This window comes from Rhea pennata, chromosome 1, assembly GCF_028389875.1.
Source record: "Rhea pennata isolate bPtePen1 chromosome 1, bPtePen1.pri, whole genome shotgun sequence".
NCBI classification, from domain to species: Eukaryota; Metazoa; Chordata; class Aves; order Rheiformes; family Rheidae; genus Rhea; species Rhea pennata.
Window position 1 is genome coordinate 4842538 of NC_084663.1, and position 121896 is coordinate 4964433.

The following is a 121896-nucleotide window of genomic DNA, read 5'->3' on the forward strand; positions in this document are numbered from 1 at the left end:
ATGCATTAAAGAATCATCCTTACTGCCCAGCCAAACATAAAAGACTACCCTGGAGAGAGACTTGGTTTATTATTACTTTATTAACAATGTGGCTTACAATTGCTTCAAGTAAAAAGGGGTTTTATTTCATTTTGAATAAAAATTAAAATATAACTCTGAATATAGATTTTCACTTATTTACATGAAAACATATATACAGAATAGAATCTTACAGCAAACTAACAACATGCCCTTTGCCCTGTGGACTTCAAAAAGTAAAAACACCAGCACTGATTTATTTATATGCATATATATATATACACACACACATATATATATATATATATACACACACATATATATTTGTAACACGCCAAAGGGATTACGTACACAAAGTTTGAATCAAATCCTCAGTACAAACTGGAATGCAAAACAATTCAAAGGTTTCCAATGTACATCACCATGAATGGTCTGTAACTGCTGGCTGTAGAGCGAATTTGTACTGTTCTGTAAGAGAAAGGAAGGTTTGAGAACTCACCTTGTTCAACCCTGGCTTGTGAAAAGACTCAGTTCCCTTCAAAGCCTCTACTTGAGATCTTTCACCCTTATCGAACCACGCTGCAATGAATACCTGGTTATACGTGACATCCCTGCCTGTATACATGGAAGGGTCACGTCATCATTCCCCAGGCAAACATTTTCTAGCAAGTAGGTCCCTCAAGGTGAAAGCTGCTGGAATAACTGCATGTGCTGGCATATCCTGAGCAGGTTCTGTCGAACAGGCAGTGAGAAATACACTATGTGCAGTTATGAACAGATCTAAGGTCTGAAAGGTGCAAAAGGAGGTTCCTTAATGCCTAAACCCATCAGATGGATACCAGGAAGAATGATCTTCCCCTACTACTCCCTACTGAGCCAAAGAGCTAGAGCTGTCTGGGCCAAATCTCCGCATCTCCACAATGGAAAGAAAATACAAACCTGCCAGCACTCACATGCAAGAGTTGAAGCTCTGAATGTATTGCCAGCGTCTTTCCTTCCTCCTACCAGGCCTCTGCTGGGGCTTAAAGCATCTTTATTAAGAAAAAGACTCAGAGAAGCCTTCAGGAATGATGCGGATGGACTACAGCTGCACTTCCCTCCCACAGGAGGTCCTTCTCCACAAAGGCATCTCCCACCCAGAATGCCAAATCCTCTTCTTCCCTGAACCTGTCCCTTCCATGCGCCACATCCTTGGCAGGCATCAAGGTTGGGAATATCTGTGGCTAGGTAGCCACACGACAACCATCCTGTTGCATTAGGCTATTAAGGCTACATGACCCATCTGCCCTCCAGACTGTAGAGGACTCCTTCAACAAGCAATTTTGCAGAGGGATCCTCATCTCAGCTGCCCTGTCAGTCAACACATGCTCCCATGCTCATACATAGTACAATTCTGGATCTAAATGCTAGAAAACTGTGCCATGGGCTATCACAGAGGCTGGAGTTTTAAATCAAGAACTTGAGATTTTCTTTGATGTAAGGATTCACATCAAAGACTAAAACAGGAGAAAGGACATAAGAATTTAAATCTACAGCCCATGTTGTTTCTAGGCAGTTCATATTCATTTTCTCAAGCAAGAGAATTCCAGTATGTGACATCAAATCACTACAAAACCACTCTTCCCCTGTGGGACAGTTGACATTTAAAAAGACTACTGGGCTGTAAAACTCTGATCTTTGATGTCTGGCTCAATTTCTAAATGTGGCCATTAAGATCATTTGCACTTGTTGCTAGAGTATCATACCAAAGAATAAATGAGAATATTAAATGTTTCTGCTCCTTTCTTTGGAGTTCATGAGCACCTAAGGACATGAACCCTTTCTCATTAAGTCTGGCAGATTTCAGTTGGATTTCTGCCTGCTGGGAGAAGCAGGTTTTTAAACTTCGTGTTAATTAACTGCACACTTTGGACTTCTAAGTGAAAGAATTCAGTGAAGACCTGGTCCCAAAGCCCACACACGTCTATGAGGGCCCTTCCACTGACTTCAGTCACTTCTGGATCAAGTCCTGAGTAATAGGAATTCCATAAATAGTAGGTCAGCTGATTTGATGAAGAGTATCAGCCAAGGAAAAAATATACATGCACTCATATTTTGAAAGGCTTTTTACATACATATATTGTATAAAACTTTTTCAAAACTCATAGGATTTAGAGGGGGGCTACTTGTTGAGTGTATCTGAATTAAAAAATCTGTATCTGCAAGAAAAAAAGAATGATAAATAAAATCCTAATGATTAGGACATGTTGTTGAAAACAGAAAATATTCTTGAGGGGGGAATCAGCTTTGTAATTCCAAGCAATGAAAAATACAGTGACACACCTTAGCACCAAAATGGAGCCCTTGAGATTATATTTATACACATGTAATAAAGCTGGTTTAAATGGTACTCTGTTACAGTATGTTCTTTTTTTCTTTTCTTTTTTTTTTTTTTTTTTTTTTGGCACTTGAATGTTTAACTAGGAGAAAGTCTGATCTGCATCATTCTCCAGACTTGCTGCACCATAAAAGCAAAAAAACATTTGAAATAGCCTGATCGTCCTCAACTTCCAAGACATTATGATTGCACTACAGCTCCACTAAACTCAGTCTGGTGCCCTGAAAAGACCAGGGCAGGATTTTCGAATGACTAGATACTGATTATGGTTGCTTGACAGTCTGGTTGAGCTTCAGAGAGCTGAGATGACTTTTGCTCCAGACTATGTGACTTCTGACTATAAAGGGTTGCAGGCTGAAGTCAAGGAATGGTGACTTTCCAGTTTAAGACAAATAAGCTGTTTACCTACACTGAAGTTTTTACAGGTTTTAAGTGTCTAACTTACTGGAAGTTTTGTAAATCCCAGCTAACATCCAAACACCTCTGGCAACGTGGGTCAGGCCATCTCAGCTACAACATGCATTTGAAGGTAAACGCTTATTAAGGACAGGCTGTGTAACCATTTGCCCTGATTTCAATGGGTGCCAAGGGTACACAGCATTTCTAAGCAGTTCTCTGCACCTAAAGGATCAGACTTTCAAGGGCTATTGCATACGGTTAACAAGGCAGAGCTGGAGAACCTGGAATCCTTCTCAGAGCTGGGAGGCCATCATTGCTCTGAGAAGTAGAAACAGTCAGGAGTTTGGTCATCTTGCAGTTGATAAAAAACAAGGAGTGTGGATGGGAGCTATGTGTTTTTGAGCTGGAAAGAACAGCTTTGAACCCCAAAAGAGCATTTCTCTTCCAGATAGGAGAGAAGCATTGATGACAACAGGATGAAGGCAGGAGAACTAGCAGGAAAGCACGGACATTTGCCATAAGTTAATGTGTTACTCTGATTTCAGAGACTGGTGCTTTGGGCTCGAAGTCTGGCAGATGGCTGGATTCTGTACACGGTAAGGGTTGAGGGGGTCTGGGAAGGCTGCAGTGACCTGCCCATGACCTCTTCAACTTGGTTGAGCACGGGCTCAAAAGAAGCCAGTGCAGATAGAGATTGGCAAGTATTAATGCATGCTGTGTTCAACCCTTTCCTTGTGCATCAGAGCACAGAGAAGCCCATCCTTGCTTCTATGCCTAAAGAGAGGCCAACAGCAGATGGCTGCACAACTTTTTTGTGGGAGCAAAGTGGTGTGTGTGAGTGTGCTGAAGCTCAACATCCAACACCCTGAATGCAACTGCAGGACTACTCCTCAGCCTTGGTAATGGTCTCAGATAATCATGTGTTAAGCACTTCAGAATAGTGGCTTTTTGCAGCTGGTAATACAATAAACTTCAGTCCTGGGTGCAAAATTCAGAACAGGTGGAAGAAGATGTAATTTCACAAGCATCATTGGCGTATCTGTGCAATTGCACCAGCTCTGAATTTAACCCAGAACCTATGCTAGACCAGAAAAACTTGCAGTGTGTTATACTTTGACTTAGCAAAGTGGTATTTCACCCTAATAAAATCTGGTTTCAAATGTCACTTTTGAGGTACATTACTCTAATGCCTTGCTAATTTTCCAGAACTGAAATGAAGTGCGGGCAAAAGTAAGCAGTTCTCTCTGATCTCTGTTCAAGTGACACTCTGAGCACACTATCCAACTAAAGTATGGGCAATCCGTTCTCCATTTGCTTAAGAAACTGTTGAAGATCTTCAGCTCCAGCTTCTCTTGAAGGCAATCAGCTTCAAGACAACAAGCCCAATCCCCCTTTTCTCCCAATCCTAAAGACTGAAGAAAATAACAAAGCAGTTATTATCCAGCTGATACAAGGTAATTTTACAATAAAGACTTCAGGTTATCATCTTCTCCAAAAGGAACAGAGAGATAAATGACAGGACACTGAAGAACAGCAAGTTGAAAGATGAATGATGAGGAGAGAGAAACCTGAGGAAATAAAACAGCCGGTGCGACCTAATTTTTTTGTTGTTGTTGTTTGTTTGTTTAATACAGAGGTTTTTAATATGATTTAACTTCCCTGAACAATCAGCAGAGACTCTCATGTGCTGGGCTCCACATTCCACCCATCCCCTGCTTAGCCAATGTTAGGGATGGTCATTCTCAGAGTTTGCAGCTGTCTGCTCTCCAGTTATGCTTCCATGAGTAGTTAGCTGCCATAGGAATATCTACAGTTACAAGGTTAACAGAGAAAATGCTGAAGTTCTTACAACACGTCCCAGGAAGCATTAAATGTTTCTGACAGATTTGAGCAGCCATAAACTCCAGGGAACATCAGAGCAGCAGAAGGATGCTCAGAAGATAGTGGATTTAGTAAGTAAAGCATCAGTGCTGATATGCTCAAAAAGGCAGATTCCCTTCCTTGAAAGGTCCTCATATTCTAGTTTTCCTGATAGCAGTCTTGTGGGAGCTCTCTCCTTGGAACAGCCTGGGCTGAAGCTCGGAGGTGCTGGGAGAAGCATCCTCATTTTTCTCAGCTGTACCTTTTTTTGCCAGGCAGAATTCTTTTGTCTTCAGAGACTAAACAAGGAGCAACTTTTTAGGAATCTTACAGGGAAACCAAGAAGTTACCAAACCAAGTGTGTGGATGTAGTCCACTGCTACTGTTCAGTAGATAATCCAGTCTAAAATCCATTTTTTTAACATCTGCACCACTACAGACTTCTTTATTCCTGAATTTTGAAGAAATGAAGAAATCTCTTTAGCACGGAATTGACTACATCTTTTCCTTTACTTTGATTTAAACTTCAGCATCAGGATCTTCCATACAAGCAAACAGCTGAGCCCAGACCCAGTCCTGCTGATCTCCCACTTAAGAAAATTTCCAGTAAAGTCTGCAGAACCTGGCAGGAGCTGGCCGAGTCTGCAGCAGTGGTATCCGTCAAATTCCTCACTGGCAAATCAGGAAACTTGCTGAAAGACAGATCATAAAGTCTCCAGTGATGCATGGCAGATGGAGTCAATACTTCTTGCCTAACATATGCTCTAAGGCAGATTCAGATGTAGTCCACGATTTTGTTTATTTCTGAGGCTTTCCACCTTTAATCTAAAGAATTTAAGGAGGAAACTGATAAAAAGAGAAAGCATCAGCTCTAGCCTAGTGTCGGTCAGTACTGAGCACACTGAGTCAGCAGGATTGTGTGATCCAAGTTTGCAGTCACCAGATGCCAACTATTCAAGGTGTGGTTATCTTGCCTTAATCGCAGCCATTAAGATTTAGGGCTAGAAGAGACATTTCTTTTGGAGGAGGTCTTCCCTGGGTGGGCTTTGGCATCACAGCATTGTAACAGAGCTGTGTAAAAATTTCCAGGACAAATATAAAACCCAAGCTGAGTTCCTCAAAGTGAAGAAAAAAAGGAGCCTGTCTATAGCTTCAAAAGAGAAAAAAAAAGTCCACTGAAGCCAGTGGTTTCCTTGAAATCAGCCTAAACTTCAGCATGAGCCATCCAGTTTGCTTTTTGTGGGAGAGATTCACTTATACCTTAAAGTCAAGTAAAATTCATGCTTGGTCCCAGGTTAGTTGCTGCTCTAGGGAACTCCACATCAATGTGTTGCCACCAACCTTTGCTGAGTTGCTGCAAATTGAGGCTTGATGTGTGTTTGGAGGAAGAGGAAGAGGGGTCATAATGCCCTATAAGGTAGATGGAAACATTGAGCCTGTTTAAAACAATCCCCAGTTTAACTGGCCAGGGTGGCACAAAGCACTGGGACAATCTAGGAGCTTTATATGCACCAGAGCCAGCAGGTGCATTGAGCTGGATCCTCAGTTGCCGTAAAATCTCGTGGGGTAGAAAGGTGGAAAACGTCGAGCTTTTTACGGCCGCTTAACACCAAATTCATGAAGGTGGAAGTGAAATCAGCATCCGCTCCACAGTCTCATCATTAAATCTGAGCAGCCTGGCTTTTGTTCCCCCCGTGGTGCTCAAAGTCAGACTTGAATTTAACTGGATGGGCTTGAGGATAAAAGATTTCATGCATGTTTCTTTACAAGAATGGAGCACTGTACGGATCCGACCGCCGGGACAATCGGCGCATTGTGTGCAGCTACGCGGGCTCGGGAAGCGTTACTGCGCGTTAGGTCTTTTTCCGCCCTTGTCAGCTCGCTGTAGCTTTGTCTGACACTGTACAGAGAGCCTGGGTTGGGTCCTCCTTTCTAAATCACTCAGGAATAACAAATAGCATATGACTGGTATAGCACTTTTTCCTTCTGGTCTCTCAGAAGAGGGGAGAAAAGAAAAAAAAAAAGGGGGGGAAAAGCCCATTGATCACTAAGATCAAATTTGCAGTAAACCCCGGGTAACGTTAAAAGTGGTCACTTACATTTCAATATGAAAGAAGTGCGTCACAGTTTGCTGAAAGGATATTTCGCGTCCAGAAATGGACCTAGACAAACCATCATCAGCCGGAAATGTCTGACCGTTCTCCTTAGGCATGCGTCTGCCACCGGTGGCAGAAGTTGCTTGGCTTTGTTTAAGCCATCTGATCCACACTGGCCTTAACACCACAGCGTAACGGGTTAGCGAGGTTCGCGAAGGAGAGATGCCAGCGTCTTTCAGTGTGCTTTACAAGTACAGAAAAATTAATTCAATTTCTTGATTTTTTTTTCACAAGTTACTTCCCAGTGCTTCCAATTCCATGTGTTTTTGGAAAAGAAAGGAGAAAAAGAAAAGAACCTCGAACAAGTTGCAGTGTTAAAAAAGAGAGAATGAAAAAGGGAACAGACAGAAACGGTGAAGTGCAGTCAGTTGGCATATTGTGCATAGAAAGCAACTTTTACTCGCTCGATCTGGTGACACAGCTTGATGGCCGGCCCAAGCTTCAGCTCCATGCATTCCTGCACCGTGGGGAGTGTCAGCAGCAGAAGAGCTTGGCCATCGATGTCCTGGGGAAGAAAGAAACTGTGATATAGACTTTGCTCATGGACTCTGGAAGAGAACAAGCAGAACCAAGGCTGGAGAGGCGAGGAGGGAAGCCTGCCCCCAAAATTAGATGCTTTGCCTACGAGATTTTGTCTTTTGCCCTTTTCTCAATGAGCTATCCCACTTTGATGTTGCCCAACTCTATTCTCTGGGATGCCTGATGCCTTTTCAGAAGTTGTTTAGCATGTCTCCTCTTTCCCAATTTGGGAAAAGCCTCCCAGAATCTGAAATGTTGGATCATCCTCTAAACAAACTCCATAGGCACTACAGAGATCTAATTAATTCCATCTTATGGCTGAGGAACTGAGGCAAGGAAAGGCTGTAGAGATCATGTCCAGACCCTCAGACCTATTTATTTCCCAAACGGCCTGAACCAGCACCTCACAAAAAAGCCATTTTATGACAGATTTCTGCTGGCTTCCTGATCCTCCTCTTAATTAAGAGCTCAAGTCCTTTTTATTCTTTAATGGACTGAAGAGCAGACAAATTGCTTAGGGAGGATCGCCTTAAGGAGGATTGAAGTCTAAGTACAGAAAAAACAATTTAATTCACAGGCAACACAAAAACTTGCCAGGATAGCCCTGATTAGGTAGCCTTGGACACATGGAAACCTCGGACACCTTAGGTACTGCTCTGATCAGGACTGTCCACCACTTGGGTTCTTTCTGTATTGCAGCTTGATGGCCCATTACACCAGGAGTTTCCATGAAAATAGCAAGGAAAAGCTCCAGTCACCTGCGTTCACTCAAAGTTCCCATAAAACTCTCTGGCAAAGCAAAGACGGGTTTGGCTTTCAAGCCCTGGCAGTACTCCAGGATGATTAACAAACGGCGGGAGCACGCTGCAGCATGGCGATTACAGCATCTCGCTACAAGAGTGTTTCAGCCTTGCTCTAGATTTCTTCTTCAGTTTTCCCAAAGGAAACCAGCTGTGCCTAAGAATGGGCTTCTTCACAAAGAAGAATCAGAAATACTTCAATAGGCAACTTGCTACATTGCTCCACTGAGTGCTGTTGGCTGCTCCCTAACTGACCGCTTTTGCTCCAAGAGATAGATCTTTCTAACCATGGCTTTCCTGGATCTGCCCCTTTGCTTTCAAATTAATCAGCAGTGATCGTTACTCATTAGCCAAGGAATGGCTGCTTCTATATAAACCTTACACATTCATGCTAACCTGTACCAAACAACCACTATCTGTTGGCAAGCCAAGACGCCTACTTGACACCAGGATGGTTTTGTGGGGCCTTGGAATGGATAAGAAGGGTCCAAACTTCCTCCTTTTCACAAGGACTCAGAGAGATTTCCACTCTCTCCAAGGATGTGTCAAAGTTCTGATGCTAATTTCCAAGGGTTTCCATGGTTTCTCAAAATTTCACAAAATATATTGTGCTGTACATTGGCCCAAGTGTATCTGAAATCATAGAATCATAGAATCAGCAAGGTTGGAAGGGACCTCAGGAGATCATCTAGTCCAACCTTCCTGCTCAGGCAGGGTCATCTAGAGCATGTTAGATAGGGTTGCATCCAGGCGGGCCTTGAAGATCTCCAGAGAAGGACACTCCACAACCTCTCCGGGCAGCCTGGGCCAGTGCTCCATCACTCTCACAGGGAAGAAATTCCTCCTCATGTTCAGGCGGACCTTCCTGTGCTTCAGTTTCTGCCCATTCCCTCTTGTCCTGTCACATGGGACAACTGAAAAGAGTTTGTCCCCGTCCCATTGACACCCTCCCTTCAGGTACTTACACACATTGATAAGATCCCCCCTCAGGCTTCTCTTCCCCAGCCTCAAGAGGCCCAGCTCTCACAGCCGTTCCTCATAGGGCAGGTGCTGCAGCCCTCTCATCATCTTCGTAGCCCTACGCTGGACTCTTCCCAGTAGCTCCATGTCTCTCTCGTCCTGGGGAGCCCAGAACTGGATGCAGTGCTCGAGATGAGGCCTCCCAGGGCTGAGCAGAGGGGCAGGATCACTTCCCTCCACCTGCTGGCAACACTCTTCCTAATGCACCCCAGGAGACCACTGGCCTTCCTGGTCACAAGGGCACACTACTGCCTCATGGTCAACCTGTCATCCACCAGCACTCCCAGGTCCTTCTCTGCAGAGCTGCTCTCCACAAAGTCAGACCCCACCTTGTGCCTAGGGTTATTTCTGCCTAGGTGCAGGTCTCTGCACTTGCCCTTGTTGAACCTCAGGAGGTTCCTCTCTGCCCAACTCTCCAGCCTGGCCAGGTCTCTCTGAAGTGCAGCACAGCCCTCTGGTGTGTCAGCCACTCCTCCCAGCTTGGTAGCATCAGCAAACTGGCTGAGGAGGCACTCTGTCCCCTCATCCAGGTCCTTGATGAAGAAGTTGAACAGGATAGGCCCCAGTACTGAACCCTGGGGTCCACCACTAGCCACAGGCTTCCAACTGGACTCCATGCCACTGATGACGACCCTCCGAGCTCTGCCTTTTAGCCAGTTCTTAATCCACCTCACTGTCCACTCGTCTAACCCACACTTCCTGAGCTTATCTGGGAGGATGTTATGGGACACAGTGTCAAAAGCCTTGCTGTCAAGGTGCACAACGTCCACCGCTCTGCCCTCATCTACCCAGCCAGTCACGCCATTCTAGAAGGCTATCAGATAGGTTAAGCAGGATTTCCCCTTGGTGAATCCATGCCGACTACTCCTGATCACCTTCTTTTCCTCCATGTGTTTGGAGATGACATCCAGAAGGAGCTGTTCCATCACCTTTCCAGGGATGGAGGTGAGGCTGACCGACCTAGAGTTGCCTGGGTCCTCCTTCTTGCCCTTGTTGAAGACTGGAGTGACTCTGGCTTTCTTCCAGTCCGCAGGCACCTCTCCAGTTCTCCAGGACCTTTCAAAGATGATGGAGAGCGGCCTGGCAACAACATCCACCAGCTCCCTCGGTACCCTTGGGTGCATCCCATCTGGGCCCATGGATTTGTGGATGTCTAGCCTGCCCAGAAGGTCTCTAATCCCATCCTCCTCAACCAAAGGAGTCTGCCCTTCTCCAGACTTTCTCCCTCACGTCCAGGCTCCAGGATTCCTGAGGGCTGCCCTTAGCAGTGGTGACTGAAGCACAGAAGGCATTCAGTAATTCTGCCTTCTCTGTATCCCTTGTCACCAGGTCCCTGCCCCATTCAGTAGCGGGCCCTTATTTTCCTCTTTCTGCTGATGTATTTGAAGAACCTGGCCATAGTCTCTTTATCAAAGCCCTGGACCTAGGTAGCAAGGTAGTATGTCCTGTCTTTTTTTTTTTTTTTTTTTGACATGTGAATAAGCACTACAAATATGAAGAGAAGTGTTACATGAAGACATCTACCTGCTCCTGAAATATCTTGGCAAGGGGTGCGCAGTCAGTCAGTTTAATAAACCTCACAACATCGGTCACAGTCCACTCCAACGGATTACTGTCCAGGATGAGCTTTTCTTCCTCTTCTTGCTTCATTTCCTACAAAGCCAAAGGTCTCGTAAACAAAACTACATGGTGCTGAGGGCTACTCAGCTGCAGAGCAGGGATGCCCTCCTCAGATAAGAAACACTTGACCTCAGAGGTTGGTTTAGAGAAAATACTGCTATTAATTAGGAGTGAAAGAGTCTGCTGTCACACTCACTTCCTTGACTTGAGGACACTTCTCTCCTTCGTTGTATGAGAGAGGCTGGGATTTCCGGGTCCTCCGAGCCCTCTCCGGGGGAGCAGGTCGGTCCGATTCGGTGCTGCTCCGTAACGCGACGGCACGCCGCGGCCGGGTGGAGGGGACCTCGGCAGAGGAGGTGTCTGTCTGGTCATCACGGAGCTCGGAGCTGGTTTCCTCGCTCCCTGTCTCATCCTCCATTGCGTCTGGCTCGTCGTCTTCACTTTCCTACACAAAGATCATCAGAGAAATGGTATCTGGATTTGGAGACTAATATAACGTCAAATCGAAAGGTATGAGGTCAAATTGTACATCCATGCCCACGTCAGTCCACGGTAACATTTATTTTAACTGAATTATCTCATTTTTACTATAGCGCTAAGCAGATTACCCTCGATTTAGATTTGTTACCAAAATGTAAAAGTAAAAATACACAGTTAATAAATCCTTTTTTTTTTTTTTGTTTCTAAACAAAAGGTCAATGGCAATAACTTGTCCGGCACGAAATGTTCCTCTGTTGGGCATGCATCTCAAACCTCGTGGCACTGCTGATGTGCATGAAAATGGGAAATGGGAACCACTGAAAGGAGAAAACAAAACTCTGGTTGTTCAAGGTGAAATAAAGCAGAAATATGCTTGATTTTAAACTTTCCCTTTGCTTCAAATGATCATGGGTGTCGCTGGTATTGAAAGAAAGGAAATTTTGGTGTCTTTTAAAAATATCGAGATGTACTAGTGTATAGAAGGGATTGCTTAGCTGGTGTTTCTGTACATTCCAGGACATAAGATTTCACCAAATTCCCTGCTTTCAGATCAAAATAGCCTTCAGCTTGAAGGCACAGCACAAATTTCCAGTTCAAAAAGAGAGTATAATCAGCTTCTTGTGATTTTCGTCACACAGAGCTTACAAACATACATTGGCCCATGGAAATCGTGTATGCTGAACTTTATAAATGTAAATTGCCCCAACAGCTTCAATAGATGAGCTCTGATGAAAGCACGAACATGTATCTAAGCCACATGCAGCAGCCTTAAGTGAAAGAACAATTTTAATCCAAGTTAGTTAAATCAGTTAAAAATGCTGATGGTCAAGTCTGTTTTAAAATGGCTTTATTTCAGTTTAAAATCCTTTGAAAAAGGTTTAACCTAAAGAAATGAAGTTGAACTACACCTAAATGAAGTCTGATTTGTGCCAATGTAAGCAGCCAAGTGAGAGTGGCTTAAAAAGTCACTCCTCCTCCAGCTGAAGTAGAGGGAATTTAGGCAAACCTACTCTATTCCACATTGCATGGAGCAGCAATCACTGGCACTCAGCTAAGCAAAGGAAATCACAGGTGAACTTGGTCATTATAATCATATTAAAACCACCTGGGAAGGATCCACAAAGTTAAGTGATTTAACTAAGTCTGCTCCAGTTTGCACCTGGACACGAATCATTGCTGAAGCTGGGATCCTATCATCTCACACAAAATCTTGGCGAGATTGAAACCTCAAATTTGGGACACAAACCCTTCACTGGCTTCTAAAGCTTCTAGCACTTCTGTTGTTTGGTGTTATAAACCAAAAATTTTATAAATAGTTAATGAAAAATGAAGAGCCTTGGAAACCCTGTTGACTCAAGGGTAATTATTTGTAGTACTGTAATACTTGGAGATCTTAGACATGGATCTCAGACCTCCTCCACGGGGTTAGGTGCTGCTCAAACACTGAGAACAGGCTCATCTGTCTGGCTACAGACATTTGAGGAAGAAAACGAAGACATAATATCAGACAGCACATAGCTGATTAGTACAACAAATGCTTAACTACTATCAAGTGATTGGCAGGCTCTAAATCCAGGGTGTAACGCATGTGGAGCTCACAAGCATGAACTGTACTTGCTAATTCAGGAACGAGCGTGGCCTAAGTCCCCAAAGTGTCCCCCCCCACACAAAAAATATGATTTTAGAAAAAGAGGGTGCTGATGGATTCAAAATGGGAGAGTAAAGCATTGGAGTTTGCTGAGAACTGCCTCAAAAGCGAGACGTAGATGGCAAAAAAAAAAAAAAAAAAAAAAAAAAAAGCCCAAAGGGGCTTTTGCTGATTTATCAGCATGTACCTCTGCTGAGCCTGCCGTATTCAAATCAACTGCTGATGTTCTCCTTTTCTTCTGCACAAAGATGGATTTCCGCCTTTTCCTGCGTCTGGCTGGCTTGACATGCCCACTCTTCATGTTGTTATTTTCCCCAATTGGTGGCTTAATGATTTTTTTCCTCTTCCCATAATAATAAGCTGGAGAAATGAAAGCCAAACACCCATTAAAAGCTCTAACCATCAAGAGAAGGGAACTTCGGCTTGCTTTTTGCTACCGATTAAACGCTGCACTCTAGTTGCACTTTTACAAGGAACCTGAAAATACCTTAATTCAGAAAAAATGTCTAGTGTAGATACAGGACATCATCTTGGACTAGTGTGAAGTGTTAGAGCTCTTACTTATTTACATTTGGTGATGAGTGAGTTCTGAATTTAACCCTACAGTGTGTACTTAGGCAAAGCTTCCACTAAGCCAAGTAGCAACTTGGAGCAAGAAAGGTCTACATGTTTCAGATCTGATCTGCTGCACTTCAGCATGAGTTAAGTCTTAGGTATATTTTCAGTTGCTGATGGTTGCACTACAAGGTGGAGAGGGCAAGCTATTCTGAATTATGTATTGTTCAGCATATGAAGGGCTGAGTTTTTATTACTTTCAAGTATTTCTTGGCCCAAGCTGAAATAACATTCAGTGCACAAGAGATGAGAGTCCTCTGGCCTTATGTTAGGGGCTCGGTTCAGCTGCCACTTTACATGTTCTACAGCATCCTCTGGGGCTGACAGACCCTGCAGGAGGTTTAGGACACACCAGGTGTGGGCAGGCCAGGATGTCTAGAACAGCCCTTGATATCCATGTGTAGGCAACCGAACCAAGCCTTTCATCAATACAATCAATGGAGTTTCGTACATGATTCATTTGACCAAATACAGGTATTTGGGATGAGACACCTACAGCCTAAGCTCTCCCAGCCATCCTCCTCTAGCTCTCCATTCAACACAGATGGAATCTAGGAGACTAACTTGGGTGTGGACTCCTACAGAAACCCACGTTCGGTGATCTGAATCTGTTCCTGGGTCCATTGGTCCTTTTGCCCTCGTACCAAACAGGAACAACTTCTCTTAAATCAATCAGTATGGTTTCTTGCAAGCTGTGTGAGAGATAAACAGCACCCACTTCCACTTTTGTGACCTGTTCAAGAGCTAATTTATTTGACATTGACAACAAAGTGTTGAACACAAGCTCAACTTCAGCTATTCTCAATAGCTAAGGATATGATTAAACATTAAACTCCCTGGATGCGTACAGGTCAATGCTATCAAACTCCTTCCAGCCTTATCACTGTGACACTGGCATGTGCCGCTGCATACGATCCAAACTCTTCACTAAGGAGGAAGAGAGGATTCACCTCACTTAATGAAGATGTTTGAGATGTAGTGGTTTAAATCTCACTGGCTGCTGCAGATTCCTTTTATATATCCTGTATTTTACCTTTATATGCAAGCAGAAGTCAACACCTCTGAAGAGGAATAACCTTCACACACATTTATTAGGAGGGAGTGAGATGGGCTATTTTCTGAAGATGCAATGACTCCTAATGGAGCCAATGGTGACTCAGTCAGGATTAAATATCTGTCTTTTGGACTGCTCTAATTAGGTGAGGTCAATCACACCCAGTATTAATGTATTACACAATTCATATGCTTCATATCCAGTTCATGTGCAGTCTCCCACTGCTCTGATTCCTGACTAGCAACCAGAAATATTACAGCCCATACTCACTGTACTTGGTTTTAGTATGAATGGAACAGTTCTCCGGGCAGACTTCAGCCACCAAGACAGGACTAAACAGGTTGGGGCAGCACTCCAACTTTGCACAGACTCTTCTGCAGAAATCTGCTACCTGGTCTGACGTTCGCACAATCTTAACCGTTGCCCTGTACGTCTTCCCTCTGTACCTAGAAAAGAGTATAGCAAGATCTCATGTCACCACTCAAGTAATGTCCTTCAATACTACAGCCCAGACTCTGGCCTCTGTTAGGTAAGCCCCTTCCCCAGCGACTTCTGGAAAAACGTCTTTCTTGAGAAAGGAAGAAGAATATACCTACTCGTTTTAGTAACTTCATTTCAGACAGACTTGAACAAGGAATGAAAGGATGACATGATGCTGGAAGCTCAGGTGTGGATGTTGTCTGGGGAGTAATGCACATGCACACTGGGTATAATTGGAGAGATGGCAAGAGGTGGACTAAATTCAGAGTACAGTTGGTGGGGACACTGCACAGGATACCACAGACTGATGGATCTTCTGGATAGTCTGATAGTGTTTGGGAGAGGGATGCAGCCTCTCCTCATAAGTTGGCCTACTGTGAAGTATATCCTCCTTGTGGTCACCTCACGCTTTAGTTGTACTGGAGACTGGTTCTGTATGCCTCCACTTACACTTTTGATCTCCTCTACTGTTATTTTTCTTGAGGCAGCTCTTATCATGTCCTACATGTAGAACGAACTGAGCACAAACTGACTTCAGTAATTTAGGTACTTTTTCATAGGGGGGAAGAAATAAAGGGAAATTCAGCTCTCAGTTTTACCTAGCGAGCTGCCTCCAGACCTGTCCACAGTAGCTATAAGGATCTTGGCCTTCTGTCCTCTGCCAGTGATGGATTCACAGTGTACCATCCCGATACGTGAAATGCTTTACCCCAACTGTGGCCCTTGGGCTACACGCACCGTATATTAGAAGTGTCTGGGTGAAACTGGACTGTATGCGATATGGGGATCAGGTGACTTTACCACTACGAGATCTGTGCAGTACAAAGCCCCAGAAATTAATCCGGAGTCTCGAGTGGTTTAACCGGGCTGCAGGAACAGGCCCTAAAAAATGGTGACTCCTAAAGGGAATACTTAGAGCAAAAAGCTGCAGTGCAAGGTTTGTCTTGAATTTGTTATCAATGTGCTGCTAAAACATTTATTTCAGTGTTTTATATGAAGTGTTTCTGAGCGATAAATGGCTAAGAAAGATACAGTTACATCCCTGCTGTAATACATTGGAGATGTGAACTCTGAAAAACCAATTATCCCCATAATTTATTAAACAGCAGCACCACGCTATTGTAAACAGCGAGATAAGGTTTTTAAAACATCTCTTATGCATCCCAAGGAATGCAACACAAGAGACAATCACGTAAGAGCCTGGTGTTAAGGCATTATAAATGTGCTTAGAGGACAGAAAAGTAACACACAAAAGAAAATGGGGGGTAGGAGGGGAGAGAGTGAAAAAGAGAGATTACTGTCTTGGAAGCCTTTAAAGACAAGTTGCAGTCATCAGGAAAAATGGGAGGAAGTATTTGTGAGTGCAATAAAATCCACTGCTCGCTACTAGGGGAGCAGCTGCTGACAGTCCAATATGGAAGAAGAAGAGGAGAAGAAGCTAAAACAAAAGAGCCATGGCCAAGGAGTTAACACACACAGCATCCTTCCTGGACTCCCCTCCCTCTCTCTGAAGGTTTCTCTGAGCAAGGCAACTGAGATACCCCTTCTAATTTCCTAAAATTAATTCTGGAAACCCTAGGGAACCAGAAGAGTGGTTTCCCCCTGTGGTGCATGGTTTTATAGGGCAATTCTCAGATGGATCCCGGGTCTGGGAACAGCCCAGTCTGACCGTCCTCACACTGCAAAAGGCTTGATCCGAACTACGGCCTCAACATGAAAGTCTTCCAGAACCTAAATGAATATCTCTACATGGCACCAGGCTCTGACACCCCATCTGATGCCCAAACAAGATCCCAGGTCATGGAGTCAATCCTGGATTCATTAATTAATGAACTGACGAGCCAACTCTGCATGCACCCCATCAGACCTGGACAGATGATGCGTAATGGAAAGAGTGCTACTTCCAAGATAGAAGAGAGTACCATTATCCCAGCTTTCCAATGAAGGTTGGCTAAAGGGACTTTGGCAAAACCTAATATGAAAAGAATGATTTCCACAAGCATTTAAATATGTATACTTATAAAGGCCTTATACTTCTTTTCAACTTGTTTGAAAAGACTCCTGTCCTTATTACTTCTCCAGGAGCAGTTAAGTTTAACAACCACCTAGCTCATTAGGTCATCAAGTCAGACTCCTGCAACAGGCTGTAGAACTTCATTCTGGTAACTTCACCTGAACCCCAGCAACTTTAGTTGGATAAAAGTTTTCTTTACTTTACTTCCAGAAAACACCAGCTTCCCTCTAAAGCTCTCCACACTGGAAGAATTCATTACTTTACCAGGCAGCAGAGTCACCTGTACCTATAAGCCTATGCTTCACTTTAAATCTGGATGTATCTCGATTTAACTTTTTGTCTTTGTTCTGACTTTCATCACTAGGATGAAAAGGTGGCATCTGGTTTTGCTTCCCTGCAAAAGCAATGCAATCAAATTGCCTCTTGATCTTCTTTCTTACAAGCTAAGCTACATGATAATACCCGGGTGCTATTCAAGAATTGCTCACTTTTTCTAACTTCCTACTTCCTTTTGTGTTTGGCTATCCAAAAAGGTCTCACTGTACTAAAGTGCCTGGCAAAAGAAAAACAATGAAGTTGATAAAATGAAAACCTGATTTCACACCCTGCTTTGAAAGCAATACACATATTGCACATAATAACTAATAGAAAGGATGGCAAAATGGAGATCAGCATGACTGCAGGAATCACTCTCAATAACCCAAGATGTTAGTACTGGCCACAAGCAAAATTTTACATGATTTTAGTCTTGGCAGCACCTCTTGCAATGATAAGCCAGGATCTACTAATATTTTCCATATTTCTTGCATTCTAAAGCCTTCTAACACAAAAACCACCAAATGTAATCCGAGCTTGTCTAGGATTAGCCCTGTGGATTGTCTAGCCCTGTGGAAAGAGCTCCTCAGGATATAACCAGAAAACTCTTTTCCATTAGCATCATTCAAAAAACTACGTGCTACTGATCGTTATTTTCATACATCTGCCCAACCACTTTTAAGCACCAAGTAACTTGTATGCGTAGTGTGACAGTGCTAAAGACCTCAAAAATAGTTGTGTCAAGCATGCCATTTTAAGCTTTTTTGGAAATCATTGTTCCTTTAAAGGACTTTACACCTAAATACAAAGAATATTCCTCTTCTGTCCCTGTTCTCTCTACACCAAGACACCAAAAGGTGGATAAACCCTCATGGCTGAAAATATTCCCAGGAAAAATACACTCAGGATCTTTGCTGATCCATGAGCAACAATATTCAGATAATTGCACTTTGTTGGAAATATTATACTTCCTTTGGCCATAAAATAGGTTAGAAGTTCAGGAGAACAAAAAAAAGCCTGGTGCAGAAGACACTTCAAACAGCAAGAGCATTGCAAATAGCTACATTATCAAAAGTCTCATCATAGAGATACAGCCCACAATTCTGACAACCTTTCAGCACACAAGCAAATTCTCCCTGCATTACATCTACCAAAAGTATCTTACAAGTGCAGTAGCAGAGGTTATTTAACATCTGCTTCTTTTAGAACCTGCCTGTGTGGGCCACTGGGACGCCAATGATAGTAACCTCTAGAGTTTTCATCAAAACACACGTATCTTTGGAGCAACTCAATGTATCCAGAATGCCAAAGATTTTACAAATATGCATATTCTAGGTAAAATCATCAAAAATGTGGCGGTGACCTTCCTCCAAACCTATTTAATCATCCAGTGATACTTTGAACTCTTGAAAATAGAATTCAGTGAGGGCCCTGACATTGTTCTAGTTGTAAGAATGTGTCTGGCTAAGTCTCCTTGTGATTATGGAAAAAAAAATGTCATTCCCTTGTACCTGACAACTTCTATCTCCACCACTTGGTGCAAAAGGCCAAGCTGACACTGAAGGCGAACTAAATGATACGACCTGTATCTCTGTATTGACTTTGAGGAGTGCTGCTAATAACTAGCTGCCACTTGGATTTCATATCACTGATTACAATCCTTTGAGCACAGCTGTCCAGACACTTTTCCACTCAATTTATCAGGCATCCATTCAATCCATATTGCCACAGTTTGGCTATAAAGATAGTATGTATGGGAAACTGTGTTGAAAGCCTTCCTAAAAACACAAACAACTTCCAGTGCTTTTCCCTCATCTACCAAATCAGTCATCTCATCACAACAGGCACATCCTGCCCTTGGTAAATCTATGCTGGCTCTTCCCAGTCACCTTCTGGTCCTGCATGTACTTGGAAACGGCTTCTAGGAGGATTCACCTTGCAGCCTCCCCAGGGACTGAGTTTAGGCTGACCAGCCTGTAAGTACCTGGATCTTTCTTCTTGCCCTTCTTGAAGATGAGTGTGATGTTTGCCTTCTTTCAGACTTCAAGGAACCTCCTTGATCATCATGACCTTTCAAAGATGACAGACTGTGGCCCTGCAATGACACTGGCCAGTTCCCCCAGGCAGCCATGGGTGCATTTCATCTGGTCGCACAGACTTGTGTATGCCCAGCTTGCTTACGTAGTCTCCAAATCCCTTCTCATCTACTGTGAGTAATGCTTTACTCCCTCAGTGACAGGGACTTGGGAGGCCCGAGAGCAAACCTTGCCAGCAAAGACTGAGGCAAAGAAGGCATAAAGTACCTCAGCATCATTCATCTCAGATGAAAGGAAATCTTGTAAAGCATCCACAGTAAAAAGACTCTCTTTGAAATATAGCCTCATAAATAAGCAATGGTTTCTGTGATTACGGGCTAATATTCCTGGAATTCAGCTACTAGATTTGGGCAGGTCTCAGAATTTCAGATAATGAGAAGTCCAGAAATATCCTTTTTAAAAAAAATGTTGATTAACTGGATTTCACACAAGACATGCATTCTGCACACACTGATCCTATCTATGTACTAAGTCCTGCAGAAATGAGTGAGCCCCCAACAGCCTGGCGTGCAGTTGTAGCAATAAAAGCCCTTGGAAAGAGTAAAGGTCCTCGAGCCTTTGTGTACAAGATCAGGACAGCAAATCTAGACTTAGACACCGAAATTAAAGCACCAAAACTATAAAGGCTGAATACCCACAGCTCTTGGGAATTCAGGGGATCAGGCCTGACATTTATAGCTCATCATCACCAACAAATCAAGTTCGACTGTTTTCACGGAGAGTCAGCAGTGCTGATGGGAAGCGACTGCCGTCACACAGCGCAAACACATCTGTTCGGATAATCTAAACTGCTTATCTTCGTTGCAAGGCTACTGTAATTGATCCTGCACTGGTCATTCGTGACAGCAGAGTAAACTAAACGCAGGTCGCCCTAGGACTACGATAACGCATTCCTGGCAGGGAACAACCTGGCGTTTGGGTAGGTCTGAAACAGCAGCCTTGTCTTCACCTTTCTCCTCACACCCCTTTGCTCTATCCTACTGCAACCATCGCTGCAAACAAACAACAACATTGTCAAGATCCAAAGAGGTGTCAGTTTACATCAGAAGGAAGGAGGTGACACAACATGTCACACTACAGCACAAACGCTCCAGTGGCTGTAGAGCTGTCATCATTAGCAGCAAGATATCACTGGGAGCCGGCGTGGTTGGAAGTCGGTGTAGACAGACATTTGCTCGTTACAGGCCTCTGTCTAAGATTCTGGAGCACACCCGACTGTCACACCTGATGTAACATGCCATGTGTCACTTCACGCATCCCGGGGTATCTGATTTCACGAGCTTGTTTTCTTCGCTGTTCCTGCACCAGATGCAATTAAAACCCCAGAAGATTTCTCAATGAAACAGCCCCAGTGAACCCAGAGAAAGAGAAAAAAAAGTCCCAGACACATCAGGTAGTCTTAGGGCAGGTCTACCCTCCGTAATCCTCTCCTAGAAGCACTCAAAAGAACCTGCAGGTGAGCTGCTAAGACAACTCAGGACAGCTCTGTGCACAGAGGACCATGGCCTCAGCCCCCAGAAGCCAGATAGCTACGGTAACATGCTAATTAGCTCTCTCTTCACTAGCCAGAGTAAAATGCTGCACTGAGATGAGAATACATTTCTACGCTTGGAAGTCACTGTAAAACTTGCTGTTGTAGCTTTGAGCCTGCAATGATCCCTGGGGAAAGTTCTTCATCTTGACGGAGTCAAAAGATGTTGTCTGACTCGCAGACTCCTGGTAGGATAGCGGATGTTCAGGAACACGTGCACTACCTGTTCCCAACATGAAATGCAAACTTCTTTGTTGGAAAGTACTTATACATTTTTATCTGGAGGGCTACATAGATTTAAGATACATTCCAGCAGGCTAGCCCCCGTGCTAAATAGATGGGAGGAGAAAAAAGACATGGGAATGAATGGATAGAAGTGCCACAGGGGAAAGTAGAGGAAATGAAGGACAGGACACTAAGATGACGCAATATAGCTCAATTTCACAACTGCTAGGTACCAAGAGCACAGCTATATCTGACATTTGCCAGAATAAGGTGCAGGAGCCTAGAATCAATGAAAAAAACAGCCTAGGAATGAGGACTTATTTTTAATGCACATGCAAAAAATGATCTTTGGATTCTGCATCCACAAAATTTCATTTGATAAAAACCAAAAATACGACTTCCATGTGGGTGACAGAACCAAATTAAAAATCAGATTTTCTAGTAGCCTTCCATTTCTATTTGTAATCCTCCTTTAGAAGAAGAGTTTCTGTTTGCAGAGTAAAACGTTCTCAATTCTCTCCCTCAATCACAGCCCACATGAGCTTTCTGTAATATCTGCATGGCCAAAGATCAAATACAATAGAAATCAATAATGCCATAATTATGAGCCAGCCATTTCCAATAACCAAAAACTAATTGCATTTATTTAAAAAGCAAGTAATAGAGTTCAGTACAAGGGGTGAGATTCATCATATCTAATTTTAGCACTCAAAAAGTTAAGTCAGCCAGTAGGGAGAGAGGACTCCAAAGTACTTTTTGTTGACATCTCTCAATAAAACGGGAATAACTGGTCTTTGGAGGTAGTAAGGAGAGCCACCCCTCTAAGAGGAATAATGGTTGCAGGACTACATCTTAGCTAGAGTATCTATTATATAAAAAAGGCTTAAGTGGGTACATATTAAAGTTGGAAGAGAAAAATAGAGCATTTTCTAGTGCATCTAGCATTTTATGGGCTTAAAATAAAGACAACAGAAATGAAATGCTCAGATGAACATTTCACTTCTTAAGCTGCTCCGGAACCAGCCAAATAATTCAAGGAAGAAAAAATGATAATTAAAAAGAATAAAACTTGCATAGCAAAAAAAAAAATCTCTTGTTTGTTTGTTTGTTTTTTAGCCAGTTCCATTTCTTAAAGGTACCAAACAAAAGAGCACACACAGGAGACTTACTTTGCTTTGAGCGTTTCCTCTTGGAAATTCCACTGAGGGTCTTCCACGAGCTGCAGCTCTCGTAAAACGCTCCCTGGCTTATAAGCTGCATTGATCACCATGCTAAGAACCTAACGAGAGACAAAAACAACAGTGCCAATGGGTTTAACAGCAGCCCTTGACCCCAGGTTAACATGCTCATCTGTGATGCACAGGCAAGAGCAGCTACAGGTGCCAACTTAGGTTCAAGGATGCATAGGGTACACGCTAGATCCAACGAGAAGAGGTCCTAGAGCTGATCAGTGTGCCAAGCATAGTGCACATGACATCTTGGTCTGATGCTCGTATGACTTTAAATGCTGCTGGCTAACCCCAGAGGTCTCCTTTGAAAATTGCACTTGTGCTTTTTTTGAGGCAGATCCTCACCACCAAGGCATGCCCAAAGTAGGCGTCACTCCCTGCATCCAGAGTGATGAAAAAAATTAACTTAGTGAAACGCAAAGTAATGTGTACCTTTAACACACTGAAGACTAAAGGAGAAACTCTCATACTTAAGGCCAGCAACATGCTTGTGCATCTCAGTGCTACATTCCTTGACTCTATTAACAGATTATTATTAAAGGCTACACAAAAGGAGTTTGCGAGGAGGTATGCCTGGAACCCAGCACGTGTCTGCTCTGTGTGACATGTGTGCCAATCCATTTAATCCAAAGTCTTTGAGAACAAAAATGATTCCTACCATTGGCTCAGAGAATCCAAGCTTTAATAGTCTATATTTTGCTTAGGGAGGTAAACATAAAAACAAATCTCTTAACAGCACCAGACTGCTAGTACATGCTGCTTTGTGTGGACATGAATGACCCCACAGTGGGTCTGGATCAGTTTTGATATAATTTAGCTCTTTACCTAACGCCTGCTCCTAGTTCCCTGGAGGTCTGCAAATGATTTCAGGGTGATGAGAGTTAAGTTTCCACAGCACCTACGAACGCGCTTTGTCAGAAATGAAATACTCAGTAGGTCAAATTGCAAAGAGCGAAGTGTTTATGTTTTTTTTTCTTTTAAATCCAGCAACCTGAGGATTTTCTGCCATTTGAAAAACATGTGGGCAAGGGCTTCACTACATGCTGCATATTACCATGTGAAACAGCAATGTTTGAATAGCCTGACTAGTTTATTTACTAAAAACAAAATCTGATTTATCATTGGACCCTTGGAAATATTACAGGAACAGCTCTTAAAAAGATGTAATTAGAGAAATCTAAAGCAATGCCTAATACTAGTAGTAATGTCTTACGCGGCTCTGCTCATCTGTACATCTCAAAACATCATACGAGGAGGGGCAGAAGCACACTTCCCTATCTCACAGAAAGGGAAACTAAAATACAGAGCTACTTGCAATCCCCCGGCTGGTTCCTATCTCGTCACAACCCACCGTAGCAGCTACTGAACCACACCAATTCCCACGAGAAAAAAAAGGAGAACTTCCGAGTGAGCTCACCCACTTGCTTGGTCACACCTTTTCTTGTTGGCCACTCACTGTACAAACTGATACACCGTTGTCCTCTGGACACAGAGATACTGAGACCTGAAACAGCGAAGCCAAACCACTGGCTGAGCCCAGGATGGCTCCAGCCAAGCAGGCTTCTGCCTGTTTTTCCCAACCTCACTCAAAATCTAAATATTACCAAATGAGTAAAACAAGAGAATTCAATGACAGAAACCATCCAGCTCCAGCTCCAGAGTGATTATGTACCCCCTGACATGGAGACATCTACTACGCTGTTTTGGGATAGCTCCCATGGCTTCATTGCTAATCAAAAATACCCTACCGCAAACATTGATGGATACAGTTAAGGGGGAAAAAAGAGTCTTTTTGTATCTCTAGTCCCTCTGACAGCCTATGGGGAATGAAGCGAGGAGGTACGATCTGTTTTCCGTTGTTTTTCTTTGAAGATCATCTGCGTTTTAGAGGTTGCAGCCATGTGCCCTCCTCTGCAGGCTTCTCCCTTCACATCCTCTTCTTTTCTACCAGATACTGCTCATTTCTGGAGATAGGCTATCAGGCTACACAGGACTTAAGCCTAGTTTCTTGAAGACAGTAGGCCACTAGATTTCATTGGAGCCTGTGGCAGTTAAATATGCAATATTCTCTCTCAGTTAAAATATCTCACTTAACTGCACCCTATATTGAGAAGACAAAACTGAGACTGAGGCACTGCAATAACGCTGTCGTAACGGACACTTTCCCATCCCTCCAGACCCAGGCATGACTTTTGAAAGTGGCCAGCTCTAATTTGAGCACAAAGAAACGGTGAGTTTTCAAAAATCTGTAGTATCTGCATAGTTCCTGGATGCATTCACTACTCATCAAATATGTTTCCCGCCCATTCCAGCAAATCCAGGCAGTCATTTAATACCTCTGCAGGGGCAGAGTGGAAAATCTCTTTTAATGCACACTTCTAAGCCCACCGTGGTTGTTCAAGCATTATCTTAGACACCTAGCGAACCTTAGCCCTGCAAAGACACTCAGCATACCAATACTTTCCTCTAAATTGGCTTGTCATCACCATGACTCCCAGTAATCTTCTAAACTCATATTAAAAAAGAGTGTTTCGACATAATAATGATTTCCCTACGGAGAAAGGAAAAATAATAATAATGAAAAAGCTTTAGCTTTTATTCTTCATGTATTTCATATAACTCACTTGGCCTGGCATTCTACGTTGAAGCAGGAGTCCATTATCATGCTAATAATGTTATCTTCTAACAACATTATCCCTTAATCTCACACACTGTGAAACACTAGGAAGAGATTAGAATACTTTGTTTCTTGGGAAAAACCTAACTGGGATTAAAAACCAGAAACAATTAAGGAACCCACGCCAATTTACAGCTTTCTCTGAAGATGAAAAAACACTTCACAGTGTTCAGAAAGGTCACATTTTGGTCTGATTCACTGAATTCCCTATTGGCTTGAGTGCGACCAGTCTGAGAGTTTGATAGTTTATTTTCAGACCTCTCCATTAGGAAGAGTTTAGGTAGAGCCAACAGTGCCTGGAAGCAGAGGGCTGGATTAGACGACACCTTGAGCTTTCCTCCAGCTTTTGTTGCAGCAAATCTATGAAGCTATTTTGATGCTGCTCAACTTCCTTTGGATTTTGAGAATCAACGGGAGTGGAATCACATTTGTGAGCATGATTACACAGCACCACCACCAGCCTCTGCCAGATCCTGTAAGCAGGTCAAGTGCCCAAAGCCATAGATTTTCATGTACCTAAATGTCTTTTCTGGGCAAGTCCAGAACAGCCTAATGCTACTGAGCTGTTCAGCACCTTTCTTCCTATTGTAACTTGGTTAGGATTCATCAATTTCCTATCACTTCACCTCACTTCATTAATGGCCTCAACCCTAGATGAAGCTTTCCTAGAACATATCGCTGACTGAGTTCAGCTCAAAATATCATTATGCCTCTTCTCCTGTTCAAGAGCCCAATGATCAGCATCCTTGAGAGGAGAAACCAGGTTCAACTCTACCTGAGATGTGAGCCCCTATCTCCTGCCTAACAGGAGAGTTCCTAGCTCCCAGGCAAGCTTCAGTAAGAATTTCTTTCACTTTTTTCAAACTAATGATGTGGCCTGGGGCAGAGAGAGAAAAGAAGAGGAGCACCACACCAAGGTAACTGGTTTAGAGGGCTCCTGAGGATAATAGACCCGAATCAGTCATTGAAGAAGACACGGACCATGAAAATGCTTCTAGGTTGTGAATCCCCATGCTAAGAGCAAGGCATGCGTCATGCTGCTTTCTGCAGTGCTTCCCAACAGCTCCTACACAGTACATCAGAGTTCGTTGGCCACATTTGGGGTGCCCAGTTCACCTCACTTACTGTATGCAGAGCTGCTAGGTCAGGTATTAAGTCATTAGGGGATCAGGCCTCTGAAAGTTAGCTTTTGCCATACTCAAGGTTGTGGCATCACATGTTGATGCGCTTATGACTGTGCATGACATCTACAAAAATACAGTCAGATCCTAAGTTGGAGAACAGATGAGCTGAAGTTCACTCAGCAAGCTTGAAGAGCATGAAGAACCCTCTTGCAGAAATGCAGTTCACATCTTTTTGGACTATAGATGGTTTCTGTCATCCCAACACCATATCTGATTGCTAATAGCCTTGCTTCGCAAAATGCTGGCTGATTTCTCTATCCAGCATGAGCTGGATAGTCATGTTACCTTTAAGTCCTTTTTTTCTTTTAACAGGGAAAGAGCAAAGAGGCTTAAGAATACTAACAGCAGTATGCACTGAGGCTAATCTCCAGAACAGATTTCCCTACGATCTCGTGAGTTACAGATCATTTACAGTTTTAAAAAGACATCTCTTTTTGTATTTAGGGGATGTTGCCATGTAAGTTATTGGCATAGATGAAGAATTGTTCAGAATTGTTTTTTAACTATTGTGATTTAAGAACTAAATCGGGCAGGCAATCTATTTTTTTTTCCACCACCTGCAACAGAGATCATCTCTGACATGCTCAACATCTGCTTTCCAGAGCTACTGCCTTGAGTCTGCGTTATGGGACTGCCAGAAACAGAAGAGCAGGGAAGCTGAGCAGGGACACGTAAATGTGTATGTATGTGCGTGCAGAAGAAACAGCTACACAAGACAGCCTAGCTGGACACAAAAGCACCTGGTGTGCAAATATACTGTTACTATCCTTCTTTCAACATTCAGTATCTCAGCAGAGTGGATGAGGAATTGAGAGGTTTCCTCCTTTCTCTTGAATAAGGAATATAATTTTTCTCTAAAAAAAAGTACCACTGTGCTGGAAAAGATGTTTTACCTTGCTATCCTGAACCATGACTTAACCACGGTGATTACCAGCATGGTTTTTTCAGCCAACAGCTATTTTCCAGAGAACTTCAACAGGTATATGGCCCTTGCTGTCGAAAGGTGAACCAAAGCAGATGCTGCAGCTGTCTGCTTTCAGCACAGGCATCTGTAGTTAAACTAAAGGCAAAAACTCAATGTGGAGAAAAAGTCCAGACAACGCAACCAGAATGAGATGCTCCTACTCCACACTGCAAGGATGTCTCCCAATCGTGGGAGTGTGTTTACTCCACAGCCAAGCAACACCGACCCATAGCTACCTTGCTATTAGCTGTGCTGGCTCGTAGTGCCACCTTGTTTGGAGCTGGGTCCAAGGTGATACTTCACTGCATCAGTGAGAAAGGGACAGTAAGAGCTTGGGGGAAAGAAGGGCCAAAGAGGCAGCAGCATGAACCTTGGTTGTGCTGTATTTTTTGATATATGCCCCAGAGTCAAATGTGGAGGAAGGCAGATGGTGGGGATCAGCCCCCTCAGCGCCCAGCCAGCAGCAAGGTTTTCCATCAGCTGGTGCTGAAGGGGAGAGTACATCTGCTCTCTTCTTGCTTTAGCTAAACTGAGGCAGGGGATAGGGCAGCAGACCGATACTCAGCTATTTTCAGTATAGGTTTGTCTTCTCCACTACTCCCCTGTGTGTAGCAGAAATAAGGCCCGCATATAATTTATCTACTCCAAACAAGTTACACTGATGCATAATTTACAATGACCTGCAATTTTTCTATATAACGAGAGAGAGAGAATTATAATGCATTTGTGTTCTTTGGGCCACATCAGAAGCAGGCATAAAGCAAGACAAAGCCATCAACCTCACCACTGAGACTGGGTTCATCAGAATGATGGCTCTCCTCTACTTTAACCCTTGGAGGACTCTGCAGCCCTGCAAAGCTTTGCAGTTGTGGCCACGGGGTGTCAGAGGTGCTCTCCTCTCTGTATGCACAGAAGGAGAACAGAACAGCACTTCAGTGAGTGTCTCCCACCTCTTGCTTACTCCAGGTGTTGGGTACACCCATCTTCATCCCTCCCCATGGTTGACTGAGCTGCTGACAGCTCTCTCTTCTTGGCAGCAGCTAACAGAATTCAGGCATGTTTCTCCTAGAGCAATGCCCCAAATATCTTCTCTTCTATCTCTCCTCCTAGAACTTGGACCAGGCTGTCATGTCTACATGGACAGAATGAGCTTGGATTTACTGCAAAATACCAGTGAGCTATGCTAGGTCATTGCCATAGCTTTGCTCCTTGGGAAGTCGTTCATGTCTCCAAGAGTAAAATGCCTGCGTCTCATTGACATTGGTATTTGCTCCTTCAGTAAGCAATTCTGCAAGGGAGCAGAGCAAGGAAAAATAGGCTTTCTGTAAGAAAATTAGCAGAATTGCTCAGGTTGATTTCCACAGATAAGAATAGGTCTCATTCTTCGGGAATCTGAAGAAGCTGGTACAAGTCAATGCAGAAAAGCCATAAGATTCTAGGTGAGGTTCTTGCAGAAGCTTTGCATTACTTATGTTTTGAAAATCCCAATTCCAGGGAGAGGAGAGAAGGAAGAAACATTAGTGTAAATATTGGTTGTGCATGCCTCATGTTTCCCCCATGTTGCTTTTTCATTGTCTGCTTTTCAAGTAGCAGCAGATTGCTAATGCGCCCCATCAGCAAGCCGCTACAGACTTGCTTTCAAATTTGGCAGCTGTCAACTTTTGCTCTGCAACCACTTTATCCTGCTTTCTGCTGAGGGCTATTTTTGATCTGCTTCTTTCAGATCCAAGTATCCCACCTGCACAAGCAGCTGGATTACTGGGCTCTCTTCACAGCCCAGATTTTAACCATGTGACACATTGGGCAGTGCTGTTGTGTATAAAGCAGCTTATAGAGGTTACTAGCAAGCGAACAAGGATGTAGGAGTTACTCTACAGTACAGACACTTTTTCAAGTTGTGGGTGACTTGCGAGCAGTCTCACACTTCAGGTGCCTCTGCTAAGGGGATGGCTGTCATCTCACTTTAGACAACTACAGACATTCACGTATGAGTGAGGCACTGAGGTTTTTACATATCCATCAGATGAACGGAGCCCTAAAGCTCCCAAGCCTTTCCACCAAGGGCAGAGAGAGCTCACCTATGCCCTCGCATCATAAAAAACTAAGTCAAGCATGGTTCATGCCAGGTTAGAAAGCTAAAAGATCTGGATTTCTAGAGAAGTCAATCAGAAATGTTCCCCAAGGTGCCAGTTGCTCCCTGTTTATCCAGTGGTACCATCTTTCTGTCCTTTCACACCTTACATCACCTTGCCTCTCATTTCTGTATGGATTGTTGTCTGTGCAGGAAATCTTTACACATTTTTTTCAGACAACCTAGCTTTTCCCTGATGTTAAGCGCTCAGCATACTGTGGATCTGGCCCAAAGCAAGCATTGATTCGGTCAGGATTAAATGAACAGATTTTGATTCCCTGCCATCACTGCTGTGTTGGTTGTGCACTGTATTCAGCGAGAGCTGCGTGCACCACAGCTTCCATATAGCCCATCACATGCATACATGCTTGATTTTCACTCTTGTTAACTTAGAATCCTGACAGCTTGGGCCCCATCAGACCGTGGTCACACATGCGAAGGTGTCAGCCAGGATGAACCTGCCAGCACAAGAGCAGCGAGGATACTGAATTACCTGTGCCAGCAGAAACAGGTCTATGGTACCACTCCATAGCAGCCAAACCACGAGACCTGCTCTACTCAGAACATTCATTGCTCCCACACAGTAGCCACAGTTAGATGGAACTTGCTCCCACCCAACAAAAATCCCCATGTTTCAAAGTTGTCAGCTCTCCTGGTACTCCCAACACACATACTTCAGTTCCCAGCTCACGACTTGGACTCAAGGAAAACCACTACAGAGCTCAAGGACAATTGTAGGTGCCTCCTTTTTACGCTGGGGGCCTTGCAACCCAAGGTTCACATTTTCCCCAGAAATCCCCCCAAAAAGTAGCTGAGCCGTACCTCTTTAAGGACAAGCACACACTTGCCAGGCCCAACAGACTGAGGTAGCTCTGCTATTCTGCCTTTGTTTAAATATGGACCTGAGAAGCAGCGGTGGTTGATGTAGAGCTGGGGACAGCAGTATCTCCCATTGATGGTGCCTGCAAGGAGAAAGTAATATTGATGTACATGCAGCGCTTTTGTACAGCAAATTAAGGCCACTTCTTCCTCCTATATTTAAGGAAGAGGAAAGCGGACACCAAAAGTCTTCCCTGAGTTGGTAGGTACAGAAGTCTCTGCTACTCAAATCCGTCCAACACGGGAAGAGCTATTGCTTTTAATAGCAACTGTTCTGGTCATACATCCTACTGAAGGAGAATAAGGATGGGATTTCATTCATAACACGACCCAAGGCTCTAGCTTAACTCACTTCGCAGGCGTACATGAGCGACTCGATTGCAGCTCAGGAGACAGGGAACATATTATCTGCTTCTCACAGATATGCAAGTAACTCGGGAAGAAAATTTAGGCGAAGGGCTCTACAAACCTCTGTTCAGCTACTAACTAGTAAAGTACTAAGGTGCCTTTCATCTGACCCAACACTGGTCTACAGAGCAGTTTTCCGGATCTGGGCTAATCACCCTGGGCACCTTTATAGGCATCTTCATGGAGAGAAGCAAATACTTCCAAATGTGTCGGCCAGGTAGCTGTCCACAACAGCTCAGATGATTACACCTAGAAAGAACCTGTTTCTCTCCATTTGTGTATAACGGGACTCTGGGATGTTGGCTGGGACACAGGTGTGTGTCTTGCAGACTGCTGTAATAAGATGAACTAAATTCTGCTGCTCCTGCAGTGTTGATGCAATTAGCTGGATCAATTTTGCACTCTTAGAACATCCTGCCATCACTAAAGGGAGAAAAATTTACCTTTAGCTGAAGTAGCAACCATAGCACACAGTTATGATGCTAAAATGGGGACACATTACGTTCTAGTGTACACAATTTCACAGATGCCAATTAAAAAGGCACATCCATTTCCACTTCATTGTCCACCCATCATATCATTAGCTGAACTGGGCAAGCTGCAGGGAAGCCCAGGCAAGATGCAACATTCACACAAAGAAGACCAGACCTCACATGATAGAAATCAGAGAAACCCACTATTTGTGGGCCTACGTTGCCTTACATCCCCAGGAGATTTGGCCCTGGTGGCATCCCTTGGCACAGGACGTGCTCTTTGGGGTTGTCCCCCTCTCTACAGGCAACTCCACCTCAAAATGAGGAGAGGACTCTGCTGGTGCCTTACCTGTCGTGTCTGGCTGAGGGACTGGGCAGAGGTCATGAGGTATTTTCTCAACAGGCACTGTGGATGGTAACCTGCGAGACAACAATTCAGCACATTGAACAGCGAGAGCCTGGGCAAGGAGGGGACAGTTGGAGGTGGTCAGGTTTCCCGCTGGACTCAGGAGGTGCCCTGACTCCACCGGGAGCAAAGCACAGAGCTAGTCTGAACGCAGCCCCACCTCCACGCAGACTGCTCCTCAGAGCCCAGGGCCTGCGTATTCCAGACACGGAGCAAAATTCCCCCCTGCTTCATAAATGCACTCCAGCCGGTGTGACTTTGCCCTCTAAACTGCAAATATTTTCACTCGCTAACTCAAGTCCCTGAAATTTTGGTTTCTGGAAACTGGAAGGGGTAGATAAGGAAATGTCCTCCAGGTACATGCTTCTCTAAGCATCCTTTCCTGGCCACCAGAGACTGGGTACTGGCTACACTGTCCCAACTAGTAAGAAATTTCTATTACAAAAAGCTTCTAATATGCTCATAAATATTTTAGATTTAAAGGAACCCCCATGCTATCTCTGCTGCAACTCAGCTGCTGCATATTATCTCCCTTAGCAGACCTGGCTCATCACTGTAAAAATACCACCCTAGAAAAACCCCAAACTTACTGTTTTTCTGGTTGCACAACTGCAATCCTTCTCTTCTTTCGTACTGCAAAAATTTAAAAAAAAGAAGAAGAAAACATAGTTTTGTGGTCCTCTGTCCTACAAAGCACACCCTTAATATAAAAAAGCTGCAAAAATGCACCAACTATAAAATAACTTTTAACAGAATTAAATGGTACTTAATTACTATTGTCATCTTTTCTAAGTAAGTCACTACTACATTAAAACCTGCTTTAAAGATGTAATAGCACATTTAATCTTTCCTCCAGAATGCTAATATTGTGTTTTATGGGATCTGTACAAAAAAAAATTAAAATAAAAACACAAATTTTTTTCTAAACAGAAACACATATGGATAAGATTATATTTTACGAGCATGATTACCTCCAGCATAATTTATCTTCAGCTATAAATTGCGATAAGGCTGCATAATGTTGCCATAGCAGTAGTCTCCTAAATTAGGCCGGGCTGCCTGATTTTTAACATAAGCATATTTAACTCTTCAAAAGGGCTGACATATTTTAAAATTTGCCTTTCAGATGTTAAGTAATATAAACAGTGGGGATAATTTTTCAGCTGGTGGCTTGAGATCAGGCTTGGATGGGCTCTGAGAGGAACGGGAGAGCATCAAGCCACCAAATCTCGGCTGGTGAGCCCTGACCGGGGCCGTGGCAAGGCTGTGGTCACTCTCCCTTCCTGCCCTCCTGATTTTCAAGCCTGTCTCTCTCCCTTGAGGGTTCAGCTCCTCCTTTGCTAGCCTAGTTTTGCATTTCTGGCACAAGCCAGGTCCATGCTGTCCTAGCCAGTGACCTTGCTCCCTGGTGGAAAGCCAACTGTGAAGAGCAGCCCTGAATATCCTTGCGATGTCCCACCCCTGTTGTACAAGCTCAAGATGAATTATTCCAGAGCTCTCAGTTGAGTTATGGGCTGGACTGGGCCCTCCCAGAAACCTACAGTTCTCCTCTCATCTAGGACTACACTGTACCCAGGGAACAGTCACGAGTAGCCTTCAAATGCAAATGGAAAAGAGATTGGTCTTCATACCCATTGGAGGTAGGAGAAGACATGACAGGCTTATCTGTGTCAAAAGAGAGCTAAGTTAAATGTTGGAAAAATCTTTGGACTGATGATAGCAGCGAAATAACAGGATGCATCACCTGGGACGAGGTATAGACTCCATCATAGGAGGCCACATGAACACTTCTCATTTTAGGTGGAGCTAATCCTGTCTTGGAGAGGGAGCACCTAGATGACCTCTATACACTGTATACATTTTTTCCCCTGATTTCTGGTCCTGCATTCCTATTTCACTTCCTCACCTTGGAGAATCCTGCACTATACCTGTCCATTTGTCCCCTCTGCTACGTGTCCCAGACAGCCGGTGCTCTGCTGTAAAGACGCTCAAGAGCACTGCTTGAGGAATGCAGCTCAGCACCACAAACCCTACTCACACGCTTACAACCCCACTACAAACCCACAAGCCACATCTGGCAATCCCAAACCACTCAGCAGGCTTTCCCAAAGCAAATAATCCTATTTTCAGAGGGACTGACCACACAGACAAGTACAAATTAGGCAGTACCATGGGTGTGGAGTTGCGTCAGTAATTAGGTTTGTTATTAGTTATTACAGTATGACTACAGACTGATTACTAGTCCACTTACTGGTTAGGTTGGTAGCTTCAAGGACCGGACTATAGACAGAAGACAAACTCCCCGATAAATCAGTTGAAACACTATCTATTCTGCTTGAAATCTCCATGTACTTACAAATAGCTTTGTGTGGTGGAGTTAGGTTGTAAGCATTCGCTTCACACCAGCCAACTGGGAAAATGTCCATAGACTCTACATCAACTATGTATTCTGGAGAGGGCATCTGTAAACCTAGAATCACAAATTTATAATGCAGTTTAGACATGGGAATACTGAGCTCAGTGCCATTCAAATATCCATCATAAACCAAGGGAGGCAAAATGATGGAACCCGTAAAAATAAATCTGTTTCCCCGCATCAAAATCAGGCATCATTTCATCTTCAATTTGGCACAGACAGCAATGATAAGGCTGCTGCATTTGCAGTGCAATGTGATTCCAGAGAAAATTCATATGAGAAGCATACTAAGAGTGCACAGCCAAAAGGTTAAAGATAAATGACTTTCCCCACGTCTTTCAAAGCAACACCCTGAGCGACAGCTTTGTTTTGGAGTAGAGATGGATGAGCAAGCTAGCAGACGCCAGTTGGGGGCCTGCTCATACTGGTACAAGCATGCACACGTGTTCTACCAGAACAGCAGCTGATGGGACACGCTCTTAAGCACCCACTGCCCCATTGATGCATGTCTGTGCAGCTCTACCCTTGAGTCACTGCTTTTAAAGGTCTGAGATGGCCACTCTAGAGATGCCATGACTTCTGCTAGGACTCCTCACTGGACAGGCAAAGTAAGCTGATCGCACAAGAGACTGAGAGCGTTAAAATCCTAAGTTGGATGGATTCACTAAGATCTGCGGCACAACGCTGACTCCAAAATCCTATCGAAAAATCTCTGTCTAGAGCCAATCTCCTCTAGTTTGGTGATTAAGTCTCTTTTAGAAGACAGTGTTCTGTCTTGGCTTTTGTCGGTCACACTCAAAGCCTACTGAAGCAAAAGGAAATATTCCTGCAGGCTTCGAAGGTTTTGGGGACCAACTGTGAGTCCTGAGTCACTGTTTAATTACACCAACTCAAGTCTGTCTGTGCTGGCACAGCCTGGCCAGGAAGTTCACCCCAACCTGCCATTCCCACACTAAGATCCATGGCTCCAGCCACAGCATGGGACAATCTCCTAATAAAGGAGACCAACAGATCAGCCACTTCCCCTCCAGTACTCTCACCTTTGCATCTCTTATAGCATCTTTGCTTCCTGCTTAATGCAGCAGCTAGATGACTATAGTCAACTTCCCGCTAATGAATGGTCGTCAAGGGCTTGCAGTACAACTGAAACAGTAATTGAACTCTGTGTTGGGAACAATATCCAGGCTGAGCTGCAGCATTTGGCTGAGTCTCGTGGCTAGTAATGAACTTCCTGTGTTTCGGGAGTGTGAGATCATGCAAAAACCCAAAGGTGGCTTGAAAATAGGTGCTGGTGCTGGAGAAATGCTGTAGAAAACGATGACCACGCAGTCTGAAGAGACGCATGGATGTCTTCACAGTAATGCATAGCCCTGCATCCTGTTCAGGCATCACACCTTGAAGGTATATTCCCTGTTTCACTGGGATATGGGGAAGGGAGCATGAAGCCACATGACAGAGAACATAACCTGCCATTTGAGGACGATGAGCAGCTAAGCCACAACGCAAAGAGAGATTTTTAGCAGCCAGTGTTCCCCTTAACAACCATTTCCCTCTATCCGAAAAAACCAAGTGGTCACTGCCCATCTTAAACCTTATGGAAGCTGCACTCTCCAGGAGGCAAACATCATCTAACTTCACAACTCACCACAAAATGCACATTTTTCTTTACCGCAACAGTTCTGTGGAGCTGTTCTGACCCAACAAACAAATCAAAGGTACTTTCCTGTGTATAAACAATAAGAGACGTGACATTTTTAAAATTTACGACTGCAGCCACTCTCATGACCATGGAAGCACCGTAATGTTTATTCTCTCATCCTGCAACACCACTGTGCCTCTTCTGTAGAACATACTCATATCTTCTCTAGCCTCAGTGGCAATGCTTGTTCCCTTTGACAATTCATAATCCAGCCTTCTTACTTCCAACATCTAACTGCTCCATTTGGTCTCACTCATATAACCAGAAAACAGCTTGTTTGAAACTCATTAATTTGCTGCATTTTACACTGCTGTCTTCCCACAACAAAAAATGTCCATGAGACTTGTGAGGTTAAATGGAAAAGCAGAAAACATGGACACTGAAAATAGGATGAGAAAAATTTCCATCTCCTGTTACGAATCTTACAGGATGGACAGGACAGAGCAGCATTTCTAGAAAAAGATTAAAGAGAATATTATGGAAAATCTCTCTGGAGAAGTGATTAACAAGGAAGCTTTCCTCAAATTCTTAGTGTGCTCAGTAAGCGTACATTACAACTTGCATAAATTCAAAGCAGAAAGTTTCAGCTTTAAAAACTAAAATGAACCAGTAAAAATTAACAATGCAGATGATGAGTAATAAAGTAGTAGAAAGTGATGGGATGCGCAAAGCCTTGTATCAGCCCTGTGCTTCTTTACCACCGCGGGGGAACTATACTGCTGCTCATTAAATGCTCGCCCTGAAGTTTACAGAGTTTTGCTACTGTACAAAGAGTGATTTATTAAGCAATGTTCCCTCACGTCTAACTCGATGCTGCTTAACTACTGCAGCCTGTTTTACGGCTGCCATTTGGGCCGTCAAATAGCAAAACAGGGAAGACAACAACGAAGGCTTCAGACAGAGCCATGATAAATGGTGGGACCCAAAGACTTGAGCAACGGAGCTCCCATGGTAGCTGGAGTGTCTTGTTGCTACTGGAATACAAATTATCAGTTACAAATAATAGCGTATTAATGGAGTCAAAATAACATGCTGTAGACTAAAACCACATTTATTTTACAACTCTGCAAGCAGTTTTTTGGTTTGGTTTTTTTTTCCATATGCCTAGTTTTAGCCTGACTCTGTTCCTACTATAGTATAGTATATAGTTCCAGCAGCAGCCAAGATACCTTTTCTTTTTATTTCTGCAGTATTTTGCATCTTTCCCTTTTACTACTGATCATTCAGTTCCCAGTACTGAGCTATAAAACAAGTGCAAAGCACTGATACATCAGAACTCAAAAGACAAAGAGATGCACATAGGATTTTTATGACAAGTTGCAAAAACCACACTTAAAAAAATTAGAAGACAAAAGTCAGGCAGAAATAGATGAAGGGAAGGGAGTGAGATGGGGGCGTGCATCCTCCTCCTTGGCCCCATACAGGATATGGGAGGACTAGTTGATTTAAAGACCCAAGAAACAGCATTCCCTACTGACCATAATGCACAAGAGTTTAGTGAACATTGAGCCACTTTGAAAATCATAGAATCAGTAAGGCTGGAAGGGACCTCAGGAGATCATCTAATCCAACCTCCCTACTCAGCAGGGTCACCTAGAGCATGGTAGACAGGGTTGCATCCAGGCGGGCCTTGAACATCTCCAGAGAAGGAGACTCCACAACCTCTCTGGGCAACCTGGTCCAGTGCTCCGTCACTCTCACAGGGGAGAAATTCCCCCTCATGGTCAGCCAGAACTTCCTGTGCTTCAATTTCTGCCCATTGCCTCTTGTCCTGTCACACGGGACAACTGAAAAGAGTTTGTCCTTGTTCCCTTGACACCCTCCCTTCAGGTACTTGTACACATTGATCAGATCCCCCCTCAGTCTTCTCTTCCCCAGGCTGAAGAGGCCCAGCTCTCACAGCCGTTCCTCATAGGGCAGCTGCTCCAGCCCTCTGATCATCTTCGTTGCCCAATGCTGGACTCTCTCCACCAGCTCCATGTCTCTCTTGGACTGGAGAGCCCAGAACTGGACACAGGACTCCAGATGAGGCCTCCCAGGGCTGAGCAGAGGGGCAGGATCACCTCCCTCAGCCTGCTGGCAACACTCTTCTTAATGCACTCCGGGAGACCACTGGCCTTCTTGGCCACAAGGGCACACTGCTGCCTCATAGTCAACCTGTCATCCACCAGCACTCCCAGGTCCTTCTCTGCAGAGCTGCTCTCCACAAGGTCAGCCACACCTTGTACTGGTGCCTAGGGTTATTTCTGCCTAGGTGCAGGACTCTGCACTTGCCCTTGTTGAACCTCATGAAGGTCCTCTCTGCCCAACTCTCCAGCCTGGCCAGGTCTCTCTGAATAGCAGCACAGCCCTCAGGTGTGTCAGCCACTCCTCCCAGCTTGGTAGCATCAGCAAACTTGCTGAGGAGGCACTCTGTCCCCTCATTCAAGTCATTGATGAAGAAGCTGAACAGGATGGGACCCAGTACTGAGCCCTGGGGTCCACCACTAGCCACAGGCCTCCAACTGGACTCCACACCACTGATGATAACCCTCTGAGCTCTGCCTTTCTGCCAGTTCTCAATCCACCTCACTGTCCACTTGTCTAACCCGCACTTCCTGAGCTTATCTGGGAGGATGTTATGGGACATACTGTCAAAAGCCTTGCTGAAGGCAAGGCTTTAAAATATTACAGCTTAAAAAAAATATAAAGGATTCCCAAGCTCTACAAAAGCTGAATATTGAAAGTGAAGAACCTGGCCATTGAAGAAGAGGAGTTGCCACAATGGGCCACTGTCCTCAAAAAGGTGGGTGCAAATCCAACAACAGACGAACGTGGATTCCAGATTTTAACTACTCTTAACCGAAGAGAAGAGTCAGAAGACTGGCTCTATTTCTTTTTGATTCTGCTCTCTGCTAAGCATCCAGACCAGGCTGTCAAGGACCATTAGCTAACTCTAGCCTGAAGACAAGAAGAAAAGTTCAGTTGCCCTGTGTTCTCCACCCCTGCTGCATCCAGACTCATGTCTGGAGCTCAGAAGCCAAATTGCAGCCACCCTAAACCACAGGGCTCTGCAGCAACAGCAATGCAGCTCAAGTGATTTTGCCTCAAGCCCTCACTTGCCAACTTTTTGATGGGGAGGAATCTCTCTTTTGGTAGTAATGGAATTATAAAGCTCTGAGGATGGGATTCAGCATCAAGCCACTGGGAGATCCTTGTCTGCTGCATAACACTGCTTTTCTAGAGCCAAGCTCCGCAGAATAGCTGTCTCTGTTACACTTCAGAGTTAGCTGCTGTTAGCACAGGTATGGTAATTTGGGTTACACACGCGTGTTTTTGTTAACTTTAAGGGCTCTGACTAGAGATCTTTCCTCTTGCACAGACCTCATCACATGTTATCAGATGCAGAAATACTTCTTTGGTTTTTATGATCAATGCAATGTGATAATACAGGAAAGAGTAACTCCCTTGTACCAGGTGAGGCTGAAGTAATACAGCTAGTAGCAGTCTGGCTTTCACTGCCTTCCTGGCTCCAAAACCCTGGCAGCCGAGCTCCTTGCAGAGCCCAGAGATCGGCTTTTTGTGCAGATCAGGAGACTTCAGCTCTTATGGGATCTCTGCCATCACCCCATACTCCGAACCCTATAAAGAACATATGCCCTTTCCTGAAATCCTGTGCTTGGCTATGGTACGTACATATCCCCAATAACCCCTTCCCTAACTGTTTTCCCCTGGAAGAGCCACAATAAGCTGGCATGAATCTATGAGAATGAGGGTTCACACTGCTGTAACAGAAATGATCTTGACAGCAGCCCATCTTTAGTCTGCTTTAGAGAATTACTCATCAGCCAAAACACTGATCCTCTGAGCCTTTAGATAAGAGATGGATGGCTCTGTTCCTTCCTCCCATATAGGTGCCATTCCTGGCAGCTCAGTAAGACTGGCTCTACTTCTTTTTGATTCTGCTCTCTGCAGGGCACTGCTGCAACCTGGAGCCCTACACCAGCTGGTCCTCCCCATCTCTTCCTCTTTTTAGGAGTTCAGGATACCAACAACATGCACTACTCTCTTGGTTGCAAAATATGCCTCTGCAACATAGATAGCAAATATAACTCCAAGGAATCACTTGGGGGTTATCACTATCACTATCAAATATAGACTGCATGACAGCAAGAGTCTTCACTGCCTAAATGCTCACTAAAAATATTCCCCATGATGAGGGCTCAAAGGCAGCATCCTTGCATGGGTGATCCTTTACAGCCAGGGCTTTTCAACTTCTAGAGAAGTGTCCGAGTTAGTGCTGGTAGGTATCAATCCAAGCAGATTCCAGCACCCAATCTAACTTGCAGCAAGATGTTGTCTGGGGTCAGCAGCCCAGATCTGATATATAGATCTTACAGAGTTTGGCCTTGGGCAGGACTATGGTCCACCAAAAGTGCCTTTGATATTTTCATAGATCTCCAGAGAAAGCAAAACAGCATACTGCATTTGTAGGGAATGTGGACCGATTACCACTGATTCCAGAGGCCAACTGAAGCTCCTGTATCCACCGTAGACAAAGCCACTCCCTGATCTTCAATGCATCCTTATGGGGCTGTGCTTTTACCGTGCAAGTACTTGAACATCCAGGACAACCATTGTTCAGACATGCTGTGTCTCACCCACAACAAAATTATTTCTCCTCTTTTTGCACATTTCTTCAAAACATATTTGGGTAGAGTGTCCAAATTCAATAGCAGTCTGAGCTATAAATCAGGCAGAAGCCAGTAGCTTCAAACAATAATGTATTATCTTGATGGACAAAAGTTAAAATATGTTGGTACATATTACAACTTTACTTTATCATTGTGTATTATACTTACAGAGGGCCTTTTTCTGTCCTCTCTGGCTTTCTAAATAATGCTGTTTTTAAAGCAATAAGCAAGAAAATCACTGTGTTATTCTAATTTATACTTATTTAAGAAGTTTCTGCTCAGATGAATTGAGAAACAATGTCTGAAGAGCAAGGCCAGGTCCAAACTGAGTGCATCAAAACCTGATTTCAAGAAAGGCAAAACTAGAAGTCTTGAAGTGATGTTATACCCCGATAGATTTTCAACACTCTCCTAATACTACCTGTACAGTAGCAGAATTCTCTGTGGGATGACCACTTGGTAAAATCTTAGGGATTTACTGCCTGCAAGAGCTCTCCTAGCTCAAGAAAGTAGCACTGCCAAAGGATGGAGGGATGCAGCGCTCAAGGCGAGGAACAGCACAGCTTGCAAAAATTTCATGGATCTACGTTAAAAAAAAAAAGAAAGAAAAAAAGGAGGGAAAGGAGGGAAAGGAGGGAAAGGAAGAGGAAGGAAGGGATGGGATTGCTGCAGGGGGACAGGAGAACCAAGGGAGTGCATGTTGGGAAGTTCACTGGAATTCTCAGCTGCTTGAATACGGCAGATGTCCATCTCTAGGAGCGAGATCCATCGTGATGGCAGTGAGAAGGTTTCTACCATCAGCAGAGATGACTGTTGAAGTCCATATGGTTAGGAAGGTGGAGGAAGGTCTTGTTGCTCCCTCATGGGGGGAGAGCAGGGGAAGGTAATTCTTAAAAACTTAGCTTATTGATTAATGTGTAAAAAAAACAAGGCTGGAGGAAACAGTAATGGGCAGAGGATGGAGGACAAAATTAAAGAGAGTTTGATCAAATCACATACCATTGTACAAAGCAAACAAGAAGCCTTTACAGCACATACCTTCGAGGTGAAGCCACATTAACCGTCCTTTTACTGAGGTGATAGAAGCGACACATATCTCTGCAGGGTTCCTGGGATTCACAGCCTCCAGCTTCATGTTCTTAGTAAAGCCACGGCTGAAGGATGTCTGAAAGAGTCAAAGGCCAACTCTGAAACATGGCGCTGCAACACTGAATGACTTTAAATAAGCTACTGGCTCAGAAATAATTTACCATGGCATCCAGACTCTAAATGGACACCTCTAAGAACAATAAATGATAGCAACAGATCAGGAAGCAATGTTGACCGTGGCCAGTGACACAACTGCTGGCCACTGTTGGCAATGCAGTATTATAAAGAGGGTTCCCAGATCTGGTCTGCTTGGATATCTCTTCTTTTGCTAGTAGAAACTTTCTAAAGAAAACGCTCCATCTTGCCTGAGACTAGAGAAGCAGAGACTCACTTCTTCACACAACTGCCCAGGCTGACTAATGCTTGACATATTTGAGTAACCTATTCAAGCAGTCTTTTTTTCACTTGGGCAATTTTAAGCTCAGTGTGCAAGGTCCTTCTCTGAAGACTCTAAGTAAGTAACTCCATCCACACAGGTGGTTGGTAGGTGTAGATGGAGCTGGCTGTGTTTACTATCACAGCAGTATTTCTGTACACTTATATGCAGTACCGAAGAAACAGATCTTTCACAGGTTGCCTGAGGCCCCTACTGCCCTCCTTTCTGCCCCTGTGAAGGCAAAGCCAAGCCAGGTGTTACAGCAATGGTACCCAAAGGAGGAGTCATTAGCCAAAGAATAAACTAAGACTAAAATGCAGGTTCGTGAGAATATGTTGGCTCCTGCTCTATGAAGAGTTTGGGAGCCTGAGAGAAGCTGCAGTTCAAATCATGTAGGAACAGCTGCTTTAGGCTAATGTGCTCTTGAAAAAACCCTGCAGAAGGCTGTCCCAGTCCCTCCTGCACCCCACAAGCCAGGATGGCTCAGCACCAACACAATGAACCACTGCCTCTGGTTCCAGCTGTTGCAGATGATCTCAGGCTCAAAGGACCTCCAAGAACTTACAATGCTCTCCAAAACCTCCCAAAGCCCAGTGATCTCATGCTTTTGCTCAAGCCAAGCCTCAAGTTACTCAACTCATCCACTTACATCCTTGCCCTCTCTGCCCTTCCAGTGTCCCCTCTCCCTTTACTTAAGCTCAGCCTCTTCCCAGTATCCCCACCAGCACTATCCCTAAAATGTAGCAGAGTAACGCAAAAGGATTCCCTTTCTTGGCTGCAATTTTGGCTCCCTAATAATAATTCGGATGAGTAACAATTGTCACTGACTCCAAACGATACCATTCTCTCATCCAGCAATTCCCTGTGAGCAACTGGACGCCAAATTTAAATAGGATCTTCCTGCTACAGCACCTAGCACCACCGGCACTCCATCTTCACCCATCACTGGGAGCTATTCACAACACTGAATACTTCTAGATCCAACCTTTTATTTCATTAAAAGGCCTTCCAAAAATGTGGTTTTAGTCTCAAATATTTCTTAGACTGTTCCAAACTCTGCCCAGCATTCAGATCAGCTTCACCCTGTAAAAGCTGCTGATAGGCAGGACTATGGAAAAGCACGGTGAGTTTGTTTAAATCCTTTTTACGTTAGCTAACAAGGAAATGTCATTTATCATCACACCGGCTCCTTTCATTGCAGTTCGGTGCCGGAGGCTATTTATTCAGAATCAATGGCAAAACAGTTAGCTGGGAGTTTATTTTACTAAGCATTTGGTCACATCAATCCCTTTCATAACTGCCTCTCCCTGTTAAATATCCCCCCTGGGGAAACAGTTACAACACATCCACTTCCAACACCACGTCTGGCCGTACTGCGTGGAAGATCTGCTCGCAATAAGCCTTCTATCAAAGAGCCACTCACAGCCACGAAACAAACGGACCAACCAGCCAGGGAGGCTGCACGAGCGACAACGGCAAGATTGCATCTCTCCGCAGAAAACTGCATTATCGAGACTGAAAGCATAACAGACACATGTTCATCTGATGAATGTTCCCTTAAAAAAAAAAAAAAAGGAATATTCTTAGACCTGATTTAATCTTTGGAGAATATTGCACAGAGTCTGCTCTCAAGGCTGCTGGCGTTGAGAGCACAGATCCATTACTTGACTAAAGAGAAAAAGAGATAAAAAGACAAGAGAGGGATGCCAGCAGAAGAGAGGAAACACAATGACTGTCATGGTATATTGGAATGATGCAGCATTGTCCATCTTTCCTCGGAGCCTTTTATCTTAGCTTAAGGTCCTTCGAGGTTTTTGCATAGCATCAGCGAAGAAATGGGGCAAAGAAATCTTGACTTATGATTTCACTGCTGAATGAGACTCTGTGGATGATACAGGAAGCTGAGGCTGAGCCTTGGACTCCATCAAACACAAGGTCTAACTGAAGGTCTATTCTGGGCTGGCATGGAGAAGGCTGACCATTTCACAGCTCTCAGACGTGCCATGGGAGAAACTCCAAATTCTGCAGTACTGTACAATTTCTGCAGAATTTTTCCTGCTGGAAAAGCGACAGGTGTCTTGTGTACTGTGCCCTTCACTAACAGGCCGTCCCCGAGACTCGCATCTGCTTGAGACACTGCATATGAGAAGGATGGTGTGAGAGACCCTCTACCTGCTTTGCCCTATCTCACATCTCTCCAGTGAACTCCAAGGGAGACCGAGAGCTCAGGAAACGGCCTGAGGATTTGCACCCAGAGCTCTCCCCACTTCAGCATGGCTCTCCAGGTCTTCAGGCCTTCACAGCACATCTGCAGAGGAGCACACAACCTCTAGGTGAGGATAAACCTTCTCCTTCCAAATCCAAAATTGCACAGAAACTCAGTACGATAGTCTAGCAGAAGGCTATGAAACTCCCGGAGGAATCAGTGGTCCACCTTTTACAACACCACTGTATTTGCAAAACCCTAAAGAAGATTGTGCTGATTTTTGGCCTGAGTTATTGATGGGATCTCGACTTCTACCAGTTGATGGGAGCATCAATAAAAGCACTAGATTACCGCTTCACTTCCCAAGCAGTAAATTCCTGTACGATCAAGCCGTGCTGGATTGCCAATGCTGGAAAACAGCCTGCAAAAAACTGTTTTTGAAGCTCAAAATCTTAGCGGCCTACAGCATAATGATGTGCTACTCATTCACACATCACTGCTGCTGTAGCAAGGAACTACAAGAACAGCCCCAAAGAGCAGAGCTGCCACGTGGCTTCATCTATGTTATCCTCACACTCTGAGCTCAGCAATTTCGACCGTATTTTTTAAGTGCGTTTGATTTAGTTGAATGTATCCCTCTGGAAATAAGAAACACCATCCAACAAGTGAAAAGGGCCAGGTGACATCATATGAATTTTTTCATCTGGTTTTAAGGGGTTTTTATATAGCATTTGAATTATTTGTAAGGGTAAGCTCAGATCCTTCTTGTGAGGGGTATGGTATAAAATCAGAGAGATGTGAAGAGCTGATAATCTAAATGGATCAGATAAAGAAAAAACTAAGTATTTTTTAATCTTTCAGGGATGGAGATCTGAAGACAAACTCATGCTGCTCTGGGGGAGCCTCCTTGAAGGCTCGGCCGCACCGGTTAGTGCCGAGCGGCGAGCAGCCCTGTTTCACACTGATGGGCAAGCACCACGCAAAGGGAAAAACAGAGCTTACGTTTCGAAAGCACAGCTGAGGCGCTGCCTCCGCTCCGCACTGCTTCAGGTAATCCGCCCAGTCGAAGTCCTGGCCACAGTAACCTGCAGGAAGACAAAACAGGGAGCGCCGTCAGCCACCACCCCGCGCGTTCCACGTCCCGCTGCATCTCGGTCAAGTGGAAAGCATCGGCCCACGGGTCCTGGGGGCAGCTCATTGCTATTATCCTGAATTTCCAGAGAAGAAAACCCACACAATGGACGCTGATGGAAGGAAACGTGTCCGGTCCACCCCATCCTGCCGTGAGCTCCCAACTGATCCCATTTGGCTCGCCTTCCCTGCAGAGGGGAGCTAGCTCCCCAGGGGACACAGTTGGATGCTACTCATGGGAGCCAGTTCCCCAAACTGCTCTGGACTCCTGTCTATATACCACTAAAACTGCCGTCAACACATCTCCAGCCCCTGGTCATGCACCTTCTGCATTTCTCTTAGGGACTGAAACGTGGAGTGACAAAGCACAGAAAAGGGATAGAGACTAGCTATTCTGTGTCCTAGCACCCTACTAGCTAAATACTACGTGCCTGTTGCAGGGTCCCGTAATAGAGTCTGTCCTCCTGCACATAAAAGAAAGACGCCCCCTCCTCAGGGAACGCCTCTGGCTGACGGCAATGTGTGCATGCAGCACCACTGCAACAGCGGACTCTGAGCGGTGGGCAGCTGCTCAGTGGCACGCAGCAGCCCAATGCAAGAGGTAATCTTTGCCAAACACATCAAGGCAAACGCCACATCTTCATTAAAAAGCAATTAAGGATCTTTATTTTCCATATTTTCCCTTTCCTTTAAGCATCTTACAGGCTTTAATAATGCCATAACTATCAAGCAAAGAAGTGTTACTGTCTCCATTTTCCAGGTGGGACTAGCCATGGACTCCTCTCTTTGCTTTAGCTACTTACAAGTTGGGGCTACTGAAACTGGATGTCAAGGGTCCCTCAGTAGTTCACAGAGAAAGGATCAGCACACTTAAAAGCCGATTCATCCAACCTCCATTAGGATGGAATAAATTCTCCTCTCTTAAGTCACTATGGACAGTCACGATGTGATTGAATTTCCAACAGCTCAACTTACGTGAGTTGAGTCCCATCAGAGTAAACATCTTATCCAAGGTCATAGAGGAACCTAGAGCAGGGCAGGAAAATGAACCCAGATTTCCCAGCTCCTAGGCTAAAGTCTCATCAACCAGATGATCCTTTCAGGCCCTAGGTTCTAGCGAAAGATGGAGGCAACAGTGACTTACAGGGGCTCTAAAACAGGGCCAACACAGAGACACAAAACAGAGCTCTACTCCTCTACAGCTCTCACCTGGGTATTTAAGCAATAAACTCCTGGGACAGAGTTTTGGTTTTTTCTTTTTTTCTGGCTAGCTCTTAACCTATGTTTTTACAATGCCTGAAAGAAAAGAGTGCTAATCCTGTTCAGGGCCTGAGATGATGCTGCAAAAATATTATTGCACAACCACGTGCACTGGAAAGTTTCAGGAGTCATTTAAAGGCCAAATTCTCAGATCAACCTCCCTATTTGGTATTTCAACTTGGACTCATTCTCACTGAACATTGCTTAATGTCATTTTCATTGATAGGCAGAAAGGGACGCTTAAGTTCACGTGAGAATGAATCTTTTAGGACAGTGAAAATTCTGATTTTTTTTTCCAGGGGAAAAAAGGGCTGGAATATGGAGGGGAGTATGCCTATCAGTCACCCAGAGTCAAAAAAAGAAATAAAGATTTCGACAATAAACACTCAAGCATCCTGCCAAGATACAAGTATGTGGGATAAGACGAACTTCTAATTTTAATGATTGCACCCATGACAAACAAATGAAAGACAAAACCTTGAGCACAGAGGATTCCTGGTCTAGGAAAAAAAATTCCTAGGATTCCTGGTCTCTGTGGGGCATGGAAGTCTGATAGTAAAATGTGATAATGGTAGGAAAACAGGTAATAAAGAGACACAGGGAAATACAAAGAAAAAATAATTATTTATGAAAAGAATCTTCATTTCTCATAAAAACAATCCTTGCATCGTTTTCACATACGTTAACATCCGATCGCTAAAATAGTATTTTCTTCCCATCTCTTCTCCATCTCCTTTTTTCCCTCCATTTATTTGCTTGCCAGATAGTTTTCAGCTTAATAAGATGACATGTAAAACTAGCAGAGAAGTCTAGATCACTTCAGGTCAGAGGAAATTCATCTGATCAAACACATATGTTTGCAGTGGAAATGCCTATTGCTCAGCAGTCAGTGGAGAAGCAGACACATCCAGATGTGATTTCTCTGTCCTCCTTCAGAAGAAACTGAATCAGTCCATGAAGGTTTCTCTAGTGACTCTATAGGCAGCTGGAGTGGCTGGCTCAGATGGAGACATCTATGCTGTAGTGGTCCACATCAAATCACCCAGGGATCAGAGATACAGAAACCTGCCCACGTTCTACATGTTCTCTTGCCTCTAGTTTAAACCCCCCATGGACATTTTTTGGATCTAAATTGCAAGCTATACACAGTCTTGGCAGAGCAGACAGGAAAAAAAGGTATGTGGACACGGTTTCAGCGAAGTATAAAAATATTATTTAGTCGTCACCGCACAACCACCTGTTGACTTGGCCCTGCACCATCCAAATCAGTAGGAGACCTCTGGCTACAGACTTCAGCAGGAACAAAATCACGGAGGACAGTAACAGAGTTTGCCATAACTCACTTTTGCAGCCCCACAAGGATCGCTCCAAGAGGAGCGTATTGGGGAACTGGCAGCAAACAAGCCTGGACCTTTCTGCAGCCTTTTCCCTGAACCTAAGAATGCAAACGTAGAGCTCCATTAGCACGTGGCCTTCCCACGCTGTTACACTTAACGTCTCAGCCCAAGTGATAAAGTGCAAAACTTCGCTTGCTTCATTCATGCACTGCTCCCAAAACATGCAAAACCTGCTTGTGTTTGCTACCTCAACTCTCAGCATGGGAAAGCTCGGTAGTTTAATCAGAAGCAAATAACAGTGCAAATGCACTGCAGGATTTGGAAGCAGCATTTCCTTAGGAAACCTTACAACTAGTAGCGCTACTGAAATGTTCCCCCCCCACTCCCCTTAGTAGCTCATAAAAAGGAACAATGGTCGCTCCTCTAAAGGGAAGTGGTCTATAAATCCAGCTCTAGCAAATACAAACAGCGCTTGTTCAATGTTTATACAGCAGCAGTAAATGGGTATTCATTTTTGGCACTGTACAGCAAAACACTGCTCTCTATTTCTAGCAGCAAATGTTTTCACCTCCTGTTCATGACTCATCTACGGTAGGGCTTCAACTAAGGCCTGAAACACAAAGGCAAGAAGACAAAAAGTACTGGGAACTCAAATATGCCAACCTGCCACACTGTTCTTGTGAAATCAACTCAACTGGTTTTATAACCACAGAACCTCTTTGTCAACCACAGTTAACAAAAAAAAAAAAGAAAAAAGAAAAAAGTCCAGAGGACAGCAAAGTAACTTTTCTCGCAAAGAAAAGTGGGGGAAAAAAAGAACATCTGTAGTGTCTCATTGTCATCTTCTGTTCCATGGAAATTTCTTGCTTTTCACAAGAAGAACTACTTGGGCAACACCAAATACCATCGACATGTTCTCTGCCGGGGATGAAGTTGGTCAGAAATACCTGAGCACTGGGGAAGCAGTGGGCTGGTAAAAGCCATGTGCTGGAATCCACAATTCTGGAGACCCGAGGGCAGGGAAAGTCACCGAGCGGCTTTGGCAGAAACGGTGGGATCTCCTCCTCCTCCCGCAGACTGGCTCATCAGCAGCCAGCTCACACCACAGCCATCCCCACTTCCGCAGCACTGCAGCTCTCTCGTATCAGTCATATATATTAGGCATATTTCTTTATGCAAAACTGATACTATTCTGCTTCGAACAGGCTGGTTCCCTCAATGAGCTTTGCTGGTTTGGATGCATGCCACTTTCCACCTAGCTTTTCTCAAACAAATCATTTAGAAATCACTCAGAGGTCTGATCACACCCTAGTGACTCAAAGAACATCTCTGCCAATGGAGAAGGCTTTTGACACCAAAAGTGTTAAGATGCAGCTTGGGCACGCAGCCATCGCATGCACAAAAAGAAATACAGTAATATATAGGGCGCATATATCTGTCATTTACTCACTACCTCTTTATGCTTCCCTCCACGACTTCGGATCTGACAGCAGAAGATAAACTTTATTTCGATCAAGAGAACGAAGGGAAACTTTGTATGCTGTCTGAGGAGCCCAGTGCAGCCAAGGCATCACACCACATACCCACCCGTTGCTTTAACTTTGTGCTCACTACTGGCGAGTGCTTACACCAGCATTACCACTAATACCCAGTTTAAGTAGGAGAGAGATAAAGCATCCAGAGAGCACAATTATTTCACTAAAAGTAGCAGGAAAATAATGGATACATGGAACGCAGCTGCATGCACAAGGCTCCCAGACACTGGCAGGAATTTCAAATTACTAGCGCTAAAAAGGCATGCTGGACACACATGACAGGACTTTGAATCTCCTTTGAATCTCGCAGAGGTAGGCCCAGCAGACGCTGAATTACGGTCAGCAAAAACATTAGGATGAATAACCCTTCATTTCCTTGGAACTGGCAACAGAGCTTTTTTCCCAAAATTACGATAAACCTGCACAAAATTTCATAAGCTATTTCTTTTTTTTCTTTTTCCTTTTTTTTTTTTTTTTTTTGAGGCATTTCTTTTTGCTCCCAAGCAACACCAATTTTTTTTTTTTTGGCAAAGGATCAACACACTGGCCAGATTAAAAAATCCACAGTTCCACAAAGCAGACGCTTTTTACAAGCGAAAAAATATTGCTAGGACACCACAGGTGGTTGTCTGAAACAGCAAGTAATTAACTGGGCTGCGCCAAAGTTGGGAAACACCATGGTCAGAGGCTGTTTCTGCTGGCTCTGATCCGAGCACTGCTCGCAATTTGCCCTCGCCTGGGACTTTCTGAGAAGGCTGAAGAAATGTCCACATGTTCTGGGGCGGACAGCTGGGAGTTTAGCTGGTGGGGCACAAGCTGATTTCCATCCAGAAGCCGCTTAGATATGGGAGCTTCGCTCGGGCTCAGTGCTGTGCCAATGTGGACGCTAAAGCATAGCCGGGTGGCACGGCTCTGCCTGACCTCAAGGACAATCCCAAACCCAAATTCGCCGTGTTTCCTTCGGTAAAATTTGCTCGCCGTCTGCTTTATGCGTTATCACGTCTCTCTCGCTCTAATACATAACGCTCCATCCCCTGGGTGTAGGGAAGTGTCCTACAGATGGAGACTGGAGGGAAAATAGGGTGAAACAGCCCTCTGACATCAGACTAACAGCTCAAAACAGCAGCGATCTGAACTCAACCTCCACTTACCCAACTGATCACCCTCTCTCTTGGCAGAGTGGATATTACTGTGGGATAAAAATATCCCTTAATACCCCTCCTGCTCTCTCAACAAAGCATCCCCAAGATGCATTTTTCAGGGATTCATTACACATTGGTACAGCCTTCTTCAGCCTGCAAAACACAGATGCACAGATCCCCCCATGAGATGCGTTTGCAGAGACGTTCCCCAGGTGACACCAACCGGAGCAGCTCCAGCGACTCGATGGAGCCGCATCAGCTCGCGATATTTAGTGTGATGCTCTCAAGCAAACAGCAACGGGGTCTTAAAGGCGGTAAGAACAGGTAAGCTTCCTTTGGAGGAAGCCCACAAATCACCAAGAAATCAAAACGGTGCATACGAACCCTTGGGAGGTGTGAGATTGACTCCGTTTTTAAGGCACCACTGTATTGGCAAGATCCCTAGGGAATCCGCATGGCAAAGCATGGAGGTTTTGCTAGGTTCAGATCGCAAGTCATCAATGGTCACTTGAAAATAATGATTGTTAAAAACCTAGGAGGAGAAAAAGAAACACAGAAGTTAAATTTGCTGTAACATTAGCAAATGCAGAAAGCTGAAACAGCCACGTCCTTGAATCAAACTAGTACTGAAAACAATCCGTTCTCACCTAACACATTTCATCAAGGTGTTTCTACCAGACCAAGGCATTTTCAGATGGGTAAACTGGAGGCAAGGGAAAGAGCTGAGGGTTGAGGTTTTTCTCAGTATGACTATAGCTGTGCAGGAACTGGAGGTGATCCTGGATGCCCCAGAGCCTTCCCCACTCCTGGTTTTCAGAAAGTGTATTAAATACCCTGGCACATTCTACGTCCAGCTGTTTTATTTCATATGGTTTCCCAGATATACTGGAAAAATACGTATGTGTGGAGGGAAGCTAAGGATAAATGCTCTTCTAAACAAAGATGGTAGACAGCCATGCAGCATACCCCCATCAGATCTAAGTGCTTATATAGTCACCTGGTAAAGCTTGAAGGACAGAAACAATCCACTGTGGAGGAAATATCCATGATTTTTTTTAAAAAAAACTTCTTTTTCAATGTGTTCTCCAGCCAATGAAGTTCCACTGGCATTTTTCTAAAAGAGGTGGAAATCAGCAAGATGTTCCTAATCAGCCTTTTTAGCACTCCTTTCCAGGAGCTCACCTTGGTCACTGATGCAGGACAGATATTAAATGGCTCCCTCATATTCACCGCCTCCAGCTTCATCCCTACAGTGAAGAAGTGGCTTCTCAAATCAGCATGGTCCTGCGAGAAGAGACAGGGTAGAGGAACAGTGTGTCAGCACCGCCCGCAGTGAAGGGGACGTCCTTTTATCTGCAGTGAATTTGCTTGGATTTTGTCCCCTAGCTGATCACCAGATTGCTCTCCAGCTACAACTGTGTTCAAACAAACTCCAACGAGTTTGAATGTTATCTTTTCACGCTAACTCAGCTGCAGGAAAAGAGGTAACCAGGATAGCTTGACTCCCGAAGAGCAGATCCGCAGGACCAAACCCACCAGATCTCAAGTGCGATGTTGCATCTATCTCACCTGCAGTATCTAAATTGAACTCAGTGATCAAGGGTGTTGTGCACACCAAAGCGAGGACCTCTCTGGGCTCATCCAGAGAAACAGCTACTTGAAAATTGCCCTTGGGCAGAATCTCTTCACCAGGAGGGATCTCTGCCAGCCTTCCTACCCTGAAAGAGGCGTGGGGGAGGTCAGGACTGCAACCAAGATCCCTCAGGCAGAGTAGCCCAGGATGGCTCTGATATACATAGGAGGATTGCTGGTTCTTGTAGGACATTGAAATTAAGCACCAATGCTGGTCTCCATGTACAAAAGATGGAGAGGTCTTCTCTCTGGCTGGGAGGCCAAAGGTAAAACCTAGGTTGGACTCCATAATTTGCCACCAATTTATTGTGCAACATCTTATCAAATTACTCAGCCCATCAGGACACCATCAGGACACTATAAGGCGCACAAGCTGGTATTTTAACTCTAAAGTAAGTAACAATAGTATTTTGTGTTCATTTGAGCAGCAAAACCATTAACCAACACAAGTACGAATGGAGATGTTGTTAACACACACTGAAATCCAAAAGACATGCAGAAACCTGATAAGCGGTTAGCAATGTCATTCACATCTACATTCATTGCTACGTGTTGTATTCTCGTTCTAAATGATTCTGTATTGATCCGCAGTTGTATGTCATTATACTTTCTTCCCCCAAGAACCGTCTTCACCTGCAGACTTGACAGCTTCTATTTTGGGAACCTGTATTCCTGGCGCCAACAGAGATAAGGATTTTTACATTTTTTACAAGACTCATTTCTATCAGCTTTACACTGAGCATGTTTCATGGAATAAAAGACTACATAATGAAAGAGAGTCTGGCTCCTTGTAAATAGGGATTGGACAGTACATGAGATATTATCAGAGACGTGGGTTATCAAAATTGCCATCTTTACTACTGAAAAGCTAGGAAAACTTCAGACCTCAAACCACCAAAAGCAGAATGCATCCGGACAGGCAGGCTGCCTCTTTCAGTGCACCAGGATCTCCATTTGGAGTGTCTTAATCCTTGGGGTGAGGTTATAAAGAAAAGGCTACTTTGCAAAATGTACATCTGGAAGCAAGTGATGTCTTCACATCAAAAGATCCAGGATTTGATATATGCTCATATCCTCCTTCAATATATAAAAAGCCCAGATCCACCAAAGTACTTAATCATGTTTATCTTTAAACATGCAAGTAGTTTCATCAACTTTTTAAGTGATTTGTTGATTGAGGTGGAAACACTTAAGCAACGTTGCTTCTCATTCTTATATGAATCAGTTTCTTTGGTTCCGCTGCTTCTATTTGCTCTGGCCTTTTTCAAAGGGAAAAAATAATCCACGGGAAAAAGAATATATATATTTAAAACAATTTTACTTCAAAAGCATATCTCCTTCTCTCCATGCACTGTGTATTCTAGGGTCAAATCTTCCTCTTCATTCACCGTAGCATGTAGAGATTGTTCCCATTAGAGGAAAGGCAAGACTGAACTCCCAAGGGGAATTCATGGGATCTCAGGTACTTCTCCCTTTTCTGGGGCAAAATTCTCTTTGAAGCAGGAATGTATGTTTGTTTGGGGAAGGGTTGTAGAAATAAAAAGTCTGTTAAATGTCGCTTTTGAGATGGAAAAGCATTCAGGGAGAAAAAGTCTTCGTATCACATCTCCCCAGCAAATGGTCAGGGTCTGCGTATTTGATCTCCCTCAGGTATTTAAAGAGAATCATCAGATTTACAGAAACAGCCTTAGATTTCTGCAGGCACAAGGAGAAAAAAGATCCTGACACCATTCTGCAGCTCCAGGGCTGCAGTTCCCTCAGCCAGCAGGGAATTGCTTAGGATTCGGCATATGCTCCTCTTCAAAACTCCAATTAATTTACATAATTTCTAAGAATAGGTTCCACTGAAGTGAAGGCAAAGCTTTTAATTAGTATTAGCCTCAAAGTGAAACACTGGATAATGAACTGCTCTCTCCTTCCTTTATTCACAGCGAATACGCCTGCTTAATAAAAGCAACTGCGAGAAGAGGACTGCCCACGACACTCTTTGTGCTGCACTCTCCCCCATTTATTTCCCTCTTGATGGATGTCCTGGTGTTTGAACGCTAGCTTGAAAGAGACTCCAGCAGCTATTCCAAGCGAGTAGATACCATCAAAACTTGCCTTCAAAAGGAGATGAATGGGTAGAATATTTTGGACCCGCTGAAGCATTTTATAGCTTTATGTATGGTGAACCTTTACTTCCACTGGCAGGCAATGCTTCCAAGGAGCAGACCTACTACCTGCATTGACTAATTAATTAATTTTCACCAGCAGACAGCCCTCTGTAGGGATCATGAGTCCTGAAAACCACCAGGATATTGGAAAGTCCCTTAGACTGAAGTGAAAATTACACAAAATTAATGCAGTACGAGCCCCGCTGTCATTCATTCAAAGGATCAAAGTGTCCAACACGATGGATTACAGCCCGTGACAGCACTCACAAGTTATGAATGGAAAATTACAGCACCCTCCGTCGAGCAAAGTCTTGCCACTTACAGTGCAAACCATGCTGGTAAAACCCAGGGCTGTAATGAATCTCGCTACGGATCTCAAGAAGCGATTAAGCTTGGCGGAACCCTCACAGTTTCAGAGCAGTGCACAGTGCAGATGTGTTTGCAGATCTGCCAGCATGCATGGACCGTGACATCTGGCAGATGGACACACTTTGATACTCACCACTGTCATTATCATGAAAGCATGTAGTATGGCTTTTTACGGCACATGCTTTCATAACCCTTCTGCAAGAACACATACAAACTTTGCAACAGCTTCCTAGATCTGGGACTACCTCTCTATTCCCAGCTGTAGGATCGAACGTTGGGAAGGCTGAAGATCATATAACACATCAGTGACAGCACTGGGAGGAAAACCCAGGCTCCTACTTCCCAGCTCTCTTCATTAGGTATTGAGAGTGTTGAATGATTTTCTCCTTTGTATCCACTGAGACACATGTAGTGGAGGCTTTGAAAACCTCCAGGTGACTTGGGAGCCTAGAGGCCACTGCAGAAGTGATCCAAAAACAGATTTACAAAAGTATTCAGACTCTGAAGGATGCAGAGAGGATTCAGAAAAAGGCCTCTGAGAGTTATGTGCCTACATCCTAATAATAAAGTCACCGATATCCACTAAGCACCAGCATTAGGTCTTGAATTCAACAAATATTCTTCAAAATCACAGTCATAAATTGCATCTTTGGACATCTAAGTATGTCTACACAACCAATGTCAGTTAAGTGCAGATACACCCAAATCTGTCCATATAATGGCAGTGGTCTGGCCACAGAAGGATGGAGCTCTGGTACTTTTACACAGGACAGTGTAGAGACAACAGTGGGACTTGGCCAAGTGCCTTTTGAACATGACATTTTGAGAAGCTGTATTACGAGCTGGTTGCTCTAGCTGTGTCCACAACCCCAGGAACAGCATCTTCTTCAGACCAGTGAGATGCTCATTTGTAGCCCATCCTGCTCAAGACACAACACTGAAGACGTCTCGTTTTAGACCCAGTATCTTAGAGTTCCTAGATAAGAGGAAAAAATCTTGAATTTGAACTCTGATTTTCAAATACCCTAAAATCCAAGGCTCTTCTTGTCCATGCTAATTAAAGACTGCGACATCGTGTAAAATTCAGAACCAAGTCTGAGTGCTGAAAAGTTGCAAAGCGAGAGGCTGATTAGAAACAGTGAACAATTAAGAGATGGTTGACCTGAGTCTCCTTTCATTTTCACCAGCTTTAACAGTGTGAAATGCTATTGCCTTCAGTCACACCTCTCCCGGTTTACCCTACCAAAAGACACAGAAGAAGCAGGCCCCATCTGGTATGGCTGGAAACATATTATTTGATTCAGTTTTTATTTTGAAAGTAATCGCTTCCCCTAGTGTTTTCCCTAATTCCTCATGAAACTGGCTGCTTCTAATAGCCTAATTTTAATCACAAAGCTCATGTGTGGTAACCACTCACAAACACCACTATAGCAGTAGTTAAACTGCCTCTACAGGAATCTGGCATTTGTTTTTTTAATTGAGAAAAAGAAAGAAAGAAAGAAAGAAAGAAAGAATCCCTCCCAAATACAGCCCTCTGCATTATCTGCAGATGAATCAGTCTTGTTTGCAATTCATCAGCTTCCTTTGCTAAACATGGAGTAATTTTCCCCAAAGACATACTTCTCTGCAGGAAGGCAGAAGTTCCCCTGGTAAGACACAACGTGAGCAAATAGACCCTCTCATTTTGACAAGTGCGATTGAGGGAAGGCCAAAATGTAGAGGTGTTGGGGTGGGATGAAAAGGCGCTGGGGAAAGAGGCATTAAAGATAGTTTGACACCAAAGTTGAAGGCGTCAGTTCTACAGCCAGCTATAAACTCCACCTACTAAAGATCCCCTGAAAAACTCTGGATGTTTTCTGCCCTAGGACTGAATTTAGCCCTATGGATTTTAAGCTTCTCTCATTGAATAAAAATAGTTTCCATAGAAACAGCAACATTGCAGAATAGCCAGTCTCAATCTGAAAACACCTTCTCCGTATGGCTCGCCCTGCTGCAGATGGCATTAGGGCAAAGATCTCCTCCTGCGCAGTGCAAGCTTTGATTTGCCCGCGTGGTGGAAGCACGGGTGGCAGAAGTAGGGTTAAAAGAGACAGACAGGCATCTGCTTTATTTATCTTCCAGCAAAATTTATAGCATTAGGCATCTGCAGACAAACCAGCCCGCTTCCCCAACACTCACTAATGACTCTGCTGCATCACACACAGTGATCCCATTTTACAGGTAGGAAAGTTGAGTGGCATGGAAAATACAGGTGGGCATACTGTAACTTGAGTGCTCTAATGAAACCATCAGGATCTCTAGTCACACCTCCAATAGGTACTGAGGCCATTAAGAGCGAGGGAGTCCTCATAGGCACTTGCTTGCACCAAGTCTGCCCTCATTTATATCACACCAGTAGTAACTGTTGGGATTCAATGGGAATTCACAGGAGGAGAGAGGATCATAACAAATTCAGTGCAAAACCAGGACTGCAAAGGCGCTCCAAAACTGTTAGATATACAGGTACAGGTCAGAGTTGGCTTTTGTTTTCTCCGGTAAAAATCAATCGTCTGTGGATGGATGACTTGGGTATCACTAATTAAATGGGAGATGAATCTAGTGGTAGGTGCATGTGAGCCTCTCTCACCAGAGAGCACTGCCATGCCCAAGCACACCAAAGGAGGCAGAGTTTGGGTCTTCACCTACAAACTTCCCCACACCAAACTGGGGTGCAGTAAGCAAACTGGATCATGCCCTTTCGCTAGCCTCTCTAGCATGCACCAAGAATGAAAAACGCGTGTGCTAAATGCACAGCCAGAGGGATGGAAAAGGCAGCAGGCTGTGGGATCCTGTCCCCATTCGGTCCATCTGCTTCACTTGAACATCATCCAGCACTTCTCCTCAAATCCTGACTTTCATATGATGCTGTTGAACAGATTCTGAGGGCACCTCAGACAGGGTTTAGCTTTATTTACCTCTGCGACTTGCTCTCCTCACCAGGCTCCCTTGCGACAGCTGCAGTCAGAAGGGAGCCACTGATAGCTCATGGCTGTCTCTGGATCATGGAAGGACCACCAGACCCCATATTGCCTCCAAATCAGCACAACGTGAGGACAACAGAGACATTTGTGCTCCCGTCATCCCAAAAGCCACCATGGCAGGTACATTTGTAAGGACCTCTGCAAGATACTCTTCGTGTCCTACAAAGTGGCTTTAACGAGCTGAGGCCAAAATGGGTCAAGAGGCAGATGATAAACAGGAAGAACCAGACTTAGTCTCCCAGCCAGGGGATAATAGCACTTGGGGAGAAGGGCTGGCAAGCACCATGGATGGGGAAGAACAGATGGAGTATAAATAATCTGGCAGCTTGCAAACAACGTGGCGACTGGTGGATTATTAAAGCACAGCACGTGCAGCAAAGGCCAGCCAAGCCTCAGCGTGCGAAGGGGCTGGGAAGCGCTTACACTGGAATTTGGCTTTCCAAGAGAAACCAAAAGCACGTCCAGTTTAACCTGTGGCATCTGCACATGCCCCTCTACTATGGGGGCTGGAGATTTCTAAGTCCATCCTTCTACATAGATCAGGATTGAGCAGAAAACATTCCTTGAGCTTTTCTAGCTCACAGAGAAACTCCTTAAAAAGAGCCTGTTAATGGAAGAAAACATCCTCAAACACCTCAAGAATGTACTGTGAACTTTGGGGAGATAATGTTGTTCTTTCAAAATAACCACAATTTTGAAGAAATATTTCATCTGAATCTCATACCTTAAACACGCAATTCAGCTGGTAGAAAAAAATACGCATGCATATTTAGGATAAGGAGACAAGTCCTATTTAATATTCTCAAATTTTTGAATGTGCAACTAGAACTATCACACAGTCCCAGATTTCAAGAGGCAGCTCCCATCTCAGTGATCACTTTCCTTAGGAGACATGTGTCCCAACTGATATATTCATCACTCAAGACTATTAGTCTTAGCACTAATTAATACTATTACTGATCTGCAGGTAAAATATGAATACTCATTAGAAACACAGGCACACTGGACTGGGCATAGTGCAGATCAATAGATGTTTTTTGCTAGAGAAATAACAATTACCAGTGGAAAAAAAAACAACTTTAGGAAAGGAGGATAGAGTCAAGAGGAGTAAGACTAAAATGACATGCTATCTTTAAATCAGGAACTGGCACCTGCCTTAGACAAACCCTCTCCCTCTTAACAGTTTGTGCTCTTTAAGCAACTTAACCCAGTTTGGGTTGGGAATGTGGAGACAGCTCCATCTAGGCTAGTCATCAGGACCCAATTTACATTCACTGGAGAGAAACTTGCACATATAGGATGCCCATATTGTCCATATGCAACAATTACAGAGTGATGAGAGGCACCCCAAGCTCTGGGCAGGTTTCAGTTGCCCAAACAGAGGTGTCTGGGATGGACTGAGATACCCCCGGGAACCCAAGACCTCTACATAGAGTGAGCAGACATGGCACAGGAGACCAAGATAAGCATAGTGGGATGTCAGTCAAGATCCCTAGGACAATAACTGCCTCTCTGGGGAACCAAATCCCACGATTTGTGTCCAACTTTTATCTTACTGAAGCTTTAGGACTAAAAAAAATGCACATATTCCTAAATCCCTAGGCTAAAAGGTGTTGTGTTTGGAGTCTGGCTTCCTGACGCAAGGCTCCCTCTTTAAAAGCACCAGCAATGCCATCACTGAAGCAAGCGTTGATGTGGTCACACTTAACTTTAAATTAGGTCTTGACAGTAATCTGGTCACCCTTAATCCATACCCAAAGCTCTGCCCAGTTTCTCAGGTGGTGTCTGAAGCCTGAGCCATAGTTTGTGATGGACACCCAGCTAAGCATGGGGATCACTGCATTACCCTCAAATCAGAGCAGAAAAGGTAGAGGACACCTCTCCTTGGGTTATAGCCTTTCATAAAGATTTATGTTCCTAAACTATTCAAGCCGCACTTGAAAATTCTGTCTTTATTTAGGCTTCGTTAAGGATCAACATATTTCCTGAAAAGAACAGAATGACAAAACAGTAGAAGGGTTGCAAAACGCTTTCGCAAAGAAAAATCTTATTCCAGGAGGTGCAGTTTGCAAAACACTATGTTTAGTAGTTATATAATAGCAACATTTTCTGGCAGTTATACATCGCATTCCTTCTCAAAGGACCCTGAAGCATTTTGCAAACACTTTCAACATATGGCCAAGTGTAAAATAGCACCAGAAAGAAAAATGGTCCTATTCACAGCCTTCCCCGTGTTTTTTGCAACTAGCTTGTGTGGTCTGAGGGCTTGTGACCTCTACTTGGAGGTTCAGAATATGAATTTTGGCTGTGCCATTTCACTGCTCTGAGCTTCAGCTTCCCCATTGGTAACTTGGGATTGATTTCTGCAAAGGACTTTCCAACTAGCCAGTGAAGACCACCACACACAGGTTCAGCTCTGCTGCACTGCTGAGCACTGATAATTCAGGTTCAAGTCTATGCAGTAAGAGGTCTCAGGTAGATCCTGACTTTCCTGCATCAAAACTACAGAGCTTTGCCACAGACAGCAACAGTGGGCGCTAAACCCACAAGAGGAATCACTTGTCCCACCACAACGTGGATCCATTTTCCACCTGGGAAGAGTTTGACAGCATATTAGCAACACTGCCCATGGTTGCGCACAACTCGAATGACAACAGGAACTTAAGTCCCAATCCGGAAAAGCAAATATGCTTGCACTTGCCACAGGGACCGCTCGTGTCTGTACAGCAAGCACACACTTATGTTCTCCTCGCACACAGATTTCTGTAGGGGCTGAATATATTTGCTCAATGTGCAGTATACCATGTCCACCAGAGTAAACATTTCTAGCTTTCCAGGAAACCAAGATCTTTAACAGTTGCCAGCTGTCAAATCTTGTGTTTTATATCTCATCTAACACATGACAGCTACAGTAGCACAGAATCCCCTGGCACCGTGTACAGACATTAGTCCCGATTTTGAAAAAAAAAATAAAATAAATAATCTTTGGAATGAACATTACTTGCTAAGATCTGGGATTTTCCTTGAAGAGAACCTAAATATTGCCTTATCTTGTAAGATCAGATAAGCATATTCTCACTGAGTCATGCTTGCACAGACCTTCACCGCGGTGGGACTTCAGGTGGTTGTCCTCTTAAAATACGGCTGAGTAAGACAGGATGGAGGAAGCCAAGAGCTGAGATGGCTCCAAAATCCCACTGCAGTCAGTGGGGAATTCTGCCCATGCATGAGAGCAGGAGCGCAGATGATCCCTAAATCTGAACCTCCCACTGGTTTAGACCAGAGTAGCTCTGCAGATGAAAGTCATTAACAGGATGGCTCTCTGACCTGGTCCTATGCATTCAAACATCGTGTCCCGCCCTCAGATTTGGAGACTGGAATGAAACAATGCTCACAAGGAAACCAAATTTATTCAACTTCCTGCTTTCCCAGGCCCGGAACCAGGGACTTAGATAAGACTAGATGTTGAATCCATCTCTCCTGATGTTGGGTTTTCACAGTACAAATAAAGAAGCCCCATTCCTGCCTCTCTCTTGTCATGCATGGCCCCAAAATGACACTCCTCTTGGGCCACTGAAGCAATCCAATGCTTTGCGTTGTCTCTCAGGAGGAAATATCCTTGCAAGCCCCAACCATATGGCACTACAACTGGGATTTTCCGACTTTATAGCCCTCGCACAATAAGCAAAATAAGCGGGTATAAGTTGGGCATGCTGAGAAGAGGCACCAAAACAGCTGCAAATTATAAATAATAAAAAAAAGTGTTTTATGAGGCTCATCACAAGCAATCTTCACTCTTTCATATGGGCAGGAGCAAGATTTACACATTAGGCATTCCCTACTGGGATTTAATCCTTGCTCCACACACGGCATTTTTGATCCTGAGACTGCAAACGCAGACTGGGGAGGCTTAACAGAGTCCACAGATCAAAGCGCTGCACGGGAGAGGCTCAAAACTCTCCGCGCCCCATTCCCACGGCGACACGGGGCTGCTCCAACGTGCGGCCGCGCCGAAAGCCGGCGCGCAATCCTCCCGCTCCTCGCGCCCGACGGCGGCCCCTGCCCCGGCCAACTCCCGAATTAAGGATTTCGCTCCAGCGTGACAGCAGGGCAGATGATTGGGGAAGGGATATTAAAGCTGGCGCCTCGGGGCTGAAGCAGATCTCTAGCTCTTAATAACCAGGATGGGAAAAAAAAAAAAAAAAACAGCATGGGAGAAAATTATCTCCCACTACAGGGCCCTAAAAGGGGGTTTCTTTGCCTTGTGGCATGTGACCACATAAAGATTATGGTTTAAAGCTCCCCAAAAGCTGGCTAGCTTATGCCCAGTTTAATATCCCTTTACTTTAAATTAGCCCTATGTTTTCATGGCTTTTCTATGATGCCTTTTGCACTGGCCTAAATACTAAGATAAATCAAAAATGATGCTGCAGAAATCAGTGCTGATCACTCCTGCAAGACGCCAGTTTCCAAGATTGGAAGCACACAGAAGAGCAAAACTCTTTTTTTTATACAAACACCTCACTAGCGGCCTTTCGCAGTGGATATACTAGAGCACGAGCGTTTTCCTGCAAAAGTTTTAACCCAAGCTGCTAAATGCCGCACGGTATTTATTCACTGCGGGTTCCATAGCTGAAGGAGAAATGTGCATCTTTTACCTTGAACACTTCCATCGGAAGAGGAAAATTTGCTGCATCATTAAGGGATTTTTCCAGAGCGCATTTCCACTCAGATATAGTCTTCAGAGAATAGATATCTAAAGGGATGATAACAAAAAAAAATAACAACAGAAAAAGGTGACCGTTCAGAGATGAGACATTTTTGAAAGACTTAAGTCCCTGCGTCATGAAAACGGATAGTCAAAGCAAAATGAACAGCGTGTATATTTGAAGCTGTACAGTGTGGATAAATTCAACACAAAAGCAGCTAGCAGGGGCGCATCTGAGGAAGATTGCATTTTCTATCCTGGAGTCAAAAACAGACAAATACACATCTTCATTTTCTATTGAAGAAACAAATAATACGCTTTCTTATTACTTGGGAAAAAGAAAAAGGAAAAAAAAAAAAAAAGAACCCCCTTGTTCTGATTTCCAGATCTCAAAATACCTGATGTTTTGCAGGCTGAGGAGCCTCAGGTTTTCAGCCCATATTAATTATATTTGAACACAACCAGAAACGTCTTTACTGATGCTTCCGTTGATTGGAAAGCCTCTTTTTTTTTCCTTTTTTCTTTTGTAACGGGGCAGCAGGTGTGGGAAGACAGGGAACATTTCAGCTAAACCTCCACCCAGACACGTTTGTCGGCACCACGCTGAAACCAGAGCATCGCACCAACGCAACGACTAATCTTTATGAATTCTGCTCACTTTTTTGGCAACGCCTTTGTGCAGATTCACATTGCTTTCAGTGAGTTTCTTTAAATAGGCTTCATATCTTTAAATCATTATATTAGCCAGCCCTTTATGATTCAGTGCCATGAAACGCCTATGAATCATCAAAGGAAACAATGTAGGAAACAATAAAATGATGAAGAACATTATATTGAATTTACTTCTGCCCTAGAAAACATACTGTTATCCTGCCTATAACAAGTTATTGCAGAGCATTCATATCAAGGTCTCAAAGAGACAAGACAGATAGATAGATTGCAACAATTATTAAAATGAAAACGAACATTTACCCAATAATAAACTTGAACCTTGGTACAGAGCGAAGAGCGGGAAGCTTTTCTTTAGTCAGTTTGGCTTCACACAGTTACATCACAGTTTAATTTGGCCCACTTTATATTTAAATTCTGCATATCCAATAACCAAATATATTTGCTGGCTAGCAAAGATTTATTGCGGTATCTTACAATTCTGAAGGAGAAAATAAAAAAATAAAGTAAAAAAAAAAGGAATTGGCAGGCACTATTTTCACCTAGCACTGACAGTACAAGAAAATTTTATGCTCTGATCTCAACAGATTTAAGACCTTATCAAAATAGGATTTGCAGAATCACTCTCTGGAAGTGGATGTATTTATACTTCTACTATATCAAACCTTTCTACTTCAGACAGACATCAAGGATATGCATATGAATTTAAACACACTTAAAGGGAAATGTTAACCTTTCAGGGCTATATTTTGCATTTCTTGCCTGTCTGATTACTAATGGGAACACACATTTCAAGCCTCTGTTTACAGCACGTGGCCTGGTCACGAGTGTTAAGAAGTTCACTCTTCATTTAATCGTTCATTATTTTATAGACCTGTTGCCCCAGTTCTCCCTTTCCTCTGATCAGCCTGAAGTGCAGGAAGGGAGACGACCAGCATTGTTTCTCCTTTTCTGGCTTAAATGATGCCAAACAAGGCAATGCTCAATTCTTCCTGATTTTGCCCCAAGCTGCAGACCGCTTGTTGCTTCAGCTGTCCTCAGCCCAGACCACCAAAGGTCCCAATGGCCCCATCTTCTATGGTGGATAGCAAGGAAAACAGGGGAAAATAACTCCCATGAGTTACTGCCAGAACTCATCATTGTTGAGAAGACCACAAAGAGGTAACCTTGATGGTCAGAGAATGCAAAAATATATATATTTTTTTAAAAAAACAGAAGGTCTGGCCCACGGCAATGTTGCTTCCATGGCCTTTTCTATTTACCCTGCTATGACCTCCGTCTTCTACTGTGCCATGGCAGTGAAGCACAGGAGAAAACAAGGCAGCATTTGCGGTGACTCTGCTCAAAATCAGTGAAAACAAGGGGCAGTTTCTTGTGCAGTCAAGCAAGCTTTGAAAGAGTCAACAAGCTTTGAAAGATAAAGGCAACACTAATGATTTCAATAACCAGAAAGCAGTATTATGTGTGCATTTCATTAGATGGTGGTGGTTAACTTATGCCAGCAAGTTTACGGACAGTAAATCGTATGGTTAAAAGAGCATAAAGCATTTTGTTTAAGTGATAGTGTTGCAGGTAATTGAACAAAGTGTACTGTGTTAAATTGTATTTAGGTTAACAAGGAGTAAGCAATTAAAATGACTGCCAATTTGTCTTTAACTAGAAAGCAACATAAAATGAGATAATCTCTTCCTGCATAAACAGTTGAGGCAAGACCACTGGTGGCTCTGTGTCAAGGGGGTTCTGCCAATTTGCAGTAGCAGGGAGGCTTATTTTGGATTCGGCTATACATCCGAGGAGAAAAAAATATACTATTCCCTCTCTGCATCAGTTAAAAGGACTTGCAGGACATAAAGAGCTCCTCAAAAGTTCCCACATGGAGAAGCCAGCAAGGGTGCTATTTCCTAAGGACACTTCTGCAAATTCCTGCACATTAAGATGGGTGCTTGGATCTGGAGAGTCTCAGAAATGAGATCTCTCCACAGAAACGTTATAAACTTCTGGACCCACCGGATCTCCTTTTTAGGATGCAAGATCTGCATCTCTAAAGATCCAGCAGTACCGGTCATACAAAGAAAGTCTGGCCACTTCTGAACCTGGTAAGTACTTCTCTCCACTGATCATAAAGAAAAAAACAACTAGCTCATGCTGAAGCATCCTTTCAATGCCTACACTACAGCAGATGAATCTAATTCCTTCTGTGTAAATAACAACATATTGCCCATAGATTTTCTCCTTCCTAAGCAGGTCCATACCAGTCATAGCAAAGGTCTTTCTAGCCCAAATCCTGTTTACTAAGAAGCCAACAAGAGCAGTCAGGTAAAGCATGTAGGAAGGAGCCTAGGCAGGTAGGGATAGTAAGTAGGTAGAGATGTGTCCCCAGTAGGCTCTCCTGGTCTCCAGGACCATCTGGAGAACACTGCCTTCCAGTTTAAACAATAGCATCCCATTAGTCACCTCCCAGCCTGCTGTCACCCAGGATGGTTTTCAGTGAGAGGTCACTTACCACTGGCTGTGGTTCATCGCCATGTTTCTTTAGAGCTCTCTACCACACAGCTCCTCATCCTGACAATTCGCTGCTGCTCACCTGCCTACTTGTTTCAAGACTTCTTCTGCATGCATTTTACTTAGCAGTGGATCCTCTGATCCTCAAGCACCAGCCACTTCACTGATTTCCCTGTCCTTCCTGTGGGTTAATGTGGTATCACAACTGTCTCTCAATAAGCTATATTATCTGTTGTGCTTTATGACTGTGTAGACATCAAATGGCCAACACGGCTCATGGTGTCAGAGATGGAACAAGCAGCACTCCCAGGAGCAAAGTAAAGATCTCTGAGGCATTGTCAAAAAAAATTTAAACTAGAAATTCATCAGATTTCCATTTCTGATTGGTTACTCCCTGGACTGCAGAGCATGACAATGGCATAGCACAGAAGAAGGGATCAAGTAAGTATTCAGGAGTGGGTTCACGAGCAAATGAACTCGTAAGGGTTCAGACCTAAAGGTCTGCTTCTAAGGGACCTTCAATGAGACACAACCTCAGGAGGTATAAAGCACTTCTATGTAAGTCAGGGGAAGTCAGGATGAAGATCTGGGCTACCAAGTTCATTATTAACAAGGTTCACTAATAGCTGAACAGCTAAAGAAATGACAAGGAGAGAAAACACATCAGATGAAGAGAAAAAGACAAAAAAAGATCAAAAAAAAATCAAAAAGCAGAACCTATGAACAATTTCAGCAAAGAAAGAGAGACCAACAACCAGCCTAGCGACAGGACACCAGAAAGAAATGGAGCAAGAGAGAAGGAAAGACAAGGAGATAAAAACAGGAAAGAGTAAAAGGAGAATGGAATAAACAAAAAGGAAGTCCAGAGGTGATTAGGGCCATTCTGTATTGATTCACCAAACCTACACAGGACAAGAGGGCTCCGACATGATCAATGAAAAGCTGTTTCTCTGTAATGAAAAACATTCTGTGAAATAACAGAGTGACTGATATTCATGCTCTCTACTGTTCGCATCTAATTTAGAAGTGAAAGGGAGCATCGACTTCCTTCCTCATCAGTGAGGAAAACCAGCGTTTTTGTAGAGCGTTGAAGAGACCCTGAGCTAGACCCTCAGCCTGAACAGACACCGTGAACACCATCAGGGGTAACCGCTCTCAATCAGTGACAGAAGAACCACATCAGAAATACCTGCCCAAAGAAAGGACTCCCTCTCTCTCACTGCTCGACTCCAGTGGGAAACCTCCACCCAGGACATGAGGAAAAGGAGGTGCAACCTGGATAACCTGGACAAGTTATCCACCTACACATAAAAAGCTGGAATAAAATCTAGATCTACTGTGCCAAATCCTATACGTTAACCAAGAAATCATCTCAACTTGCAGGGGGACTTATGGTTCTGGGGAGTCTAGCTTGGAGCTGCAGACAACTGGTGAAGGTGGACCATGCTTCAGAGGACTCTGCAGGTTGCTTTGCAACTGAGTATAAGCCACAGCTTTATGAAACATACTGATACTTCATGTGTTCTACCCCAAAGCAGACCCACATGAAGCAGGCTAAGCTGCCACATTTAACCAAATCCCTAACTCCAAGAGAACTGAAGTCAAACAAGTTGACTGACCAACTCAAGTAAGACCAACTCTTAAGTCAAACACCATGAGCAGAGAAAACCCCAATATAGTAGTGACTTCCACAGAGTTTTGAGCAATATTATTGGGGCTCGGGGGGGAAAAAAAATCACCTTTCTTGTCTTCCCCCAGAGTAAAGGGCACTGTCTGGAAGGAGTCACTCCTGCCACTCTGTCCATGGAAATGAGCTCAGCTCCAGATGCTGCAGTGGGAGCCTATACAAGGGTTCCTCCTGGAGGCTGCCAGCAGCCCTTATCTCCTGCTACGGCTCCTAGGTCTGATCATGCTTGCTAAACTTTAATTCCTTAGTAATGCTTAGTTTCTTATCTGCTCTCCCCCCACCTTCAGCCTTGCCCTCCTTCCTGCCTTGCCCGTTTGATCCTGCTCCCTTCGCTGAACCCAGTCCTGCTATTTTGAGTCCAATTTGAGCCAATCACCAGACCTTGCTCTTGCCCTGCACCTTGACACAGATTGCTTGTGCCTGACCCTTCTGCCTGGCTCCTGCCCTCTGCATATCTCTTGGATTTGCAGATTCCACAGCTTCTGAGCCTGCAGTCCCTGCCTTCCTCCTTCCAACCTGGTCTGAACACTCAGGTGAACTCTAGAGACCTCTTTCTCTAAGTCGGAACTCCTGAAGCTGAACCTGATCCAACATACTTGCAAAAATTTTGCTCCCTTGGAGATAACATATGACAAAGACTGTAGTCTTTTAAATATAAAAGACCGCAATCTACCACTTGCTCAGAGGAGTATTTTCTTGACTACTAGTGATAACTCCTCCAAGGGCAGGCTGACAAGGACAGGCAGTTGAAGCCAGCTCCCCACACACACTTTCTGAGCTGGTCAAGCACAAGGCAGGTCACGCTTGGTAGCTGTACAGCCACATTACAGCTAAGCACAGAAGACATGTTAGATCAACCATGAGGGTCCCAAAACACTTTTCCCAGCCCCAGGAAACTTCACGGAGGTCCACTGCTACACAAAAGGAATGTGTGCATCCACGGCAAGACAGACTGGAAAGAGGTCTCTGGAGCATGGTGAGGGGAAAAAAAGCAGAGCCTAAGCTATACTGAGCGGTGTCATTTAGGACATTTGAACCCAAACTAGATGTACATATATTCTTTCCTGAACAGTCCCACATTAAAATGCTGTAAGAGGTGGAGACTCCTCTAAAGAACTACGCTCACTGGAGGCAGTGTTAGCATCAAAAGTACAGACAGGAGAACAGGGAAAGACTTTGCTCTGTCACACAGAAAATCTATGATAGAACCAAGACATAAACCTGGTCATCCTACACTTGATCCCACGAATGCATCTCTAAAGGGCTGGCTCTCACATACAATCTGTTTTCCAGGTAGAAACTACAGTCAAAGCAATGTGAATGCTGGAGAATAAAAACATATTTACGAAATATCTTGATACATCAGCAAACGCAGAGAACAGAGGTTGTGATTCACAGAGCTATTTACCTGCGGGTGGGTCCATTCTGTATTTATTCTCTTGACACCAACCGACTGGTCGAAGTCTGCAATCCAAGTAAAACAACCACTGGTCATAGGATTCAGTCTCCTCCAATCCCACATAGCGAAGGCGTAATCTTCCTCCAACATTTTCAACCACACTAACTATCCAGTACTGAAAGGGATTCTGGGAATCCTGCAGCTCTATTAAGGAATCAACTGTAATGAGGTCTACAGGGTTTTTTCCTCGCAGAGGCTGTTTGAATAGAAGCAAAACTCCTTATTTTAAACTTTATTTGAAGACTTCTCAAGGAAACAGATGACAGCAGATTATTTTTGTTTTTCACACCATCATCCAAGCGATCAGCAAACAGTCTGTTCTTCTTCTATTTTACCCAATGTCTTCCAAGTGCAAATTCAGAAGTAAAACAGAAAACAACAGTTGTGCTAATTCCTCAACCGACATCAACAACAACAACAACAACAAAGAATAATAAAAGGTGGAACAGCTCATAAAGCACATCCCCTTAGGATGCTCCCAAACAATTCAAAGCCCAGACATATTGGGGGATTTCAAACCAAATTCTCATCGATTCCAGCTGATAAGAACCGATCACAGGACTGGACCCTGATATTTACCTAAACTGCAACTATGTAGGGTATGGCCTTGAAAGCCCTCTGTGTGTTGACCTTTCCCACACAAGAGTTGAGCTTGCTCCTGTGGACATGGACAGCAAATTGTTCTCCACTTCTACAGGTGCAAGAGGGTCAGTACTCCAAAGCCCACCAAGGCCAACAGCAGGTTCCCACCAGCTTTCGTGGGCTTCAGCTCAAACCCAAGGCATACAGGATTTTCTGGGACAAGCCACCAAGAAACTCCAGCAAAAGAGGTTCTTTGCCTACACAGAGTATTTTCCGTGATCCCAGCTTTGCAACTATTTGCACATGTGCTTAACTTTACACCTTCAAAGCTGCCAACCGCAGGCATTAAAAAATCATGAGATGCTTTTCAAAAACATCCCTATGGGGCTCTGCGTTTTTGTTTTACAATTGTGAGCCTGTTTGTGTCATCAAGCTCCTCTCTACAACTGCCAGGAATCAACTTTTTTTCCTTTTTTTTTTTAATCCAAGTTGGGATTCTTACACAATTTCATTTCCAGGGCTTTAAGAACAGCACTAAAAATCACCCTAAGAGTTGGAAATATTGCTTCCCAAAAAAGCTTCAGAAGCCTTCAAGAGAGATGCTAAGCACAGGCAAAATATGCAAAAGACCAGGTCAATTAGTGTGTGTGTATGTTTGTCCCACTTCAATTGAATTAAATACATATATACCTTTCAGGGTATTTTTAAAAAAACCTTATTTTGTAAATCAGAGTCAGTCTGAAAACGGTTCTTTCTAAGGATGGCTAGAAAAAAGAAAGGTGAAAGTCTTATTTTTAGAAAAAATTCTTTTTCAGTTTGAATTTTGAAAATAGCCAAAATTCTGAAATGAAACTAACTTTGCTTTCCTTAGAATTAAGCCAAAAATGCAGGTAATAGAATGAGAATTTGGTAAAAATATAATTTAACTAAAAAGTTATCACATGTACAGTTTTATCTAGGTCTATGATTAATACATACTCCTCAGAACCACATATTCACCATTATAAGCCACTCTTCTATCATATATATTAGGAACACCTGCATAGTCTCCTCAAACATTATTTAATGGCAAAATACAGTGTTAAAATTCAATAATATCACAGAAATGTACTTCCATGTGATTTTTCTCTCACACAACAGCTTCATTGCAACAAAACATTCTTTAACATCAAACGACAATGTAATGATTTAACTTATTATAATAGATCCCTGGCAATAAAAAAAGCTAATATCGCTTCTCTGATTCGTACGTTAAATCCTAAGCCAATGGCTTATCACTTCCCCCTGAGAACTGAATGGCGAAGATGAATAATTGGGTTGCATGAAATATTAACATTTGCCATAATGCAACAACTCTTTATATGCATAGCTAGAGTGTAAAAAAAATAAAAAAATAAAGCATCACTGCATATTGATTTAGCAACACAACAACAATCTGCAGCACTCACGAACAGTAAATCTGTCGACAGGGAGTTACATACACTGCACGCCACAGATGCCACTAAGCACATATATTGCATAAAACACCACTGGAGAACGGGCTAGGAAGCATTTCAAGCCATGGCACTGTTTGATTTCTCTGCTTTTCTGCCCTGGGACTGCCTTTTTTTTTTCTTTTGTTTGTTTTTTTTTGCCTGTCGAAAGGGAAAGGGGAGCCTAGCAATGTCCAGCAACAAGGTGGCAGTGGACGCAGGCGTTGCTTGGGCCGTGCAAGGGCTGCCGCTCGCCCCAGTCAAGAAGAAAACTCTGCTGACAAACTACGTGGGAGGGATAAAATGGTGAAAAACGATGCCTGGAGGCACACTCGCCTTCCAAAAGGCCAACAGAAGCACTTATAGAAAGGTCAGCCAGGCTCAGCACCCACACAGCAGCGGGGCAGGTCCTCCTGGAGAGGCTGCTCAGTTCACATAGTTTCAAGGTAACCCTGTGAGATCTTTGTCAAAGACACTGAAGTGAGTTGAGGTTGCCCAAGGGCAAGTGTCCCCATGGATGTGCTGCATGGACTTGGCCATCTGGGTGCACTGGTAGAAATATCTCCTCTCCTCTCCTGGCTGCTGCTAGTTGAGAGCATCTCACCCTGCTTCCCTGCTAAATCAGACTCCTGCTTTTAGATGGACCTTGAGGAGGGAAGGTATTTGGGAAGCTATTTCTATACACACACAAATCTGACAGTGCTCCCCATCAACATGTTAAGCCTCTTCTTCAACCAAGACCAGACCTGAAAGCTTAGGCCATCAGTTTGGTGGAGCTAACAAGGTCTTCAAGGGCTGCATCCTCCCTGATACAGACTCTCTCAATCCTCTCCTTCATCGTCCAGGCTTTTACAAGCACTGAACTCCAGTAAATAAAAGGCAAAATAAACTACCCCGTAACCCAGAAGTAGAGCTAGCAGAGGTCACAGCAATGTCGCCGCTGACTCTCGGCCAGTGCTGGCTCAGGCACGCTCACGGCACATGGACATTGCAAGCACACAGCCTCACACGCTGGACACCGCTGCAGCACGAACACCGCGACGCGTTATCGGAGAGAAACTGCAATCTAATACATACGCCTTCCAGTAAATTTGCAGGTGCGGTCCGGGCTCCTGTCAAATCGTGTATGAGAAACTCCGTCCAGTCCACGTATTTCTCTTTGATCGCTGTGGAGGGTAGGGAAAGAAAAGAAATACTTAGCACGGCACATTGCAATGGACTTGCCACATATATTTTAGAGAAATTTCCTCCGGGAGTAGCAACCCTGCGCTTTGCAGCCATGTGTTTAAAGTTTTGGATATAACTGCAGTTCAGACCGGGGAAAAAAGCTGGTTCTTTGCTCAGCTCCTTGGGCCTCCTCTGCAAGCACGTGCAGCTAGATCCCAAAATAAGGGAAGGAGACCTGGCTCTGCTGCATGCAGTGGCAGTGATTTACAGCACGGCGGCTTGTCAGCTGCGTTGCTCTCCTTCAAAAGCAGCCCCGGCTTGTCTAACCATTCGTTTCCTGCTTATCACATAGGCTCAGATATGATCTACGAGGTCTCTTTGGATGTTTTCTAATGGCCTCAGAGAAAAGAAGTTAGGCAAACTTGCAATTCCCAGGCAGGACCATAGCAGAACTCCGCAAAGAACTTCCCCTGCAAAGCCGAAAAGATCAGCCTTGAGAACATCGTGCATCAGCGGCATTAATAAATTCGCACGTTAAGAAAAACTTGAACAATTTACCAGGAAAATCTATTCCGTTTCACAAAACTTGCCAAGCTTTTATTTATTTATTTATTTTGAGCCAAATATCGTAAGCCACAAGGGTTTCTTTAGGAGTCTACGTCAACACAGTTTGAGAAGATTCAAACTGAAATGGATAAATGCTGCCTCTGGGATTCAAATTCTTGTTCTTCAGTTCTTGTTAGAAGTAGCGGAAGTTGGGCACCAAAGTCCCTTAGGCAATTCAGCAAATCTCAGCTTCAGCGGTTCAGACGCCTCCTCTAATTCATCCCAGACATTCGCAGTCAGAAACCCAGGAAACAGACATTAATTTCACCTGCCTATAAATGGGAGTTAGATCACATCAGAAACATTCCTCTCTCCCCCAAAAAACGTATTTATTTCTCAGACAACAAACCGAGATAAAGGTCTAAACGCAGTGACATCTGTAGAAGGGGAAAAATCACAATCATATGAAAATTAAAAGCTTTCTTCTGAACAAGCAACTAGGTACAGGTGTTACCCCAGAGAGGAGCCCAGGAAATACTGCTAGACCTCATCTCTGAGTCCTGTCCTTTCTCTGAAAGTCATTTTTCCCTATGCCATTTAAACAATGCATTTAATTTATAGAGTTAAACAAGCTTACAAGTGCATTTAAATACATTTAACATTAGCAGACTTTAAAGCACTGGACTTCAGCCTCTACAAAGTAACACTTAAACTGTTCTAACCCTTTCGCAACGCTGATCTGCTATGATCCCCAGGAGACTTAGGACCTTGACATTATTCAAGATGAAGGAATAGCTTGAAAAGAAATGGTTTATACGTGGTGCCTCTCCTTTCAACATTCCTGTCACATGCACCTCGTCAGCTCCTGTCCACCTACATTAGGATATAAATGATGAGCTTAATTTTGGCATCAGTGAGAGTACAGTAATTGCCATAATGAAGGAGACTGGAACCCCTCTAGCACAAGCTTCTGCCTCTGACTGTGAACAGCCCTGGAGGCATCAGAGAAAGGTGCAAGTTGAACTTCATTTTGGCTCATGCCCACAAAGTTGTCAGCCGAATTTTGAATGCCAGAGCTTTATTACTGAGAACTGACAAATGTGATAAAAAGAACTGGGTTCGAACTTTCAAAGCTGGCAGGGGGAAAAGAAAGCGTCAGGATTTTCAAAGTCGACAACAGATTTTAGATGCCTCCGTTTCCAGATGCCCCATTTGAGATGCCTTGACTGTGCCTGATTTGCAGGTCTTGCTTTCTGCCAGGCTATTCCCCTACTAATGTCACTCAATGCAGGCACCCCAAATCCCTCGTCCTTTTTAAGACATTTGCATTCCACCGCTTTTTGACACCTAAGTAAGACCGAGCCTTTATCAACAACATTCAAACCTGCATTACAGACTTCTCAAGTTCAAAAACGCCAAGACGAACCTCATTTTCCAACCAAAATGACTCAGTTGAAAAACTGAAGGACTCCCAGTTTCTAAATCAGAAGCATCCTCCCCAAGCAAGTTTCATATCTGGGGTTTTGCTTTATTTTATTCTTCCTTTGCAGATTTAGGGTTTCTGGAAACCTCTGGGAGAGAAGAGATTGCACTGAAAGTTTTTAGGAACAGGGATCTGCACTGTTACTGTGCCTGTACAGCATGATCAAGATGTTCTCAGTACTGCAATGCAAGCCACAAATACTATCTTTTAGTAGTAATAAAGCAGCTCTGAATCACCAGAATATCTGTCAAAGCCCTTAAGGACCAAGTGAAATATCAAACAAGAATATTCAAACAAAGGAAAATCTTCTGGGTAAATGAGTATCTGGCAGTATAACGCAAGGGTGCCCAACCAGAGCGCCCACTTCAAGAAACGTGGGTTCATCTTCACAGAAGCGCCCTGTGAATTTCCCCCATGCAAAACGCACGTCTGGGATCTCAGCCAATGTCTGCAGCGCCAGGGGAAACGCACACGCGTGTGTGCTCACACGCAAGAAACAAAGCAAAAGACATCTCCTTGATAAATGCTTTTGAATGGCTTCACTTCACGCAGGGAGGCAGGTCCTTCTGCAAAAGCCAGGCAGGACAAAACAGTTGCTCAAAGCTTCAAAAGGAAACGCTCTGATGAGTCTCCTGCAGCTCTGAATGTGGTAGAGACAAGCAGTGATTTATGGCTGCATGATTGCCCACACTCTCATTCATGTCACTCTCGTTCTTACTGACTTGCATAAGCTTAAAAAGTGATCAAAAATCCCCGAAGTCAATATTGAAGTCCCCACTACTTTTGCCTGGATGGCATGGTATTTTTCTGCAATTCAGGGAACGCCTGAATCTGGGAGGAAGACTTTTACCAAAGCATAAAATCCACTTTGAGGAGGGATGAAGACTCAAGGCTACCCGTCCCTCTATACATCCACCCCTCCCCCGCCAGGCACAGTTGATTTGTGAAGAGGACACCTTGGAAAGGGACTGTCACCCATGCCATGGAGGAGTTCCAAACAGGCCCAGTCACAGGAAAGTATTTGAGATAATCTAGCTACACTGGGGCTACTTTGGATATGATGCCCTAAGTAACAAGGGCTGACCAAGACAGCGAGGACACGTCATGCTCATTGGTCCTCTAGAGCATGAGACTTTGACGCTCCATGAAGACATGGATGGAGCTTGACAGACGATCCTAGGACTCTCAGTACTGCCCCAAGTACTAGACGCGTATCAGTGTCAGTCCTGTGGTCCTGCATGGGGCCTGCTGTGCAGAGAAATGAGGAATATGAGATTGTGCAACAGTCTAAGACCTGGGGGCCAACAGCAATCTAATTCATCAGAGGCAAGGGCAATGATTCAAGAGACAGGGTAGCAGAAAAAAACTCAGTCTGGTGCCCTCACTGATGCAAAAGCCACAGTATGAGCTGAATTGATCAATTAAACACCAGAAAATCCAGAAAGGAGATACACATTAGCAACACTCACCACAGAAAAAGCTTCAGAGATTGTGCCTTATGCACTATAGTTCAACCCAAATGCAAGGCAGGAATCGCTCAAAGCGATGCTCCCTAAACTCCTAACTACTTTTCTTTCCAGGTCTAGCAGCCAACACCAGTATCCCATTTTGGAGCCACAGCTTGTTGACACAGATGTGCCAGTTTTCTTTGGCTCAGCTTCAGCTCGTCTCAGAGCCAGCATGGCTGGTTGCTTTCACACCTCTGCATCTCCAAGGCTGAAGACTTTAAAGCATCTTTATGCCACAAAAATGTTCTAGAAGCACCTGCCCTCAGGCAAAGTAGCCCAAAACACAGGCCAGGACTGTGCACTGCTGGGCCAAAGTGTATCCAGAGCAGAGGTACAGAGCCAAGAGCTCTGCTCCAGATTACATCTGTGCATGGAGAGAGGAATCCAGCCCAGATCTGGATCTACCACACTTCTCCTAGGAGTTTCATTGAGGTCTCACACACACAAGATCTCCTATGTTGCTGAGAAAGGTCCCAGATTTTTTTACAGCTCTCCCTGATTCCCAAGGAGCAGCTGCAGTGTAGCACCGATTTTCAGACTCAGCAAGTGTCTGTCACGTGGATACTGATGCTGAAGCAGAATCAAGGCTTCCTGAAGAAAAGGGAAAGCCCGCCTGCCTCCTGGAAAATGCTCATTTCTCAGAGGAGCGTCTAGTTTTCCAGGGATTACAGCAGCTTCTTAAATTAGAAGCAAAAAAAAAAAAAAAAGGGGGGGGGGGGAAGAAACTCTTGCACATTAAGGGTCTACTTACTCCTGCAGAAGTGATTTCACAGGTTGTGAAGCTGAGTTCCTTTAACACAGGGCTTAACTTCACCAAAAACTGAGAGTCCTCAATACCCCCTCATATAATAGTAATTCTTCCCACTTATTTTTCCATGCGATCCATCCTACCATCACCTCTGTTCTTCCTCCTATTCTTCTCTCCCAGTAATTTTCTCACTTTCGCACATCTGTCTCATTTTCCTCTTTTTGAGCAAACAGTTTCAGGCTGTGGCAGGATCTGATGGCTCAAACTGGGATTCAGCAGCTGAGGTCCAAGGCTGGGGCCACCAGCTGAGTGGTGGACATGCAACATACCACCAGCACCACTCACCGGACATTGGACTTTCTCTGGTTTTCACCAGTAGCTGCTCAGAAATCACTTTTCCACTTTATGCTGTTCCCAATGACCTGAGGAGAGAGGTCAGCATGCTGCAAACCTGCACTACCAAATCCCTCGCAATGCAAAGAAAATAATAGGAAGAATCGTCATTTTTTGCCTTCTTTCTGTAATCTTGTTATTTAAAAAAAAACCTCAAAACCAAAAACAACTCTTGATTTTTCTAGGATTTTGTTGTTGTTGTTTAGTATCTAGGATCTCCAGTAACCTGCCAACATCTCCACCGGAGAATCCCCCATGGCCTCCATCGACCTCTAAATAGTGCTGAGATTCAGTTTCCTCTCACGTGAAGCAAAGAATAGTGTCTTAAACAGCTTTACAAAATGGTTCAAAATCATTCAGATAAACCTGTTAAGCAACAACACTCTTGTTACACCAACTAATCTTCTTATTAAAATTTAAGTCCCCCCTGGGATCACAACGAACAAAATCGGTTAGCAAAAGCAACTAAAGCTGGACAGGACCTGGGCAATTCTTATCACTTCATTATGAAATAAAGTAAAATATGATTATCAAATAAAAAGCCACAAGTTTCTCAAATAAGTAATTCAGGGTCTTCAAAAGATTTTTTTTTTTTTTTAGATAACAGTAAGATATGTGGGTTTTGAGAAGGTAAGAAGTGTACTACAAGAACACAGGTGCCTTCCCACCTTCATGTTTTCTTTTATAAATTTGTTGTCTCTATAATTTTGATGCAGTATTTATACGTTATAAAGGTCTAAATATATAAATATATGTTGTAACTATGTTATAAAGGTCTAAATGACAGAGTCAAAATGAGATGTCTTTATATCAAAACAACATAGAACGCTAAAACAATTTGTTTAGACTTCACCCATCAAAACAGTTTGTCAAAATTGACACGTTCTCCAAAATATTTCCATTTTGACAAAGCAGCATTTTGACAGAAAACAGTTGAATCCGAATGATTTCAATCAGCTTGATGAACAACACATCCCCGGGAGCTAGATCCCAGACTGGATGTGGGAATGGGTTTGTTTGCATTCATGTTTCTGTCGTCAACTCATGGTCATCTCAAGGGACAGATGGATTTAACAAAAGTCACTGCGCTGTCTAAACAAAACAAATAAAAAAAAAATATACCAAAGGCCAGTTAGGGGGTTACTATAATTTTTCATGAAAAAGATTATTCTTTATGGAGTCCTCTGTGTGCGCTCGGGAAAAAAGTCAAGTGTGGATACAGACATCCTCAAAGAACTTTCTTCAAACAATCTTCTGTTCTCACACTAGTAGGTTCTGTATTTTGAGACTGATCACAAAATGATGAAATCTCAGTGCAGAAAAGAAAAAAAAATGCACAAAAAGCTGTTGATCTAATTTCCTAATGATGAAGCCATAAATACGAAGAGATAACGACTTTGGAGCTCAATCATCACCTTTTATGCACCCACCTTAAATATGGAAATCCTCTGAAGAGCATAGTATTACATAATAGATTTTCATGGAAATCAAAAGTTATAAGCAACTGTATATCAAAGAACAAATGTGCGTGAAAAATATATTCCTGGAGTCAGCAGTACATTCTGGTCTCATTCGTATGGATTTATAACAGGCCAATAAGGAGATGTTAGAAGGGAGTGCAATACTTAGAATGAGTAGCTGTTGCACGCTGTTGGAAGATGCTGCTTTGAGTAGCTGTTGCACGCTGTTGGAAGATGCTGCTTTATGGCACCAACGGATAGGCCAGCTCCTGCAGCTGTTAATTATCCTGTAAGTTTTTATAAATGCACCTTTAAAAATACGTAAACTCCAAATGAATCTTATTTGTTTAGACTACACGAGCTACTTCGTATAATAAAAATATGCTGCATGACTTTTTAAACTGTGTCTTCAAAATATTTGGCTCTCCTAAACACACGGACCCCCATTCTGAGAGAATACTCTTCATGCTACACTTTTTTAAAGCCTTGACTCAAGAGAGGGCCAACGCACAGATTTTATTCCCTGTATATTCAGTTCTGCCTGCACCTGCACCCTTAGCTCTGTGCACACATGCAAATCTTGTTGACTTTGTGCACTTATGTACGTGCTGTAGCGAAAGGACACGTTCTCACAGACACCACATTTTAAATTTGGCCAAGCAGGACCCAAGTATCTTTTTAGTAAAGCTTCACAGTACGCTTCATGAGCAGTTGCAAGACTACGCCAATAAGTAATGGATGCTTTGATCAGATATGATCCGCTTCTCTTTTACATCAGCACAAATGAAGAAAGATATGAACACATGCTTTAGGTTCCCACCTTAAAAATTACTTACAGCTTTGACTATGCAACTATATCAAATTTCAGTATGATTTGACTGTTATCCTTCCTGCTGCTATTCAAGGTGTCCAAAAATGATCCATTTACAATCTCTTAGTCAAAGCAAGTGAGATGACAAGGACAAAACATGTCCCACTGTCCACAGGAGATTTTACTTCCTTTTGAATCATTTGCAGATTGCCTGTTCCCCTTGCGTTTCTCTAGTCCTTAATTAAGTTTTTTCTTTTTAACAATAAGAAGGTTGCAGGTGGTTTGAGTGTTGCAATTTATTTCTTGAAGCTCTCATCTGTGCTACATCTCCAACCCACCTGTGGGGACTATGGATAGAAGAATGGAAAGACATGGATATGGGATGCTGTGGGAAAAAAAATGTGAGTGTGTGGCTAGGGTAATGGGATATTACTACCTTTAAGTCACTTTTTTGGAACTCTGTTAGACCTTCTTCTGGTAAGGTCTTCACACTTTGCCCAGTAAAAAATAGCTTCTCGAAGGGTCACCACCAGTAACTGCCAAGGCATTTCCACTCAGTAGAGTCAACTGTGTTACCTAAAAATACATCACAGAAACATACTCTGCTCAAGAGCCCACTGCTCTTTATAAATTAAATTGCCCAAGATCAGAAGAGAAATTTGGCTAATAAATCCCAGCAGCATGGTAATCCATGTGTCATTAACCTGGATCAGGCTTGATTGACTGAGGAGCAACTGTCTCTCTCATCATCCCTGCAGACAAGCCGCAATAAATGATCCACCTCATAAGTACTGTGATTAATTACTCCCCTTGAGTTAAAGTCAATAACCTACTTGCACTGGATGGCTTAGTTAAAAAAAAGGAATAAAAAAAGAGGGGTGTTGTTTGGGAGCACATGAACTGGAGAGAAGGGCGAGCAAGAGGCAGGTGGACAGTGGAAGCTGAAAGAAGCTCTTCTCTCCCTGACATGGCCTTGCAGAACCACAACCAATTTGTTCATCTGATCTCCCAGTGGATGCGGAGGTCACCTAGAGCCACCCAACCACTGCAGCAGATGCTCAGATAAAGGGCATTCATGTTTTCAGAACATTTACTGCATGTAACCCTGTCTTCCAAATACTTTTATATTAATTTCCCCTGGAACACAATTTTCAATTCTCATCATCCAGATCAGGCACCAAAAAACGGAAACATTTCGGTTACACTGAGGTCATATGTTCAGCCATGAGCTAGAAAAAGCAGTGTGCCTAACATTTACTTGGCAATAGCAAGAGATCTTCCAGACATGAACATATTGCTTCACTTGGGTCAATTATCCGTCCCCTTGCATCTGCAGGCGTAAGTGAAGGTTGATTATTCAACTTTGCTACAGCATCCTATGTGGGAACATAGGACCACTTTTATTCTTGGCTACCTACATAATAAATTTGGAGGAAACCTGCTGCATAACTACAAAAGCCATGGTCTTTCACTCAAGGTAAGCCATTTCTCCTTTAAGCCCCAAAGCCAGCATCAAACTAGAAGAGCTCATTTAGAGCAGCACTGCTGCTGGCTTTCCAGATGCCAAGCAGTGGAGAATTGACTACTTTCAGATCAAGGAAGCTCTTCCGCAGCCTCATTTCCCTATCCAGCATATGTGGGATCAGAAGCAGACTCAGAAATATCCCCACGGCCACAGAAATCACCTTGGGGTCGGCAGCATTATCATGAATGCTGATGGGCTGATATGTCGAGCTTCATCGCTCAGCAGTATGTAATGATCCACCTGATACGTGGGTCACCTTCTCACCTTCTTGGCCAAACAGAGAGCGTAGACTTCCTTGTGCCCAGCAATGACACTGCTCTTTGCCTTATAAAGCACCAAATGCAACCCTGGGTAACTAAATTTCCTTGTTATCAATCATAGCATTATAAATTAAGCAGGAATAGCTCACTTTTGAAAGCAAGGCAAGGCCCAGCACTCCACGGCTCTGAATGAACCCTGTAACTACAGGGGATCCTGTATCATTAGTATCACTGTCCATTAGGACGACAGCTCACTGTGAAAATGCACATCCAAATGCCACGCTCTCTCCACTCCACCCCAAGCCCCCCATAAATCCCTTGATTATTTGTTTTTTTTTTTCTCTCTCTGTTTGCTTTAGCCACAGTGCTCAGCACAGAGGAAAGGTGTAGCACGTGAGATGAGAGCTCAAATTCCCCATCTTCACACCTGGGAGTCTTAATGAGCACCTTATCAAATGAGGACTTTGGGACTCCTCAGGGAGGCGAGGGGAATCCAGTAATTTAATTGCAATTTCTAAACCTGTTTTAAACCCATAGAGATAACAAAAACAATGCAAGAGCCCTGTTTTCCAAGTAAAATCAACACCTTAACCAAAAGGCTCAGAAGCAGCCCAGGTCCCAGAGTAAGACTGCAGGAGAAGTGTTATCTATACGCCTACATTAGATGCTGGCAAAGATACCCAGTTCCCCACACAAAGCTGCCCTTAGCAAGTGGCCGCTCAGCTACCTTCTGAAGCTGTGGCCATCACCACGCAGAAATGGAAGAAGGATTCAGTCACCCTTGCAGGCACCAAGACTTGCCTTTGCAGGTATAGAGATGAACAGACTCCTCTCAAAATTCTGGTTAAAAAGTTCCCAAAGCATCGGAGAGGATGTACATGTGCCACTTGCCAGTTGTCACTCTGAGAGCACCTATAGTGCTTCATACGTTGCCCAGCATTAATTCTAGACATGTCTACAAAGCCAAAACCATAATTCCTGGATCTATGCCCAGCTGAGTTACCTCCAGAACCAGTTGCAATCCAGCTGTCTGCTTGGTCCATACCGTGAATTAGTGTTGTTACAAATTTTTTTGTTATGGATTAACCAGACGGTCTTTCACACGGGGCTGCATTGCACCACTTCTCTCCGACACTACTAGAAATCGGAGCTAGCACGCAGAGAGAGATCTGGAGGCTACCTGATCCTGATCCAGACACCCCAGGCTATCCCCCTTGACTTGCCTTTGCAACGGGAGGTGAGCAGCACTTCTACATCCAACCTTTTCCAGCTCGGGCAGGCCAGCCTCAAATCGATTCTGTGCCGTAACAGCGTCTAAAAGTTATGGGGCACTCTGGAAGGGGATGTCAGTAGAGTATAAATATCACGCCCGAGACTGACCTCACGCCTCCAAGCTCTGTCCAGTTATCTCATGCACTAAGTGCCTTTTCTCACTTCTAAAGCCCACAGCCATATCCTGAAGGTTATTCTTTGGAGACAGCTCTGTAAAATGCAACAAATTTACAGCAGCGCAATGTCCTTACATAAAGAATAAACCAGCTCACAGCACTATTGTCTTTTTTCCCCTATCAATGCCAGGAGTCCACAGTAAAAATCCACTATGAGCACTGGTACTAGCATATAAACACATATATATAGGGGTTTGATGTCCAAGAAATACATTCTGTTTTTTTTTTCTTTTTCTTTCTTTTTTTCTCTCATTTGCTACAAGAAAATGAGAGCAAGGAGAGACGATGCTTATAGCTTATTATAGGCGTTAGATTGTTTAAAAGATTACAGAGGAATAATTAAGATAATCACTTCTTAGCTCTGGTGGAAAGCTCCAAAAGAAAAAAAAAGGAAAAAAGAAAAAGAAAGATGCAAGTTTCGGTTAGTGGTTAAAGCACTAGTAGACTTTAGGTTAAAGCAGACTACGAGGCTGAATTATGAATTTTTTTCCATTACCAAATCCACTAGACATGCATGAGTATAAGTCCTAGAGGTGAGTCAAAAAGCACATTTCTGGCTTTTGAGTTTTCCTCCCTTTAGCCAGAAGCTATATATGTGGGTGCATCTCACCTTACATGACCTATCTAAAATTAAAGCATCTAGTCTTGCATTATCCAAGATTATTCAGTGTTACAGCTGTCAGCAGGTGAAACAAGTCTCTACTTGGCTGGCCACAACCAGCAGTCTTCAACTCATGTCATCCTTCAGAGCCATGAGCAATGATTTGAAAAAAAAAAACAAGTCATAACTATTTTCATGATAGACTCCCAACCCAAGCAGCATGGATCTACCTTGGGTAAGAAAGACTGATAGAAAGACACCGACCTCGAAAACCCTGGCAGGGTTCAGGTACAAGGCTGGTGCCAAGGAGCTGCCGGAAACACAGCGCTGTGGGGCAAAAATGGCAAATCAGCATGTATTATGTCTAATTTAAAGATTGGCCCATGGTTCTCCCCAAATCTCACCCAGACCTTGGGGCAGGACTGGAAATCTGATCCTCCCCACGACCTGACGGGTGAGCTTCAAAATTACTACTGAAATAGGTGGCAAGCTTCATTTGCTGTGACCTTGCTTTCTGATACACTGTGAAAATAGAAACATCTGTAAAAGACTTCACCTAGCACTTTGCAGCGTATTCAGTAATTAATCAAAATTGTACTGCCTGCTTCTAATGATCAAATCCCATTTAATCACTTTAGAGCCTCGGACGCGTGATGTAAGCGCCACACATCAGAACCTACAGGGCCTTATGAACATTCATCACACATCCTTCCCAAAATTAATGGCACGGTCTTAACACAGCCAGGCCCCATGAGGTGCTTAACATCCTATGCACAAGATCTAAATTCATGATCATCATAACATCATCGAAGAAATACTCCATCCAGGTACGTTTTATGCTTGCTAAACATGTGTTTTCCTCACTTGAAACTAGAAAAGGACTTGAACTATAAATCGCAGGATCAAAAAACCAAACACATACAAAAGCTTTGAAGACTTTAGATTTGCATCTGAGATCAACATGGAACATCATGCAAGACATCATCTGACACTAACTACGAGTTGCAGGATTTGAAATGTCACTAGCTTTTCCATAATGCTCCAAGCCTCCTTTGGCTTCTAAAACTTAAGCTTCTTCTTTACTCCAGCAGACACTGACTGGAGATAAAGATGCTCTGATGATCCCAAATCCTTTCTCCACTAAACTGAAGGCTGCTACATCTCAGTGTAGAGCTATGGTTCACTCAGCTGGTTTCCAGGGTCTTGACCTCATCTTCAGAATGCAAGGTTTCCTCCAAGTTTTTCGGGCTTTTTTGTTTCTAAATAAGTTTCCTACGTGTTCTGCTGGAATGAAAGCTTCCAAACTGAGCCACCCGCTAATATCAAGGCAAACAAGTTCAAGGATGACAGCAGAATGGATCAAAGGAAAGAAAACATAGTCCTATAGAAGAGGTAGCTCCCAAACCAAATCCTCAGAGCTTAGATCCCTCACTTAGCCAGAAACTCCAGTGACTATGGGGGAGAAATACAGAATTTCCTTCTCATTTCTGTAGGCTCTGTGTTCACCATGTCCAAGTCTCTTAATTAAAGCATGTGCAGCAGGTTGCACAATGATTTCCCAACTTTGGTAAGCATTTTCTCTGGATGCATCTTATATACAAACTCCAGCAGGTTGTGAAATAGTTGCATTTTTATGCCACGAACCTAAAACATTGATTTTCCCCTCATTTGTTCATCTAGTCCGAGCAGTGCAGGTATAGCACAAGGCATTTTTCACTCCAAACACAGGAGGTTGACCTTCTTGTCAGAAGATCAACTGTCAATCAGGAAGTGTTTCAGCACATCCTTAACCTTATTTACTCATTTATAATTTGTGGTCAAAATCAAACAGAGATGGAAACTGAGGACGAGGGATGACAGCAAGGACAAAAAACAAAGTGTCCAGGAATTCACAGCAAAATCCTTCCCAATACCATGCAACAGGGGCCACAATTGACCCAGGATTTGGAATCTGTATTAAAGGAATTGTCTTCTGATGTTCATCAGGAAAAAGTTTTATAGACATGTCACTTAAATTCTCTGCACTGCACAACAGCTACCTCCAGGGGCTCCTGGAGCATATGGTCTGCTTCAGGAAGCAAGCCCCTTCTGCAGCGACTGCGAGCCCACATTATCATGTGTAATGAGAGAAAAATCAAGCCCAAGTCACAGCTGGCTCAGGATCATGCTGTTGCTTGCATCTGCCACTAGCAACCTCCTCAAATCGCTATCTGCATGCTCCTCACGCTCAAACTCAGAGGTGCCCCTCATCAGGTATCTGAAGGGATGGTCTGCTGAAGGCATGCCACTGGACACCTTGAGTTGTCCTTGGCCTAAAGGAACAGAGAATAGCCACTGAAGTCTGCTCAACTCTAATATGCACAAAATAGCCTACGATCTGACCAAAACAGCCCACTGCAGAAACGTGTATGCCACCTTCAGGGTGCTTTGGATCAGGTTCCTTGTGCTCATTATCCTTCCTGTCTCCCACAGCAATTTGCAAGAAGCCATTTTCTTCTCTAAAATCCCAAAACTGGGTTAGAATATGGATGACAGGGTTTTTTATGTCTCTGTAGATGTCTCTAAAGATTATTAGTTAAGAGTCTGTCAATGCTTCACTTATTATATCAATGTATTTACTACCTAGCTAAGACTAGGCATCTTACAGTTGAGATGGCATTTCCTTTCCAAAACTCCTCTGGGGGAAATTATAGACAATTAAGGAAAGGGAATATAAGCAATTACCAGGAATGGCCATTTAGAATCCCTCAATTATTATTTTTAAAGAATACTTTGTAAAACCCATTTACCTGGACATTACTTTGACCATGTCAAAGAGAGTGGTCTGGATTCACTATTAGGCCAGTTGTCCCATTTTTCTATGGTTTCAGGGCATTCTAGCTCCACAGCTCTGGAGTACATGCCCCAAAAATGTGCAACAGTGGAAGAACAACAGTAGGCACCACTGGATATTCCAGGTGTGGCGACCTACAGACTCATGAGTGACATACACATCTCTCAGGGCTTTTCTTGACTAAGAATGTGGCAGTCTCCACGACAAGAACTCACCAAGTCTCCAAACAGAGCTGAAAGTTTTCTACTTTACAGATTCTGGACTGTTCTACATTTTGTCCTGTATTTACACAATTTGCACAAGGTAGTCGGATGATGTCAACTGATGACTCAACATAGAGCCCCAGAGCCAGTACTTCCAAAACTTGCCATCTCCTCATCCAAACTTTTATTTAGGAGCCTCACCAGGACTTTAAAATAACTTACATCCTTTTTTCCTTTAACACTTGAAAGTCTTGGGATGAAGATTTTGCTATTTATACAATAGATGTAAAAGATTTTTGGCTACATTCTTCAGAAGGACATTCTAGCTGAAGTGGTGTCAAAGGTACCTGATTTTCAGAGAACTATTACTCAGCACCTGCTGAAAATCCGCCCAATCCCATCTGCTGCTAAAGAATGAGGACACTCAGGAAGCTTTCCGTCACAGAAAAGCTTGATGTCTGCTCCCAACCTTTTCTTCAGATATTTCCCTGGAAATACAGCTCCTCATTCACAGTCTGGCCCTGCACTACAATTACTCTTTCTGTTACACATCTTTTTTCCTCCAGCACAACTTCTTCTAAATGTCAGGTGGTTTAGTCACGCTAATGGTTGCGGTATTATTCCTCTCACTGTGACCAGAATCACGAGCAGCAGAAGGTAAAGCTGCAGGGTCTCAACTGCTCATCTCAGACCCTCCGAGCATCCTGAACTGAGCTAGAGTCCCTTCAAAATAGGCTTTTCTTATCAGAGTTTGAGAATCTCAGCAAAATTCATACCTACCAACACTTAGCTCTAGATATGTCAACTACTGCAGCTCAGCACTACGGTGAGGAATTTTGCTTCCAGTCCATCACTTTTATCAGAAACTGAACATTTTTGCTGTGCAAACAGCTTGGACTTTGATCAATATAGACACAACCTCACAGATCCGCAGCAGGACTTTATAATCAACATTAAAAAAAAAAATACTACATGGAGTACATGGATTTGGACAATTAAAGTTTCCTCAGTTACTGATGCCAGCCTTCTTTGTCACAGCCCAAAATGTGGTACGAGCCCATGCAGACCTACTTTATCCAGCCCAGAGGGACAAACTTCAGTTCTCAAGGCTGCCTACTACACAAACAAGTGGCTCCAGATCAGCGGATGTCAACGAAAGTGCATTTTTACTCCTTTCTATGGAAAAAGAAGCTGAGAAATGTCCCACTCCAGGCAGGCACCTGCTGAACAAAATGGAAAAAATCCACCATCCTTTGCAAAAGCACAAGACATTGTCCACACTTGAGCCGATTCTCAGCTCTTTGAGAAGCTCTACTCTCAGACGCCTTCCCAAAACTAGCTTTGCTCCTGTAGGCACTCCTGTTTTTACCTCTTTGCTGTGTCTTATTGCTTCATTTGCTCAGCTCGGCTCTGGAAGAATCAATTAGCCATAGTCCTACCCTTCTCAAGTTAAAAATCAAGTTGCTATGGATTTTCTAAGTATTGCAAAGACAGCACAGAGTTAAGAGATTTCCTGATGTCATCCCAGCCACCTGTTGTGAAAGCCAATCACGAAGCAATCACACTGTCATGCCCAAGCCCCAAGGCTGCTGATAGTCCGGGCAGGAGCACAAGGAGCATCAACCTCCTAAATGCCTACAGCAACCCAGCTCAGAGGCTCAACCCATCTCCCCGCTGGATAACAAAAACGTCACCCAAGGGCACAACCAACACGTAGGGCTGCAACCCAGCACAATAAAGGACGGCTGCCTCCTCGAGCTGTAGGACCACAGGAAATATCAGATCCTAGAAACACAAACTCATACCATATGGGCAGGATGGATCGAATAATTCTCACTTTGGTATTCAAGCACATTCCCAACAGGAGAACAGGTATCAGAAGAAAACAAACAGATGCAAGTACAGCGCTGTGTACAGAAATGAACTAATATCAAGCTTGACTGAAAAAGTTGATTAAATTAGTTTAATTTAAAAGCCTAAACAAACCCTGAAGGAGGTTCTTTGTTTATTGCTTTTTACTGACAGCACGTGTTACTGAAGAAGCACCATGTGGGCATGAAATATTTATTCATTAAATCTTTCATAAAGCCGCACACTATTAGTTTCACTCAGGATATATTTATAACTTGTCATGGTCCAGGAAAATCACTGCTTTTCCTTTCTCTCCCTCACCACCCCTCGCCCCAGACTGTTTATAAAAGGGTTCGACTTTGAGTTTCCACCACAATAAGCCCGATGCTCAGTTCCACTATTTCTCTATGCAAGGTGCTGCTTCTTTGATTGTAATAGTTGCAGTTGATTACAGGATAGTTGCAATTAAAATATTTCAGCTCTCCCTGCACTGTCCCATACGGATTGCTACAGTGCTGCAGAGCACGCTGCCGTTTCGTTGCATTGCTACTGGCCACGGGGCAAAGGGAAAGCACAGGGCGAAGGGCCACCACTGCTGGTAGGGGGAGAGTCAAGGCGGCAAAGGGGAAGTTTTAACGCGTTCCCACCAGAAATATCCCTTGGCTCTGCCCAGTGCTCGGAAAGACGATGCTTCAACAAGGTCAGCATCACAGTGCAATGCAGCAGCTTGGGACTGCTGAAGCTTACGGCAAGGAAACGTGCCTGGCTGAAATGCCATAGGCTTAAACCTCACGCCTGCTTAATGGAGCGCTTATAAAAACGGCAAAGTCATGCATTTGTATGCACCATGCAGCAATACAGGGGAGCAAGAGTCACACCAGCCAAAAGATGCATGCTTAGAGGTTTCCCTTCCCTTGCGGAAGGGCCCAAAGATGCCCTAACTGTCCCAGGACAGACATCCACCCAAGAAAACCAAAAGCAGTCTGCAAGGGTGATCGTTCTAGTCTCGGTATGCACAAGCCATCTGTTATCAAAACTCACTCCATCAGTAAAACCCTTTCTTGAACTCCTTCTTGGCCGTCAGCCAGGCTAGGGATCAAACCCATGCTCCAAGCCAACATAATAATGGACTAGCATAAACAGGGTTACACTGTCCTCTGAGTTAGCTGTAAAACAACCTAATATAGTTTTACTATAGTTTTACTGACTACATAGCTCATACAGGAATGAGAAGAAGTTGTAGTTAGAAATAGGGATCTATTTCTTTATTTTTTAATCCGTAAGAGTGCAGACAAACCTAAGATCTGCATTAGGACCATGCAGGGCAAATTGCATCAGCAAAACTGTCACCTAAATTGCACTGATACCTATTTGGGTGTAAGCCAGGCTTAATTTCCTCATGTAATCTTGAGTAATATAAAGGCAGCTCAAAATGGGTGTAAACTGGGTAATGGTGGTGCTGCACTGGATCCTTTGTGGTCTGATGGCCATGGCATGCATCCTCACCGGACCACAGACCACCCTGGTGGGCCTGCTCCTGTTTCCCTTCCTCCATTTGTCAGCAAGAATAAATAAATACAAATATAGCATAAGCAGATGTCGTTGTCCCTGGAAACTAAGCTTGCTGGAAATGTTTCTGCTGAAACTGCTTCTTGGTGGAAAATTAGGTTTTGATTAAAGTGTGTTGTTTTCTTGCCTTTGATAAGCAGAGCCTACTTCGTGTTCAAGCTTCGGATTTTTGCGCTGAAAAACTAAATCATCCTGTGGTTTCGCACGCTGGTTCCTTGGCAGGGACTGGGTCACCTGAACGCAACAGCATCTCATGGGGCGTTAAGAAGGTGGCATCTCAGGGGGCCCCTGCATGGAGAGCCCAGAACCTCGCAGGAAGAGCCTAACCCAGGCAAAAGCACAAGGAGGGCATGGCACCACAGATGAACACCACGAGGCACTGCAGTGATTCAAGACAATATTTGGGGGCTTAATCCCAGAAAGAGCTGTTTTGATTTTGTTTTTTTTTGGGGGGGGGGGAATGATTTTTTTTTTCTTTAAATGGAGAATATTGATGAAAACAAAGTAAAAGGTTAGAGCTTCCCCGTGATAGCCTCCATCATTCACCACGGTCCCAGCTAAGGCTCAAGCAAACAGACATCTCCCACTTCCCACTCCCGTTTCTTTATCTGAGCCTCACACCCAAAATACCAGAATATACCACTTACTTTCAAGTCTGCCTTACAAAGCAGCCAGCACCTCATCCCTGCACAGCTGTCTGCAACTGCACCTCTAGACCTGAAAAGCTATACAAAAAACTCAAAACCAAAACACCCGACTTTAAACCCAGCAGAACCGACAACGCTCAAAAACGCTGCATTTAATAAAGCATCCTACTTAAATGTTTTGCAAGACCCATCCCCCCTCGCTGTGCTGTAAGGAAAATATTTTTATTTTTCATGCCCCTGCAAGGGGCTGCTTGGGACATGGGGGGAGATGCCAAGCCATGACACACCCCAGCAATCTCCCGCAGCTGCAGGCTCCCAAGAGCCAATGGAGCCAAACTGACACTGCTCCCGCTAGGGCAAATTGCAGCCCAAACACCCCAGACTCCTCAGCCAAGGCTGGCGCGGTTTTCATTCCTCTGTTACTCCTCCCCTCTGCAATCATTAGAAGACCTCAGGAAAAAAAAAAAAAAAAAAGCTATTTTTTATATGCTCGTTAAGAATAATCTGCTAAATGTTCTGTGCCAATGCATAAAGCTGCCTACTATGCTAATAGAATATTTGACATTTATTTGCTGACTAGTTATTTATGCTAACATCATCCCTGCATAATTAATACTCTGCTAAAGTAGACTTGAAAAGCACACATAAAACACTGTACTAAGAGTCATTTGCAGTGTTTAAAATAAAGAAATCCTACAATCTATTTACATTAGGTTAGTCTAAACTCAGTTTTGATGGAAAAGGGGGATATGGATTAGGCAAAGAAGATAAAAAAATGGAAAAAAAAAGGCTTTAGCAATATTCACAGCATTTGGCAGTACAACCTGCCAAAGAAGATTTCCGATTTTCATTTTCCTTGGCTCAGGGGTCCAGTTCTTAGCTGATGTAAACCAGTACAAACTCCGTGTGTGCCTACTGATTTTCTCCAGCCTTGAGCTCTTAGGAAGTAATATTTCAGGTAAGCCTCCAGTGAAAGAGCTAAACCAGGGCCAAATCTGCCCTCAATTACATTGGTAGAAAAGCAAAGTCATCTCAGATAAGCTGATGGAGGCAAGCCAACTCCTCAAAGACAAAAGCAGAAGTGCTCGCTGCCTGTCTGATCCCTCTACCTGCATTATATTATGGAGCTGCAAGCCCAGTTAACTTTTTATTTCCTAGGGCATGAGATTAGCAGCAGGCAGGATGAGGAAGAAAAACAAGGGAAAGTTGGTTTTGGTTTAAAAAAAAATATCCACGATAACACCTTCTAAGGGAGCAGCTCTGGAGCTGGGCAAGATGTGGTTACTTCATCTCAGAAAGCCAAACAGTGCCTCCTACCATGGGATTAAGTTTTTTGTTTGTTTGTTTGTTTTTAAATCTATCTATTCATGGCACAGGCAGACTATGCAACACAGCAGATCATCTTTGGATTATGCAGCAACTGGGGAGTCCTCATGCCCCAGTTTTGACATGACCAACCAGATCCACTTCTCGTCTTGCTTAGGGCAGTGAGCTCGAAGAGCACAATTTTGCCTTGGAAAAGATCTAGATAGCAGTAATCTTCACAAATATGGCTTCAAAAAAAAGAAAAGGAGAAAGGAAAAAAAGAAGGGGGGCAGTTAAATACTCCAGCCTGAATCCTGGAATATTTGATTAGACCTCCAAGTCTGCTCCATGGCCGACTCAGGTAGGTTGGGTCATAGTGAGAGATGTCAACTTTCTGAATTTTCACTCATGCACGGCTCAGAACCAGGTCCAGCACCTGACCATCTGAGTGAACTTCTTTCCTTCATCCTGAATCTAAGGTCAAAATTAATCTGTCACGAGTTATGTAGGAAGACAGCAACAATCTTTAGTTACTTTAAATTGTGAGCATATGATGATGTTTGCCTTCATAGAAAGTCTGAGCAGCCAAAATGTTTTCTGTCTACAACTCTTAATGACATACTGGGCTCTTGGTGGAGCTCAGCACCATGCAGGAGGGACTCATTATGTCCTAGAATCAGCGATCTGAGTTTTAGTTCTCCTTATATGGGGTTAACTGATAAGTAAAGCTGCTTTCCACATACAATCAGTGTCTGATGGACCATGCTGATCACAGAATTTGAGAAGGGACGGTGCTCTGATGATTTACCATCTACACCAGCTCCTCTAGTATCAGAACCTGGACCTTGATCTCCGTATATCTTTACATCTCCATGCCCTTCCACCTCCGCACTTGCACTGAGAGCAGCCTCAAGATCATCGGACAGATTCGCACAAGGCAACGCTCGAGCTGAATTTTGATCTGTCGACACGGTTGAAGCAAAGCCGCCACGACAATTACAAGCGCACACAACCACCTCGTCATCCGGTGTCTTTGGTGCCTCCCAGAACGCGTTAAGATAGCGCCAGCAGAGACTCCGCTCTGTTGGCTCAGCTGTAAACCGGCAATCTGTACAAAAACACCCACGTGTCAATCAAGAGATGCTCCTGCTCCCCGAGTGTTTCACGACGCATAATTTAGCTACTATGCTTGTCAGGTCCTCCACGCTGCTCTTCTCTCCGATGGCAAATGTCTCCATGAACCCAGCTGTCACCAACAAAGGAAAACAGTACATGGAGATAACTGGCCAAAGGAGGCAAGAAACCTCTTTTACTTTCACGTCTAAAGGAATTGCTAGTAATGGAAAGGTTAGTTAGACACAAATTTTTAATGCTCAGTTGTTAATACGTCTCAGGGGATGACGGCCATTGAAAAAACAACTGCCTCATTTCTGTGCTGAAGAGGAGGAGGATGCTCGGGTAAGATACACCAGGCAATAAAGGCTGTCCCTGCTCTCATATAAGTTAAAATAATGAGAAGATTTTAACTAATGGATGGAAAACCTAGGTCACACCCCACCTGTATAGCGCAGAAACCAGTTCCCACCATTTCCAGCACAGCCGATGAACTCTGAATCAGGCTGCCCTTCCTCATAGGAACTGCCACCGAAGGACCTCAACAGAAAGAAGAAAAATCTCACACTCAGCTGCACCAGGTAGCAGCTACCCACCAGTCCACACTCACGGTTAATAAGCAATAAAAAGAAACCTCTGTCCCAGGACGTGACTTTAGAACAAATTGGTGCCAAAGCTACGGACCATAAGGACAGCTTCACACTTTCCTCAAGCTGGTTCATGAATAAACATCCAACTCATTCAGATGAGTTCTATATTAACTAATTTAAATAATTTTCATTTTGCTTTGAATGGTAAACAGATCTATTCTGCCAGGATAGCTGAGTTTGCAATTCAAATTACACACCGATTTGTAATGAGAAAAATATAATTAACGGCAAAGCTTGCAGTAACTATAATTTTACTCCTTTGACTCTATGCAGGGAAGAGAGGTAGAAGGTGAAACATGCAGCACCACTATCCTTTCATAAGCCAATTTATTTTATTGCAAACCGGAGTATTTGGCCCTCAGTCCTATTGCACCATGTCAGGGTAGGGATGTAACATGACTTGACATTATACTCACAGGCACCATGATGCAATACTAACGTCACCCCATAAATAATAATATAACAGTCTGTAAATTAAACGACTTCCTTATATCAGGATCATAAACAATAATTATTTGGCAGCTGCCCCTTGAAAGCTCTCTCTGTACTGAACATTAAATCAAGTTCCATTGATTTGATAAACTGAACATTTTTTTTTCCCCTTCCCTCCCTCAATCTCGCTCCTATCTAATGAAATTCGTCACCCGATCACTCTGCAGCAGTGTTGTCTGGCATCGTGTTTATAAGACTAGCGCCAATCAGTCCTATCTGATTCGCAAGCAGAAACAAAGCGTCGTCCCACTGCTGGGATCCTGCCAGTTACACAAGTTCCTCTGCGCAGATCTGCTTATTAACCAGAGCCTTCAACTCCTGATTACAAACAAATCTTCACGACAGCTAACTGGCCCCGGCCACGCCGTTTGCATGCAGCGGTCTGGTCCTGTATTCGCTAGCCAACAGATATCCTCGCTGCAATCGAGCTGTGCAGAATCAGGCCCTTGGAAATCCACGTTAACTTGGAGCTGGCTTTCAGCTCTTCCAAAGGTTTGGCAACGGAACAGCATGTAATGCTGAAGGCAAGATACTTTGGTGGAGCTCGCGTGAAACAGCACTTCCTCCTGCAGCAATGCGAGGTTTGGTCCTGCAGTCCTCACCAGATAAAATTCTGGACTGCAATAACGTTTGAGAGGAGACACTGACACTGAGTGCAAAGCAATTAACCATGAGAGTAACTTCAGACAACTCAGTACAACGAGTCTAGTACTCACAAACGACTTCTAAAGATCAGTCCGAGCCCAGCTCTCTCTGCAGCAGACAGGGGGCACTTCTGAAAACCCAGGCTCTCCACCGAGGAGCCCGAACGGGAGCGACCTTCTCTTGAAAACCCACCTTGGTCCACAGGGCTGAACCCAGTGGGCAAACATCCGTGGGTGCCGCTGTGATTCAGGAATACCTCTGAGACCTCTATTTTTGCACAGGTGAGAGAGAAGTCCTGAAGGCTCAGATTTTACACATTTCTACACATTTTTAGACCTCATTCCCCAAAACAATTTAAGCTCTTATAGCCTTAAATCTATTCTGAAATTGCAACTTTCATTAACTTTGCAACTTAAATTGAAAATTTAAGGTATTTTGCTCTGAGAACTAAACTAAGATCTACTCAACAGTTTATTTACTGAGAAGAGGAGGGAGGGAAAAAAAAAAGACCAAGACAGTTGCCCAAATTTAGGGTCCACCTTGGCACACAGCTGCGTCACCCGGCGCGAGGAGAACGGATGGATGACGCACTGCACAGTTGCAGTCACTCAAGCAAGACAGCTCACATGAAAGCAGCCACAACCCAAAGAGCAGATTCCAACATTTCCATGGAAAGCAGTTGCCTCCGGTTATAAAACAATCATTATTTTCTGTCACAAGTCAATAAAACCTCTCACCCCTCAGCCCTGGCATTTTGAGCTTTAGTTTACCGCATTGTACGCTTCCTGGCAACATTGATTACAATCTACGTAATAAAAGGTAGTTTAAGACACCGATAAAAGAAATAAAAAAATCTCGCACCTCTCACGTTAGCTTGATTTATTAGTGCCAAGCCAACAGATTTCTCAGCCATATCTATCTTAAAGACTGACTTTTTTTTTCCCCTCTCTCCTTTTTAGGCAGTCAACCCTCTGTTTATTCAGAAGACACAGTCAGATCAGAAGAAGCCCAGAGATAACAGTTCAGCTCAGTATGGCATATGCAAGACAGGAATGAGTCTTTCAGCCCTGACACGTGCAAAGACTGTCCCGACAGCACGTTTCAGCAGAAACTGAGACGAAACCAGGAGAAATCATGCATGACACAGAAACAGCACATACACTTTCTCAACGGTCACCTGTAACAGAAAGCAAAAGGATGACTTCAGCAGCAGAATCCTTAAACAAGGCTTTTCTTAAACGCATTCGCAAGCTGGAGACTAAATATTCATCTCTTGCTTCCTACACCTACAACAAACTTGGTGCATGGAGTCAATAACCTTTTTTAGATGCCATTTTTCTTATATGCTAGGAACCAAAACTTTTTTTTTTTTTTTAAAGAAACTGTTCCACACGGGGCACTAATCTACAACTTTTGCCTTCAGTTTCTGCACATTTAAGAGCTGACACTCACAATGTGCCCTAACCGATGTCAACCCAATCTTGCTGGCTTTAATCTATGTATCTGCTATTGGAATTAAAAGCTGCAAAAATCCGGCAATTGTAAGTTTTAACTTTCTGCTTAACTTTCCATTTCAGAATAAAACTTGTGAAGAGTTTGAATGCACAGCCAAATTCTGATTTTGGTTACATCCAAACTGATCTGAGTGAGAAAGAACTAGAACAAACAAGAATTTGGTCTTTCCATTCTAGAACTACAGGACAGCTTTTTTTCCCTAGATGAAAATCACGTTTTTTGCAATTTGACACTTCCTTGTTAAGTCAGTTTTCTCCAGAAACTTCTGTTCTTAACAAGCAGGGCAAAAACTCCTTTTCTAGATTGACTGAATCATCCACTGACTTGCAGACACGCAACCCTGAGCTGCTGTACAATAACATCAGTAGAGTTGCATCACCCAACACCAGCTGAGGCTCTGGTGGACTGGAAGTTTGGAGTTTAATCATCGGACCAATACAGGAGCATGACCCTCGCAAAATGCACAGAACTCACCATCTGGAGGCATCAGGACCTTGTTATTCTGTGTACACCAGCCAACGGGGTGAAGATCTGCTGTCATCACGTCACACCAGAAATCCGCCCTGCGGTCATCTCCATAGCCACAGTAACGAAGCAGTAATAGCTGTCCGCATGTTGTAATAATCGTAGCTACCCAGTATGTGTCCGGATTGCTCTTGTTGGCCACTTCTAACTTCATTCCTGGTTGGAAACTGCTTTGAAGGCTGATTTCAACCTTACAAAATGAGAAAGCCATGTTATTACTTTTTCTCCTTTGCAGGGAGAGCCCTCTCAAGACAAACAAGATAATACCTCCCATAAAGAGCAAATTTTGGGAAGGCCATGAGCTGGCTGTGATCCTTAATTGAACCACTTCCCTGGTAACTTCTCTGGGCAGGACCGTTGCTGCTTCCCTGGTACATATCCCTATGATGCAAGGTCCTACATGCTCCAAAGGGGCATCTGCCACAGGAACCTTAGGTGTACTACAACTGAGAGAGGGCTAGTACATACCTAAGCATCATAAATCTCACTAAAGATGGGGAAAAAGGTGAAGTGTGACCCAAGGGAATTTACTTTTATTACTGTACAGCTCCATTAGGCAAAATTGCAGGACAAGTGGAAGGGCAGGGTCTGAGCACCTCTAGGAGTTAGGTCCAGCTATAATAATTAGTCATATAGCAACACTGAAGCACCTCTTGAGTTGTGACAAACATCAATTCACAACCAATTCGCACTCATGGGTTCAGGCCACTGTCTTGCCATTGGATGGAGATGTCACTCCCATTTACCTCAGCAGGGACAGGTCACAGGTAACTTGCCCAAGGACACTGGACATACTAGCGCATCTCTCCCAGAACACTGTAGGAACTGTTGTTAAACCCTAACGCCTGCTGTGTGCACATCTGTAACATCTCCCAAGAGCTCATGGGACATCTCCAGCTACTGTTGATAAAGAAGAGGTGGAAGCCAGTCCAGCGGTTCAGATGCCAGCCTTGTCTTCAGAAGTCCATCTAAAATGTTCCCTGCAACCTCTTGTGAGATGCTAAGGGACAGGCTCTGGGATTTCTAGAGTACCCTACCACCCACTGAAACCAGAGAGGTTATAAAATCTGGTCTTAAGCATGTATGATTAAGTTCTCATTTAAGTGGCACTTTTGCTCAAAAAGTTTAATATTTTATAGCCTGCCTGGCCACCTGATTTCTCAGACTGGTAATGCCAAGTTGCAGAGACAAAACTGAGCTCCTCTGGGATGTCAGTATTCCTCCCTCACTCACCCACTCCAGTTACGATAATCCCAGCACTGCCAGGCCAAATCCATTTGTTATAGACAAGGCACAACACTCTACATGCCTTTACTTGTAGAGGGACTTCTATCAGCACCAATGACTGGACTGTCACAAAGTCTGTGACAATTGCTAGTTTACTTAGTCCGAAGGTAAGGTCTTGTTATTCTAAGGATCCTCAAAAATAATCCACAATAAGAGTTCATTCGTAGTCTTCCTCCTTTCTCCTCCTGCAACAGTAAAAACACCACCCAACTGACGTGGTCACAGATGCATATCCTTGTCTGTAATGAAGAAGAGCTCATGTGTAGTCTCAATCCTGTCTCAATTCTGTCCTCAGGTGAAAGCTGAAGCAGGAGAAGGCAATGTATGGAGAGCAGGCAGGTGGAACTGATTAGAGGGTGTTAAATAACTGGTTGTGGATGGGGCAACTTGTCCCAAACAACAGCATCCTTGATTGTAACAGGCTCTGCTTGGAGACAGATTCCCTTCTTCAAAGGATGCCTCCAATCTTCTTGGTCAGTGAGGATTTCAGGGACTTTCAATATTATTGTGCAAACACAGACCAGAGTTGCAGAGTTGCAGTGCTGTAACTACCACAGCGTCTCCAGGACTCACTAAGGCCTGCATGAGCCTTGTTCACCCAGGCAGGATATCATCTGCCCAAGCACTTGGTTCTGACGCTCCTGAGAGAGTATTTCTGAGCAGCAGGTTGAGAGAGAGTTTCACTACAGGCAATGCTGGACCGTAGCGTGGAGTGACCCTGCTAAGGAGTAAGTCATGCATCAAGAGGAGAGCTCTAGAGGAATAAGACCCTCTTGTGAGATAGATCTCTGGTTTGGGATGGACAGCAGTGAATAAAAAGAGAGGAGGAAAAACAGAGAAAGAGAACACAGAGTTCAGCATAAGCAGAGGGAATGCAATATAATCCCTCAGAGATGGAAAATCTGAATGAGAAGCAGAGGTAGGGTAGGCACAGAGCTTCGACTTGTGACTGTGGCCAGTGCAGATACCTCAAGCCCACCAAAGACCAGTCAGAGGGCTGGCAGCAGCACAACTACCACAAAGAGCTTGGCCGTGTCCCCAGCAGGTTGTGTCAAATGCACACAGCTCCACACAACTGGGACAGCCAAGCACTCAGCCTAGGGAACTTACAGGTGTCCTCAGCATAGGCAGGAGGTAAACGCTGATGGCAACCTAGGTCTTCCCACTGAAAACCTCTGCACATGGAAAGGGAAGAGACAGGATTTCAGTAAGATGTGGGAAAGTAGTTTTAGCAGGTTTCAGAATGAAGTCACCAGAGAAGTTCAGAGGACCAACTTCTCCCCATCTCTCCACTTTGGTTTGCACCCGGGACCCCACTGAAAACAAGAAGCAACACGCGCAGAGCTCACAAGGCATTGACAAAGCACGTACGTGTTTGAACGAGGTGTGGGGAGCAGCACTGGCCCCGGTTTCCTCCAGGAATTCATCCCAGTTGAAGTCTGTGTCCTCAATGCTTGAGCCCTCATCTATTTAAAAGGAGGGAAAAAAAAGAAAAGGAAAAAAAAAGGGATAATGAAAGGAAAAAGCAAACCACCACGTAGCAAAAGACGACAAAAGTTGCAATGACATATTGGAGGTAAGAATAGCAACCAGAAAATAGAAAGTTCATTTTTAAGATCTGTGCTTACTTAATTTGACTGGCTCTCATAATATTTTCAAGCGATTATGTGACTTCAGTGGCAGTGACAACGTTTCCAGACCAGAAACACTTCTGCTTTCATAGCATCAGAGGAACAAACTCTGTCCTACTGCAGAAAGTGCTTGTGCTCTTGTGCTTTCTATTTGGCGAATTCTCTCACTAGAAGGGACCTGGCTGCCCATCAGCTATCCCTGGATTCAATGACCATGTTCGTGCCACAAGCAGGGATCCTCCAGGAGTGCTAGTTACAGCTGCTTCCCCCTGCCTCCTCCCAGAAAAATAAAAATAAAAAACCCAGGGCCTCTCACCAGACCGCGGTTACCTTCTTACACTCTCCTCTTGTCCTTGCCCTGTTGTCCCTCGCCCTCGGTAGATTTGGGACTCTGTGTCGAACCTCCTCCCTGTTGCCCCAACCTTGCTCCATGGAGAAGGAGCCAACATTACTACTTTCTGTTATATACCAGCACCAAGCGGAGTGGAGCATAGACCTCAGAGTATCGTGGAAACATACACTGTAATTAAAAATAAATCTTTCATTTACAGAAAAATCAGCCAAATCCAATTGTTTTCATTTTGTTTCCAGGCAATCTTGCAAATCTCAGTTTCATCCCCAGAGCAAAAATATTTACAGTCTAACAATGAGCCCTTTGCAATAAGCATTCATCAGGCAAACTCAGCAAGACCCTTACCTGCCCAAACATTCATCAGTGTGGTCATGATGTAATTAAAGTGACTCATGACAAACTGAATTAAGAAACCTCCCCAGACAGTTTTATGAAGAAACGGCAGGGTTAATTTATTGCAATTATTGCTACAGGTCTCCATTTTTCAGAACCAGAAAATTATATTGTGCAGTGGGAAATTTCTCCTTATTAAAGGGGGAAGAAATAGGTTCTATTTGCTGCCCATGGAGCCAGACATATACATGCCAGGGAAAAAAGGTATATCAGAGAAAGGTTTTCAAGACTGAACTGGCAGAGGGAAAAGGTCGGTCTGGGAGTTCAAAGAGGAATACTGAGCTGTCACCACTATTAAACACTTTGCACACTGCTAGATCAAAACTAAAGTCTGATTCCTTGCCACAAACTCAACCTTCTGAAAGATGAAGATGTAATTCAGCATTTACTCCGGTGACAAGGTGGGTGTTCTCAAGACTCTCCTGCTCAGTAGGGCAAGAAATAGTACTTGCCCACGATTGTAATCTGAAAATAGGCAAAAATCAACACAGAAGTAAAGGATAGGTTTTATTTCTTGCAGTCATCACAAAAACTTCCAGGCATGACAGCAGCTGGGTCATTTAAAATAGTCAAATCAGGAGGAGAGGTTTGTTCATTTTTTGACTGAAAGACAAGCCCTAGCTTAGCCACAAGGCAGGTGCTTGGTGCAAAAATTACTAAGAGAGTTTCCCTCATCTGTATCGAGCAGGTGGGCAGGCAGCTTAGATGATCAAGGCAATCCTTCAACTTTAAAAATCTATAGCTCTGTGGAGTTAATGTTTTAAAGAAGCATCAGATCCAGAGGTTTCGAAAGCTTAGCCTCTAAAAGCATGGTAGCCCACAAGTAGATGGGCCAAGATGGGGAGGAAGACACCCCTTTCGAGCGTAAAATCTCTCCTCTGCATAAGCAACTTTCTAGTCCAAGCAGAACCAATCCCAGCCCCACTAGAAGTCAATAATCAATAAAAGCTGAAGTCCACACAGCCAGAGGTAGGTATTTCAAAGCCATATTCCAGCAACATAAGCCCCAGTTTCTGTGTCTGCTGTTCCCTGCTGACTCTTACTAGGTATCTCCGCAATCAGGACCTCACTTTTTGCCTCCCAGATAGTTCTTCCAGGTACCTACAGAAGTACCTAGATCTCCACTGACAAAGTCTTAAGAATTTAAGCTACTTGACTATAGCCCTTAATATTTCTATAGAGAAGATGCAATATCTGATGTGAAAAGCAAAAGGCAAAAACCCATAACTACAAATACCTTCCGTGTGCTACCAGGACAAACCTGCCCTCACAGCAAGCCAAAGTCTGCAGAGCTGCAGGTTTTGAAGGCTCTCCTTGGTTATGGTTCCTCTCTGCCAATTTTCTGCTCACCACTGCACCCATCTGTTCTACGGTGTCAAGATGCTCAGTATCCCCAAGGACATCTCCAAGTCAGGACACCTCACTCGGACAGGACACCTGCTTCTCCTCTCCTCAGCTGCTATCACTTTAAGGCACTAGATGTTTCCTTCAGCACTTGATGCTCCATGTATTTTCACACTTTTCATCCTGCTTTTTGCTCCAACCTACTGGGCAACTCTAGACAATTATCACTCTTTCCTCCAGCCTCCTGTGGAAATGACTCCTTCCCACAAAACTATCCAAGGGATTTTTAAATAATAAGTATATAACCTCCAGCCCTTGTAAGGAGCAATGTCTCCAGGGTGACAGTATTTACTCCAGAACACGGCAACAGAAAGTTAGCTATGTTAGCATTACAGGTGTTAGTTATGGATGCAACAAGCCCTTCTACCCTTCTTATTACCCATTCTGGTGCAGTTCTAATAGACTGTAAGAGTAATGACCTACCCCACCTCATGCCATACCACCACAGAGTCACTGGCCCTGCCGCTCCCCAATAGGATGTAAAGGAAAAGGAAAAGGGGAAAGCAAAGATCAGGTACTAAACCCAAAGAGCCCCAATCTCTATCAGATGCCAACTGGACATTGCTGGCACATCCATTTACACGAAGCACATTCACATCCAATCCATCAAAACTCACAAATAACATTTGTTTTTAAAAATCCCTCAGATCTCTCCTTTGTAAATGCAAGTAAAGAGGCTTCAGGACCCCGGGAAGGAGGCACCATCAATCCATTTCTGCCTAACACATCACAAATCTGACTCCTCTACAGCATTTTATCTGCTTTATCAGGAAATTACTTTTACAAGGTCTGTAAAAATAATGTCAGAGAACTCATTCATCATGGCATCAGTGTTTTATTTTGCTTCACTTTATCACAAAGGATTTGGAAGGGACTAACTTTCCCAAATCTTTTTTATGGATTCTGTTCCCATGTAAAAATCTTGCAGTAGGGCCATCTGGAACAGAGACAGAGTGGCCCAGGGACCAGACCAGCCCAAGATCTAGACCCAGTGATACACTCACAATCCTATCAGCATGTTGAACAGGACTGTACGCAAACCCCCTAATACATCAAAAAGGTCCTACTACTGAGGAGCAGAGGACACCTCTTACTGATCTCTCAAGTGTCTGGAGATCCCCAGATTAAAAGACAGATATCTAAATGCAAAGTTTCTAATATAAGACAATAATGAGCGCTCACTCGAGGAACGGTGATCACAAAGCCAATCTGTTCATCAAATCTCAAGTCACGTGCTCCAAGAACAAAGTCCTGGCTCTGCTGGAGAGCTGCAAAACCCCAGGTGCCAGCATTTCACAGAGCTCCCTGCGAGATGACAAATTTGGCATTAGGCCTACTTTACATATCAGCTCCTTTTCCAATTATTGGTGCTTAGGCCCAGTGCTCTTTTTTAATGAAACAGTCAAGCCTGGCTAGCCTACAATAAGGTGCTGTATAAACAAGCCTAGGCTGGCAAATAAAAATCAACAAGTCATTACCTGTGAGCCTCTCAACGGCTTTAAAGTGCTCTGTGATCCTCCATGCATTAGCACTATAAAAATGCAACTATTTCAGCTGTCATCAGCCTCTCAGGATGGGCAGCTACGGGAAATAAGGGGAATAAAAAAGACCCATAACCTGTTGCTCCAAATGCACAGATTTTTCCCAAGCTTGCCTGAAGGAGAACATCTTTCAAAATTGGAGCACTTGCAGCAAATTGCTATGCCATTTGATTCTACATATTTAAAATCATTAGATGTATTCATGACAGAATTCATTGTCAGTGAACAGAAAACTCAGGGTCCTTTTGTCAAGGATCCCTTTTATAGAAATTAAAAGATTTCTGGAAAAAACTACAAGCATATGAGCACCAAGACAAGTACTGCAAAATGAGAATGAACCCTTTTGTACAAAGCTGATTGCTTAGCCTTGTGCTCCCCAAGTTCATCAGCTGAACTCTCTTGCATAAACACACAAGAAGAACAAAGTAATAGATTACAGCTGCTCCAAACTAACAACTCACTGCCACTGGGAGAGGTCCCATTCTTCTCCAGCACATGGTACTCATAGGACCTTATGCTCAGCTAGGTCAACTCACCAAGCTAGCAGAAAATTTTTCTTTCTTGTTTTCATGGATTAGCTGTCTGCTGTGTAAGCAAGTTGGACTGAAGCAGCACAAGGTCTGATAAGCAACAGAAATGGAGCAAGAGAAGAGATGGCAGAAAGCGGGGCCTCCCACATTGGCACCAGAAAGACAGCAAGTCGGCTCTAACCATAACGTGCAACTTCAGCTGACGATGCAGTCTTCTCCTGTTATGGCTAGATATGGGAAGTTATATCATCTTATTCCAGCAGAAATGACTGGAAGCTTGCAGCCAGGTCTCAGGGAGGATTTATGTACTTAAATCCTTTTGACTTCCTGACTTCTAGGCAAGGAAGCCTCACAAACAGAAGAAAACACAAAGAGAGAAAAGTTGGTCGCTCAGTCCATGCTACAGGGTAAATGTAAGGAAGGAGTGGGTGTCAACCCAGGCGCCTTAAGTGCCACAAGGATCACACCATCCACTACTCACCTTCCTAGGTACTAATAAACAAAAAAAACCAAATACCTTGTTCTCTCATACAAGAGCAGCCCACCTATAGCCTGTAATTTTTCACCATTTAGAGCCATACTGACACCTAGAAAGACAACGTGAGCAATGGTCAAACCCACCCTGAGCTTTTCAGTAGGACCTCAATGGGCCCAGAGGCAAATGTCATGCCAAAGGAGGAATCCCAAAGGAATGAGATTCGTCTCATTTAGCTTCAGATAACCAGAACATGATGTCTGCATCCAAGGCAGCTGCCCACAGGTCCTTTTCAGTCAATGGAAAGAAGCTGGTATTTTTCATTGAGATTTTCCTGTCCCATTTTGGAGTTGAGCATTAGGATGTGAGGAATCACACTGACTATTTCTCTCCACTGACCCTAAATGGAAGTTTTGGCAACTATTCTACATCTACTGTGAAGATGCCAAAACTTGGCCAACTGAATACTTAAGCCTTTAGGGCTCCACCTCAGAGCTTTGCATAGTGTTCAGTTATACCCGGGAGCACAAGGACAATGTATAACCAGCTCTCCTGGCTGGGCTAATGTCTGTGAAGTCTCCTCATCTGAAACACTCAAGAGAAAAATTCTACAGGAAATGATGATGAAGGATCAAAATGGAGGGGAAATATTGTAATTTCTGAATATTAATTTCTTCTCTTTAACCATGGAAGTCCAAAAAAAGAAAACAGAGGTGGGGGCAGGGAGAACACATTCTCATCTCTTGGGAAAGATTTTCCATTATTTTTTATTTAAATTTTTAGTAGTTAAAATGTCCTGTAGAAAATATCCAGAAGAAGAAAAGCTCAAATTTCCTGATCCATCAACCAGAGACCCACATGTGCACTCCATGATGTGGGGCACAGTCCAATTCATACAACTCCGAAAAGTAAAGGCATACAGCTGCCATCCACGCTCTCCTGGCAATGGGACTATCCCCACCCCTACAGAGAGTCTGTTGAAGTGCCGCAACTTCCCATATCTAGCCGTAACAGAAGGTGGTCTGGAGGTGACCACTAGAGCGAAGAAGAACCCACCTGAATCAAACTGCTCCCTGTTGCCGTTGGCAGGACTCTGACCCTTCTCTGGAGAGAGGTGCTGGGTCTCTTGCATGTTGGCGATGAAAGATGCCCTTGTCTCCATTGTTCCGTCCTTCCCTTCCTAATTCATCCTGAAGGAGGGACTTGGCAGAGGACAAGCTAAATGGAAAAGAAAAAGAAAACATGAGTGGCCTCTTCTACCCAAACTAACCCAATCCTTCAAATGTTCCTACCACGTTCAAGTTTTCCTGTATTGTGATCATATCCCTTTGGTCCTACTGCTTTTACAACACGGAACACCTCAAACATTCACTAATGCTTCCTCTGAGGTGAGGTGCAGCCAGATAAGGAACCCAACAGGGGACCTCTTCCCTTCTTGCACGCCTGTTCAAGAACTTGCAGCAGTCAATGAAAAATTAGCAACTAGATTTCAGGCTCTCAGCACTGCATCCCATCTTTTATTTCATCCTCACCTTTTATACCTCATCTATCTGCCTACATAAGAGCCATACTAGGGAAAAACAAGGTGGTTGAAGGAAAGTTTGAGAGACAGGTTCTTTTAAGCTAATTGCTGCTCACTGTCTCCACTATCTACACTTTGGCCATGTCTCCTGCCAGCCTTCCAATGAGGACACCATTCTGCACAGCAATCTGGAGCAGAGAAGATGCAGTCATTGCTGTTTCAGTCTAAACAGATTGGATACCAAGAGCAAAGACTGCAGCCCATTATAAACGAGCGCCGTTTCGGTAAAGCCTCATACTTCTACCATGGGCAGAGTTCAATGCTGAGTGGTGCAGTCTGTATGGGATGCATTTATAGGGGACCTTCAAGATCAGAAACCAAAGCACAGAGGCCTCCATGTATCATAGAAATAAAGTCAGAAAACAGTAACAACTGTAATATTGTAATAGCAATAACAACAATAACACCAGAAAAGATACTGAGATAACAGCATCAGCAATACTGAATGACAAGCCCATAAGGAATAACCCATTCCAACAGAGGCAGCCAAGAAAGGCCAACTCAACCACCCTCTGACAAGCTCAGCCTCTGGCATCCAACCTTTTGATGGCCAACACTGCATGAGATATACCTCATTCTGTAAATACTCGAATTTCTAAAGGAGAATATTTGTGATAAAATAGCAGAGGAAGCACTGAAAAGAGAACATTTGCAGAAATTAGAAAGGCTCTAGAAAATGAAGTTCAGCATGAAAAATACAGTTATTCTAAAATAGTGCTGTTTGTATTTTTTTTTTCTTCTGAATGAATGATTGAAGGCTGATCTAAGGAAACTGCACTAGCAGGCAAGATAGCAAATATTAACTCAGGCATATACTGGGTTATATTAAGAGGGGAGATCCTTCTAGCAGGAACGAGCATAGTAAAAAACATTGTAGAATGAAAACATGCAGAGATGAGAAATGAAACAAGAAGGGGAATACACACAGAACAGATCTTGAATCAGATATGGGAGTAAATGAGGAACATATTTCTAGCAAGAGTAAGCCACCAGACAAACAATATTTAGAGATACGCTTTAGGAGTTGTTAAAAAGAGAACTCCAAAGTGAGCTTTTCCACAAAACTCACTGAGCTAGTGATGAATTACGAGGTATCAAAGGCAAACTGAGAAAGAGAAACCAGGAGTCTGGGTTATGGGCACAGAGGGAACCAGCTACTCACACAAGGTTTGCTACAGAAAAGACAGACATTGGGGAAGATGTGTGTGCAGAATATTTGATGTGGAGGACCATTCCTGCTTATCTGCAGATGCCTCCAAGAGTAGCATGACCTAGAGGACTATGCTGGCAGTGCCAACACCAAATGCTCTGCAAGAAGCATAACTAGAAGTAGGAAAGAAGTTTCTTGCCAGAGGCCAGGCAAAGCAGGAGGTAGTAAGATTGTAAAAATATTATGGAATTTTTTCAACTTTTACAACCCAGGAAGCATATTCAGGAAGGCAAGACGTGGTGGTTATATACTAGAAAGAGGGAGAATGCTTTGTCGCAGGTTTTTCGTTCCCAGTTTTTAAGGCCATTCAAATGAAAAATGCGAGAAAAATGGATGTGTGTGAGCAGTCACAGAAGGAACTGAAGAAGATGAGGAGCATGAAAAGTCTACTGGTGATGTTCATTAACTAAACCGTGGTGGGACTGGCTGCTGGAGTTATCATGGCAGCATTGCAGCAACCGCAATTAATCCATGCTAAAACCATTTTGTTTCACAAAGCATCATTGACAGAAGGAAGATACCAAGCAGGACAATACAAACCTCAACTGACAGCTCTTGAGTCAAAGTTGGACCCCTATCAGCAATCTGTGTTCCTCCTTTCACAGGAACGTAGTTATGGAAAGAAAAACATTGACAAGAGAGAGACTGTAAACCTATTTAGAGCAATAGGTTTGTTGGCCACTTTGCAAAGTGCTTAGTATACTCTGAGCACTCCATAAATAATAATGATCACTTCCCCACTGTGATGGCGACTACAGCACTTCATCTTTATTCTTTGTTGACAGGAGACTTGCTAATGAATTAAGTGTATTATATACTACGAGTATTTTGAGTGCAGCTAACCTCAGAACATATATATTGCTTATCCCCAGTGTATATTAACTTTCAATTAACCATGAAACTAGAAGCAATCACTCTACTGAAAGTCAAAAAACACTTATCTTGCAGTAGAGAATACTTCCATAAATATCATTAATAATAAATTGGTTAAGTATCAGGCTTGTTAGAAGAGACAGGAGGGGAGGTGTTAGCTGAAGCTAAACCTTGGGTAGATTTAGCTGTTTTCACTTTTGCGTGGGACCAGACAGTGATGGAAGGTAATCTGCGTATATTAAAAGAGAGACAGAAAGAGAGATCAGCTGAAAAACACCAATCACATTAAGCAGAACTGAGGGGTAACAATGTAAGTACCAAGAATAAAGATAAGCTACTTGGTAGCACAGTTAAACCTTGCGATGCTCCCATTACTCTGACACGACAAAGTTACGAACAGATAAGAAGCTTATGGTGCCTGTTCAGACAGCCACAGTATTTATATCAGTGAAAAGCAAGTAAGCAGGACACTGCCCATACAGACATGCCCCAAATCTGCCACCAGACCCATGAGAAGGGGCTCATGTCCAGAGACCTTCGCATCAGACCCAAGAAACCCTACGGAAAACCTAACAGGAACCTGCCCGAGGCACTCGTGTCCTCTCCAGGGAATGACACGTGGCAGAAATCAATTCCCAGCTGCAGCGTCTGCATTTGAGGTTGAGCCCTCCCAGCTGAGGAAGAAGAGATGCAGAATTTCCTACCCAGAGTCATCAACGTCATCTACATCAGCAGGTAAAATTCCAATGCTTTTTGTTTGTTTAATTAGATTTTAAAGCTTTTTTTTTTTCTTTTTCCTGAAGTCACTATGGACAGCGCCTCGTTTCTGGCACGTCCTGCAGACGGCACCCACATCCCAAGGAAAAACGATTTGTCAGAGGCTACAGCTTATCTCCTGATTTGGGGAATAACTCTTGATTATTTTATACAGTAGGAGAATATTTAAGTATCTTCTCAATATAACATGAAAACAAGACCAAACTCCTATGCAAACGTAAGCTTCAGTACAGCTCTGAGCCTTAGTGTTGATATAACTAACTAGCACAGAAAGCTGACATAGGGTATTAATTTTTCCTCTTCTTGTTAATTGCTGCTAATTAACACTTCAAACAGAGTCCCCAGCCATACTGCTAACAGTAGCACACTGACTGGCCTGCAATCAGCAGCATTAAGCAAGCAACGCTCACTGTCGTACTCTGATTTTGCCCTCAGTCTGAAGAAACGTGTATCCACCAGATACCAAATTAAGGACCGCAAGCCACACTACCAGCCTGTAAACCAGCAGATGGGAAACAACAACGTAAGAGGCTCAAGGTGACATGGCGTTAACCAGGAACACAAAGAAAAAGATTATGAAATGCAGTCTAAAATCAAAAGTCTTCAGGTTTTAGATCCCCTGCTCGGTGCTTTTGCAACGAGGCGGTTCAGATGCTTCCTCCATACAGCTACCGTCCCCCCGGCATGTAACTCAGATCCAACCTCTAATTCACAGGCAGAAAAAGCCAGTTAATACAAAAAGAATCTCTTTTATTTGCTCCTTCCCGTGACTGTCAGTCTTAGCAGCCTTATCTCTGACACGCTGCCTTGTCATCTCTATCAATACTGGCTCTTTGCATAAGTGCTGGTGTTGGCTCATTTGAACTGCTTTACGTTTCTCATCTCTTGTTGGCTCCACCTCATTTGCTTTACTTTGGTATTCGCCCATGTAGGGATCAGGCCCCTACTCACATAAACAAATCAAGCACCCATCCTGGGATCTACCCTGGAGTTATTCCAGAAAAACTTCCCTTCTCCCTCCAAAACATGTTGATGCGACTCCCTGCCCTTGGTGAACAGCCCCTGCCAGGGATGTCACTAGGAGGAAAGTTGGATCTACAGGCATCTTCAGGGCTCACTGCATTTTCAGATACACCCTAGACATGTCAGGGTATAAGGAAGTTGAGGATGAGAACTGCCTTTAGCCTGAAGCTCTGTCTCATTGGTCAGAGGAACCTAGATTCACACTTTGGATTCCTTTTCTGCAGCAAGTTGGAGGGATGCTGGACACGGGGGGGGGGGACAGTAGACTTTACTGTTGAAACCATCTATAGGCATCATTCAGTGCCCTCGAAGTCACTACCATGACACTACCATGTGCAGTTTCTTCATGTAACCTTTACTGTCTTCAAACCTTTTGCAGAACACGAATGAAGAAACCACACACACACCAAAAAAAAAAAAAAAAAAAAGGACCGAGAAAATTGTTTTGAAAAAATGAGAACAGGTCTACTTATCTTAACCATTAGAAAAGTGCAGCACTTGGTGACAAGATTCTCAAGAAAAGAAAGGCAGGACAGGATAATGCTGAGACCTACTCTTCTTTGGCAAGACCTCAGAGCTGAAACAGTCACTTCAGTTATGTTCTCTTCTGCCTCGCTTCCAGAACTCATCATTTTTGAATGTCCTTCTTACTGTCCCCACCTGGCCAAATGACTTAGCGTCTGGTAAAACGTGGACATACGGGACTGAAGAGATGAAGGAGAAGCCTAGGAAGAAAGCTATACAGGAGCAGGTCCTGACTGCATTACTGAATTCAGTGTGGGGTTTTCCAGCATAGATGATCCCTATGAAACTCAGCACTACAAGGAACCAGTCCTACCCATCTCAGGTGGGATTTACACCACTATGCACTCCTTTGCTGTCAACAGATAGAAATAAGCATCTCCAAAGGGTGTTCTAAGTTGGTTGTCCTAAGTTTGGAGGGGCCAAACTACCCTCAGGAGATGCCTGTGTTTGCACAGCCACTGCCAAGATTTTAGACACTCACGTTTGTCAACAAGCTGAAGAAGCCCCAGTGCCATATGGCACTGGCCCTGTAGGTAGAGCAGGGTGAAGTGGGACTCAAATCTATGGGGCTAGATCTAGGCCCAGGTGGGAGCCCAAGCAGGATACATGTGAGTTGGTCAGGGGCAGGAGAACTGCTAGCATGATCTCAATCAGGAGCAATGCCACGGTGTGCTCTATCTTCAGATGACCCAAGACATCTTCTCATCCAGACAACATGGTCTGAGAGAGGTTACCTGAGAGATGTGGCAAACCACAACCACACTGATCTCCTGCCTACCCAGGACCCTTCTTCTCCACAATGTCTCCTTCCCTTGGGACTCTGCCCTTTCTCCAGAGGATCTGACCCAACCCTATGCTCCTGTGGCCCCACGCTCAACAGGCTGCTGTCGGCTTCATCGCGTGCTAGCCTCAAAATCCTCTCATCTCAGCAGATCCCAGCCCCAGTACATGCTGGAATTGGTCTTCCCAGTCAGCCACATTGCAAATTACAGCTCACACAAACTCTGCTTTTTACAGCTCAGGTCATCAGCATTCCCTTCCAGGTCTAAAAGCCTGGATCTCTGACCTGTGCTCTAAACAATGCAGGTGACTTTTTTCAGTGCTCAGAGACCATCTCTAAAACCACGCACACTGCAAGGCAATAAATGCAGCCTCCAGCTCCCACCCCAAAAAACCTAGCTCATGGGCAATGCTGCAAATCATCCCATTGCATTTAACAAGAGGATTCACAGGACTGATCCTATGGCTTGTGGCTGAGATGAAAGTTTGCTCCTCTAGGCAGAGGTCCCTAAATGAAAACATGCTTCATGCTGGATTGCTAGTGGCAGCTTGGCACAATATTTACACCCCCTGAGCATCTGTGCAATGCAAATGGAGGCTCATTCGGAAGGGCTATTGAATACATCAAGGAGCAGCTTTCACCTCCTAGAGGAAGAGCCTGTCTCTTCTCACACAAAGTACCAGTTGGAAACCTTTAAGGATCACTTCTTGCAAATTCCTGTCCTTTTTCTTTCTTTTTTTTTTTTTTTTTTTTTTTTGGTCCTTTTTTATACTATTTATTTGAGGGCTCCCCTCACCAAATGTTTCCACTTACAGCAAGTGAAATCCTGCAGGATTTTATTAGGGGCAAAACACTGCTTTGAACACGGCTGTTGTGGTTCAGACATATTCTAGCATGGAAGAAAAAAAAACATCTAATATGCAGAACTAGGAATGTTCCCAATATTCAAATATGTTTTAAAAAACCACAGCTAAAGGAAGAAAGGAAATAATCTGTTCTCTGTGTTTTTAAGAGGGTTGAATGGGAAGAGCTCGGTTTAATCTGCAGGAGTAGGGGGGGATTTGACTTGGGCATGAGAAAGAAACTTGCTAAAAAATGAGGCTGGTGAAAAACTGGAATAAACCATGTAGATATGAAGTCCCCTTTTCTGGAAAGGTCAGGGCACAAATCTGTCCAGAGCAACGATACAAAGAATCACAGAATGGTAAGGTTGGAAGGGACCTCTGGAGATCATCTAGTCCAACCCTCAGCATAGCCCCGTACAGGGACTGAACCTGCACCACACTTTAACCAACTGAGCTAAACTGCCTTGGGATAAGAGCTGCTCTGCACAACCCACAGAGGTCCCTCCTTCCAGCCATCCAATAAGGCTGATCTTTCTGCTCTTGAAATCATGCAGTTTCTTTTTTTGCATCATTTGTGCAGCAGCATGGAAAAGAAAGAGCTAATCCTGGAGGAAAAACATGCAGAGATGGGAAATTAGAGGAAAGTTTTTATCCGTCAGAGCACAGACGGTCTAGATCAGCCAATCAGAAGCAGGAAAAAAAAAGTGTTTGAGAGAGAGAGAGATGGAGAGAACGAACTAACTTCTTTCAAGACCTATCTTGGAGAAAGGATTACCCGAGGTGGTGGTTGCAGGTCCTTGCATTCCTCCCTGCTTGCACGACTGTCAAATGTCTTGCATTTTCATACCAATGGAGCAAAACTTCTTTCACAAGACAATTTTCGCATCCTTTCAACTCTGCACACCACTGAGTCCAGGATATGCACAGAGATAAACAGCAGTGAGATAAGACAGTAAAATAATAGACCTAATTATACCAACTAACTTGATTACAGTAAAAAGCACTACAGTATTAGGCAGCAAAATGAGGCAGATGCCAGGCAGGTAGGCGGGCATTGGGCTTAGGTCCTCAGCCCACTTTTAGCTGCCCTATGCATGAAGGTAGCCTAAGGACATGGAACTGGACTCAAAGCAGTTTGGGGTGCAGGACAGGTCCCCAAAGCACCCTGGGGCATCACAGGGAGCTGCTAAATGGAGCAGGTGTCTCTTTGCCCTGCCTTGCACTTGCATTATACACGCTCACCTCAAGTGGCCATAAAATCCCCTCTGGTCACAGCACTAATATTTGCATCCTCTTTGCATGGATATAAATGTGAGCAGAAGGTGCCAGGCCAAGGAAAGGAAGGTCACTGTGCACTAACCCTTCTCACTTCCAGCTGTTCTGTCACGTTTTAGGTGGCCGAGGCCTTTTCCATTATTCCGCAGTCGATTCCCATGATTTAGGCCCAATTTGGAAAAGCGTTTCCATACGTGCTAAGAGCCCAATGACCCCTGACCGCTTTGGGAATACAATACATTTAAGATTATGCATCTCCTAAAGCACTCAGCTGAACCAGGGCCCTGAAGAAGACCCAATCAGCATCTCTGACGCCCTTTACAACAGCCAAAAAAACACAGGAAAGAGGCAGGGCTGAAACATCAATCGCCTGCAACAGCGTGTCTTCTACCTCTGGGTTTCAAAGGGAGCTGAAATGCCGAAGCCTTTTAGAGGGCAACCTGAGCACGCGCAGCTGCTTGTCATCTCAAAACACCTCACTTGGCACCAGCCACGTGGACTGAAAACACTCAGACCCTCAGAACGGGATGGAGCTGCCAAGTATTAGAAGTCACCCAGAAGGAAATGCAAAACACTGTTTTGGTGGACCTAATTTAGGGACCCATTCAGGAGCCACTCATCAGCCAAAACTCCCACTGCCCAGGGCAGTAAGTTCTGCCTTTTATGTCACTGCACTTTGCAGCAGTTGGAGCAGCTTTCCAAAAAAAAAAAAAAAAACAAATAAATATATAAGACATACAAATCGGAACTCAGGGAACATCTGCTATTCGATTCCAACGCTTTTTAGGAAAATGACATTTTAGGTCTTGGCACTGTTCGGCGCATCTGAACAGCACAGCTGATCAGCATTTGGGCTTAGCCTACAAGCACTTGCCTCCCTCACAGCACTTTACAGCCAGAAACAGCTTCACCAACTGAGAGGATCTGACAAAGGGAAAAAGAAGCCAAGAAAAGAAAAAAAAAAAAAAAAAAAAAAAAAAAAAAAAAGTTCCAGCCCTCCCAGCCATCTCCTGCCATCCCTTGGTACAACACAGGTGAAAAGAGGGTCCCTCTCTCCCTAAAGGCACGTGATGACCACGAGGAGACCATCTGCTGACAAGGTATATCCAGAATCAACTTTCACAAACTATTTTAATCCAGAGACCTGCAAGTCACATTTATGGGGCTAATTCTACCTTTTCCCTATAACTGAACACAAATTGGATTCCCCTTCCCTCCACACAAGGCCCCTCCAACATGCAAGGGTGAATGTCCGAGCTGCTCAAGGCCACCTGCAATTTGTGTCCCATCAACGCCAAATCAACAGCGTATGCAGGAACTGAATTTAACATCTACACTGAGGTCCCATCCTTGGCTCATGAACAAAATGAGACTTGCTCAAAATGCCTTCTTCCAAGAAACAATTAAATATTACTTTCTTCAAACGGTTATTTGTATTGCTTCCAGGAAAGCTATTGCTTTTCACACAAAAGTGGCAAGAGGCTTACGCCCCTTAGACGTTAAGGCTACCCAAAACATAGTCATCCTGTCTGATCTCAAACATTACAGGGTAAGTTCAGCTGCTGGATTTTAGTGGAGGGAAATTCCTCTCTTCTGCTAAGCAAACAAACACAAAAAGTCTTTCCAATAATTTATGTTCAAATTGCATCTCAGGACTTCTACTCAAACAGTTAGGACTCTCTTGCTCAAGCCACCGCTTGATGTTAACAGCATTAATCATGAAAGTAAGTTATGAGTGTGAATAAAAATAGCAAGTATTCTGCACATAACTGTTTTAAGGCTCACACCTACTTAGAAATGATATCTCGGTCAGCTGTCAAAAACTGCTCAGTTTTTTTTTTTCTTTTTATTACTATTTAATTTTAGAGCAAATGTTACTAATTCATAAAAACGAAATAATGGTGAATACACTTTCCAAACTAGTCCACCCAAGAGTGCTCTGTTTAGCTCTTGCAAAAGGCCAATCCCAAAGTAAACACTTTCATGAGTTTTAAATGTCAGTGACACCATTTTCTGCTCATATTTCTGCATTCCCCTAGTTTGCAACCCAAACATTTTTATTGCTATAAGAGTGATACCTGAAATATGAAGAACTTCTCTCAAAAAAACCAGAATTGGATTTGACTAGTTTGGTCAAAGATGACTCTAATATAAAAAGGAACAGTTTGAAACACTGAGATTTAAGTACTGACAAGGTACCATAAGCTGCTCTAATCCTTAAAAGCTGCTCCGGAAGCTGGGCACTGGAGTATTACAATGATGGAACAAACTCAATAACTGCACATAGCATTACTATTAACAACATTTCATTTCATAACAAGCATTTCATTTTTAGCATTGAGGACCCTCCTACAGCAGTTGACATGTTTTGTACACGGAGATACTCCCCATGCCCAAATGGGGACCCGACACCTCCGTTGCCTTCAGGTCCTCTAAAACGTGGTCGTTGTAGTCACTAGGTGGACTCTCTCAAAGCGTCTTCAGACTCACTGTTTCACTGCTTCAAGTTTTGGCTGCCTGTCCTGCTCTTCGGAGCTTTCCACAAGTCCTTTGGACATACTTAAGAACTGTCTGCCTCCATCAGTCACCACCCTTTAAAATCCTCCCTCAACTGGTCTCCACAGTTCTCCTCCATCCTACACCAACATGAACTTAGCCAGCAAAAAAAGAGTCCTTGAAGAAGTAAGTTGACACCATCTTTGTGCTGTCCTGTCCTTCCATAGGGTCCCAGTCAGCCAATGCCCCTATTATATCACATCAACACTTTCTGACTGAGAACATGCCTGAAACCATGACTCAAAATACATATATATATTTAAAGTGCCATCAGCACACTCAGTAGTGCACAAGCCACAGGGGAAAAAGCATTCCTAGCATGAAAAAACGATGTTTCCCCAAGGCCAAGAATGAGATGTGCAGAGCAAGGCCCAGGCCACCTGATCCTACCCCATTATACTTAACGCTCAGTGTTGGACCAGCACAGCAGGGACGAGAACACAGCTTCACCCTCACTGGCTCTGAAAAAAACCTAGGTAGCATGACACGTTAAACAGCAGAAGAGCCCTCCTAATTTGCATCTCCCTCTGTGATTGAAGGTGAAGACATGGCTCTGATGGCCACCCAAGCCGGGCCAACAGCGCTGTGTGATTTGCAGGGCTTTTCTGGGACGTTGTGACATGGACTTTCCCCAGGTCCTCCAAGAGCAGCCTCCTTTCAGCAACATTATCCTTCTTTTTTTCCCCCCACAGGCAATTATACAGTATGTTATCAAGAATGGCTTGTTAATTCACTGAAAATAGTATCATCTTCTTGTAACTTCATTACCGGCACAGTTGTACTAAATAGCATTTACTCTATTTCTAGTAACACTACCGTACAGATTTAAAAAGTGATGTCTCATTAACACATCAACTGTCTGTCCAGCAAGTCAATTATTACTCATAATCACAGCTATACAACTATATACTGCCTTCTACAGATGTCCTTACATCTGCATGAAACTCTTCATCTCTGCATCGTCCTTATAACATCTGTTGAATATCCATAAATGTTTTCTCCATACATGAAGCGATATTGTTTTGCTCAGAGTATCTACTGTCCCACTACCAGATGCACCCTCGGGAAAAAAAAACAGTAAATAGGTGTTTTCTTGCTGTTCACAATGTGCAGGTCTCTTGATACCACTTTGCCGCATCTCTTTAAGTGGCTTTCAGCATGTCACTTGGTAACAGGTCACACTGAGCCTCCATCTTATCACAGGAGTCTTCAGGACCTAATCCTTTACTAGCGTTAAAGTTATTAGATTTGTCAGAATATCTCCCTCCCTTCTATAAATAATCTGTTGCAAATAAAAAAGGGGAGGAGGGGCGGGATGTCAGGCCACTTGCAGCTCTGCTCACCCAGGCAAGGTCCCATCCCTAAAAGAGCAAGCGTGCCTCGCCCTTTCCTCCTCCACCCCCAGCAGCAGTTAATCCCTTTTACTCCCCCCAAAAAAGGGAATCAAATTTGTGTTTACCTAGAGATGTCTCGGAAGGAAAAGCCACATTGCACTGCAGCCCTGGCCATCACCCCTTGGCCAGTGCTGGAGAAAAGTCCCCAGAAGAGGTTCGCCTGGTGCACCCGGGGCCGACCCTAATGCAAACTCCCTGTGCTGCAAGGAGGGGTGCCTGCAAAGGTTTCATGCAGCAACTGGGCCCCCTTCCTCTGGGGGTAACATGAGCAAGGACAGCAAAGGGGTCCCACAAGCAAACCCCCTCTCGCTGACATTTCCTTTCCCCAACCAGCTGGGGGGGCGGGGGGTTGCACCCAGGGGCTCATTGCAAAGCCTGACACAAACACCACGAATTGCAAAGCAAGGTGCTCCCAGCGGCAAGCGCAGTTTGCAAGGGAAGAGACGTTTTAGGCTGCCTTTTTTTTTTTCCATTTTTTAAGCACATCCTTCCAAGGCAAAGGAAGAAAAAAAGAAAAAAAAAAGGAGGGTGAAGAATGAGACCCCCAGCACAGAGGGACCTGCAGATCTCTGCACACCCCCCAACTCCATCCCCACCTCTCTGACAGAGCGTGCAGCCAGCAAAGTTGCTTTTCTGCTGCTACATCTTCCTCCCCAGAGCACCAGGGGCACAGACCGATTTTAAAAGCCGTCTTGTTCAAGGGGAAGCACACTGGGACGTTGTCGGGGGGAGAGTCGGGGGGGGGTTGCTTCCCCTTTTGCAATGCCTTCAGCCTTTCCCACCCCACAGAAAACCCGCCAGGCTGACCACTCTCCGCTGCAGCTCGTGGATTTTGCAATCCGAGTCCCACTGTGCTGTTTGACAACTGCCTCCCGAGCCGCTCCGCTTGCATTTCTTTGCTGTTTTATGTTGTTTTGCTATGAGGTCCCCACCCTTCTCCCCCCCCCCCCTCCTCCTCTCTGCTCTCCACCACCTAGCTCTGCGACTTAAGTTTGCTGGCTTTCCTGAGCAGCAAAACTCAGTGCTGGGGAAGGGAGAGAGAAGGGGAGAACAGGGTTGGAGGAGGGAAAAGAGCATTACTGCAAGGGGGAAAACCTCGATCCACACTGCAAGGCGGGCGAGCGGCATCTCCAACCGCTCCTGCTAAATAAGAGCACGGCAGGTTTCTGCAGAGCCTCTCCCAAGAGCTGGAGGGAAAGGGGACGGCAGATCGGCTCTCTCCCCCCTAGCATCCCTTGGCGGCTCCTCCACCCCTGCCCGAGCGCCGGGAGACTGCGATGCTCCCGCGGCTGCGAAGCACGGACGCCTGACTCGCAAGTTAACAGCTCGCAACCGCAGCGAAACAATCTCGGAGCAGCGGCAACGAGCTGCTCCCCGCACCGAAACGGGGAAGTTTCTCCAGCCTCCGAGGCAGCTTCACTCCTCCGCTCCCCTGGAAAACGCATTTGTACAAGGCAGCCCGGCAGGGCACAAACAACTCGCTGCAAACTCCTCGCAAACTTGCTTTCGCAGAGCTGCGAGTCACCTCTTTCAGCGCGGGGGTTTTCAGGGTCTGCACAAAACGCTGCTCGCTACGGCACGCCTGGGTAAAGCCACTTGTTTTGCAGCATAGATTTCCGAGCATGGAAATTTCAGAGCGTTTTTGTTAAAACAGCAACCCGAAAAAACCCCATCGCACGCCCAGTTTACTGCACCTAAGTGATCGGGGAAGTCTTGACAGCTCCGACAGGACAGTTTACCCCACGACACGCCTCATGTTAATGCAAAATAAATTATTGTTACGTCTCTTGGCGGAGTTTTCTTCTTTTTTTTTTCATAGCATGTCTGCAATTTTGGCACTCAAAGGCAAATCGGTTGGGCTCCCAAGTCTGCATGCCCTTTCCATGCTTTCTTCCCAGCACACACACACAAATGCTCCGACCGCTTTGCCTTTGCCATGTACTTTTCCCACCAGTAAGTCTTGCGGGGAGGGGAAAACTAATCGCACTCCCTTCGCTGTGTATTTAATTTGCCAGCACACCTCTCCGGGCGACAAAAGAGACCTGAACTGCACGCGGGGTACCTCGGCATGTCGCCTTCTTTTTTTTTTTTTTTCTCCCCTCAAAATGTTTATTTGCAGTTTTTAAAGAAACCTTAACCCGCCATGTTGAACTGACAAGCTTTATAAATATTCATTTACCGCAGTTCGGGAGCGTTACAGGGAAATATGTAGGGATCAGGGCTGCACATTTTGGCACAGCTGATCGCTTTCTTTTCTTTCTGTCTTTCACAGCAGCTTTTTCCTCCGTTTCCCCTGTACATTCAGAAACCCACCCGCCCACCCCCTAAAAAAAAAAAAAAAAAAAAAGAACTCTTGCAAGACCTGCATCGAGCTAAGTAAAATGTGAAAGGAGATGGATTTATGAAGAAAAGCACCAAAAGATAAAGATTAAAAAAATAGGGGGAGTAAAAAAAAAGAAAAAGAAAGAGAAATGAGAGCATCCACAACGCGATACGCCGAGACGAGAAACCCCCCGACGTGCCTCGCACACGCATCGCGAGCGACAGCTCCGGCGAGCGCAGCCGGCCGACGGCGCCCGCCGCCGGGGCGCGCAGCGGGCGCGCAGCGGACGCGCACCCCGGCGCCGCCGCCCGCCCCGCGGCTCCCGCCGCGCCACCGCCAACACTTCGCAACAACTCCGCCGCGTTTTCCCTCCACCTCCCACAGCCACCGCGGGAGGGGGAAAATATAAAATAAAAATAAAACAAGATTTGATTTTAAAAGCACGTCCCGGCTTCCCCCGCTTTTCCCCCCTTTTCTAAAAAAAAAAAAAAAAAAAAAAAAAAATCCTGCTGGGAAGACGGAACGAGCGATTCTCTCCACCCAAGCGGTGCATAAAAATTAAATAAAATAACAAGGGAAATGCCCGCCGCCAGGGCGCGGAGAGGCAAGGCTGCCGGGCGCGCTGCCTTACCTGGAGAACTTTAAGGGGTTTTTTTTATTATTATTATTATTTTTTCTCCCGCGGCTCAGCGGCGGAACCCCCGTGGGTGCGCGGCGCTGCGCGGCGCGGAGCCGACCCGTCCCTCTGCCCGCACTCGCGGCAGACTCATTCCAATATGGCATCCGCGCAGTGCGCATGCCTGCCGCGCTTTTTAGGGCTTTTTTTTTTTTTTTTTTAATAGCAGCCAACTCCTTCAGTGACCTTTTTCAGCAGTTACCACAAAAAAAAAAAAAAAAAAAAGGGGGGGGGGGGAATCCCCCCCCCTTCCTTCTCCATCCCTCCCCTCCGCCGCCGCCCTCGCCCCGCGGTGCCTCCGCGCCCCCGCGCCGCGGACCTGCCGCCGGCGCGGGGAAATTGACACGCGCATTGGCCGGGCGAAATTGAAATTGACGAGCGAGATCGACGCGGTTTCTGGGCTCTCTCCGCCACCTCCTTCATTTCGGGGTTTTTTGTTTTCCTTCCCCCCCTCCGCCACCTCCTTCATTTCAGGGCTTTTTCCTTTCCCTCCCCCCCCCCCCCCCCCCCCCCGCCTCATTTGGGTTGCAAAGAAACTTCCACCGAGGGAGATGCTAGCCGCCTGCGCTCAGGGATGTGCGAAGGGGGAAAGCAAAAAAGCGCCAGATCCCGTTCTGTCCGCTTGCCTTCTCCAGGATCCTTTTACCTGTTTATTCTCCGTTGCAGGAAAAAAAGGAGAAAAAAAAAAAAAAACGCTAGGCACAAGGCGAGGTCCAAAATCAACCTACGTGCACCCAGCCTCCCCTCTCCCAGCGCACAAGCACGCACGCAACTTTCTTTCTTTCTGTCGTTTGCATATTGGATTTATCTTTATTTTTTATTATTATTTTTTGCAGTAAGTGGCTGCAGAGGAAGTCCCCCGTCCCCACCCCGGTAAGAGCAGGGATGCATTCACGGCACAAATGCACTTGGACGTCGGAGTGCGGGTGTGCAGGCACGTGTGTGTTTGCACATAAAGCCACACTGCAGGATTTTTCTGATTTTTTCCCCCCTCCTTCAAGCCTCTAAAATCGGCTCCGTGCCCCTCGGAGCTGCAGCGTTGCACAGCTGCCCCGTGTGCCCTGCGCCAAGCGATGCTGCTCCCCGGGCTGCTGGAGAAATAGCCGGGGGGGGGGCATGAAACACCCCTTTGCTGCGGGGTTTATTTCGGCGGGGGGTCTGGGCTGCTGCGGAGCTTTCCCCACCCGGGGTTTGCTCGGCAGCAGAGCGATGGGTGGTTTTGGCATGGATTTAGCCCCATCCCTCGCAGCCCCAGGGGTTTGGGCTCCCCAAACCCAGCCCCCTGCAGGGAGCAGCCCCGGTGGGATGCAGGAGGATGCCTTGCAGAACATCCTGCAGGATGGGGACCAGTGCTGCACACATACGTTGAACAGGGTCCAGTGGTGAGTGGGGCAGGGGAGGGGGGGGTCCCACTGCAAGGCAGCAAGCGGTCCTGGGTCCATCCTTTCCACCCCAGCCACTGCTGTGGGTCCAGCCCCACATCAAGGCTGTCAAGCAGGCTGAGACGCCGCCACTGCCTCTGCCTGTTTATCTTCTGGCCATCACTGAGCTGAGGTTTGAGGTTTCCAGGCGGTCTCTCAGTTCTCCCTCCTCCCAGGGGCAAGAGAGTGCTGCAGGGAGAGGTGGCCTCATGCCTAGGGACAGGGCAGAGTGGTGGCACTGATTTCCCATGCGTGCTCTTGGTTTTCTTCATCCTCCCTGCAGTGACCAACGTCCTTCAGACGACAGTCCAGTTGCACCTATTCTTGCCAGGGATTTGCTGCTGAACCTCCCCATCTTCCACCAATGTTTCATAGACATACCACCATGCCACAGGATTTTGGTGCAAGGGAAAAACAAGGGAGACAGTACAACAGAGATGAAAAAAAAGGTGGTTTGGGCTTTTTTCTTTCTTTCTTTTTATGAGATACACTCATGGAAAAGATACAGGAGACTGAAGACAGAGCAAACATTGCAGAGAGTGCATTTCTTCACCAGAATCCACCTTCCTGCCATTCATACTCTGTCTCTGAAAGGTCATGGAGAAGGGTTCGGCACCTCCTGTTCAAGCAGAGTTGCTGTAAAGCACACAATAAAGTGCTTCATGTTTTTCAGGCTTCCAGGTTGGATGGGATTTCAAAAATAGCAAGGGAACATTGTCAGAACTTCAAGATAAAACCAAAAACCCAACAGATGCCAGGGAAGTGTTGAAAGCAAATTCAGGCTTTCCGCAGTCCCATTTCTCCAAATGATTATAGAAATGGTTGCAGTCCCATTCCTCCAAATGATTATAGAAGTGGTTGACATTTGCAGCATGGTGACATTTCAGATTTTCAACATATTTTTAAAGAAAGATGCTCTGCACACACAATGTTTCTATGCCTTCTCTTTTTAACTCATTCAAAATT

At 44.2% G+C, this 121896-nt stretch overlaps 1 protein-coding gene across 1 annotated transcript; it reads right to left on the bottom strand.

The window, feature by feature from the left end:
• Positions 1 to 6928: 6928 nt before the first annotated feature.
• Positions 6929 to 119563, bottom strand: SFMBT2 (Scm like with four mbt domains 2). The gene is made up of 21 exons (XM_062580475.1): positions 119465 to 119563; positions 104726 to 104887; positions 98715 to 98809; positions 96006 to 96246; positions 71836 to 71924; positions 68654 to 68900; positions 62338 to 62435; positions 51685 to 51786; positions 50887 to 51034; positions 45100 to 45182; positions 41405 to 41531; positions 33935 to 34048; positions 32169 to 32211; positions 31522 to 31592; positions 30235 to 30374; positions 22397 to 22506; positions 14837 to 15012; positions 13085 to 13257; positions 10966 to 11214; positions 10674 to 10802; positions 6929 to 7315 (listed from the first exon to the last, which is right to left on the bottom strand). Exons 2-21 carry the CDS (start codon positions 104829 to 104831, stop codon positions 7175 to 7177), a joined length of 2682 nt encoding a protein of 893 aa, XP_062436459.1. The 5' UTR covers positions 104832 to 104887; positions 119465 to 119563; the 3' UTR covers positions 6929 to 7174.
• Between the last annotated feature and the right edge of the window lie 2333 nt (positions 119564 to 121896).

Bases quoted from the DNA above. Each gene is read 5' to 3' on its own strand.
- SFMBT2 (XM_062580475.1), bottom strand. From the start codon at position 104,831: ATGGAGACAAGGGCATCTTTCATCGCCAACATGCAAGAGACCCAGCAC. The intron at 31,593-32,168 runs GTAAGTTTGGGG...GTTGTCTCGCAG, and splicing joins GTTGTGCAACCAGAAAAACA to GTTACCATCCACAGTGCCTG. The intron at 10,803-10,965 runs GTGAGTGTGACA...TTGGCTTTGTAG, and splicing joins AGTGTCCTCAAGTCAAGGAA to GAAATGAAGCAAGAAGAGGA.